The sequence below is a fragment of the Orcinus orca genome, chromosome 13 (genome assembly GCF_937001465.1).
Source record: "Orcinus orca chromosome 13, mOrcOrc1.1, whole genome shotgun sequence".
NCBI classification, from domain to species: Eukaryota; Metazoa; Chordata; class Mammalia; order Artiodactyla; family Delphinidae; genus Orcinus; species Orcinus orca.
In genome coordinates this window covers 14,235,601-14,357,496 of record NC_064571.1, presented here as the reverse complement: position 1 = coordinate 14,357,496, position 121,896 = coordinate 14,235,601, and the positions used below count along the sequence as shown (strand labels likewise).

At 48.8% G+C, this 121,896-nt stretch overlaps 8 protein-coding genes across 24 annotated transcripts; 5 read left to right on the top strand and 3 right to left on the bottom strand.

Annotated features, from left to right (window-relative positions):
- Positions 1 to 3,211: 3,211 nt before the first annotated feature.
- Positions 3,212 to 6,853, top strand: VAMP8 (vesicle associated membrane protein 8). The gene is made up of 3 exons (XM_004271607.4): positions 3,212 to 3,481; positions 4,813 to 4,971; positions 6,396 to 6,853. Exons 1-3 carry the CDS (start codon positions 3,479 to 3,481, stop codon positions 6,534 to 6,536), a joined length of 303 nt encoding a protein of 100 aa, XP_004271655.1. The 5' UTR covers positions 3,212 to 3,478; the 3' UTR covers positions 6,537 to 6,853.
- Positions 6,854 to 9,181: 2,328 nt separating this feature from the next.
- Positions 9,182 to 16,274, top strand: VAMP5 (vesicle associated membrane protein 5). Its single transcript, XM_004271606.3, has 3 exons — positions 9,182 to 9,279; positions 15,328 to 15,465; positions 15,945 to 16,274. The coding sequence occupies exons 1-3, from the start codon at positions 9,277 to 9,279 to the stop codon at positions 16,152 to 16,154; spliced, it is 351 nt and encodes a 116-aa protein (XP_004271654.1). The 5' UTR covers positions 9,182 to 9,276; the 3' UTR covers positions 16,155 to 16,274.
- Positions 16,275 to 18,314: 2,040 nt separating this feature from the next.
- RNF181 (ring finger protein 181) lies at positions 18,315 to 20,629 on the top strand. 3 transcript variants are annotated; one of them, XM_004271605.3, is made up of 5 exons: positions 18,315 to 18,474; positions 19,547 to 19,677; positions 19,861 to 19,970; positions 20,146 to 20,220; positions 20,489 to 20,629. In XM_004271605.3, exons 1-5 carry the CDS (start codon positions 18,389 to 18,391, stop codon positions 20,546 to 20,548), a joined length of 462 nt encoding a protein of 153 aa, XP_004271653.1. In that variant the 5' UTR covers positions 18,315 to 18,388; the 3' UTR covers positions 20,549 to 20,629. The 3 variants fall into 3 exon arrangements, with proteins under 3 accessions (XP_004271653.1, XP_033287280.1, XP_012389153.1); XM_033431389.2 differs by having other exon boundaries at positions 20,113 to 20,220; XM_012533699.3 differs by lacking the exon at positions 20,146 to 20,220.
- A 672-nt stretch (positions 20,630 to 21,301) lies between these two features.
- TMEM150A (transmembrane protein 150A) lies at positions 21,302 to 30,394 on the bottom strand. 7 transcript variants are annotated; one of them, XM_033431388.2, is made up of 9 exons: positions 30,271 to 30,394; positions 25,445 to 26,000; positions 24,742 to 24,921; positions 24,254 to 24,301; positions 23,827 to 23,913; positions 23,117 to 23,184; positions 22,685 to 22,812; positions 22,294 to 22,471; positions 21,302 to 22,072 (listed from the first exon to the last, which is right to left on the bottom strand). In XM_033431388.2, the coding sequence occupies exons 3-9, from the start codon at positions 24,906 to 24,908 to the stop codon at positions 21,831 to 21,833; spliced, it is 918 nt and encodes a 305-aa protein (XP_033287279.2). In that variant the 5' UTR covers positions 24,909 to 24,921; positions 25,445 to 26,000; positions 30,271 to 30,394; the 3' UTR covers positions 21,302 to 21,830. The 7 variants fall into 7 exon arrangements, with proteins under 7 accessions (XP_033287279.2, XP_033287276.1, XP_033287277.1 ...); XM_033431385.2 differs by having other exon boundaries at positions 25,791 to 26,000; XM_033431386.2 differs by having other exon boundaries at positions 25,795 to 26,000.
- LOC125960874 (translation initiation factor IF-2-like) lies at positions 25,005 to 25,760 on the top strand. The gene has a single exon (XM_049696239.1). The coding sequence runs from the start codon at positions 25,005 to 25,007 to the stop codon at positions 25,758 to 25,760; it is 756 nt and encodes a 251-aa protein (XP_049552196.1).
- C13H2orf68 (chromosome 13 C2orf68 homolog) lies at positions 28,124 to 33,822 on the bottom strand. The gene is made up of 4 exons (XM_049695684.1): positions 33,520 to 33,822; positions 33,318 to 33,436; positions 32,263 to 32,414; positions 28,124 to 31,896 (listed from the first exon to the last, which is right to left on the bottom strand). The coding sequence occupies exons 1-4, from the start codon at positions 33,624 to 33,626 to the stop codon at positions 31,774 to 31,776; spliced, it is 501 nt and encodes a 166-aa protein (XP_049551641.1). The 5' UTR covers positions 33,627 to 33,822; the 3' UTR covers positions 28,124 to 31,773.
- A 1,698-nt stretch (positions 33,823 to 35,520) lies between these two features.
- On the top strand, positions 35,521 to 65,721 carry USP39 (ubiquitin specific peptidase 39). 9 transcript variants are annotated; one of them, XM_033431379.2, is made up of 15 exons: positions 35,704 to 35,843; positions 36,291 to 36,342; positions 38,223 to 38,274; positions 38,730 to 38,799; positions 40,069 to 40,163; positions 41,406 to 41,542; positions 42,774 to 42,926; positions 48,127 to 48,352; positions 50,221 to 50,298; positions 51,195 to 51,262; positions 52,211 to 52,399; positions 57,323 to 57,465; positions 62,447 to 62,582; positions 64,286 to 64,372; positions 65,218 to 65,721. In XM_033431379.2, exons 3-15 carry the CDS (start codon positions 38,259 to 38,261, stop codon positions 65,263 to 65,265), a joined length of 1,446 nt encoding a protein of 481 aa, XP_033287270.1. In that variant the 5' UTR covers positions 35,704 to 35,843; positions 36,291 to 36,342; positions 38,223 to 38,258; the 3' UTR covers positions 65,266 to 65,721. The 9 variants fall into 9 exon arrangements, with proteins under 9 accessions (XP_004271649.1, XP_033287270.1, XP_033287274.1 ...); XM_033431378.2 differs by having other exon boundaries at positions 35,711 to 35,850; XM_033431383.2 differs by lacking the exon at positions 38,223 to 38,274.
- Positions 65,722 to 81,861: 16,140 nt separating this feature from the next.
- Positions 81,862 to 90,084, bottom strand: SFTPB (surfactant protein B). Its single transcript, XM_004271626.2, has 10 exons — positions 90,021 to 90,084; positions 89,315 to 89,442; positions 88,412 to 88,483; positions 87,947 to 88,072; positions 87,209 to 87,361; positions 86,902 to 86,997; positions 83,703 to 83,874; positions 83,385 to 83,545; positions 82,480 to 82,560; positions 81,862 to 81,924 (listed from the first exon to the last, which is right to left on the bottom strand). The coding sequence occupies exons 1-10, from the start codon at positions 90,082 to 90,084 to the stop codon at positions 81,862 to 81,864; spliced, it is 1,116 nt and encodes a 371-aa protein (XP_004271674.1).
- Positions 90,085 to 121,896: the final 31,812 nt, after the last annotated feature.

Genomic DNA, 121,896 nt, shown 5'->3' with positions numbered 1-121,896 from the left:
GCCAGATGGTCTTTTTTCCTTCTTCATTTTCTTCTTTTTTTTGGCCATGCCTTGCGGCTTGTGGGATCTCTGTTCCCTAACCAGGGTTTGAACCTGGGCCACAGTAGTGAAAGCCCAGAATCCTAACCACTAGGCCAACAGGGAACTTCCCAGATGGTCTTCTGACAAAGGGTAACATTGTAATGTTTGTACAGGTGAGGCCAAGCCTGTGGCAATTCTCTATGGTGAAGATGAGGACAGACAGGTCACAGGCCCAACTGTGGGCACTTCGGAATCTCCCTGATGGTTGCTGGGTCTAGGCCAAGGGTCATCTCCCTCAGGGACACCCGTGTATGTCCAAGGCTTGCAGTGGCATACCAGACCCCAGTAACTCCTCAGCTGTTGGAACTCTCCTTCCCTCCCTGGGAATCCTCTGTCATTTCCTCCTGCTCCCCACAAACTTCCTACTCTGACCCTTTGTTTCTTGGCACCCCTCATGTTCTCTTAACCACCAATTCACTTAGCATCTGGAATTCTTAGTAATAGTAATCACAAAAGCCACCATTTACTGAGGGTTTTTAAAGTACCAGGCATAGACAATGGAGGTAACTGAGGCTTAGAGATGTTACATAAATCTGTCCAACGTCACATAAATATTAAGGTACAGATCAGCATATCTAATAGAAATGTAATTTGAGCCACATTGGTAATTAAAATTTTCTATTAGCCAAATTAAAAGAGAAAAGAAACAGGTGAAATTAATTTTATCAATTTTTTTTTATTTAACAATATATCCTAAGTGTCTATCAACAGACCAATGGATAAAGAAGATGTGGTATATATATACAATGGAATACTACTCAGCCATAAAATAGAGTGAAATTTTGCCTTTTGCAACAACATGAGCGGACCTCAAGGGTATTATGCCTAGCGAAATAAGTCAGACAGAGGAAGACAAATACTGTCTGACAGGGGTCCCCAACCCCCGGTCCTTGGACTGGTACCAGTCCACATCCTGTTAGGAACCGGGCTGCACAGCAGGAGGTAAGCGGCAGACAAGTGAGTGAAGCTTCATCTGCTGCTCCCCACCACTCCCACCGCTCCCATCGCTCCCCACCACTCCCACTGCCCCCCACCGCTCCCCATCGCTCCCCACCACTCCCCATAGCTCCCTACCGCTCCCCATTGCTCCCCACCGCTCCCCATCGCTCCCCATTGCTCCCCACCGCTCCCCATCGCTCCCCATCGCTTGCATTACTGCCTGAACCATCCCTCCCACCCCTCCACACCCCTTCCGTGGAAAAATTGTCTTCCACGAAACCCATCCCTGGTGCCAAAAAGGCTGGGGACCCCTGCTGTATGATATCACTTACATGTGGAATCTAAAAAATACAACAAACTACTGAATATAACAAAAAAGAAGCAGACTCACAGATATAGAGGACAAACTAGTGGTTACCAGTGGGGAGAGCGAGGGGGAGTGGCAATTTAGGGGTAGGGGATTAAGAGGTGCAAGCTACTATGTATTTTATAATAGCTATAAATGTATTTTATAATACATTTTATAATATTTTATAAATAGCTATTTTTTATAATATTTTATAATAGCTATATTTTATAATAGCTATATTTTATAGTAGCTTTTTTATAATAGAGCCTTTATAATAGCTATAAATGGAGTATAACCTTTAAAAATTGTGAATCACTATAGTGTACACCTGTAACTTATATAATATTGTACATCAACTATAACTCAATAAAAAAATAAGGCACTTGGGAATTCCCTGGCAGTCCAGTGATTAGGGCTCCGCGCTTCCACTGCAGGGGGCACGGATTCGATCCCTGGTGGGGGAACTAAGATCCCGCATGCCGTGTGGCCAAAAAAATAAATAAATAAAATAAAGCACGTTACAGATTTTTTTTAAAAGGGAAAAAAAGATCCAAAACATTATTCCAACATGTCATCAATATATAAAATTACCAAAGAGATATTTATAGTCTTTCTCTCATAGTAAGTCTTTGAAATCTGCTGTGTGTTTTACTCTTACATCTCATCTCAGTTTAGACTAGCCACATATCACATGTTCAACAGCCATTTGTGGTCAGTGGCTACTGTATTGAACAATGAAAGTATAGATCAAGGGTTCTGAGCCACCTCCGCTTGGCTTCATTGTCGCCTTTCTAAGGATGGTGAGTGGGGCAGCCACGTTCTCTGTGAAAGCAGACTGATCCTGTCCCCCAAAATTCAGGTCTGAAAAAGATAATAATCTGATCTAATTGGGAGTAAGATTTCATTATAAATGAGAATAAAGGGTCTCCAAATGCTACAGAGGTCCAAAATTTATTAGACTCTTTAAAAAAGCATTTGTCAGAGAAGCTGACATTTCCCTCTTGGAACTGGTACTTCTTCTGGGATGGGACAGGAATGTTTGTTCCTTTCTGCAGGTCCCTGTTATTGTTCTTTTATCTCCATAAACACTGTCCAGGAAAAGTGGATTTTCTCTGGCCTGGAGCCAGGTTGGTGGAAAAATCCTTTGCCCTGGGCCCTCTCTCTTGTCCATAGGGCAGTCGCATGACCCTTTCTGATGGGGCTCACCAACTGACGTGGTGGCCTCGGAAGGGACGTGCAGGATTGTTGAACTCTGGAAGGAAAGGAGGGTTGGTGAGCCATCATTCCCTGATTTGAGCAGTGGGCAGCCCTTTGTTCCAGGCACTGTACTAGGCACATGGCATGTGCTATCCTTTTACTCCTCACCACCACCCTATGAGGTTAAGCATCAGCACTTGCAAAACCCAGGCAGGTGAAAAGGTTCACTCAGTGTGCAGCTTTCCGACACCAGAGCCCAGGATTACAGCGTTCCAGACTCTGGGGGTTTCAATGCTTTCTGCAATAAGACAGACATGGGAACAAGGGTTGTCCAGCAAGAAATGTTCATATCTGTGTTCTGTTTCCATGCGAACAAGGTCTGGCAGGGTGCTTAGGGTTGATTTCAGTCTCTAAGAATTGGGGGTGAGATACTCAGCACATAAAAAAAGGAGATGGGGGACTTCCCTGGCGGTCCAGTGGTTAAGTCTCCGCTCTTCCACTGCAGGGGCCACGGGTTCCATCTCTGGTCAGGGAACTAAGATCCCCGGCATGCCGCGTGGTGCAGCCAAAAAATAATAAAAATAAAAAAAGGAGACAGCTGCCCTTTCTATACCAGGAAACCTAGGAGGACTGCTTGATCTTTCTTTACTTGTTCCTGACAAGTTAGAAATGTGGTGCGGGGGAGCCCTGTCGCTTTAAGCCTAAGCCCTGGTTTCCCAGGAGACTTGGGAGGGCAGTGGAGTGCCCGCCTACCTGGGGAACCTGAGCGAGGTGTGGCCGGAGAGGCTCTGGAGGCGAGGTGGGCGGGGGCAGGCTGAAAGTTGGACAAGCAGGAAGTGAACCGACGGCTGCCCGAGAGGAAACAAGCTAGGCGAGAGTCCTGCTGCCGACAGGCCCGAGCCGCTCGGAAACATGGTGAGAGAGCGGGAAACTAAGAAGGGGCTGATTTCACGAGCAGCCAGAGGGGGCTGGGGGCTGGGGAGCAGCAAAGGAAAGCTGGTGGCAAAATCTGAGGGCAGGGCCAGCGCTGACTGTGACCTCTCTTCTTTGACAGCTGGGCTGCAAATAGGTCTGAGCTGCCTGGGCGGGTGTTCCTGCTCTTCTCTGCCCCCTCCCTCCCCTGAGCCCTGAGCTGGCCCGGAGTGGAGCTTCGGTGGGAGTGTGAGCTCCTAATTCATCTCCTCCTCCAGCCCTCCGGCCTTTGGCCTTCGGGTGTTGTGACATTCCTGGGCAGTGCCTCTGCTGTTCCCAGCGCAGATTCCAGCCCAGCGGCAGGAATCCCGCTCTGCCCCTCACTTTATCCCTGTACAGAAACCCAAAGAATTTGTCTCTCTGTCGAGTCCAAGGAAACTGCCCCCTCTCCATAAACATGAGGAAGAGAGCTGATGGTTTGTAAAAAAAAAGAAAAAAAGACAGAAGTTGGTTCTCTGTAATAATCTAGTTTGGACCCACGCCCCTGGCTTGTGTCTGGAAGTCTAGTGGGTCAGGGAGGGAGGAGCTTAGTAGTGTTTTTCCCTCCCTGTTCAAAAACCTTATCAGAAAGCCTGAGGATGAGGCATCAGCCAGGGAGGACTTGCCCTCCATTTCCCCCAACACCCAGGCTGCTGTCTGTATGTTTCATACTTGCTTAAGTAGGCAATGGCATGGTGCCTACGCGAGGACCTTAGTGGTGGGGAAAGCAGAAGTTTGTGGCCCAACGGCTGTCTCTCGCGGGGCCTTGTGAGGGACTTGGAGCCTGGTTGCCGTGGCTCAGGCTGCCCAGGAGGCCGGAGCAGCTCTCCAGCTGCTGTCTTGAAGAGAGGGCGGGTTAGGCTAGGGGAGGGTGGTCTGTGGGGGGAGGGGCACAGGCATTTTTAATGAGGACCGGTGGGATCTGGGAATTCACAGGTAATGGTGGGGCTGTGCCTTGTGAGGTGCTGGCTCAGCGGTCTCCTCTGACCCTCTCCGAGGAACAAGGAAGCAGTGGAGAGGGCTTTGGGGGTGTGCTTCTTGTCGTCTCACGTGCCCTGAAAACCCACAAAGAAGTTGGATCCAGTCTGTCTCCTAGCATGGCTCTCACCATCTGGGGCTTAAAAATGCATTTGTTTTTGATTACACAAGTACCACAAGGAAAACATTCTCTCTGCAAACAGTTCAAGCATTACAAAAAGCTAAGTCCACCTTAGGCCTCCGTCTCCTCTGGCCTCTGAGGCTGAGTCTCAGTCCCTCCGGCACGCGGCCTAATTAACCCCTGTGTGGCTGCCCAGGAGGAGGCCAGCGGTGGTGGAGGAGATGACCGTGTGCGAAACCTGCAGAGCGAAGTGGAGGGAGTCAAGAATATTATGACCCAGAATGTGGAGCGGATCCTGGCCCGGGGAGAAAACTTGGATCATCTCCGTAACAAGACAGAGGATCTGGAAGCCACAGTGAGATGATGGGGAGCCCAGTGGGGGCCAGGGGAAGAGGGGGGAGGAGGATTATTGGGGGCTTGAGGCTTGGTGGTCTTGGTGGCAGAATGATCAGGAGGGAAGTCTGCCTTTTTACCTGTGTTGGGAACTGATGTGAGCTGAATCCCCACTTCTGATTCTGCTCTACTCCACTGATTGGTACTGGGGTCCAGGGAATGGGTTCAAGGACTGGGGCTGGGGATGCGGGGGTGGACCCATGGAGACATTTTGTGAGACTGATGGATGGCTCAGTCAGCCTGTGCTGTCTTAGGCTTCTCTCCTATGAAATCGACTTTCACTTTGAAGGCTGCCCTTGACAATCATTTGGACCTGGCCACCCCAGGACAAAAATATTGGCTCCAGAAAATCCTCTTAGGGCCTTTGGCCTTCCCCAGGAGTTATTAGGCAGGGGGTGGAAAACTGTTAGAGTTTTGCTGAGCCAGCTTTAAAAAGAAGCTGGGAAGAGGAGTAAAAGTCTTTGATCCCAGGATCCTCTGCTGGCTGAAGGCTGGAATAATATCTCCCACACATCTTGCTAGATCTCATTCTTCTCTCCCTCCAGCCAGAGGCTGAAGCCAGCTGCTCAGGGAGGGAGTAACTCTAAAGTTCAACTGAGGGCTGGAGACTTAAGATTCCGTGTCCACGGAGAGAGACTGGCCATGGCTTTCTGAGTCCTGTGTGTAATCTTGAGCATAGCTCATTTGACTCCCTGGGACTTAGTGTTTCTTTCCACAGCCCAGGCTGGGAAGCATGGCCCAGGGAAACAATTTCTCCAATTCAAGTTGGGAGAGGAAGAGCATTTTCCCTCAGTTCCAACCCCTGGACTGCCCTGGCCCCTCCTCCAGCTTCAGCGGTCCTCATGTGGCCAGAAGTTATGGAACCAGGGAGATGTGTCCACCTGGAGCCTGCACCCCTCAGCCCCAGTGTCTGCCCTCCCAAGGGTGGGTTGTGCTGCCAGTGTCACAACCCTGGGTGTGAGCATGCATCAGAGGCCCCTCAGTGTGCATGGCAGTGCGGTGGTAAGAAGAGAAGGGGGGAGACGCAAGAGGGAAGAGATATGGGAACATATGTATATGTATAACTGATTCACTTTGTTATAAAGCAGAAAATAACACACCATTGTAAAGCAATTATACCCCAATAAAGATGTTAAAAAAAAAAAAAAAAGAAGAGAAGGGGGCAGGCAGGGGACCAGAGGGAGCCCAAGGATTCTGAATTTGAATTGGTTCACCAGATGGTTGTGAAGGTACATTTGTCAAGGTAGGAGGACAGAACTAACTATTTTATTTAGCAGTCTGTTGCCTCAGCGTAGCACTTAAACGTTTAGATGTATGGCGTGTGGGTCTCGGTATGCTCATCCCAGCGGTGGGAGGCACTGGGTGATTCTGCCTTATTCCCAACAGTCCGAGCACTTCAAGACCACATCGCAGAAGGTGGCTCGGAAGTTCTGGTGGAAGAATGTGAAGATGATCGTCCTCATCTGCGTGATTGTTTTTATCATCGTCCTCTTCATCGTGCTCTTTGCCACGGGTGCCATCCCTTAAGTAACTTAGGGAACCCCTCCCACCCTGCCCTCTTCTTGGGGGGCAGCCTTCCATAGTGGGTGCCAAGAGGGGCCCTCTCTCCTGTCCTTCTCCACAGGGAATGATGCTCCATCCTCCCGCCCCTCATTCTGGGGCCCCTCTACCACACTGTCTGACCCAGGGAGCACCTCGGTCCCCAGAAGGAGAGAGCTGGACTGTGGCTGTGTTTCAGGGGTCCTCAGAGTTGGTTGGAGAGACCCAGAAGGGCCAGCACATGGCTGCGAAACTGATGGAACTGAGGGTGGCCAGTGGGCAATAAAGACCTTTCAGTATCCCTATGCATGTGAGGTACTTTCTCCCTTTCCATTTTGCCTTTGGCCCTTCCATTTCTTTTCTCCCCAAGGACGCCCTCTGGCAGAGATCCTCCCATTGGAGGCCCAAGCTGTTGGAGGAGTGGAGAGCATATGTTTGGAGAAGAAAGATGGAAACTCTCTGTCTTTCTTTATCTCCCCTTGTTCCATCATTGTCACTGGTCTCAAGAACAGGAATTTTCTGGAGGTCTTGGCGTATGGAAAATTCAAAACCTTCCCAGCATTTTAGGGTAGTATGTAAGACTTTTAAGTGTCCCCTCTGGGACTTGCCATTTCCTTTATTAGTTTTCTGCTGGAAGTGTTAGCCGAGACATGAAGCCTATCTGGGCAGAGCATTTAGGAATCTGGTTAAGGGCCTCCCACCCCTCCCATCATTGCCATTTCTCTTTGGTGGCCCTGTTGTAGTCTTAGAGTGAGGGGGTTAGAGGAACTGAACTGCTTTTCCTTCTCTTGTGGTTCTGCGAGTTCTATTTGTCTTTTGTCTGCCCCTGTCCTTCTGGAACTTAGCAGGGCCTCTGGGTCTCAGCTGTCCTGAGGGGGTGAGCATCTCTCACCCGTGTCTCGTGGCTGGGCACAGTCAGTGTCACAGGACAGGGCCTATGGCCTTCCTTCCCCTCCATGGACAATGGACCTCTCTGTCTTTGGGCCTCCCTCCTCTCCACCAGGTTCCACCATCATTGTCACTCTTTCCAGTGCCCAGTGCGCCTTGGTTCGGGGGAAGGGTTTATGTCATCTCTGTCCCTATTTCCCCCATAGGCTTTCCAGAATTGAAAAGAACCTGATTTGGGGAGGGAATCTGGAAGGGGCGGGGTTGGGAAACAGGACTGGGGACTAGTACTGGCAAGTCAGGTTCTAGAATCATGCTCCGGGGACTTCCCTGGCGGTCCAGTGGTTAAGACTCCACACTTCCAGTGCAGGGGGCGTGGGTTTGATCCCTGGTTGGGAAATTAGGATCCCACATGCCACGCAGTGCAGCCAAAAAAAAAAAAAAAAAAAATAGAATCATGCCCCGAAAACTAGGAAGGCAGGAAAGCACAGAAGAGACCCTGGGGGCAGACTTTGTCAGGACCCTGTCCATCCTCTCTCTTCTCAGTCCACTCCTGGACTCGAGGTCCAAGCAACTGGGGTGATTGGGACCTAGTCTGTCCAGGCCGGGGGTGGGGTCTGTGCTCACATGGGGCTCAACGTGGGAGAGGGAAGCCCCCAACCCCCTTCCTCAAGAGGGGCCACCTTTGAGATGTTGGGATGGTATGTGCTGGGATAGAGAACAGGTGGCTGGCGGCTTCTCTGCAGCAGTGAAAGGGCAGGCTGAGGATGGATAGACTCAGCTCAGGAAGGCTCTGGACAGGTTAGACACACCAGCCTCCCTCATCCTCCAGCTGAGGAAGGGGGTCATATCAGGACAGGGCTGCACTTGCCCACGTGGTGAAGGGGAAAGAAAGAAAAAGCTAGAGCTAGCACCTTCTCCATGGGGGTCTGTTTTCTCTTTTTGGGTGGAGGTACGCGGGCCTCTCACTGCTGTGGCCTCTCCCGTTGCGGAGCACAGGCTCCGGACGCGCAGGCTCAGTGGCCACGGCACGGGCCTAGCCGCTCCACAGCATGTGGGATCTTCCCGGACCGGGGCACGAACCCGTGTCCCCTGCATTGGCAGGCAGATTCTCAACCACTGTGCCGGCAGGCAGACTCTCAACCACTGTGCCACCAGGGAAGCCCTGTTTTCTCTTTTAATTGAGGTGAAATTCGCAAAACATACAATTGACCGTTTTAAAATGTACCCTCCAGTGGCAGGTAGTGCACTCATGATATTTATTGTGAATAAACTTTATTTAGTTTCAAAACTTTGGCGTGGTCGGTTTCTGGTTATGGGTGAGTTGCACTCACCAAGGTGGCAAAGACCCTGTCCAGCTGTTCACTGCGTTTCCTGCGCCTAGCACAGTGCAGGACAATGGCGCTCCTACAGGTGCTTGTTGAATGAATAAATGACTCCTCCCCAGATCAACCCGGTCTACCTGAGCTGGGATGCAGTTCCAGAGAGGATTCCCTGAGCCCGTTCCAGAACCCACTCCACTGGGACCATTTCATAGACTGGGGTCCCGAGCTGTAGACCAGGCACCACGCTGATTGGGCGGAGGCCCCACTTCACCAGGCTGGGGAGTCATCCCGAGCCGGGCGCCGGCGGCTCGGGGAGAGGTGCCGAACCGGGACCCCGGGAGCCATCGCCGGCCGCTTCCGATTTGACTGATTTGACTTGGTTTCGGTCGCCGCTCCCAGAAGGCTCGCCCCCCGCCCCCGCCAGGCAGGCCCCGCCCCGCCCTCCGCTTCCTCCCAGATCCCTGGCACTGCGGCCGCTCGGACAGAGGAGCCGGAGCGGCGAGGCAGCGGCGGCGGCGATGGTGAGGGCCCGGGGCCGGGGCAGAGGGCGAGCGTGGAGGGGTGCGAGGCATGAGTCCGAAGTCCAAGGGGTGGGGGCGTCCTTCGGGACGGCGCCCGGAAGCAGGACCGGGGCCGAACCCTCAGCTCGTCGCGCGCATCGCGGGAGGGAAAGGGCGGCGTGCGAGGGTCCCGACTGCCCAGCGCCGAGCGAGCTGGACTCCGGCTTCCCACTTGCCGGGGCCAAGCGGTTACGAGCACCAGCTTCGGAGTCAGACTCCGGTCTGAGATCCTGGTGGTGGCCACTTACCCGCTCTGTGACCCCGGGCAAGTCACTTAGCTTCCCTGAGCCTCTTTTTCCGCATCGTGAAGTGGGGTCAGCGATACCCGCCTTGCTGGGTCCTTAGGGGGTTAGAGGAGGTACAATGGCAGAGACCTGCCTGGCCCTCAGAACCTGCTCCTGAGAAGTGGTGGGTAATATGGTGACCTCTTCAGCCCTTCCTGGTGCTGTGAGGACACAAGTCTGGCCCAGGGGTTGGAAACCTGAGCCGATGGGGTGGTTGAAGCCAGTCCTGTGGCAGGGTGTTGGAGGGCAAACTCCTTCCCCTGGGGACAGAGTAAGTAAGATGTTTACTATAAAAGTTCCACTGAAGTTATCAGAGTGTGGCATAGCCTGACTCCCTTCTAAGCCGTACCTAGGGACACATTCTGAGTTGAGTCATCCCCCGCTCCTGCTGTAGACTCTGGCCTCTGTCCCCACTTGTCATTTCCAGGCAAAGGTGTCAGGAGCAGTTGGTGCCAGTCACTTCTCCCCTCCCCTGGAATTCCTGGGGAAGTTGTGCCCGGCAGGAAGCAGGCTTGGTGCTTTAAGATTCTGCCATGGAGGGACTTTCCTGGGGATCCAGTGGTTAAAACTCTGCCCTCCCAATGCAGGGGGCGCAGGTTCGATCCTTGGTCAGGGAACTAAGATCCCACATGGCACGGCCAAAAAGAAAAAAAATAAAAAAGATACTGTCATAAAAAAAAAAAAAAGATTCCGCCATGGAGAAGGCAGCAGAGGTGTGATGGATGTTGATGTGGCCTGGCTGGGGGTCGAGATGCCTGGATGGCCTCATCTCCAGGGAACTGGAGGCAGGAAGAGGAAGCGGGGCAGGAAGGTAGCACTGAGCTCTAAGGCCAGGCCAGGAAACTGAGGGAGGCCCAGGGAATGGGACGGAGCCCAGAGCCCACTTCCCAGCGTGCAGAGCAAGGAATCAGGCAGGGTTAGGATGGGCTTGCGGCTGGGCCTTAGCACTTGTTGAGAAGAGGAAACTCTTGAAATGAAGGCTGAGACTGTGATAATTTACTGGGGGTTACTGGGAAACTCTGGGACTCTCACAGGTTCATCTGAGGCAAATAGTGGATCTGAGCCTGGGGACTGATCTCTCTCTCCCAACCATCTCCTAGCCCCTTTCCTCTGTTTTTTCTCTTATTCCTGCCCCTTTGTCCACCCCCAGCACTCTCCCTTCCTTCTTCCCATCCGCCTTCCCTACCTGGTCCTTCTTGCTTTCCCTTCTTTTCTCCTCTTTTCTGATTCATTCAGTTAACAAGTGTTTCTTGGGCATTTCCTTTGTGTCAGTTATGGTGACTGGTATAGGGGATAGAGTAGGAACAAAATAGTGATGGGAAAAATAGAAATTGAATGGGTAATGAATTCATTCATCCTGTAGATGGTCCTCACTCATGCTCTGTGCCAAGCATTTGGGTTTTGAGCCACAGGCCTCCCTCATACGCACACAAGTTGAGTTGGCAGCATCAAACTTGATGAGTCTTTAGCCAGCCAGCTAAAGCATTTGACCTCCCTTTACCCGCATCCAGTTTAACACAGGGGTTAAGAATGTGATCCTTGGAGACTAAGTGTATTCAACTCCCAGATCTTCTACTCACTGGCTCCGTGACCTTGGATGGGTGATTTAACCCCTCCGAGCCTCAGTTTCGTATAAAACTGGGGTGAGAGTACTTTCCTCAGTGGATTGTCGTGAGGCTTCAATGAGAAAGTGAACAAAGAGCTAGCAGCACAGTTCTCAGCTCAGAATACGTGCTCATTGAGTGGGAGCTAATTATTACTGTCAAGAGGTAAAACCTTCTCAACAGCCTGTAGCGCCTGATGGAAATAAAATAGATATAGGTTATCAAAGGCCCATGTCAAGTTTTATATTTAGGTTAGAAACGATTAAGTGCACAAGGTGGCAACAGGGAAGAGCTTGCTTGGCTGTGTATTTTGTAAAAATATTTAAGAGGTTTTATTGACCACAGGTGTGGTTCCTGGGATCTGACAGCTAAAAAAAAACCTAAGGAAACTTGGGCTACCGCAATAATAGCTATTATTTATTGAGCATTTAGTATGTGTCAGGACTTGTGCTAAGCACTTTATTTATAACATGCCACATGCCTTAGCTAATGTTATGGGAGATATTATTGTCACCACTTTATAGATGAGGAAGCAGAGGGGTCAGAAAGGTCCTATCCCCAGTCTTTAGTCACTCAGCTGGTGAGTGGCAGAGGCAGGATTTGAAGGAACCCAGGGCTGTAATGCAGAGCCCGGCTCTTAGGCTCTGAGCTCAGACGAGCGCTGACCCAGGAAGGAGGTGATACACCAGGTCGCTGCCCGGGTTCCTCTGAAGATGACAACAGTGACAGCTGGGGTAGGGTTTCGTAGGCACTAATCAGGAAAGAGGGGAGACAGGAGAGTTTGGACAGGGAGGTTTTTAAGAGCTTTCTTTTCAGAGAAACCAGCTGTATTTGGCCTGGAAAAACCCGAGGAGAGATCTGAGAACTGAAGGAGGGATATTCTGCACACCGGGTAACAGTCTGTCGATTTCCTGTGTAACTACCATCCTCCGTCTGCCAACAATGCTGCCCCTACCCAAGCTCGGAAGTGCCTCTCACCCTCCCTTCCTCTCTCACCCACCCTTCCTCTCTTGCCCTCCGTTCCTCCCGGCCCCCCAGCCTGGGGACCTCTCCACATACCCTTGCAGGTAGCATTTCTACATGCCTTCTGGTGGCCTCTGGCCTGAATTATCTCACTTTCGTTCATGCCAGTCTACCACCAACAGAGAAAGTTTCCTGACGCCCCTCCAGGCTCAGAAACCTACATAAGCTCTTGATCCATCCCTCCCTCCATGGAAGCTTCCTCATCTTGACTTTTACCCTCTGCCAGGTCCGTCACTGTCCAGAGTGTGTCTCCGTTTGCCTGTGGCCGTAGTCTCCACCACGTGCCCCCCGCCCCCATCCCCGGTCCCTCTTGGTTCTCAGGAATCACCTGTCTGTGGGCGGCTCAACACTCGCTATTTGTATCTCATGGGGCAAACTCATTACTCTTCTCTAACTGTATCATACACACTTCTTTCCCCCAGCCTATAGCGATCTTTTCAAGAACCGGCCCAACTCATTCAGAAAATATTTTCCACGCATCCACGGTGTGCCAGGCGCTATGCTGAGTTCTATGTGGCAGGATGCAGCGTGGCCGTCCTCCGGTCTCTTACCTCCTTCCACACCCCGCAGTTCTTTGTTTGAATCACCGTGCCAGCAGAGACCCGTGCATACAGTGTCCTTTTTCCTCTGGTTGAGGGGGGCCAAGGAGGGCTAGAGACTTGAGCCTCAGGCCTCTGTGTTCCCTGGAGCGAATGTGTTCTTTTAGGCCTGGGCCCATCTGGGCTCCAGACAGGCCTGGCTTCTCAGTGGCGGAAGGAGGCTACAGCTTGCAGTGGGAGGCACAGCCAGCTCTCCTGAAGAATGTGACCCAACATCACCCCATGTTGGAGAATAAGATGACAACAGCTGTAGCATTTAGATTAGAAAAAAATGATATGTAACATCCCACCAGTCTCTAGCAGTGATTCTCATTTTTTTTTTTTTTTTTTTTCTTTGTGGTACGCGGGCCTCTCACTGTTGTGGCCTCTCCCGTTGCGGAGCACAGGCTCCGGACACGCAGGCTCAGCGGCCATGGCTCACGGGCCCAGCCGCTCCGCGGCATGTGGGATCTTCCCGGACTGGGGCACGAACCCGTGTCCCCCGCATTGGCAGGCGGACTCTGAACCACTGCGCCACCAGGGAAGCCCTGATTCTCATTTTTGAATCTTGGTCCATTCCCAGGTTTTTGCCTTGGACTATTTGAATGTGAGAGACTCCAAGTAATGGAGACTTGTTGAATAATTTAGTCGTCATAATAGTGGTGATGGTGGTTGACTCAGGAAAACTCAAGAGATGAGTACAACTTCCCTGCTTTCTTCATAATGCTTCCTTGTTCCCCAGCTACTGCTTCCCCCAGCCCATGAGTGTACCGCTCTGTCGTGGTTTGCCGGCCCCCTCTCAAAATGGGTTGCTTTTCTAGCTCATGAGTAAATATTGACCTACTTGGGTTTCAGATGCCTGCCCCTGGAAACTCCTGCTGGGCTAGATAAACACACTGGGATAACAAACTTGAGAATGACAGTTGCATTTGGATAAGTTATAATGCAATTGGCTCACTCATTGAGTCCTTGTAGATGGTCAGCATTGTGCTGGCCTCCTGGGCCTCCAGGCTGGTGGCAGACAAAGGCAGGGCACTGGCCCCTGCCCTCCCCCTGGGAGCTTGTGGTCCAGTTGGGGAGATAGGATTCATATACTGGGAATGCTTGGAGGTTACATGCAAGGCAGCTGCAGGGATCCTGAACGGGGATTCTTCACTGAGTAGGAGGTGGCCCTCTGTGACCACCAGATCCCTTCCCTTTCTCTGGTTTTAAGTGGAATTCAGTCAAGTGCCAAAATGTCTTGCCGCAGACAATGGGCAATATAGTCTGGCAGGAAAGGGAGCCTGGCCCATGCTCTGTGGGGAGGAGATGAGAACAGGGTTGGGCTCTGGGGGACAGGGCTGCAGGAGGGAGTTCCTGTGGTTTGTTAGTCCCCTGGGATTCATCCCCCGACGTGTCCCTGGACCTCCAGCTCTGACCAGGGCCTCGTGCCCTGGGTCTCTCCCAGTTGCATGTATCCAAAGCCCAGCTTCTTTCTTGCTTGTGATCCATGTGTTCTTCCTCTTCCTGGCCTCTCCCCCAGCTTGGACCCTGCATCTCCCTTCCCAGTCCTCTGAAATGAGCTGGGTTCTTTTGTCAGGTGAGGCTGCTGCCCAGGCTGGGAAATCCAAGAGCTGGTCTCTCCTGTGTGAGTTGGATCCCAGTGAAGATCCTGGCTAGCTGGAAAGCTGGAGGCCAGAGGCCAGGAAGGCCGAGGCTCCCAGGCAGACAGCGAATGAATCGACTTTGAGCATTGATGTGGGAGCAGGGTCAGGCCAGGAGGCAGAACTGGCTTGACCAGTCAGAGGCTGAAGGAGGGAGGGGAGCGAAATCTGATCTCAGTTTGTGTGTGTGTGTGTGTGTGTGTGTGTGTGTGTGTGTGTGTGTGTGTGTGTCTGTGAGGTTAGGCAGAGGCTATAACGTGTGGTGATCCAAAATTATCTGTCTAGCTCAGCGAAATCTGATCTCAGTTTTTGTGTGTGTGTGTGTGTGTGTGTGTGTGTGTGTGTGTGTGTGTGTCTGTGAGGTTAGGCAGAGGCTATAACGTGTGGTGATCCAAAATTATCTGTCTAGCTCAGTGGGCTGGATCTCCTCCCTGTCTGGCTCTGGCCAAGTAGCTTGGTTCTGTGTTATTTGCTGCCTCCTTAGGCCAGTGGGAAGCCACAGGGCAGGTGCACAGTAGGTTGAGGCCATCCTAGAGCAGGTGAGCCAAGTGTCTGCTTTGTGGGAGGGTGGGTCCTGGGAAGGTCCCATCCTCAGGCAACTTAGAGGAAGCGAAGATGCTGGAAGTCAAGGCTGACCTAGGACCTGCCTTGATGGGCAAGGGGAGGAGCCAAAGGTGAGCTGTACGCACCCAAGAGGCCAGCCCTTCCCTCTGCACATATCAGACCCTTACATGAAAGGCGCTGTTCCCCTTACTCATACACTGTGCAAGCACGCGCGTGCGCTTGCCCAGTGGGGCAAGGAGGCCACTAGGTCTCAGGACCAGATGAGGGCCAGGCAGGGGCCTCATGTAGCCCTGACCTTGGGCTTGGTGTCCAGGCAGGGAAAGAGTTGGAGCGGTGCCAGCGGCAGGCGGATGAGGTGACAGAAATCATGCTCAACAACTTCGACAAGGTCCTGGAGCGCGACGGGAAGCTGGCGGAGCTGGAACAGCGTTCAGACCAACTCCTGGACATGGTGTGAGGCCTGGAGAAGCAGGGAGGGGGAGGGAGAGGCTAGGAGGGGCCCTCAGAGGGAGCTCTCAGGCTGTGCTCAGGGTCTCCCGGCTGGCTGTTGGTAGGGCCTGAGGCTCACCCAAGGGCCGGTGTGGGGACTGTGGGTTTCTTGAGGCATTCCTAGCCTAGCTGTGCAGTGGGTGGGGAGCTCTCATGAAGTACGAAGGCCTTGGTTTGAAGCTGTGGATCTTCCTAAAGGTTGAAGACTGGCATTGTTAACTGGGGGGAGCCTGTAGGCCTGTGAGTCAAGGGCTACACCAGTGTGGGAGACCAGGAGTCAGGCTGGGAGGGTCCCAGGGCAGGCTGCGTAGAGAAAGGGAGCTGACGGGTTGGGGAGGCTGCGGGAGGAGACTAGGCCTTGTCGGGGTTGGGTTGGAAGGAGCTGGTCCAGGGCTCTGGGGAAACCACTAACTCCTACCCTGTGTCTGGGGGTGTCCACAGAGCTCCGCCTTCAGCAAGACAACCAAGACTCTGGCCCAGAAGAAGCGCTGGGAGAATGTCCGTTGCCGGATCTACTTGGGGCTGGTAGTAGGCGCTGGTGTGCTCATCCTCCTGATTGTGTTGTTGGCCATGTTTCTCCCACAAAGCAGCAAGGGCAGCAGTGCCCCACAGGCCCAGGATGCAGGTGCTGCCTCAGGGCCTGGGGAATGACACAGCTGGGCCTGGAAAAGAGGCCGAATAGCCACACTGGTCGGTTCTGGTCTTCAGAGAACCCTGGAGTTTGCTCCCTTCTGAGCCACCCCAGTGAGCGTGGAAGGGCAGCAGCAATTTGTGCACCTTTGTTACTTCCTATTACACCAGAGACTGGCCCTTGAGGGCAACCTGATGCGCTGGCCATGCCAGGGCAGCCCCACCTGGAGCTTAGTAAAAGCTGCTGTTGGGTTAAAAGCTGCTGTTTGGTTACAAACTGGTGTATGTGTGTATGTGTGTGTTTGAAGGTCTTCAGATTGGTTCATCCTGCCCTGCCTCCACCCCTGGGGCTGCTTGGAAAACAGAAAGTCCCAAAGGACTCCAGCCTTGGGAGATGGCCCTTCTCCCTTCTCAGCTTGATCCAACCCTACAGACAGATCCTTCTGGGGTGCATGTGTAAAGACACAACAGCCCCCAAACCAGACCCTTCAACCAGTGCCCTCCAAGTCTGTTTCCCTGAGAATGAAATCTGTTATTTTTCTGAGTCTTGGGATGTTCAGAGGACCCATGGGACTCCAGATAGGATGACAAAGAGGAAAGCACTTCCAGATCTTTATATCACAAGGCTCTCACCTTCAGAGAGACTTTTCCCCTTGAGCACCTCTGCTCCAATTTCTCCCTCAAGCTTTACAGCAGATCACAGGTGGGGTAGGTGGCAGGAAAGGGAAAGGGCTTCCTTCTATGGTGCTGTAATGCAGAGTCACAAAGTTTGCCCTGTGGGAAAGACTTGGGGCTTTTCAAAGGGCCAGGGAGGCAGTGCCTTCAGGGCACCAAGTAGGATCGTTGGGTAAAGGCCGGGGAAGAAGGAAAGGCCCTACCAAGACCTGGGAAACAGGGCAGCCACTGCCTGAACTCCTTAACTGCATGTCAAACTCAAGAGCGGGTGGGAAGGGGAATTCAGGGTCAAGTGTGCAACAGAAACAGTTCCTTGTTAGGTGGAGTGAGGGCTACTGACGGAGAAACAAGAACAAACCGTCGAGTTGTGTGGAGCTGTACCCGCACAGAGCGTGTTACTTTCGCTAGGCTCACCACCATCTGCCTTTCCCGGGGAAGATGGAGGCAAGCACCCGGTGCTGCACTTAGGTGTGCAACACTACTAAGAGGCCCTGTGAATGTGGACTTGGGTTTTACATATGTAACAAGGGATAATGACCCTGAGGAGTATTTATACCCTATGTACAATATCTCTCAATGTAATGGTTCTAGATGCCAACTAAATGCTAACTATTATCCAAATCATTTAGTGCAGTCATTCTCAACCTTGCCTCACATCAGAATCACCGGTAGAGCTTATTAAAAAAACACCACTCCCAGGCCTAGATCAGTTAAATCAGAATCTTTGAGGCTAAGTATCAGACACGGTTTTTTTTGTTTTTTTCCCTAAAGCTGCAACCCCACCTCTTCTTCTCTCTCCAGGAGATTCATGGATAGCCAGGGATGCAAACCACTTGTTCAATTCAAGCCACTGGTTTTACAGAAGCTGGGGGAGAAGTTGAGCAATGGGCTAAAGGTCACACAGATAGTTCCATGAGCTGGTAAGGCCCTAGATTCCCCTGCAGGGATCGTCCTCCTCTCGGTTGGGGAGGCTGCCCCACCCTTTATTATTGTGCCTAACACAGAAGAAATGAGCAGGGAATTTTTGTTTGTTTTGCGGGAGTCGTGGAGGAGTGAAGCGCCAAGTCCTGAACAAATTAGATGCAGAAGTGCCCGGCGAGGCCGCGACAGAGCAGCGGGAAGCACCCTGACACCAGGCCTCCCTAGGCTCGCAGAACCATGATCCCTGGGCCAGGGCCTCCCTCCGTCTCTGAGAGACCTCTGACATCTGACCTGCCGAGACTCTCTGAGCCGCAGAGCGGATGAAGGACCTCTACAGCCCAGAGCCTTGGTTTTTCAGGGCTCTAGGGACGCGAGCCACACGTCCCTCCCACGAACCTACTCTAGGCTGGGACTGCAAGACGAAAATTTTCTGACCAGCCCCGGCCCCTGCCATTGGTTTCAGCCTTTGGTCACCTGACTTAATTGAGCCAATGAAAGGTGAGAAAATTAATACTTCCGCTTTCCCTGAGGCGAAAGAGCCACTGTGCCCGCCTTTCGGATGCTATGATTGGTCACCCTCCCTCAACTCGCCAGTTTATTGGCCAGCACCGCGAGGCTGAGGTGCAGCGGGGTCTGAGGGCAGTGTCAGGCCCGCTGCCATGGCGTCTTATTTCGATGAACACGACTGCGAGCCGTTGCACTCCGAGCAGGATGCCCGGACCAACATGCTGCTGGAGCTCGCAAGGTGGGTGCGCGGGGCTGGGAGGTAGGGCTCACGCAGCAGGTTACTGGGCTGAAGCTGGCTGGAGAAGGCGGATTATCTGGGGCAGTAGATTCAGAGGAGGACGGATAAATAATCTGGAGTGTTAGTTCCACAGTGAGATTCGGGGGAAGTCGATAATTTGGATCGTCCTTGGAGGGGCCCGGGCAAGGGGGTTCTGGAAAAGACGAGCTGGCGAGTCGGGGGAGTCGGGGCCGCAGGGCAGTGGGCTCTAGGAGGTTCTGGAATAGGCGGGTCATGGGGGCGGGGTAGGGGCCGTGTGGCTGTGAGTAGGCATATTCGTTAGGAACTCCAAGCATGGAAGCCACACTGCCACTTGGAATCTGGCTTTACCAGGTCATTCCTGCGTGGCCTGGGTAACTTCTCTGAGCTGTTGTCTCATGTGTAAAATGGGAATAAACGGTCTGCGTGCTTGGGGTTGTCTGATGGCAGCTGTAAGCCATTTCCCGCTGTGCTTTTTACGTAGTGAGCACTACTGAGGGGTAGCTATTAGTACTAGTAGCTGGGCAGAGTACTTATCTGTTAATGCTTAGTGGACTGCGGGGGCAATGAGAAAGTATGGGTTTTTTTGTTTTTTGTGTTTTGGCTATGCTGGGTCTTCGTTGCTTCACACGGGCTTTCTCTAGTTGTAGCGAGCGTGGGCTACTCTTCGTTGCGGTGCGCGGGCTTCTCATTGCGGTGGCGTCTCTTGTTGCAGAGCATGGGATCTAGGCGCAAGGGCTTCAGTAGTTGCAGCACGCGGGCTCAGTAGTTGTGGCACGTGCGCTTACTAGTTGCAGCACGTGGGCTCTAGAGCACACAGGCTTCAGTAGTTGTGGCACACAGGCTCAGTAGTTGCAGCTCGTGGGCTCTAGAGCGCGGGCTCAGTAGTTGTGGTGCACGGGCTTAGTTCCCCTTCAGCATGTGGGATCTTCCTGTACCAGGGATCAAACCCGTGTCCCCTGCATTGGCAGGTGGATTCTTAACCACTGGACCACCAGGGAAGCCCCAAAAGTATGATTTTTCTTTGGTTCTGACTTTGGATTCTTCTTCCCAGGTCCCTTTTCAATAGGATGGACTTCGAAGACTTGGGGTTGGTAGTAGATTGGGATCACCACCTGCCTCCACCTGCTGCCAAGACTGCAGTTGAGAACCTCCCCAGGACAGTCATCAGGGGCTCTCAGGCTGGTGAGAACACTAATTCTTTCCACTATTTGGGTCAGGTCTGCCAGACCCACCCCCTCTGGAAGCCAGACTATGGTCTGGCCCTTCAGTTTTCCAGGCCAGGTTGGGGCAAGAAGTGTCCTTCAGGAATGGGAGCTGGGAGGTAGGGCCTATAGCAGCTCTCCTGATTAGCACTCCCTCCTCAAGAGCTCAAGTGCCCCGTGTGTCTTTTGGAATTTGAGGAGGAGGAGACTGCCATTGAGATGCCTTGCCATCACCTCTTCCACTCCAACTGCATTCTGCCCTGGCTGAGCAAGGTACTGCTTCCTTTTTCCCAGTCCTCACCCTGCCCTGGGCCCAGTTCTCAAGCCGCTTTCTGTTTGTGGACTACTGGGAGACGGGAGAGGGATAGGGGTGGGATTTGGGAGCTGGAGACGGTTTTTAGCTTATCAAGACCAGACCTGGGCTCGTACACTGCACTGCTTTTCCCAGACAAATTCCTGCCCCCTGTGCCGCCACGAGCTGCCCACTGATGATGACACTTATGAGGAGTATAGACGAGATAAGGTAGGGGGCTGGGTAAGTGGAGTGGGTGGTGACGGGGCTCCCTGAGTCCGTCCTTGATGCTCTCGTTCCCCACCTCAGCAAGCCTGAGTAGGCCTCACGGTCCCTGACTCTGGCGGCCTTCCCAGTGATTTTAGTGACGGGCAAGAGCCTTGGCATCGCAGGTGCCCAGGGCCTGAGAACAGTGAGCCAGTCCCACGGTGGCTGCCCTGTCCCTTCACCCACAGGCCTCGGGGTACGGCCCCTGCCCAGTGCACCCTCTTTCCTTCAGGCTCGCAAGCAGCAGCAGAAGCACCGACTCGAGAACCTCCATGGAGCCATGTACACATGAGGTGGCTGGGACGGCACACCAGTCCTCCTCCACAACACCTTCCTCGTCTGCCTCGGATTCTCATTAAAAGTTTCTTTACCCGTCCTGCTGCTCCATTGCTCACAGGCCTGGGCAGGGACTCTGTACCCTCCAGTGGGTCTCTACTGCTATGGGGGAAGGTGGTCCTGAACCATAGAAGGTACCAGGCTGCCAAGCCTGCTGGCCTCAGAGCAGGAGGGCCCAGGTCAAGAACTTGGCCACCGACCAGACTAGCCAGGGCTTCGGCCTCTGTGTCTGCAGTTGGAAAGCAAAATGTGTCAGGGTCTGGCAGCCAATAGTTACTTAAAAACGGTCAAGAAAAACTAGCCCATCTCTCTCCCTCCCCCTGCAATCTTTAGTCAACCTTAGAATCCCAGGGGCTTTCTTTAGCGTCACTGCAAAGACTGCTTCTAATAAACGTTTTCAAGTTATTCTCTGTATCCTCCCTTCCTTCTATCCCTTAGTGTGGAATCAAGCTTCAAACCAGACTCTGAGCAGGACAGGAAGTGTGAAAGGATGGAGTCGGCTCTTTAGACTATTGAAAGGCCCAGAAAGGGCTTTAAGCCCTTGCGGGGTATTTGGATAGCACTTGGCATCCCTCGTTTTTGGCAGTCCTGCTCTCAAAGAGCAGCGGGCACTCAGGACCCTCCCTGGAGGCAGAGGCTTTCTCCCATCCTTTGCCTAGGGAAAGCCAGGATCAGGCCTTCTCCGACTCTCCAGAACAGACTACAGACCTGCAAATTAGAATTCTTTTAATAGATATATATATTAAAAAAAGTACTAAAATACCCACGTGGTTCTGCTGTGTTATTTGCCCTAAAGAAAGGGACAGAGTGAAGAATCCCAGTGCAGCTCAGTGGGCCCAGAAGTGGGCCTTCCCACAGACTAAGGAGTGCTCACCCCCGCCCCCAGACTGCTGTCCCTCTTGCTGTTCCCAGCCCCCAATTCCTGCAGCAGGAAACCCCAGTGGCACTGGGGGAGTAGAAGGCACCTGAAGGGCTGGCTGGGTGAATGAGGATACGTGACCTTTAAAACATAAAAATAACACTGCGGTGTGGGGAGCAGGCTGTGCGCAGCTTGGGCAGCCGCCAGGGCCTGCTCCTGTATGGCACAGGTGGGTGTGGGATGGCCACTCCTCCAGGAGCGAGGAAGCCTCTGTCCCAACAGAATACTTTCTCAAAATCGTTTTTTGGTACAAAATAAATGCGAAGGAGATAACGGGGTGGGGAGCTGCGGAGGCCGGGCCAGCCACCCTCCCCAGACCTCAGATCATGGCGACGCTCTCAGGGGCACAGTTGAGGTGTGTGGAGGTGCTGCTGCTTCCGGACGACTTGCAGGCCCGGCCGGGGGCGGGCTGCAGTGTGGCCACCAGTGTCTCCGAGGAGACTGCCCCGAACTCATAGCTGAAGGTGCCGTAGAAGATGAGGATGTCGATGACAAACACCCACTCGCATAGGGCTGCCCCGTGCTGCAGCTGAGAGCTCTCGTGGATGAAGAAGACCCCGCCTGGGATGGGGCTAAGGAAATGTTCAGTGGGATGGGCGGCAGCCTGGCGACACCCTTTCTGCCTTCCCGGATATGCGGCTAGGCTGGGGCCGAGGACCAGGCCTCACCTCCCGGGAGAGGGGGGCAGAAGACCACCTTGGGTGGGGGCGGATCCCCATCTTGGGTGGGAGAGGGCCTGGGCTACAGGAGGAGCTCCTGGCTGCCCTGTCCTGGAAGGATACTGAGGATCAGAGAGACAAAGGCGATGGCTGCCAGCACGATCCGCAGGTAGGCCACAGCCAGGTCGTGGGGGGCAGCGGCCCCGTGGTAGGAGAGGGCACAGTGCAGGCAGACAAAGAGCAGCCCGGCAGTGAAGGCCACGCCGGTTCCGACGTAGTGCAGAGACTTAGCGTGATCCACCTGGGCCCGGAGAGAGGGGCCGACCCGTGAAGCAGCCCCCTCCACCCCGTTCCGTCCCTCCCTCCCGGGCTTTTCCCCTCCCGGGCCCTGTTCTTCCCACCCCCAACCCTGAGGGGCAGACCCGCAGCTTGGGTCAACCCTCGGGAAACTGAGGGCCCCTGCCGAAAGCCTGGCCCCCTTCAGGAAGTGCAAGAGGTGGGCGGGCGGGCGCACCTGGAAGTTGCCCACCACCACCAGGCCCGCAGCGTTGGTGCAGCCTGTGATGAGCGTCGTGGTGTTGACCCAGGAATGACGGCTCTGCTCCAGGAGCTGCCCGTAGCGCAGGAGGCAGATCAGGGCCACTGGGGGAGGAGAGCACAGGTGGGGCCGGCTCTGGCCCTGGCCCAGTCCAGCGAGCCCACCAGCTTTCCCCAGATACTCTGAGGGCAGGAAGGGAACGGACAGGCGGGTGGTGTGCCCTACCAGCGTGGCCGTGTGCAAGTTAGCCTTGGGCCTTCAAGGAACGGAAGAGAAGTGGCCCCGCTGGCCTTAGCTCGTGGCGGGGTAGGCGGCGCGAGGCCAGGGCTTCCTGGGCCTCTTTGGGGAGCAGGTGTGAGGGCGGGCGGGACTGAGCGGGTTGGTGGTCGGGCCGAGGGCACAACTCACCCATGAAAGCACCCACGTTGCCAATGAGGCTGAAGAGGCAGCTCTCTGGGGGGTATGTGCCGCACTTGCTGAGAGGAGGGGGCGAGGACAGAGTGAGGGGGGGGGCAGGAGCACCGGAAGGCCCCGTTCTGGCCCGCCTGCTCTCCCTTGCCTTATCTGTGCCTGTTCCTTGGCAGGCAAGCCCGACTGATGAGAAGGGCCAGGGTCCCTCACAAACATTTGCCCCTAGGCTGGCCGCACCTCCCCCCAAGGCAGAGCTGGTGTGTGTGCTGGGGTAGGCAGTGCCCAGGATTGCTCGGCAGACCCCGAGGCTCTTGGACTCCCTGAGACCGTCAAGGCCTGCAGGGGGTCTGGCTTCCCTTAAGCCAGAACTTGGGCTGGGCAAACGGAGAGCTTGAACTTAAATCCAGGTGCCTCCACTTACTAGCTGAGGGACCTGGATGGATGACATAGCTCTGTCTCACTTTCCTTGCCTATAAAATGGTGAAAACAACAGCTGCCTTAGTGCTAGGAGAATTAAATGCCGCTACGCATGTAAAGCATTCAGCACAGGGTCCGGTACATAGTAATTGGTAAGTAATACTGTAATTAAGTGCTCTTAATGGAATTATTATTCCTGAGACCCAGGGACAGGCCTTTGCTGGGGGGGCTTAGTTGGGAGTCTAGCAGGGCCTTGGGTCTCTGTGACCTGCACGGTTTCTAGGCCTTACCTGATGAGGGGGACATCGTCCAGGGTGCAGCAGGTCTTGGGGCCCCCTTGCTCAGTGGGGTCAGGAGAGCAGGATTCGTTGTAGGACCTGGCAGGCAGGACAGAGAGTAGCCTGGGGGAAAGGGGTTCCCCCAGGCCCTCGGCCTGTAGCCTCAGGCCTCTCGGAGACCACCCTCCCAGACCTCCCTTGGCAGGGGCAGAAGAGCCCACTTCCCAGGGCCCCCCTGAGACAGAAGCCAAAGGGGCGAATGACAGTGGGAAGCAGGTAGGTGGGCACGAAGCCATGCCTGGGGAGGGGCAGGCGCTGCCAATGTCAGAGAAGAGCAGTGAGGCCCAGTGTCTCCATCTGGCTCGAGGCAGCCCCGGCCCCAGAGGGAACAGAGATGAAGGGAGCTTTAGAGTGAGGCTGTCTGCAGAGTGCGCCATACCAGTTCTCCACGGGGCACACGTGGTGGTTCATCACGGCCATGGCATACCTGCGGGAGCACAACTGTCACCCTGCCCCATGATGCACCCAGCCTTCTCCCACTGACTCTTTTCCTTTGATTCTGCCCCCATTCAGCCTTATTGTCCTTTCCGGACACTCAACCTGGGGTGGCCCTGGGGCTTGATGCTACTCTAGAACCCACAGCCTAGTCCCAAACTAGAGGACTTCTGGAAGTTGCCCTGGCTAGAAGTGTGTCTGTCAGGGCCACCCTGCTGGACAGCAGTGGTGCCAGCTTGTCCCAAGGGGCTGTGTGCCCAGGCACCAGGCCAGGCTTTGCAGACAGCCAGAGTGGCCCTGGGTACCACCCTGGAGCCTGCAACAGGACAGGGACTTTGTGTGTGCCATCAGGCTCCTGTTGGGTCCTGTCCCTCCTCAGCCGGGGTCCCTTTTGTCCCCTAGTTGCCTCCCCCCATCCCCCTCTTTACTCACACAGTCCATAGGCCAGTGATGGAGAATGCTGACAGGCTGACAGGAAGGAGGATCCAGGCGGTCATGAGGGAGGGGAGCCAGGGTGGTGGTGGTGTGGGGGGAGGACAAGAGGTAGGTGGGGAAGAGGGTGTGGACCCAGCTACCTTAAGGTACTTCGCCAAAACCATCAGCTGCCCGGGCCTGGTGGAGAGAGACAGGTCAAAGTCCAGGGTCTAGTGACTGGCCAAAGCCGGTGCGGGGGAGAGGAAGGTGGTCAACACCAGATGCAGGGCTCCCGCTGCGGCTCTGAGCGCCCACACTTCGGGCTGAGCCCCCGCCGCAACGTGGACACCCTCCGGCATCCACCGGGGGCCTCCGCGTTCCACCCAGATGTTCAGAAACGCCGCGGGGCCCTAACATCTGGAGAGGGGGCCACTCTCCCTGGCCTGAGGGTCCCGGGCTGGGAGAGGGGCTGGAGTCAGGACAGTCCAGGGGGCCACGCCAAGGAAAGCCTGGGAGGGGATCCGGGGCTGGGTGGAGAGGCGGCCGGGGGCAGGCAGCCACCTGACCACCAGCGCCGCGGGGAAGGGGCGGGTTCACGCGGGAAGCTCAGCCCGGCCCGCTCCCGCCCGCGTGGGCGCCCGGAGCCCACGGTCCGCGAGGCCCCGGGATCCGGGGACCCGCGCCTCCGCAGGTCCGGGGGACGAAGGGGCCCAGTACGCACCTCCCCGGAGCGCCCCACCGCCGCCGCCACCGCGTCTGCTCGGCCCCCGCGTGGCGCCGTCCCCGGCTGCGGCCCTCGGAGCTGCCCTGAATGGTTTAAAGGGCCGAGCAGCCCCTCCCCCGGCGCCCCGGACCGAGCCGCGCCGCCCGCCGGGACGTGGAGTCCGCGCCGCCCTAGCCCTGGCGCTCGCGCCCAGCCGGGAACTACAACTCCCGAGCCCCCGCGCCCGCGTCACGCTGGAAGGGTGGGCGGTGCCCCGACTTCTGGGGACCTGGACGCCGAGGGCGGTGGCATGGGACCCCAGCGGAGGCTCTGACACCGTTGCCAAAAGGATAGTCCCGTCTACCTGCACCTGCGGGGGAAGCTTCGGGAGGCGGGGAGCTCCGGGTGTGCACTGCCTTCCCGCTGCACGTGTGATTGTCACCGCGCACGTGGCTGGAGGAAGCCTCCCTCAGCCGCCGCGCACATTTTGCAGCCTGGACTGGCCGACAGTGACTTCGGGCAGCCTCCCTCCATGTGGCACCCCGTGCCTGCCGCTGTCCAAGGCGAGGCGGGTCTGCAGAGAAGCAAGCACAAAGCCTTGGCTGTTCCTTAGGAGACCAGCGCTCTGGATTTGGCTTTTGCTTCCCCCGGCTCAGCAAACTCTGGAGGAGGGCTACTTTCATCAGATACATTTTATTTTCCGGGGTACAAGTACACAGTGTATTGTCCAGAAGTCAGTGTCCAAAATGTGTTTCCTGACTGCTGAACACTCACTTGAAACAATATCCATTCTAAGTAGACACACTTGGCCAGGTGTTGGGAGGCAAAAGAGAGGAGAGGAAGGCAGGAGACCCAGAGCAATCTGGGAAAAAGCAAACAGGATACTGTGAGGATAAATTACCCAACAGCTTCACCAAAATTTATGTTGAATGGAAAAAATGCACAACCTAAAAGTTGAGAATTGTTTTATTCAGCAGACTTTCTGAGGACTCAAGCCCTGGAGGAAGCCTCTCGGATACCTCTGAGGGACTGCTCCAAAGAAGCAGGGGAGAAGCCAGGATGGGAGTTTTTGCAAAACCCAGGTATTTGTAATATCAAAAGCTTACTGTTAATTAAAGACCAGTAAACAGACACCTCAAGTTAATGAATCAGCACTTTTCTATGTATGGGAAGATACAAGAGTCTGGGCTCATTGAAATCATTCCTTTGATATGCACCTTACCTATCTAGGGCCAGTATCCTGCTTTTCTCCACCCTGAATCCCCTCAGGGTGCACAGCTGGGGATGGCCGCAGGCTTGATGGTCACATCTTTTTTCCTGACATGGCAGGAGACATTCTTCGTCCACACTTAACAGGCCAAGGGTGCCCTCCTAGACATTCTTTTCATGATTAAAAGAGCAGGAGACCTTCCTTTCACACACTGGAAGTGTAACTGGCACTCTAAACGGCAGCCCAGCATATCTGTTGGAGCCCTTGTGAGACAACACTGGGGCTGACAGACCTTTACTTGAAGGGAGCATGGGCCCAGGCTGCTGGGAACCAGGGAGCTTAAGTTCGGCAGCACTGGTGAAGCAAATGTAATAGGCAGAAACAGGGCCCTGTACCATGGGGGAAATGGAGAAGATAAACTAACTGGACAACAGCTTGAGGAAGGAGAAACCTTTCTGGACCTAGTGGAAGGTAAAAACGCAAACAGGAAACCTGTTGGAGGGCCCTCTTCCAAATTGCATCAGCACAAGTAGTTAAATCAGGGTCAAAAAGTATGGCAGTGCACAGCGATCACCGTACAAGAAACCTGGCTGAAGGACCGGGGGGTGGAAAATCCAGTCCGTCTGCTGGCCATGCTGTGCCCCAGGACAAGGGAGTGCCTCTTTCTAATTTACAAAGAAGCACCAATTTCCTGCCCAGGGGTGTTGTCCTTGGAGCACCTTTTTCTCATCTGCCCAATGGTGCCCTGAACGCTCAGCATTTCCTACTGCTTTGGAAGCTTTGCAATTTAAAAAATATATATATTTTCTTTTTTTGATGTGGCCCATTTGTAAAGTCTTTATTGAATTTGTTACAATATTGCTTCTGTTTTTTATGCTTTGGTTTTTTGGCGGGGAAGCATGTGGGATCTTAGATCCCTGACCAGGAATGGAACCTGCACCCCCTGCATTGGAAGGCGAAGTCTTAACCACTGGACCACCAGAGAAGGCCCCTGGAAGCTTTGCAATTCTTAATCAACATTTACTATCACCTGTTGAGCTGGGTTTCAGTTCCTCTCCCACCACGATCATGGGGAAGGCCTGAGAAGGCTACTCAGGTTCTAAACTGGCCGTTCTATCCTAAAGTAGGGGTAAGGCAAGCACCCCAGAGCCTTGACAAGGAGGCAGATTTGGGTTTAACATGACAATCGGAGTCATCCCTAAAACAGAGAATTAGCCCAAGACAGAAGGGCTCTTCATGGGTAGTCGGTAGGGAGGAGTTGCGTATCAGGTAGAAAGTAGGACCAGATGTCTTTAAAAGGCCTTTCCAGCTCTAATGCCACGTGAGTCTACTTGTTATGCTCCAACCAGGATAGTTCTTAAAATAGGCAGAACAAGAGATGAGATTTCAAGTGCTGATTCTGCGCTGCTGAATGACTTTAGGGCAGCATGTAATCTTCATTTCCTTATGTACACAAGTGATTTCACAACTCTTGGCAAAAACAGTGCTATAAAAATAGTAAGTTTATTGGCTGAAAAAAATACTGTATTTGAAAAGTACCTTCCTTCCAGGATTTTCAAATAATTTCCATGTCACTTTATTCTTCCAAACGCAGAAACGAAATGAGAAAAGACAAGAATGTATAGCTTTTTACACACTTAACACGACACAGCCAGTGCAACCAGTCTCATTCTGGTGGCTCTGGGAAGGCAGAGGGGCCATTCACTCTCTTCCCTTCTGGCATCACTCCACCTCCCGGGGAAATCTGGCGTGGCTTGGTCATTTGATTCCTCAGGGACAGGAGTTCAAGGAGGGAGCTTAAAACGTTTCAGATAATTGTCACCATTCCATGGTTCTTCTTCCCAAAGAAGGCTCAGAGGTAGGAAAGTAATCTGTCCTTAGTTTTCTTTCTATATGCCCCATTTATATTTGTGACCAGCTGGGGGATCCCTACCTTACCATCCACAGATCCTGTCAGATGCACAGCAAACTGGATACCCCCCACCCCAAAGGGTTTCTTCCAGTTTCGTGGGCTAATCTCTAGATGGCAGTGCCCCTCAGAGTGGAACAATGGAGACGGAATGTCCCTTTCAGACGCTCATCCACAGGGAGAAGCATTTTTTTTGGCCACGTCGTGAGGCATGTGGGATCTTAGTTCCCCGACCAGCAATCGAACCTGCGTCCCCTGCATTGGAAGCGTAGAGTCTTAACCACTGGACTGCCAGGGAAGTCCAGGAACAAGCATTTCTTATTGCCCACGTTGGTCCTACCGGCTGGCCGGGCTCCTACTCTCACTCAGTACAAAAAGCTTTGCATTCTCCTTTTCCCTTCTTGTGTTACCTTCTTCAAAGACTTCCACACTTGCCAGCTGGCTGGAACTCAAGCTTTAGTGTTTACTCTCGCACAGCCCAAAGCCCCTGCAGGCCCCAGCTTCCTTCTATTAGTGATCACCCACTGTGGCCCAGGAAACACAAAGCCTTAAAATCCAAGGCTTAGCCTTAGTAAGTGAAGATCACTTCATTTTGGATGAACGTCAGATATGCTTGTCAGGCTACAAGACTTTGTTTTTTAAGGCGGCTGAGAATATATCTAGTTAAATGAGTGTTGATTCTGAAGCAGTCTGCCGGAAAGCCCCAGCTAGTCTAATGCTGTTGCCACTGCACCAAACAGCACAGGACAGTCCTCTTTGGGACATCTCTAGAGCCTCTTGGAAGTGCTCTGGAACATGCTCCTTGATGGCAAAGCACTGATATTTGAAAACAGCTGGAAGACATCGAGAGGCAAGTCCGGTAACCATACTGGATAGTACTACCTTGGACTGGGATGAGGTGTGGCAGAAGCAACGAGCGAAGCTGTAAGGCTGTCAGTGGGCTGAGGGCCATCACCAGAGAAGCATCTCAGGCACACCTGCAGTGATGACACCATCACCACCAACAGGCCTGCTCTGAAGGACAATGCCTCATTTAAGTACCAGGCTTAGCGCTTTATATAGTCTCGTGGCACAAATTAGCTACAAATTAGAATGTTTTCTTGAGTGGAAAATATTTGATATGCACTTGATATAAAGCAAAGGGCCTCAAGAAAAAGCTTGCAAGCAAGATATTACCATCATTCTCTTACCTCAGAGTGTTAGGATTACACGATAAACACACAGAAGGACAGGATAGGTACACAATTCTCACAGGAAGGGAGGCTAAAATTTCAGGTGCCATGCCCCCAACCTCCTCTTCTGGACTTGTTTCTAAATTCTATAATAAATCCAGGAAACGGGCCATCCAGCCGTGAGAAGACGAACCTCAAAATATTTCCAGACTAGGAAGCCTAAAAGTTCCAGTGAAATCCTATGTCCAAGTCAGAAGATCAGCTGAAGAGCTGGAAGACTAAAATGACTGGTGCTGAGCTGCAGGAAGACTGGGGATAGAACATGGCATAGTCTCCTTGACCCGGGAGGCTCTGGAGGGTAGTTAACGTTAAAAGTCAAAAGGCACTTGCAGCCTGGCTGAATGAGGACAGACTTTCTCCTTCGAAAGCAGAACTGAGCCCAGGACTGGCAAGTTTAAGGCATTTAACCTTGGGCCAGCCCTGGGGCTCAAAAGCGTGCTGGTCCCTGGCTGCCTTCACAACCAGGTCCTTCTAATTTACCCACCTCACTCACCTTCCCCGCGAGCTGCGACTTGCTGCATTTTAACGATGGAGTCGAAGTAGCTGCCTTGCCCCATTTCAGACGGGGTAGATTTGCAGGGGTGTATAGGGCATGAACCAGAAGTGCTCTCAGGTGTCCTTTAAGAGAAAAGCTGCTGAGAGGGACCAGCCAGACTGATCTTGAGACCCTGATGAGGAAAGACCTGTGGGGCAGGGGGCTTTGGTTTGAAGAAGTCTCAGTGCTCACGGGCTCACTTAAACCCCATACTTCAAGTCACTGAGGTTAGGCCCATTTGCGGGAAAACTGAAGTGGCTTGGAACTGCAGTGCGTGGGATCGCTTGTGGATTTCTCAGACTGTAGCCCAACCCTGCATTAGGAAAAATGTTCACTTAGGTGAAAGCAGTGATATTCCTGGGATCTTTATTCTCAGGATCTACTGGGAGTTTTATATACTCTATACTCCTGGGAGGTAGGAAAGGAGAAAGCACAGAGCAGGGGAAGGGCAGATGAAGGAGGTTTGTTTCGCTCCCTCTAGGGCTCTCTTCAGGCTTTTTTTTTTTTCTTTTTCCCAACTAGGGCTTGAAACAGACAATTATTGCTAATGTTGAATTTCCCTTTGTATGTACATTCAAGGCTGTTAAATCACATTTGGAAACGCGGTTTCAGGCTTGTTTTGATAATTCCCTTTTAGCCTGAGCAGAGGATGGTCTGTTCACAGCTAGGGATGAGGCTGGAAGCTGGAATTCTGTAGTCCGAACCCTGGCAGGTTTTGCTGCAAGAAATCCTCACAGTTTAATCCTGGCATCATCTTTCTAGATCTCCTTACCTAGACTGTGTGAAGCGGTGGAGCATGGGAGAAACCTGCAAAAACCATGGAAGGGGAGGAAAACATCCTCACAAGTAGGCGTCAAAGAAGATCATCTCCCTCGACTGGTATCAGAATTACTGGGAGAGCCTGTCAGGAAGGTAGACCCCAGTACCCCATCTCCAAAGTCCTGAGCATCCGTAGGTGAGCAGTCACACTGGGAGGTGGGGGGCGGGGTGGAACTGATGGATTGGGAGACAAAAAAGATGAAGGAAAGAAAAGAACAAAGAAACAGAGCTGAAAAGATGATCTAGGAAAGCACGGATGGAAGTGAACAGAAACACAGAAGAAAGGAACCATAAAATAACAAACGGGGCTTATGGAGCAGCGTGGTCAGATGCCCTGGGGCATGTGACCTTGGTGAGAAAGCAGCACGTTGGCAGAAGGTCTCATAAGCCTCATCTCTCCCTGGAATCTTTGCTTCCAGAACACCAAGCTAACCAAACAAAATTCTCAAAAACGTCCAGAACATTAGGCTGGTCAAATGAGCCAATATACGAGAAAGAATGGCTACAAGGGAGGTGGCCAGGCGTAGTCCCTGTGACACCCTCTTCCTGTGGATGTGGCAGCTCTGGGGCGGGGGGGGGGGGGGGGCTGGTCCTGGCACCCCCAAACTAGGGGCGGCTCCCTGGACAGCGACTCCAGTCTGGTCAGTGTTGGTTCTGGCGCTTTGCAATCTCCTCCTGGATGCGCAACTTGAGGGCCTCTCGCATGGGTGGCTCCAGAGGCGTGTGTGCTGACACCTCCTCGCTCACCCTTCCTGGATCATCATCCTACGTGGAGGAAGGGTCGGGAAGCTCAGGGCCTGGCCTCTTCTGAAAAGGCGACCTGCCCTGTCCCTAGACAACACTCTCAGAGAACTCTGTTTGACTCACAACTTCTTGCCAATGCCTGTCATTTCCCAGGTGTCCCCTGTAATAGTGACTCTCAACTGGGGGCCATGAGCCCTCCCTGTTGCCCGCTGAGAATCACTGTGTGACGGGAGTGACTTGTGCTCAAAAGCATCGCCCAGCAGTCTGTGCTCTCATGTGGAACAAACACTTCCCACTGGCCCTGAGGAAAACAGTGGCTCCAGGTCCGGCAGTGATTTCCATCACGGCCCAGGACCTTCAGGCTGCAGCTGTTTCCATCGGGCGTACCTGATACACGATAACTGAAGTGACGTCTCCGCTGTCCGCCTCATATTCTAAGCAGAAGAGCTGATGGCCAGGGAGCTCTGGCTCAGAGCTGCCACTACTGCTGCTTTCACCAGACTCCTCACAGCCTGGGTTGCTTGGGTGGGTAGAGCCATCTGGAAGGATGAACCAGAGTGAGAGGGAAGGGAGGAAGGCTGCTGGAACCCCTGCCCAGAGATGATACAGGAAAACATATTGTAAAGCCCCAATCTTCTCATGGACCCAGAATGTACCCCTGTGTGTGTGTGTGTGTGTGTGTGTGTGTGTGTGTGTGTGAAATCAGCCGCCTATCAGGAATTTTATTCACCTTTGTATCCCTGCCCCAAGACCAGCACAGCCCTACCACGCAGTCGGTATACAGTGCACATCTGTCTACACGGTTGTAAGGTAGTGGAGAGGTGAATAGGGCTCTGCCTGGGTTCAGATTCAGGCTCTGCCATTTACTTCTCTGATATCTCCAACAAGTTACGAAACCTCTCTCTGCCTGTTTCCCTGACTGTGAATCAGAAATGATAATAGTTCCCATCTTACCGGGTCCTCTGAAAGCTAAATGAATGACTGCACATAACCTCTCAAAACACTCAAGCGAAGCTCAAAAAATTTAGCATCGTACATTAACTATTGTAAACTCTAGATCACAAGTAAGCTGGAGGAAAAAAAAACCCATTAACTGGGTTTGGGCTTCATTCCACAATTATGTTCTCGTCGCCTAGAGCTGTGCCAAACTTTTTTCCTGTTAGCTGGTGGGAGTGCGAAAATATAGTACGCTGGGGGCAAAGCGGCGGACAACTTGCCGACTCTCAGGGACGTCCGGTAATAGTGATGCTTAACTGCGGGCCTTGAGCCCTCCCTGTGCTGCGGGCAGAATCACTGAGCGGCGATTGGGGAGCGTCGAGATAGACGTTGGAGATGAAATGAGCCTTGGGAGGTAGGACATAGTTTTTTCCCAGACAGAAAAGAAGAGCGCGTGGAGGCAGAGGGCCCGGGGGCAGAAGAGCGCGCGGGGCGGGCGGCCTCACCTCGATGTCGCGGCAGGTACACCTGCAGGTCGGGCTTTCGGGGCCGAGTGGGCGCGGGCGTGTGCCGCCTCCTCGCCTTCTCCTTGGCCGCCTGCTTCACCTTCTTGTCGTAGTCGTCCCTGCGGGGAGCCGAGCGGGAGTCAGGGACGGCCGAGCCAGGCCAGGCTGGGACTGGCAGCCGTGGCGCGGGGCGGGGCGGTACCGGGCGAGCTGGTTCCGTCGGATGTGGTGCACGAAGCCGTGGCTCATGTCCAGCCGCCCGCCAGGCTTGCAGCAGAGACCGGGTCCGGGCCCCGGCGCCGCTTCCATCTGGAGACCCTGTGCGCGGAGCCGCAGCCACCGCCGCCGCCGCCTCCTCTTCAACGGCCCCAACTGCCACCCTCCTGCCCCGAGAGCTCCGCGCCCCTCCTCGCTCGACTCTCGACCCTGCGCCCTGACGTCGGTCGGGAAATGGCCAGCCGGGCCGAATGTCCCAGCGCGCGGAGTTCCTGGAGCGGGCGGGGCGGGGGGCAATGGGGCATGCGCAACTTCCACTCCGGGGCGGGGCTTTTCTTTCGTTGTGACCTTATCAGTAGGAAACCAGGATTTAGGTTTAGTGCTGCTACATCAGAAAATCCAGAAAAACACAAAGCACCCATCACACCACTCAGCGTTCGGTGTGGAGCCTTCCCGTCCTTTTTCCTGTGCTTGGATGCTGTGAAACTCCATCACCAGCTGCGTGACCTTGGCTGACTGTTGCACCCCGCTGTGTCTCAGTTTACTCATTTGTAAATGAGGGCACTGATATCACCTACCTCCAAAGAGGTCGTGAGGAGGCGAGTGCCAGGGCAGGGCACACAGCGGCGCCCCGGCCGCCCAGCCCAGCCCGCGCCCGCCCGGGGCTCCGCGCCGCCGCCGGCGGGGACGCTCCTTCCAGCCAGCGCAGCACCAGAGCTCTGCGGACTTTCCCGCTACCCAGCTCGTCTCGGCGCCCACCGGACCGATGTCTTAACTCTCGGCGTGGGAGGACCCAGGGCCTTTCAGGCGTCTGAGACTGTGCCATTTTTGAATCCTCTTTAAAAAGAGATAAAAGTAGGAATCCGTGATTAGAACAGGGACAGACTGGTACATCCGCACAGTGGGATGCCGCTGAGCAATCAAAAGGAACGAGCACTCAACAACTTGGATGAATCTCAAAACAAACACGCCGAGTGAAAGAAGCCGGGGATAAAAAGAGGACTCTCTGGGTGCCTCTATTTATATAAGACTCTAACAAGTGACAATGATCTCTAGCGACAGAAAGCAGATCAATGGTCGGGGCAGGGGAACACTTGGTGGATGGTGGTTAGGTTCATTATCTTGATCGTGGTGGTGGTTTCAGAGTGTATACATACCTCTATCAGTATTCAGCAAATTGCACACTTTAAACGTGAATTTTTTTTTTTTTTTTTTCGGTACGCAGGCCTCTCACCGTTGCGGCCTCTCCCGTTGCGGAGCACAGGCTCCGGACGCGCAGGCTCAGCGGCCATGGCTCACGGGCCCAGCCGCTCCGTGGCACGCGGGATCCTCCCGGACCGGGGCACGAACCCGTGTCCCCTGCATCGGCAGGCGGACTCTCAACCACTGCGCCACCAGGGAAGCCCTAAACGTGAATTTTATTGTATGTCAATCACACCTCAGTAGAACTGTACAAAGTATTGAATAGTTCAGGGCTGTGGAAGGGGTCGTGAAAGTCACAGACCCTGAAGCTTGAGCTTCAGTAGCGTCACTAGTCTTCTGCTCGTCGTTTGCATTTTTCTGTGATACCAAGAACAATCCTCTAAATGTGGAATTAGAGCCGTCGGATTGCTCCACGAAGGCGTTGAGTTGGGGATGTCGCCTAGTTCTGTGCAGGGCCGTCGGTCTCCGAGGCTCGGAGACTGGAGACGACCTGCCAATTCTGGTTTGGGGACACAGAGTATCTTGAAGACACCTGGGGCCCAATGACAACTTTTTTTAATCCAGAATTTCCGCAGCCAGTGAAGGGTTCCTGCCTCTTTAAACGGGTAATAATGAGTAAAGTGGCAGTAGGCCCACCTATCGGTCTCAGGTGCGCGCGCACCCGCAAAGACCCGCCCCCCCCCAAGAGGCGTAGTACTTCCCAGAAGTTCTCTGCGGCTTGATTTGTCCCCATCGGCGACTCGTAGAAAACCTTGGGCTTGATAACAGCGCCGCTCCTGATTGGCCGCTTGCCGCGTGCTTGGTCTTCCTTGGAGTCTGCGCCGGGCGACTCGGCCGGTAGTGGCGATGTCCGGCCGGTCCAAGCGGGAGTCCCGTGGATCCACCCGCGGGAAGCGCGAGTCCGAGTCGCGGAGCAGCTCGGCTCGTGTCAGACGGGAGCGAGATCGGGAGCGGGAGACAGAGGCTCCGAGCTCCCGGGGCAGTCCGGTGCGCGTGAAGCGGGAGGTCGAGCCGGCGAGCGCGCGCGAGGCCCTGGCGCCCGTGATCCCGGCGGTGCGGGTGAAGCGGGAGCGCGAGGCCGACGAGGACTCGGAGCCTGAGCGGGAGGTGCGAGGTGCGCGGGGCCGGGCGCGGGTTCCACTGTCGCGTTCTTCTTTTTCTTTTTCCAACCTTCTCTCCCCACGGGGAAGTCACACTCCACTCGCGACCCGACTCCGTTTTAATGAGGATAGTACTAGTCTTGATCAGGATCGTAGCTATAGCGTTTCTAACAGTAATAAGAACAGGTAGCTTTCCTTTATCGGATGTCTAATGCGGGCCAGGCGCTGTGCTAATTGTTTTACAGGTGTCCCTTCTTTTTAGTTTTTTACAAAATACCTGAGGAGTGAGTCTTGCTGTAATTTCTGAGTGGAGAGCCTGAACGCTGTGCACTTGGACCACACTGCCCTGTTATCCAGGGCTGTAGCAGCCAGGAGATATGGATTCTAGTCCTGCCTCTGAGACTGAGTCACGGTGGTTTGGGAAAGTGATTTTCACGTGTCTGTCCCTCTCTAGGTTAACGGAAGGAGTCCTGGAACCCATGACCTTTGAGAGCCCTAATAAGCCAGTGAGTCTGTCAGTTCCCATCTATGACTGTACCCTCTGCCTTTTTCTGCTGGACTCGTTCTGCTTCTCTTAGTAATTTCTGGAGACTTCTTGGCCAAGCCATGGTACTCTGTAGTGTGTACACTCTTTTCCAACTTGTTGATATCTTACCAATCATTAAGTAGGTTTTTATCATTTCTGAAGCTTTTCCTGTTTACCTCAATTACATCTTTTCCTTCTCTGAACTTGGAACTTCTGCATTGAACATGTTCCTATGTACTTGTTTTCTGGTGAGTTAGCAGGTGAACATATCACAAGGCTACATGTTAGGGGCAGTGTTCATGGGGGGGGGGTGGTCTTCATTCTCCAGGATTTTATAATTCAGTCTCTGCACCTGGTTATCTATATAAAATTATACTCTTATGTTAACTCTTAAATTTCTAGCTCAGAATCCTGTGTTTGACATATTTTTATATTACCCTCAGGGTCCAGATTAGCACCTTGCTCGTGGAAAGTGCTTGATAAATGTTCTTTGAATAATCTAGTTAATAATTTCAGGGTATTCTTTGATTTCCTTTACTTAAATATTCTGTCAGCCTCATGTTTCCCTTTCTTTGGAAGAGAAATTGTTTCTTAGATATTTTGTATACTTACGGTAAGGAGATTGTTTTCTCTGGGACACACTAGGATCCCAGTTGAGGTTACTGCTGTTTTCTTTTTTCCCTTTTATTTTTTTCATGAAATAGATTATAGGTACTAAGATGAGCTAAATGTCAAGCACATGTATAGTTTAAAGAAGAGTGTGGATATATATCCTTAAATCTACCACTTGTCAAGAATTGTGAAGGGTCTGAGATTTTACCCTTTTTGTACACTACCAAGTTAGCCTGCCGTGGTTTCATGGATGCTGATGGAAGACATGGAGCTATTGGGCTTGAGACAGCTTATTGCAGCAATAACAGTAGCCAGAATATAGCATTGTCACTTCCCTGAGTCAGTTCCCACAGTGCAACACGATGAGAACCCATACACGCAGTGGGTGGCCTCACAGGACAAGAACTCTGAGCTTAGAGAACCCAAATCTTCTATAATGGGCTGTGAGCTTGCCTCCCCTTTGCTCTGTAGGAACACACTGTCTCCTACTTCCAAAGCTATAGAAACAAACTTCACTGTACAAACAACTTTGACAAGATAGTCTGGAGGCAGTCAGTGCCTCTGGTCACAATATGTGCAGAAGTTCGAGAGACCCATGGAGAGTTGCCTCCCGATGCTGTTCAGCTTAAGAAGTGGTACTTAACCAGTACCTTAGAAGCTCCCATAGGCCCCTTCTCAGTTGCATCTGCCTTCCTTGCTTGCTTGGGTAATCACTGAATTTTTTCTAATCATTTCTATTTTTATTATTTTATTATTTACAGTTTTACCTCACATATACATCCCTGAGTAGAACTGTATTTTATTTTGTATTTGTTATAAATGGAATCATACTATATGTTGTCTTCTGTTTTGCCTTTTTTTTTTTTTTTTCCGCTAGCCATATTGTTGACGTTTATCCGGCAACACAGTGTTCTATTGATGATATACCAAAATGTATTCCTCCCATTTTTATATGTTGTAGACATTTGGGTTGTTTCCAGTTTGGTCTCTTTCAAATATTGCTGCTATAAATATTCTTTAGTAAAGCATTCCTGATGGCACATGTGCAAAAGTTCTCTAGGGTATATAAGTAGAAGAGAGATTGCTGGGCCAAAAGGTCTGTGTATTTTCAGCTTTGATCTTGCTGTACTATTTTCTAAGAGGTTGTAACAGTTTATACTCCCACCAGCAGTTACATGAGCATTCTCACTGTTCTTCATATTTGCCAACACTTGGAATTGCCTGATTTTATTTTTTCCTCTCTGGTAGGTGTGAAGTGGTATATCATTGTGCAAGGAAATTTGCATGTTCTTGATTACTGGTGAGGTTGAGCATCTTTTCTTTCTTTCTTTTTCTTTTTGGCCATGCTGTGAAGCTTGCAGGATCTTAGTTCCCCAACCAGGGACGAACCCCAGCCCCCTGCAGTGGAAGCACAAGAGTCCTAACCATTGGACAGCCAGGGAATTCCCAGCACTTTTTCATAAGTTTGAGGGCTGTCTTCCTCATTTCCTTTTGGGTTGTCTTTTTTTTTTTTTTAAATCTCCACCAGATTTCTTTATGTAATTGCAAGCAATTCCTTTGTTGGTTATATGTGTTTCAAGAATATCCTCTCAGTTTGTGGCCTGTTCCGTTAAGTGGGCTTCTTTGGTGTTGTCAGGCTGCCTGTACAGGAGCTCATCCTGATTAATTTTTCCCATTTTTGTGTTTGTTTGTACTGGTAGTTGACCCTGAGTGTGGGTTTCCCATTTTCAGAGCTTTTGATGCTTTTCCTTTCAGCAAAAAATGGCCGCATGGATTCTGAGGATCGGAGGAGCCGCCACTGCCCCTACCTGGACACCATTAACAGGTCGGTAGCACAGGAATGCCTAGGGCAGCAAAAGAACAATGGAGTCTCTGCAGAAAGTTCTTTGGACTGTACGTTAAAAATACGTTCCAAAACTTTAGCTCTTTTAAAGCTTTCTGCCCAGAAAACTGTGCCTCTTGCCTTGTTTTTTAATCTTTGCCCTTCAATTTAAAGTGTCAGAGAGCATGTTGTTTTAGGGTGGGTGTATGCAGAAAGAGCTTTTAGCTCATTTTGAATTTGTATGAGGAAATAAAGGGATATGTGCTGTCGATGACAATAGCAAATTTAAATATTATTGAGCACTGACTGTGTGCTAGGTACTACTCTAGGTGCCTGGGATTCAGCAGAGGAAAATCAGACAAAAATATATCCTAAAGCAGAGGTGTTTACCCCATCTTGGTATTCTTTGATCCCAGATGCATTTTAGGATGGTTTTTCATTTATGCCGTAGGGTGGCACTGTCTAATAGACTTTTTTGCAACAATGGAATTGCTCTTTAAGGGCTGTCCATTGTGGTAGGCACGGGCTACTTGTGGATATTGAGCACTTGAAATGTGGCTTGAGGAACTGAATTTTAAATTTTATTTAATTTTAATTATTTTACTTTTAAACACCAGTAGCTGTGTGTGGCTAGTGGCCCCTTTAACTGACAGTGCAGCTTTCCTGGGACCATTACCAATTAATCAGAGTTAATGCTTGAGAATGAATCCTCTTGCCACCTGTGAATTCAGTGGAGGTAAATTTTCTTTTATCACTTAACCCGCCCAGTACTCATATACCATTACTTTGCACTTGAATAGATAGATCTGTTTGTAGGTATTCCCCTAAAGTTCTTCAGGCTTCCCATTTATTTTTATGGACAAAAATAAAATTTTCTTTTATGAAAGGGTTTATTCACTCTTTTTATGTCCTTCCTTTAATGTCTTTTAATTTGGAATGCTGTTGGGGCCCTGTTACTTCAGTCCTACTTGTGGCTTTTCCTCCAGAGAAAGTAATGGAATATTCTCAACTGGTTGTGAACACTCAAAAGAAAGAGGGTCGTTGGTAGAGATACCTTTGCACTGCTTTGGGGCTTGGTGGGTGGCGGTGCTATATTAAATGCCTAGGTAAGGAAGAGTTAATGTTCCCCACGGTTTGTATGTGATTGTTGAACTGTTCTCTGAAGGCAGCTGTGTGACTGCAGGACAGGAAGCCAGGGACACTGCTTCGCTCAGGTGCTCACCTAGGCAACCATCCCTATTAATTGTTTCTGTTTTGTTTTGGTTCTCTTAGGAGTGTGCTGGACTTTGACTTTGAGAAACTGTGTTCCATCTCCCTCTCGCATATCAATGCGTATGCCTGTCTGGTGTGTGGCAAGTACTTTCAGGGTAAATAAATGTTTTGCATCACATTTTCAGCCCTAGCCACAGCTCTATTCAGGGATTTTTTTTTTTAAGTAAGTAAGCTGCTGTTAGGAATCATGTCTAGTAAGCCCTATCTTTGTTCCCAGGAAGGTGGAATACGCTTAGAAAATCCACAGGAGGTTCTCTGATTGGTCAGAACCTGAATACATGTGAAAGGAAGAAAGAACTAGCCATATGAGAGACTATGTAGGAAGTATCAGAGACTCTGGGTTTTTGAATCTCTGATGTTTTCTATACTTATGTCTTTTTCTGAGAATCCTTTTACTCTAAGGACTTTTTCATTCTGTTCTTTTCTGGAAATTTATTATTTCAGTTCATTCAGAGCAAGCAAATGCTTTGTACACAGTATAGTGGAGGATTCAAAAGAATTATAAACTGCATTCTTTGCTCTAATAAGGATCTTATAAACTGTCAAGGTTAACACGTAAAACAATCAGCAGACTCTCTTAAGACCATAAAGATTACTGCTGGACTGTGTGGCGCTGAGTATAAATAAGGATGATAGGAGTTGAAATATGCAAAAATATGCAAAGGATGATAGGAATTGAAATATGCAAAGTTGAAATATGCAAAGATCATTGTTAGCTGGAGTGTTTGTGTAGAGTTCATGGAGGAGGTGGAGCTTGTACTCTGTATGCAGGACATAGAGTTTGAATAGGTTAAGGGTGAGATGCTCTAGAAAGGAGTGGCAACGTGAACAAAAGTATGTGGTACAGGATTGTCGTGAATGTGGACAGTTGAAAACTCAGGACTAAGTGATGATGGACTGTCACAGATATGTACGTGTGTATGTGCAAATCAGTGTATGCATGTACGTACATGTATGTGATATATATATGGATATTCCTAGTTTCTAATACATGAAACTAGCTCATATACATAAACACATACATACATGCACACACACACATACATGTACACACACACGCACAAATACACCCACACATATTTTCTCTGTTCATGTATATGAAATTAGTTCCCTTATGTCTTGTGCCATCTAGGGAATAAAGCTAATGCGCTCTTCTTTCTTGCTAATTTTTGTGATGAGAAGAGTTCATGTGGGAGATTCCTTTCGTGGATGGGGTAGTACTTTGTTTTTGCTGATACTAACATGTTCTGATACAAAATAATGAAAGGAAAATTACCCCTCATCTGTGTGCTTATGGAGTCTGCCCTTCTCTCATAGCCTTTCACTCTTCCCTGCAGGCCGGGGTTTGAAGTCTCATGCCTACATTCACAGTGTCCAGTTTAGTCACCATGTCTTCCTCAACCTCCACACCCTCAAGTTTTACTGCCTCCCAGACAACTATGAGATCATCGATTCCTCGCTGGAGGATATCACGGTGCGTGTCCAAGAGGGTTGGTTTGGAACCAGTTATCCTGGGAGCCACCCCAGGGCTCCTGAGGATCTGCCCCACCCAAGGTCAGGGAAGAGTCTCAGTCCCTTGGGCTTCGAGAGGCTCCTTTCGCCTTGGCAGGAACCAGAGAAACAGAGTAAGGAGGTCACAGTCCGTAATTTTGGCCCATGGTCTACAGCCTAGCTCTGATTTCTGCTTTTAATGTTGAGGGTTAGGACTGAAGGAATATTGCTACTTTTCAATTAGGGTGAAAGCATTTTTGTGAAATAAATTATCCTTCCATATTTTGGAGTAGGGATGTGAATTGGGCCTGCTGTAGGACAGTGGATGCCAAGAGGTATACCAGCTTCCGGCTACTTTTGACATGATGCAGCCAGAATGGCCAACATGTCCATCTGTGGGCTCTGGTTTGTGCCCTGTGCCAAGAGTCACTGCACTTGAGTGAGGAGTGTGGAAAGTCCTGTTGGGCTTTGATTACTGTTGGAACTGTTGATTATTGCTTTCCTTTTCAGCAGCGGCTGCATGTTCAATAGAGTTGAATGCTCTATTTATTAAGGAAAGCTTGGTTTTCAGAGTGTTTGAAACACTACTTACTCCACTTCCATATGTTTTATAACAGTCTATTAACGTTGAAGTTAAAGTGGTTAAGGACAGTATTTATAGATGGAGAAACTGAAAGGAATTCAAGCTTTCAAAGTGAGTTAGTGGCAACCTCTGACCGGTGTGTGACATGATGACCCTCATAGGTCTAGGACAGGGAAGGTTCTGATCCTGCCCCTCCAGCCACAGGGAGTCCTGAGATCTCAGTCCTGCACAGATAGGAGGTGACACTCCTGTTCCTGCACCGGGCCTGTGTGCTGGCTCTGTGTGAGGTCCCACCTGGGACTCAGACTCCTGCCTCCTGCGGACTTGAGTGTCCTGCAGCTTCTCCCTGTCGTTTGTCACGGGTTTGGCTGAACCTGCGGTCTGAGGACAGGCCTGGGATTCAGTGACTTTGGGTTAAACACAGAGATCACCTTCTAGATGAGCAACGTGGGGCGGGGCCCATTGCATGTTACCTCAGTCCTTAGACCTACTGTTGGGAGCCCTTTGGGTGGGTGGTGAGACGTTCACGACCAAAGTATCTTTTCTTTTGGCAGAAATTGCTGTTGCGGATATGTCTTGTGAACTCTGTAGACTGCCCTAAAACAGCCTAGGATTTTCTTTTGCTTTTCAGTATGTGTTGAAGCCCACTTTCACAAAGCAGCAGATCGCTAACTTGGACAAGCAAGCCAAGTTGTCCCGGGCATATGATGGTACCACTTACCTGCCCGGTATCGTGGGCCTGAATAACATAAAGGCCAACGACTACGCCAATGCCGTCCTTCAGGTAGGTTGGAGGCGGGAACCATGAGGGAGGGGGCAACCCGGGAACACTGTGAAGCTTGGCTAAGAAACAGCTGCCTTCTGGTGGAGTGCAGTCAGGTGGTCCTCAGACCCCGAACCTTGCCAAGGACTCTTCTTGGGTGTTTGTTCTGCCCCAAGCAGAACATTCCCGTCTGCCTGAGGGGCTGCTGCCAAATGGTGGACCAGTTCCAGCCTCTGGAGCTTCCAGGGAATGGGGGATGGAGCTGCGCGGGGCCTGCAGTACCAAGTAAGAGACACGTGAGCTAGATGATGCTTTTTCTTTTCATGGTGTAGATGTTCATTGTGTTGGCTCTGTTATGTCTCTGTCCTGCCCCTGTGCTGAAGTCCTGCAGTGAGAAAGGCAGAAAGCCAAAGTTGTCCTGTTGCAATTGTTTTGCTTTTTAAAAAAAATTACACAAGTAATGTGCGCATATTGTAGAAAAATTAGAAAACGTTGGTAAGCATAAGAAAATAATCATCCTACTTCACTCAAAAAAAAAACTGGTTAAAAAAAACTATAAACAAGTACTTGTGTAGGGGGAAGATGTAGAAAGTATAAAACAAAAGCTTCATTCCTTTCTTTCCCTAGTACTCTGTCCTGGGGTAGTTAGCAGTATAGAGACCTCCAGAACTTTATTCTAAACGCAGGTACACAAATGCATTATATCCTGTCATGTGGCAATATTATGGTTTATTTTGTTATTTCCCAATTGATACATAAAATTTCACTTGTCTCACATTTTTATTTCTGTTACCAGTGTTGCAGTGAGTATTCTTCTATATATATATAGTCTTGCACTTTTTGTGACACTTACATTTTGTTATATTTCTTTTCTAGACTTGAAAAATATTTGTATTTTTTTATCTATAAAGTAATGTAGTATGTATCTTTGTATGTATTTTAACCTAAAAGCATATTATGAAATCAATAAATATTCTTGTGCAGCATCCTTAATGTTTACATGTCAGTCCATTTTGTTGAATTTAATTTATTTAACCTTCTTTTCTTCTTGTATTAATGCACCTTGGGCCTAGATTCTAGGCTGTAGGGGGTTTGTAGCAATTTACAAACCCACCAGCAACACAAAAGGGTGTTTTTCTTTTTCTTTTTTTTTAATTGAAGTATAGCTGATTTACAGTGTTGTGTTAGTTTCTGGTGTACAGCAAGGTGATTCGGTTATGCATACATATATATATATTCTTTTTCATACTCTTTTACATCATGGTTTATTACAGGATATTGAATATAGTTCCCTGTGCTATACAGTTGGACCTTATTTATCTATTTTATATGTAGTGGTTTGTATCTGGTAATCCCAAACTCCTAATTTATCCCCTCCCCCACCCTTTTCCCTTTGGTAACCATAAGTTTTCTATGTCAGTGAGTCTGTTTGTGTTTCATGGATAAGTTCATTTGTGTCGTGTTTTAGATTCCACATGTAAGTGATATCATACGGTATTTGTCTTTCTCTTTCTGGCTTACTTCACTTAGTATGATAATCTTTAGGTCCATCCATGTTTCTGTAAAAGGCATTATTTCATTCTTTTTGTGGCTGAGTAACATTCCAGTGTGTGTGTGTGTGTGTGTGTGTGTGTGTATCACATCTTCTTTATCCATTCATCTGTTGATGGACATTTAGCTTGTTTCCGTGTCTTGGCTGTTGTAAATAGTGCTTCTATGAATATTGGGGTGCATGTGTTTTTTCGAATTATAGTTATCTCCGGATATATGCTTAGGAGTGGGATTGCTGGATCATACAGTAGCTCTGTTTTTAGCTTTTTAAGGAACCGCCATACTGTTCTCCATAGTGACTGCACCAATTTACATTCCTACCAACAGTGTAGGAGGGTTCCCAAAAGGGTGTTCTTCATCTTGCATTGTCACTGTTAGCATTGAAAACAACTTTTTCCATTTTTTTTAACGTATTTCATTTATTGATTTTTGGCTGTATTGGGTCTTGGTTGCTGTGTGCGGACTTTCTCTAGTTGCGGCGAGTGGGAGCTACTCTTCGTTGTGGTGCGTGGGCTTCTCATTGTGGTGGCTTCTCTTGTTGCGGAGCATGGGCTCTAGGTGCATGGGTTTCAGTAGTTGTGGCACGCGGGCTCAGTAGTTATGGCTCGTGGGCTCTAGAGCACAGGCTCAGTAGTTGTGGCGCACGGGCTTAGTTGCTCTGCGGCATGTGGGATCCTCCCGGACCAGGGCTTGAACCCATGTCCCCTGCATTGGCAGGCAGTTTCTTAACCACTGAACCAGCAGGGAAGCCCAACTTTTTCCATTTTGATAGGTATCTCCATTTTAATTTACTTTTTAAGAATTCACTTCTAAAGTTATTATATTTTTTCATGAGTTGTTGGGCCTTATGTGCTCATTTTTCTATTAGTGGTCCATTTTATTGAGGATTAAAAGTATGCTGGAGAGGGTGTGGAGAAAAGGGAACACTCTTGCACTGTTGGTGGGAATGTAAATTGTTACAGCCACTATGGAGAATAGTATGGAGGTTCCTTAAAAAACTAAAAATAGAATTACCATACGACCCAGCAATCCCAATACTGGGCATATACCCTGAGAAAACCATAATTCAAAAAGAGTCATGTACCAAAATGTTCATTGCAGCTCTATTTATAATAGCCAGGACATGGAAGCAACCTAAGTGTCCATCATCGGATGAATAGATAAAGAAGATGTGGCACATATATACAATGGAATATTACTCAGACATAAAAAGAAATGAAATTGAGATATTTGTAGTGAGGTGGATAGACCTAGAGTCTGTCATACAGAGTGAAGTAAGTCAGAAAAAGAAAAACACCGTATGCTAACACATATGTATGGAATCTAAGAAAAAAAAAGGTCATGAAGAACCTAGGGGTAAGGTGGGAATAAAGACACAGACCTACTAGAGAATGGACTTGAGGATATGGGGAGGGGGAAAGGTAAGCTGTGACAAAGTGAGAGAGTGGCATGGACATATATACACTACCAAATGTAAAATAGATAGCTAGTGGGAAGCAGCCGCATAGCACAGGGAGATCAGCTCGGTGATTTGTGACCACCTAGAGGGGTGGGATAGGGAGGGTGGGAGGGAGGGAGACGCAAGAGGGAAGAGATATGGGAACATGTGTATATGTATAACTGATTCACTTTGTTACAAAGCAGAAACTAACACACCATTGTAAAGCAATTATACTCCAATAAAGGTGTTAAAAAAAAATCAGATGTTCAAACTTAAAAAAAGTAGACATATATATATTGGCCTTTTTTTTTGCATATGTTGCACATATTTCGTTCTAGTTCTTTTTTGGCCTTTAAACTTTGTTCGTGATATTTTTGCATGAAGAATTTGGTAAAAAATTGTAAAAGTATATCTGTGAATTTTGGTGTCTGCCATTGGTGTCATGCCTGGTCCCTGGAGAGGTCAGATTCTTAGGTGGAGAGAGACTTTGTGGACTGTTCCTCTTACAGCCTCTCGTGGCTTTGTGAAGACTGTTACAGGATGGACAGATAGGATTTGGATATGGGCAGGGCAGTTAGTTTTGGCTTTGTGATGGGTTTCAGTCCCCACAGGAAGTTCTCTTTATTTATACAAATAAGTAGATCACCTGGCTCTGTAGCGCGATGAATAGTGCATTGGACTTCTATTTATACAAACAAGGAGATGAACAAATCCTTTGTGATGTTTCCACTAAAATGGGATTGAATGGACCAAGTACTCCACCTGGAGGCTGAATAATTTCTCTCCGAGGACACCTACTGCTTGTATTGTTGCTGAAACCAGGGAGCAACCTCTCTCCGCAGCATGGATAAGCAAGAATTAGTATAAACTATCCATATGCTTCTCCTTTTTTGAGAGTAACTCTAAGCAGGAAATCCTTGTTTCTTCAGCTGAGCTAAGCTTGTAGGGGCTTTCCTGATCACCTCCATCGTTACCCTGAGTTGTATCCTGAGTTGTCTTCCCCAGAGACACCTGGGTTTAATTGTGTTTAACAGCATCCTTCTATCCTTGCTGAAAGAATTACCTTGTCAAAGAAAGTTGTGCTCATGGTAAGCATAGCACTGACGAGGATTCATGAACCCATCAGGAGGGACCTGTGGGGAGACTATGCATTTATTTAGGGTCTGTACCGTGGTCTCCTTCCCAGTTTCATAACTCACACTAATAAGCATGTGTTTCTTCTTGAACTAACATGGCTGGTCTTTATCTTTTTGCTTAATGAGATAAAATTAATTTTTGTTCTCTTAAACCTTTTAACTGTTTTCCATCATAACAGAGTACATTCATTTTTATATACAGTTGTATCATTTGGTTTGGTTTGGTTTTGGTTTTGGCCATGCCACACAACATGTGGGATCTTAGTTTCCCAACCAGGGATCAAACCTGTGCCCCCTACAGTGGAAGTGCAGAGTCTTAACCACTGGACCACCAGGGAAGTCCCTGTATCATTTTATTACCACCCTCTCAATACCACATTTGGGGAAGACACCAGGTTTTACTAAGATGTTTTTCATATTGTTTTAATGTACAGTTGAGAGATGGGGGAACTGTGGTCTCCAGATAGTTCTCTCTGCCCCAGCCAAATACATGGTGAAGAAAGAGTATCTGGGTTTCTAGCCTTCAGTTCCTGTGAATCCAAACATAGTCACAGGTCTAATTAGAGTAAACAAAGGAAATTTTTAATTAAGTTGGTCAGCAGATAGGGATTTGAATACCTTTTTTTTTTTTTTTTTTTTTTGCGGTACGCGGGCCTCTCACTGTTGTGGCCTCTCCCGTTGCGGAGCACAGGCTCCGGACACACAGGCTCAGCAGCCATGGCTCATGGCCCCAGCTGCTCCGTGGCATGTGGGATCTTCCTGGGCCGGGGCACGAACCCACATCCCCTGCATCGGCAGGCGGACTCTAAACCGCTGCGCCACCAGGGAAGCCCGAACACCTTTATTTTAAAACTCCTTTGTTATACCCACGTTAGCAGAGTGTCTGCAGAACTGAACTTTCTGTGAAACTTGCTATAAAGGATGTTTCTCTAATGTGAACTCTGGGGGGGATTCTCTGGGAGTGCAGTTGCTTCTGATTCTTTAAGGCATCATAGGCACAGTTCTATTAGAAGAACTTTAGGTGGACAAGCTTGGCTCCCAGGGGTCCTGAAGAAAGGCTGTGGATTAATTGGAGTGTTTGTTTGATTTCCAGGCTCTGTCTAACGTTCCTCCTCTCCGAAACTACTTCCTGGAAGAAGACAATTATAAGAACATCAAGCGTCCTCCTGGGGATATCATGTTCCTGTTGGTCCAGCGTTTTGGAGAGCTGATGAGAAAGCTCTGGAACCCTCGAAATTTCAAGGCACATGTGTCTCCCCATGAGATGCTTCAAGCTGTCGTCCTTTGCAGCAAGAAGACTTTTCAGATCACCAAGCAAGGTAAGGAAGGAGTAATTCATGTTTTCTGACTTTAGGGCAACACAACTAGTTTGATGAGCACATTTACTTCCACTTTGCTGTGAACCTTACAGTAGCCGGAGCGAGTGTCCAGTGCATACTGTGGTTAGGTTCCTCACTCTTCCTTCCTCAGCCTGCCCTGCCCAGGGTCCCAAGCGATTTTAGCTGGATAGAAAGTCTGTCTGCTTTGGTGAACTAAACTCTACGACTCAGGAAAACCAGGAGGCTGGGAAAGGCACCATCCCTTATTAAGCGCCTGCCACTTTTGGTTCTCATTTTGCCATGTTGCAGACTAGAATATTTTATTTTGACTATTTTTATGTCTCCAAACTCAATTAGTTATTGCCACATGAGTAGCTCTTAGTACCTGTATCTGATATGATATTCTCTAGCATCCAGGTCAGTTGATTCACCATTCACTCATGGTGCTAGTAGGTTTTAATGCTACCAGGATAAGAAACACAGTTTTTTCTTCCAGGGGCTCCTATTCTAGGGGGGAAGATAGTTATGTAGAAAGATGATTACAGGGTGTTAAGTGCTGTGATAGAGGAAGCACAACATGCTATGGGAGGGAGCACAGAGTAAGGACGCCTGTCGAGCACATGGGAGGTGGGCTGGGGGTCAGAGTGAAGGAAGAGACACCTAAGTTTTAGGTAGCGGGGAGACAGGGTGGGGTTGGGCATTCCAGGTAGAGAGGACACCGGACAGGAGCATGGAGCTGCCTGGTGCAGAGAGAAGACTGCACGTGGCTGGACCCTTGGATCCAACGATGAGAGCCGAGGTGGACCAGGTGTTGGGTTTATATGCCACTATAAGGAGGCTGGATTACATCCTGATAACGGTGGGGAGTCAGTGAACGAACGCTTTTAAGTAAAGATGTGCCTTCACATCTTTGTTTTGAAAACATTCTGGCTGAGGAGTGACTTAGAAGGGAAGTTCAGTAATGGCCTTTTTTTTTTTTTTTTTTTTTTTTTAACGGTACGCGGGCCTCTCACCGTTGTGGCCTCTCCTGTTGCGGAGCACAGGCTCTGGACACGCAGGCTCAGCGGCCATGGCTCACGGGCCCAGCCGCTCCGCGGCACGTGGGATCCCCCCGGACCGGGGCACGAACCCGTGTCCCCTGCATCGGCAGGCGGACTCTCAACCACTGTGCCACCAGGGAAGCCCAGTAATGGCTTTTTAAATTTTAATTTTAATTTAATTTAATTTAATTTTTTTTAAATATTTGGCCATGCCGCATGGCTTGCGGGATCTCAGTTACCCGACCAGGGATTGAACCTGGGCCACAGCAGTGAAAGCATCAAGTCCTAACCACTAGATCAGCAGTCCCCAACCTTTTTGGCACCAGGGAATGGTTTCGTGGAAGACAGTTTTTCCCCGGACTGGGGGTGGGGGGGAGGGAGGGTGGTGTGGGAGGGTTCAGGCGGTAATGGGAGCGACGGGGAGCAGCAGATGAAGCTTCCCTCGCTAGCCTGCCGCTCACCTCCTGCGGTGCGGCCCGGTTTCGAACAGCGGTCCTCGGCCCAGGGGTTGGGGACCCCTGCACTAGACTACCGGGGAACTCCCAGTAACGGCTCTTGATGGGTGATGAGACTCAGGTTTGGAATAGAGGAGATAATCGAAGATTTTGGTTGAACCAGAGAGCCAAGGGAGAGAGTAAAGATCAGAAGACTTGAGAGTTTGTCCTTCAGGAGTGCCAGCGTGTAGTGGCCAGGTAGAGGAGGATGCCCAGGGGACGGGATGGCGTGGCCGGAGAGGAAGGAGAAACACTGAGAAATGCCAACCCGCAGGGGGTTTGGAATATCGTACTGTCTCCCAGCTTCGACATACCATCTTTCTTTCTTTTCCAGGGGATGGAGTCGACTTTCTCTCCTGGTTTTTGAATGCTCTACACTCAGCTCTGGGGGGCACAAAGAAGAAAAAAAAAAGTAAGTCATGTTATTTTGTGAAAGGGAGACCTTTTTTGTTTTGTTGCTTCTTTTAAAAAACGCTCTGCAGCTTCCCATCCTTTTCTTCTTACCTGTTTATCTTTTTGTGTTAGGGTAGTGTCTCTGTATATATGGGCTAAATCTTGTTCCTGAATGGTTTCCTCTCCATTTTTCTTTATTAGAATATGGTTATATCTAATGGCATTTTTAATAAGTGGAAATGGGTATATAATTGTGCTCTAGAAGTCCTGACCCATTTTCAAGCTGGGGGGCTGGGCAGCATGCTGTAGACATGCTAGTGGTGCCAGAGTGAGGGCTTGGTGGGCGGGTTGCCTGGCTTGTAATTTGGTGGAACAAACTAAAAGCTCGTGCCTCGCCCTGAGCATGTACTTGGGGAGATGAGGCTGGCCGCTCTTTTCATTCTCAGACCTTGAGTCCCTGTGTTTCTTAGCATCCAGGTTGGCTTAGCAGTAGCTAGACATTTTTCATGAATGCCAAAAATAACTCTTAGCTTAGAGACCGCTGAACCAGGTGAATAATTTTGGAGACCTAATGCAGTTTTCTTCTTTCTGTGTTCTGATGGTGTTGGTTTCTTCATGTGGGATTGTGGCCTCGTTCTTTTTCTGTCACATAGCCCTGCCACCTCTTCAGGTATCTTCAGCCTGTGTGCCCCATCTCTCTTGGGAAGAAGATAGACATAAAATAATTATTTACACAAATACTTATAAAGGTATAATTTAGTTGTATATGTTACAAAGGTTCTTCTCTGCTTAGTGAGAGCTTTGGGTCTTCTGCTGGAAGATGCTGGTTTATTTCAGAAATTTAGGAGTTAGGACTGTATTTTGGAAATGCTTTCCAAGCTGACAGAATTTGCATTTTGATTTCTGTTTGTACAGCTATTGTGACTGATGTTTTCCAGGGGTCCATGAGGATCTTCACTAAAAAGCTTCCTCATCCTGATTTGGTGAGTGGCTTGAACCGAGTTTTGGACCGATTTATATCGCCTGAGGGGATTTAGGGTTGACAGAGAGATGCTTAGATAACTGGTACAGCCTTTTTTTTTTTTTTTTGTGGTACGCGGGCCTCTCACCGCTGTGGCCTCTCCCGCCGCGGAGCACAGGCTCCGGACGTGCAGGCCCAGCGGCCATGGCTCACAGGCCCAGCCGCTCCGCGGCACGTGGGATCCTCCCAGACCAGGGCACGAACCCGTGTCCCCCGCATCGGCAGATGGACTCCCAACCACTGCGCCACCAGGGAAGCCCCGGTACAGCCTTTTGCTCCAGGAAGAGGTTCTACAGTACACCTGCCAAGTGGCACTTCCTCTAGGTTCCTGTTGCACCAGTGTGCTTTAGTTTGGGAGGTAGTGGTTGGATATAACAGTTGACCTTTGAACAACACAGGTTTGAACTGCACTGGTTCACTTATACATGGATTTTTTTTTAATACATAAAACTACTACGTTTACGTTTAGCAGTTGGTTGAATCCGAGGATGCAGAATCTGTGGATATGGAGGGCCAACTATAGGATTTGAGCATCTGTGGATTTTGGTATCCAAGGCAGCTCCTGGAACCAACCATAGATACCGAGGGATGACTGATTTCAGTGTTCTGGCCACTGGGTGGTGCTGGCGTGTTTTTTCCAGAAAGCTCAGATAAGCTTTCTAGATCATCTAAAAACTTTTAAAAGAGTCTGGTATTTAAATAAAATCTCTCTGAAGATGGAAGCCCGGTTTTTGCATTAATCTAAACAGGTACAACTGCACGTGAAACTGCCCAGTCTCTTGGGCACCCCTCTTGGTTCACTTCAATATTAAATGAAGTAAATGTAACAGAAACATCGTTTCTTTCCATCTGTGGTGTTCTCCACTCTGCTCACACTCCTTCCCTCCTTTTGCTTCTCCCTCACTGCTAGCCAGCAGAAGAAAAAGAGCAGCTGCTCCACAATGATGAGTACCAAGAGACGATGGTGGAGTCCACGTTTATGTACCTGACGCTGGACCTTCCTACTGCCCCCCTCTACAAGGACGAGAAGGAGCAGCTCATTATCCCCCAGGTGCCGCTCTTCAACATCTTGGCCAAGTTCAACGGCATCACTGAGAAGGTAGCCCATTAGCACACCTGCCCTGCTGATACCCCGTTCTCTCTCTTGACATTTTTCTTTTTATACTTGGAAATTGCCACATGTCTATGTAATGCGTTTATTTTAAAGTATATTGTGTTTATTGAGCCTCCCAGACTTCCTGATGTTTCACCCCCAACTCTTAACTTGAGTTACAGTGCCTCTGGGTAGTATGGAGAAAGGAAGGGGGTATTTAGGATAGTAGGAACTCACAAAAGTACGAAAGGCTCCCGTCTTTTAAAAAACATGACATCAGTATTAAAGTGGAAAAAAAAACAAAACTAAAATACAATGAAAAAATTTATTCTTGTTCTACCATTGCTCTGCATCAAATTAAAGGTTTCTTTTTATCTGCTGAGTTAACCGTTTCTCGGTTTAATTCCCTTCTTCATCCTAGACAAATTTAATCCTTTTTGATTCTTTTAAACTTTTTAACTTTGGTTCTTTTTTTTTTAACTTGATGCCTCATTCCAAACCCTTTCTGCTCTCTTTTTTAGCTAAGGTTCATTGGTTTTCAGATAGTAAATGCCCATTTCTCCCCACCACCCCCATCCCCTTCTCTTGCTCTCTCTCACACACGCACACGCACACGCACACGCATAGAGATAGGTAACCTAAAGTATCTAGCCTGTTTCTTAGGCTCATTTCATTTTGGGGAGGCAAAAGACCTTGGGGCTCATCTAGTTCAGTTTATTTTATTTCGTTTTAGTTTATATTGGTTTTAAATGACAGAGCTGGGGATATTTTCATCTGACTTTTTCAACTGTGCCACATGGTCCCTATTATTACTGTTTGTTCAAACTTAAGTAATATTAAGATTCCCGTGGACCCTCAGGATTGATTTAAATTTATTGTTATTATAATATTACTTAAAATAGTATAAACATCAATGTTGGTATAAGCCTTTTATACCTACAGCTTTTAAGCACGTATTAAATTATAACAAACTTACACAAACAAAACTTTGAACCCAATAAAATTGGTTAATAGTGCTCTTGTAATGTGAGTTTAGCTAACACCTTGCTGTGTGAATGTGGTACTGATGTCCAGGGTGAAATCCTTCCCCCCCGTATTTTCTCATAAATTCCAGAGAAACCTTTTCAAGTTAGGCTATGACATCATTTAGGTGTTAAATCTGTCTATCCTTCACTACTCTGAGATAATTAAAACTAGGGCTTCTTGATGTCAACTTGTTCATAGACACAGATGTGGGCAGTGAAATCTCTTGGCATTTACTTGATTAAAAATTTTTCTTTGCTTTTAGTACAGTATTTTATTTCAGTCACGCAGAGATGAGTTACTTCATGTCACCAAAAAGACGTTTTTTCCAGTAGTGCTTATACCCTTAGATGATCAGAAATTTACAAGAAGGTGTGGCTGTGGTATGTGTGCTAGAGCGGGAAAGTTTTTACTTCTCCAGCGCTGTCAGGTTACTCATCATGTGGCAAGGGAACTTAGTTTTTTAAAACGTAGCAGTTCTATGGAGATACAATTTACAGCACCGTATAATTAAGTGATTTAAAGTTTACAGTTCAGTGGTTTTTTCCTACATTCACAGATCTTTGCAACCACCACCAGAGTCAGCTTTAGAACATTTTCATCATTGCTGTTTTTTATCGCCCTTTAGTTACCATTGCAACCCCCTTGTCTCCCCCAGCCCTAGACAACTACTAATCTGCGCTCCGCCTCTGTAGATTTGCCTCTTCTGGACATTTCATATAATGTGTGGTCTTCTGTGATTTGCTTCTTTCGCCTAGTATACAGCGTTTTCAGGGTTCATTCATGTTGTAGCATCTGTCAGTACTTCATTCCTTTTTGCAGCCAAGTAACATCCCATTGTATGAATACACCACATCTTGTTTATTCATTCATCAGCTGATGGACATCTGGAGTTGTTTTCACCTTTCTGCTGTTATGAATAATGCTACTATAAATACCAGTCTACAGGTTTTTGTGTGGACGTGTTTTCATTTCTGTTGGGTGGGTATTGGGGAGTGGAATTGCTGAGTCATATGGTAACTCTTATGGTTAGCCATTTGAAGAACTGCCAGACTGTCTTCCAAAGTGGCTGCACTATGTTATGTTCCTACCACCAGTGTGTGAGTGTTCCAGTTTCTCTACATCTTCACCAATGTTTGTTATTGTTCATCTTCTAGATTATAGGCATCCTAGTAGGTGTGAAGTGGTATCTCATTATGGTTTTGATTTGTATTTCCCTGATGACTAATGATGTTAACCATTTTTTCATGTGCTCATTGGACATTTGCATATCATCTTTGGGGAAATGTTTATTTAGATCCTTTGTGCATTTTAAAAATTAGGTTATTTATCTATTTTTTATTACTGAGTTGTAAGAATTCTGTATATGATCTAGATACCAGTCCCTTATCAAATGTATGATTTGCAAATATTTTCTCCCATTCTGTGGCTTGCATTTTCACCCTCTTGATAGTATCATTTGAGGCATAACAGTTTTAATTTTGTTGAAATACCGTCTAGTTTTTCTTTTATAGTGTGTGCTTTTGTTGTCATATGTAAGAATCCATTGTTAAATCCCAGGTCATGAAGATTTACTTTTGTGTTTTCATCTAAGACTTTTGTAGTTTTAGCTCTTAACATTTCAGGGCTTTAATTCATTTTAAAGTTTAGTATATGGTATAAAGTACAAGGTCCAACTTTATTCTTTTGCATATGACTGACTGTCTAGTTGTCCTAGTACTATTTGTTGAAAAGACTATTCTTTTCGCATTGAATGGTCTTGGCACCCTTGTTGAAAAATCATTTGACCATAGACACATGGGTTTATTTCCGGACTCTCAATTTTATTCCGTTGACGTATATGTCAGGACCAGAGTCTTGGTTATTACTGCTTTGTAGTTAGTTTTGAAATCAGAAACTGTGAATCCTCCGACTTTGTTCTTTTTCAAGATAGTTCTGGCTGTTTTGGGTTCCTTACAATTCCTTGCACATTCAGATTTGAGGCTCAGCTTGTGGATTTCTACAAAGAAGCTAGCTGGCATTCTGACAGGGATTGTGTTGAATCTGTAGATTAGTTTGACAATTATTGCCATCTTAATAATAGAAGTCTTCTGATTCATAAACATGGGGTGTTTCTCTATTTATTTATCTTCTTTAATTTCTTTCAACAATGTTTTATAGTTTTCAGAGTATGTTTTGAACTTCTTTTGAGTTTATTCCTAAATATTTTATTCTTTTTGATGCCATTATAAATGGAGTTGCTTTCTTAAGTTTAGTTTTGGCTTGTTAATTGCATGTGTGTAGAAATACAGTTGATTTTTGTATATTGATTTTGTATCCTGCAACCTTGCCAGACTTTTAAAGTGGATTTCTTAGGATTTTCCACATACAAGATCATGTCATCTGCAAACAGAGATAGTTTTATTTCTTCCTTTCCAATCTGGATGCTTCTTATTTACTTATTCACGTTTTATTGCCTAATTGCTGTGGCTGGAACCTCTAGTACAGTGTTGAATAGAAGTGGTAAATGCAGACATCCTTATGTCGTACCTGATCTTAATCCCTTTCACCAGTAAGTATGATGTTAGCTGTGGATTTTTCATAGATACCCTTTATCAGGTTGAGGAAGTTCTTCCTATCTGTAGTTTATTGAGTGTTTTTCTCATGATAAGATGTTGGATTTTGTCAAATGCTTTTTTGTGTCTAATGGGATGATTGTATGGTTTTCGGTTATTCCTATTTATTGCCTTATTATTTTATTAATATGAAATGGTACATTACATTAATTGATTTTTGGATGTTAAGCTACCTTTGTATTCCTGGATAAGTCATACTTGGTCATGTATAATTGGTGTATAAGTCTTTGTTGTTGTTTATGTTGGAATTGGTTTGCTAGTATTTTGTTGAGGATTTTGGCGTCCATGTTCATAGAAATATTGATCTGTAGTTGTCTTTTCTTGTGATGTGACTCTCTAGAGAGTGATGGTCTCATTGGTATTTCCTCTCTGATTATGATTAGTTTTTCATTCCTATCTCTTAGTTTTTACTGTACTACATTGTGATTGTGTTAAGGAAAAGTAAATATATGTTCACTAGTTTTTAAGCCTCTTGGGCTGAGGAGAATGTCCTGGGCCCCCACCACTCCATCCCCTCAAACGTGCTGAGTGAGGCCTCAGTGAGTGTTGCCCAACAGATTGCACTTGACCCACCAGTGTCGGGGCCTTTGAGGAGGAAGGAACGTGGGATGTCAGTTGACAGCTCTGCTGGAAAACCCTCAGTGATGAGGGGCTCCTCGCTGCCTCCTAAGTGCCTGTTGCACCGTGCATGCGTCTAGTGGTCAGGAAGCTCTTCTTTATTTTGAATTAAGTGAGACTCTCATGGTTTTTAAATTCTGAGCTTTTAACAAATCCTCTTTTTCACTTGACGTTTTTGTTTTCCTTATAGAAAGGAATATCCATACTGTGGTTGGAGTTCAACAGTATGATTGTGTGCTGGCTGAAATGCAGCCCACAGTTGAGGTATTTTAGCCGTAGCTAAACAGCTACTCCTCAGCCTTGTAGGTGGTTTCTGGGATCAGGTGTCTTCTGAATTCTACATGTAAGGCAAAATTATATTAAAAAACCCCAAACAAGGGCTTCCCTGGTGGCACAGTGGTTGAGAGTCCGCCTGCTGATGCAGGGGACGCGGGTTCATGCCCCGGTCCGGGAAGATCGCACATGCCGTGGAGGAGCTGCGCCCGTGAGCCATGGCCGCTGAGCCTGCGTGGCCGGAGCCTGTGCTCCGCAACGTGAGAGGCCACAACAGTGAGAGGCCCGCGTATCACAAAAAATAAATTAAAAAACAACAACAACAAAAAAAAAACCTCAAACAAGCCAGAACAAAACTCATGTCCCTGCTCTAATTTGGTAATTTTTTTTCTATCTCTAGGAATATAAGACATACAAGGAGAACTTTCTGAAGCGCTTCCAGCTTACCAAGCTGCCTCCATATTTAATCTTTTGTATTAAGAGATTCACTAAGAACAATTTCTTTGTGGAGAAGAATCCGACTATTGTCAACTTCCCTATTACGTGAGTGTTCCCCTCCTTCACTTCCTCTTAGGGGGCATGAGCTTGAATTTCTTTTTATATCTTTGTGCCACTCTTAGTTTTGGACTGTCTTAGTTGGAGATTGCAAGGCACCTACCTACACTACATAAGTTAAGGGTTTTTATTGGAAGGATAGAGATATTTTAGGGGCCTCAAAGATGGATATTTCCCTGCAGGCAGTTCCTCCTTTTTCTTCTCTCCTGTTGCTTGCTGGGAATTGTAGTCTTTCAGTAAAGGGAAAAACAGTTGGTAAAAGTAGGGTAGGACAGGTAGGATTCTCCTGGCTTTGAAGATAATCCTGAGCAGTTAGTCTGTCCATCTGTTTTCTGGTCATTGCATCTCGTATGCTATAGTTAAGGATGGACAGTGGGGATGACTCTAGATTTGTCTTGCTTTCTTGGGGCCCTACTACCTTATTTCTTCCCTAGAGGATAAAGTCTGAAATGTGTTCAGTTTCTCCCTATTGATGAGGACATTATACGTTTTGACGTATAGTCTTATTTTTAATTGACCACGTAGTTGTCTTTTTGCAGACATTTATGAGTGTTCTAATGGGACATTTGGAGGAGTCGCAGAAGGCTCCTGCAAGACCCTTTTGGAGGTAGACAGTTGGTTTCCAGTTCTCAAGAGACATGGTTTTTCCCACTCTGAAGATGATCTCTCTGAGAACATGGAGAAGCCTGGTGGCGGGGCTGGCAGGAAGAAATGTGGGTCTGTGTGTGGGCTTTTAGATAAGGTAAGAGCGGAGCCCTAAGGTGGTTTCTTACTGAGAACGATTTGGATGGATGGATGATAGGATTACCGTGCTGTAATAGCTCAGAAGTGTGGTGTTTTTAAACCTTAGAAAGTAGTTGGGAGCTGTAAGGGGCAAATGTTCATCTTCTTCTCTTGTCTTTCTACCTCCATTGCTTCCATTTTCCAGATGTCCAGACTGCTCCAGGACTGCCAGTGTTCTCCTTTGAAAATAGTACCGGTTTTTTTTTTTAAATAAATTTATTTATTTTATTTATTTATTTTTGGCTGCGTTAGGTCTTTGTTGCTGCACGCAGGCTTTCTCCAGTTGCAGCGAGCGGGGGCTACTCTTCTTTGCGGTCGCGGGCTTCTCATTGCGGTGGCTTCTCTTGTTGTGGAGCACGGGCTCTAGGCGCGCAGGTTTCAGTAGTTGTGGTGCTTGGGCTTAGTTGCTCCGCGGCATGTGGCATCTTCCCGGACTAGGGATCGAACCCGTGTCCCCTGTATTGGCAGGTGGATTCTTAACCATTGCTCCACCAGCGAAGTCCCAGTACCGGTTCTTAATTCTGTGTAGTGTTTAAGAGGGTAGTAACTAATATTAAAGAAGTCAGAGTTCTGTGCCATCCTAGCCATGTGGCCTTGGGCAGGTCATTTGCATATTCTCTCCTGGATTAAATGAGAAGCTTGGACTAGATGAGCCCTAGGGGTCCTTCCAGGTATAACATTTTTTTGTGTGTGTGTGTGTGTGTGTGTGTGGTACGCGGGCTTCTCACTGTTGTGGCCTCTCCCGTTGCGGAGCACAGGCTTCGGACGCGCAGGCTCAGCGGCCATGGCTCACAGGCCCAGACGCTCCGCGGCATGTGGAATCTTCCCAGACCAGGGCACGAACCCGTGTCCCCTGCATCGGCAGGCGGACTCTCAACCACTGCGCCACCAGGGAAGCCCCAGGTGTAACATTTTATTGTTTCTGGTTCCATCATCACCAGGACTCTTAACAGTGGGGGTTGAGGAGAGAAAACCTTTGTAGTTAGGATTACAGGAGAACTTCTTTTTCTCTTTTCACACACTTTTCATCCTGTTCTTCTCTAGTATTGTGTTTGTGTGACAAGTAGAATGAAATTGGGGCACATGAAGGTCAGCTCTCTGCCAACTTGCGTAGGACCACAGAGGGGCTTTCCTTGAAAGTCTGTGTATCAGGGTTTTAGTTCAGAACTGGCCTTCTGTGAATTGCCACAGTCACCAGTTTGTTCCTGGAAGGAAGGAGCGCTCTTGACTCCAGGGCAGCTCCAGAGGAAGGACTATGTGTTGGTGGTAGTTCCTGCTCAGTCACCACAGAAATTTCCTTACTCCGGCAGTTCTTTTATATTGGACCTGTAGTATGTTTATTTTGCCACCAGTTGCATTTGGATTTTTGGTAACTGACTTCAGTAGTTTGTCTTTCAGAAAGCTTTGGAGAAGTTGAGAAAAAGGTTACTTCTCAACCAGTCAGCCTTTTAGAGAACATCAAACTGTGTGATTGATTCTGGAAACCTGTACTGTAATTACTTTGTGCGCTGTCATTACTTTTAGACTAATATAGTTCTAGGTTAGCCAAGGTCCCCGCTTCTTGAAGAGGACCCTTATCAGACCTAATTCTTCTCCTGTGTTTTACTCATAACACATCTTCTTTTTACCAGAGATTGATTCAGACTTGCAGGGATCAGGACCCTCTGCTCATTTGGAGGTAGGGTTTCTGGAGCACAGGTTTCAAGTTTCACTTCCAGCTACTTAGGTGGTCTCAAAATTGGACAGTTCTGATTGGCGGATGAGTATGGTTTGCTCCGTTGACTGTTTTCTAAAACAAATGATTTAACATGTATTTATTCCCTTTTGTCACTTAAACAGTTTCGTTTCAGTCATGGAAACTTGAGTATAAATACTTCTGAAGATTTCTCTAGGACTCATTCAGAGAAGTCTGAACAGCTGTTGTTAAAGCTGAGAAAACCATACAAGAAGTCAGTTTTTGGCAGCCGGGAGGCATTTCTAGAGCTCACATGGGTTTCCTCAGACTCATATCTAAATTTTATTTTACCAGTGATTGTTTAGGGAATTCCGTGGTAGTCCAGTGGTTAGGACTCAGCGCTCTCACTGCCGGGGCCCGGGTTTGACCCTTGGTGGGGGAACCAGCATCCCGCAAGCTGAGGGGCCAAAACAAAACAAAACACGCAACAAAAAGCAGCAACGACTCTTTGATCTATATGGGACACTGTCAGTCTGTAGAAATAAATAGCTATCATGAACACATAGAAAGGTACATAGTATAGTTAGGACAAAGATGTTTATTAATACATGGTTTGCATTGAAAACTTTTTGTATTTTTGGAGAGATAATATATTCATAGTCTAAAGTTCAAAAGGAGATACATATCTGGAAGTGACCACTGGATGTGACTGCTATTAGCATTTATTGTAAATCCTTCCAGAGATGACATTACTGTGTTTTGTGTTTTGAGTGGTAGCACATCAGCCAGTTCTACAGCGATTAGAAATAGGATATAATCTCTCTTATTCTACATTGTATTTAAATTTTTATAAATATTTGTAGGCTACAGAAGGTTATATTTTTCCTGAAAATAGTGTAGTTAGCATTCTCTTAATATTCATGTTAACGGTCAATCTACTTCCCTATTTAGCTATTCGAGAGATCTTAGTAATTGTCATCGGAGTCTTCACAGTAAGCATTTATTATAGCTCTTGACTTCGTAATAACCGGTGTACATGTATATACTTCAGCTGACAGAATTCAACAAATAAAACACAAAAGCAGGTTTTATTCTAAGTACATCAAGAATGCTTCTCTATATTTTAAAAAATGAATGTTCAGGTATTAAAAATAAATTTTATATTTCTAAGTCCCAGTTGAAGGAACCTAGTCAGTAGTCTCTTTTGGCAACCAGAACTGAGAAATTTGGAAGCTGTGGGGTAGCCAGTGTGGGTTCCATAAAGGAAAGAAAGCTGGGTGGGAAAAGAGTAAAGCTGATGTCAAAGCAGAAAAGAGGGCAGGTGCCTCTCGGATCTTGCTGCCTCTCCAGTGCTTGGTTTCAGCTGCATTTCCTAGTCTGAAACCCTTGAATAAATACCCCTTTTGTGCTTAAACTACCTAGGGTGGATTTTTGTTACTTGTAACCTTTTGCTTATTTAACTAAAAGAAAAACAAATAAGGTTCCAGAAGATCAAAGAAAAAAATAAATCGGATTGATCTGCCTGGTTTGCCATATTGAAATTGTTACAGTGATTATATACAGTGACAACCCACATGATCAGACTTTCATAGCCTAAGGCCAGAGACCAGGTGGCCCCTTGACACTGCAGCTGATTCCCAGATAGGGCAGAGGGTGGGGCGGTTACACGTGTTCTCATCTCAGAGGAGAAGGTGGCACTCATTCTCACAGAGGAGCCCTAGGTTACGTCACCTGCTTCAACTCAAACACAGCTCTGAGGTGGCAGAGCCCCGATTCCAGATCAGATCTGAATGACTCCAGGTCCTGCACTTTTGACTGCTAGGCTTTTTTTTTTAGATTTTTAAAAAAATTTATTATTTATTGATTGGTTTATTTATTTATTTTGGCTGCACCGGGTCTTAATTGCGGCACATGGGATCTTTGTTGCGGCACGCGGACTCTTAGTTGCAGCACGCATGCAGGATCTAGCTCCCCAACCAGGGATCGAACCTGGACCCCCTGCATTGGGAGCGTGGAGTCTTACCCATTGGACCACCAGAGAAGTTCCTAAGCATGCTTTTAGTTTTTACTTTTTATTTATTTATTTTTTTAACATCTTTATTGGAGTATAATTGCTTTACAATGGTGTGTTAGTTTCTGCCTTACAACAAAGTGAATCAGCTATACGCATACATATATCCGCATATCTCCTCCCTTTTGCATCTCCCTCCCACCCTCCCTATCCCACCCTTCTAGGTGGTCACAAAGCACTGAGCTGATCTCCCTGTCCTAAGCATGCTTTTAAAGTGTGCTTTTCCCATAGAGCCAGTCTTTCCAGCGTGACTCATTTTTATGGCAGATTGTATGAATTTCCACAAACCTGGGCTCCCATGGCTCTTCAAGCCCACCTAGATACAGGGTCCTGAAATAGGGTTCCAGAGCTTCATGGTCCATTTGGGTAAGACAGTTAACCTCTACAGGGCTAACCTAGTAGGCTTTGTCTGATCTTCACTTTATTTTCATCATCATCAGAAATGTGGATCTGAGAGAGTACTTGTCTGAAGAAGTACAGGCGGTGCACAAGAATACCACCTACGACCTCATCGCCAACATTGTACACGACGGCAAGCCCTCTGAGGGCTCCTACCGGATTCATGTGCTTCATCATGTGAGTGGGGCTGACTTCTCATGGTGGCAGTGGCAGGAGCAGGTGGTGTTCCTTTGGCATTTCAGAGGGCGCTCCTTTCAGTTTGCTCTTTCTTATCCTTGACTTTGGGATTCTGCAAGTAATAGAGCGGACAGTGGTCAGTTTAAGGCAACGGTTCTCAATTTTGGCTACACATGGGACTCCCCTGTGGGCAGATTTTAGACTCCTGACACCTGGGCCACCCCAGGCCAGTTATGCGAGAACAACATAATTTGTGCCTGTTGGTTTTCAACTGGGTAGAGGCCAGGGATGCTGCTAAATAATCTTACAGTGCACAGGCTGCCTGCGCAGCAAAGAATTTTCTGGCCCGAAGTGTCAGAGTTAAGACTGCGTTAGATTATCTGGAGGTGGGAACCAGGCATCGTGATGTTTTAAAGTTCCCAGGAGATTTCCAGTGTGCAGCCAAGATTGACAAGCGCTGTCCTAGACTAGAGCCTTACCACCTAAAGGGGAATCCTTGGACCAGCAGCACTGACATCGTATAAGAACTCGTTACAAATCGCAGAGTCTCAGACCCCTCCCACACCTCCTGAATCACAGTCTACATGTTAACAAGACCCTCTGATTGGTATGAAATTAAAGTTTGCAAAGCACTGGTGTGTAGGTTCCCTTTCAGCTAAAAAAATTTTGTGAATTTGCTGAAAACGGCTGAAACGAGCTTAAGATATATTTGGTATCACACAGATTACTAGCACAGATTGTTCTAATTTGATTAGTCTTCTGGGGCCGTGGGTTTAATAATAACTAGCTCTGTCCATCAAGCGCTTTGCTGTGTGCTACACAGTATGCCACGTGCTCATGGATGTTCATCTCGTTTATATCCTTAAAACACACTTTCAAGATAGGTGTTAATACCATCTTTTTACAAGTGAGGAACCTAGGCTCAGAGTTTGAATAATTTATCTGAAGTCAGTAGAATTGGGATTTGAACCTAGATATTTGGTTTTACCGGGAATAGGGACTTGATTATGTGATCCTGAGCTTTTGTTGTGTCTCCTGTTCTGAACTACTGGAATACCCAGAATTCCTGGAGTGTATCTGTCTTTGGCGTTTCTTAGAAGTTGGGATGGGTGGGGCTGGTGAGCTTCCAGAGGTGCCTCTGCCATAATCCAGAACCCTCTTTTCCCCCTTGTTTATGGAAGCATGAAGGAAGGTAGGTTTTGCTGTATTTGCAGCACTGTTTTTTTAGGCCAAAGGAAACAGGTTAGTACGGTGGACAGTGTCCACCAAGGACACTTTTTCTTGACCAACTTGCTGTGTCCTCTGGGACGGGGGTGGGAATGTCCACTTTGGGTTAACACTGCACCTCCTAAGTCAGTGTGTCTATTCCGTCACTTCTGAGCAGCAGGGAGACATCTTAGGTGAGGAGTAGAGGGCTTCCTCTTCTTTCTCTTTATTGTCCTTAAAGGGCGTACAGTGTTTGAGACTCCATTGTACTTCAAGGAGTCCTCAGCAGGAATTGAGTTTGCCAAGATGAACACCCTAAAAAGTCTTAAAATTGAATGATGCCCAGCAGAGGCCGTGCACCCTTTTACGTACAGCTCTTGCTGGGTGATGGTCTAGTGACTATTCTGATTTTTCTAGCTTTCAGCTGTGATCCCTTCCCTCTCATACCCTTTCAGTTTCAGAGAGCAGACTAACCCAGCCCTTCGTACTCTCTGCAGGGGACAGGCAAATGGTATGAATTACAAGACCTCCAGGTGACTGACATCCTTCCCCAGATGATCACTCTGTCGGAGGCTTACATTCAGGTGGGTTGGCCGCAGACTCCAACGAGCACCGAGGAGATGGAGCGTGGGTCCAGTGAGAGCAGTGATGTAGGTGAAGGCATGGAATGGGATTGAGTTAGGTTGGGTGCCTTTTGACATGCACCGGGGAGTGTGGTGGGACCAGATTATATGGCCCTTGAAGCCCAGGAGTGACCTTCAGGGAAGAGAAGGGTGGAGAAGCAGGGAAGAGTGATGAGTGAGCAAGGAGGTTCTGCTTACGGTGAGCCAGGTTAGTTTTGCGAGTGTGTGGTCTGGTTTCAAGGAGGAAGAGCCCAGAACCATCCGGGCTGCCAGCTAGGAGTTGTCTCTGAAGCTTCCCCAGTCCCCCGGGCAAAGTCAGCACTCTTCGTGACCCCACCGCACCGTCTCCTGTCTTCGTGGAGCACCAGCTGGACTAGTGTAACTGTCCTCTCCACTGGGTCGGGAGGTCATGGAGTAGAGTATCTCTGTCTTCTTTTTCTAACTGTCCTAGTACATGCAGAGAAGGAAGACTGAGGCTAAGAAGATGCTATAGCTTTGTAAAAAAGGAGGGAGACGCTGCTCGTTCCAGAGATAACTCTTTCCTTGGTGACTTTGTCTAAAGTGGCAGGTCTGACTATGAGTCACTTTTTAGAAAAGGAGTTTGGAATGGGAAGAGAAGGATGGGTAGAAAAGTGATAGTTGAATGAAGGAATTTTCTGAAAGATTATGAGTTAGTTTCAGGGGACTTAACAAATACACAAGTGGGGTGATAGTTTGTCCATTGCCTAGCGCAGGTTTAGGTACTTGATAAATATTTGTGGATTGAATGCCAGCTCCTAAATATCTATTGTATTCATTTCTCACAGATTTGGAAGAGGCGAGATAACGATGAAACCAACCAGCAGGGGGCTTGAAGGGGGCATCTAGAGCTTTGCTCCCAGGGGGCTTTGGCTGAAGATGGAAATACGAATACTGAGCACAGGCTGATGGCCCAGCCCCTGAGCCAGCCCAGGTTTATGTGTCCTCGTTCACACCAGAGCATCCCCGGTCCTTCTGCCTAGGATGGCTCTGTGCTGTCACTCAGCTGGTCTTTGATCAATTGATTGTAGATGGATCCTCCTTTCTCCTTCCTGTCTGTCTCCCTTCTAGCAGGCCAGGACTCTTTTACAGATGTATGTAATTTATTTCTGAATAGCTGGGAGTAGCTGAAGGACAAGATAGTTTTCTTCTATGCATCAAAGCCTCAAGATTATAGAAATTAGAGCTTGAAACCAGTAACACCCTTCTTCCATCATAGGTAGATAGTTTTCCTGTAGTTCCCTTCATTTCTTTGTGTTTTGGGATGGATTAAATATTTTCCTGTTTTTAAACCAGCTTCTTGTTTCATATCCTTCCCTTAGACTGCTACCTAAGGGGAGGATTTAAAAAAAAAAAATCCTCACAAACTGTCTACCCTATAGTCTGTTATCTGGTGGACATCATGCTTGTCTCTTCCTGTCAGCCTGTGGGTGGTGTGTCAGTTTAGGATGCATTTGTCTCTAAGTAACAAAATATCTGACTGAAAGAGATAAATTTTTATTGGGCTTAACTAGAAGTCTGGAGGTGGGTGGTTTCAACCTGCAGTGCAGGGCTGTGTGAGGAAAGAGGGAGGGAAGGAGGTGGGAAGAGCATCTGACTGTAGTGCAATTCTGAACCTCTCAGCCAGGCCGGTGGGAAGCCTGGAGCACGGAAGAATCGAGCAGAAGTGGTTTTCGGCAAAGCTCATTGATTAGGAGCTGCCTGGAGGAAGGGTGGCCTGGGCCTGGGCACTGTGGCAGACCTGAAGATGTGGGAGATCTGAAGATACAGCCGTTGGTGGCCGTCAGTCAGCTGAAGCAAGTTCTCTTAATGGGAGGTAGGAGCCATGCACCTCTGGCTGCCACCCTTTGCTTCTGGGACACAATAGAGTCACCCCTCGGTATCCTCAGGGGATTGGTTCCAGGACCCCCGTGGACACCAAATTCTGAGGAGGCTCAAGTCCCTTACATAAAATGGCACAGTGTTTGCATGTAACCTACACGCATCCTCGCGTATACTTTAAATCATCTCTAGATTACTTACGATGCCTAATACAATGTAAATGCTATGTAAGTAGTCGCCAGGCATGTGGCAAATTCAAGTTTTGCTTTTTGGAATTTTCTGGAATTTTTTTTCCAGAATATTTTCAATCTGAGGTTGGTTGAATCTGTGGCTACAAAACCTGCAGATGTGGAGGGCCGACCGTACTGTCCTTATTTTCCTCTGCCTCTCTGACAGCTTCAGCATTCCTTTGTGGGCTCATCTTCCTCTATCCAGCCATTAAGAGTTGGGATCCCTCAAGACTCTGCCAGGCACTTTCTTCCCACTGTTTACTTTTTCCCTAGGCCATTTCAACTGTGCCTGTGGCTTTACTTACCAGTTTAAGGGAGATGACTCCAGTCTTAATCCCAAACTCCTCTAAATTCTTGAACTTTAGAGCCGGCTGCCCACTCGATATGTTTTGGGTGTCTTAAAGTCAGCTCAAGCTCAACATTGTTCAAAACTGAGCTTGTGAGTTTTCTCCTCAATCGTCACCCCTTTCTGGAAGTTTCTGTGTAGGTGAAGGGTTCCCTTATTCATCTAGTTATATAGGCTGGGTAGTTTTCCAGGTGTCATCTTCCCCTCACCCCTACTTCCCTTGTCTAATCTAATACCAAGTCCTGTCTTTTACTTTGTGTCTTTTGAATCTCCCCACTTCCTTTTGTTCTCTGCCACTGTCTAGTCTACGCTAGTGCCAGCTTAATCCAGGTCCAATCAGGAGAGAGAAACCATACAAAAATATGATCGGGGAAAGTTTAACTTCAGGAATTAATAGCTATAATGGGGCTGGAGCAATGAGGAAATGGCTAGTAATAAGAGAAGGTAAGAATAGCAGATAGAAGGAACAGCCACTGCTCCTTGGGGTGACATAGAGTGTCCAAGGCTGAAGTCTAGACCTTGCTGAAAATCTGTCCCGCTGGAACCCGTCAGAAATCTGCTCTCTAGTGCACTAAGGAAAGCTGTTTACAGGAAGGCTTCTCACTGTGCTACCAAACTGCGTGGGGAGGAGGGAGGTGCCTGGTGAAGCTGCTGGCCGCTGCTGGAGGCTGTGCACTGCAGAATCTTCGGGCACGGCAAGAGCCTGATGCTGAGAAAGCTGCACACGTTGCCTTCGAGGGAGCCCACGGGAACCGGGAAGCAAAGCCCTTTCTCCCCGTGGTGTGTCTCCAGCACCCTCTTCTGCCAAGCCTCAGTGGCAGCTGGCAGGAAAAATCTAAAGGGCTCCAATCCATTCAGAGAACAGGCGGAAGGGGTGAATTTGGAGCTGAGGGGCACTAAATTGATAACCTGCCCAGTCCACCCCTTTGATGACTTAGCTGCCCTGTGTGCTCTTTTTTTTTTTTTTTAAGTCTTTTGAATTTGTTACAGTATTGCTTTTGTTTTATGTTTTGGATTTTTGGCCAAGAGGCATGTGGGATCTTAGCTCCGCCGACCAGGGATGGAACCCTCACCCCCTGCATTGGAAGGTGGAGTCTTAACCGCTGGACCGCCAGGGAAATCCCATGCCCTATGTGCTCTTTCACACACACAGACTCCCATCCAGCAGCCACCACAACGAAGAAGGCAGCTCCTTACGCCTAACAGAAACAGCTGCCCTTCCTATGAGAGAACAAGTTTTCAACCTTTCTCAAAATGAGATGCAGTCCCAAGAGTCATGTATCCACCGATAGTTATATGTATTACTCCTCAAATCCAGTCATAGACACACTGAATATTATGTTACCTAAAAAGACTGGGTTGCAAGGTTAACTTCCCACAAGTTAACCTAAAAATGGGAAGAAGAAAAAATGGTTAGCGTACGCAAGTTATCACGTACATGTAACAAGCCAATAGAAAACACGAGCAGAGCTACTTAGAGTCCTCGTTTCTGTAACTGGCCACCATACTGTGATTGATAACCTGTGCTTGTTTCTTCCATTTCCCTACCCCTCCCTGTGTTCTCTGCCCTCAGCTCAAACCACAGCCATTTGGGGTTCTTCACTGGGTACAGTGACCCAAATCTTCAGTATCTAAGACCCTGGCTCCTTAATCATCCTGCCCCCACCCCCGCCTTTTTTGGCTGCTGTGGTTTTTCATTAACCTTTGCTGTTGGACACACTTGCCTCCGTTGTGTAGAAGCAACCCAATTGGCCTTTGGTAATCAGGGTCAGTCACTCAGGCAAGTATAATAGATGACACCCCTCCGCCATACTGCCCTCCTCCACACCTGCTGGTTCACTAGCATAACGAGCCCCAAATGTCCAGGTGGCCACGTCTCATCTTACAATTTAGCGGAACCATTGTTGTGTCTTTTGGTGGAAGCATTCCTTCTTTGGGAACTAAAATCTCCAAACCAGCAGGGCTTAAAATTGCTGGGACGGGAAGCAAAAATTCTGTGAGAAATCTGTTAGTAATAGGGGAGTCATTCTGCCATCCACCTGTTTTCTAGACCCATATATTTTGAAGAGAGCACCATACAGTGGTCTCTGATTCAAAGCATGTACTACATCCTGTAAAACAAGAGCACCAAATGGTACTGCAACTGTTTGTTTGTTTTAAGACATATGTGCTTATTTATTTATAATTGGCTGTGCTGCACGGCTTGCGGGATCTTAGGTCCCTGACCAGGGATTGAACCCAGGCCCTCGGCAGTGAAAGCGCCGAGTCCTAACCACTGGACTGCCAGGGACTTCCCTGTAACTGTGTTTTCAGTAAGCCATTCCACCTTTCCGTTAGGCTACCCACTTCCAGATGATGGTGTGTGTATGTGGTAAGTCCAGTTAATCCTATGGGCATGAGCCCACTGCTGCACTTGCTTTGCTGTGAAGAATTCCTTGATCAGATGCAACACTGTGTGGAATGTTGTGATGATTGATAAGGCATTCTGAGAGTCCACGGATGGTGGTGCTGGTAGAAACATTGTGGGCAGGGAAGGCAAATCCGTATCCAGAACACGTTTCTAGTCCTCTGAGGTTGGATCTACGCTCCTTCCATAATAGAAGAAAGTAATCAGCCTGGCACTAGGTGGCTGGCCAATCCCCACAAGTAATCGTGTCCATACTGGGGACTCAATGTAAATCCCTGCATTGGCAAATTAGATAACTCAGCAGAAGTACTACTCAGGTCAGGGGAAGTCTGTTGTTGAGCCCACGCATAACCTCCATCCCTGCCACCACGGCTCATGAGCTCATTGAGCAAGTGCTGGGGGAGGCTGGAGGAAGAGGCTGCTTACTGCATCCACAGAGCATGTCATTTGCCCTGACTATTAAGAGTCTCTAATGCGGTGGATACCTTTTGGTGGGCATTCTTGCGGAGCACAACTATTTTCATAGTATAGTCTTATTCAAGTTGTCCACCCATATACCTCTTCCCCAAACTTCTTTTTCACCAGTGTTACAATCCTGTTCCTTCTGAATCCCTAACCATCCAGTCAAATCATTGGCAACTGCCCCTGAGTTAGTCTAGATCTGTAGTTCTGGCCATTTCACACTCCAAATGGTGAACAACCAAATATACTGCTTGAAGCTATGGCCACTAGAGGATTTTCCTTTACTTCTGTCTTTCAGTGTCACCCTGAGTGGGGATGAAGTGCAACTGTCTACTTACTGGTTGTGCCAGCATATTATACAAACCCATCTATAAACTGGGCTTGAGTTTTGTCTTTTTTGGTCAGCTGGTCTGAAGGAACACCCCAGGAGGCAATGCAACAGGAGTTGTGTCAAAGGAATCTGCTCATGGAAACTCGTGCCTTTTGGACCTGCCTGAGCTTGGCATTCCAGTTAATGGCAGGTTGCAGCTGTACCTGCCCAGCATGGCAAGGTGTCAGACGACAACCAGTTCACGACAGGAGGATCAGGCTGCATGATCACCTGATGTCCCATTGTCAGGTGCTCTGTCCCTGCCATGGCCCCATAGCTAGCCAGAAGCTGTTTCTCAAAAGGAGAATAGGTATTTGCAGAAGAGGGCATAGCCTTGCTCCCAAATCCTGGGGTTCTGCACTGTGATTCTCCCACTGGTCCTTCCTGGAGGCTGCATACAGCATTCCTGTTTGCCCGGGTCACTTCGAAATATCGTTGGCTCACCCGGATCATAAGGCCCAAGTAGTAGAACAGTCCGTTGTGCAACCTAAACTCGCTGCAGAATCTTCTCTTATTCTGGTCTCCATGAAACTAGTAGTTATACAGCTGTAAGTGACTCTCTAGATAGGTTAAAAATAGCACACTCGGGGCTTCCCTGGTGGCGTGGTGGTTGGGGAGTCCGCCTGCCATTGCAGGGGACGCGGGTTCGTGCCCCGGTCCGGGAAGATCCCACATGCCGCGGAGCGGCTGGGCCCGTGAGCCATGGCCGCTGAGCCTGCGCGTCCGGAGCCTGTGCTCCGCAACGGGAGAGGCCACAACAGTGAGAGGCCCGCGTACCGCAAAAAAAAAAAAAAAAAAAAAAAAAAATAGCACACTCAAATGTGATCTATGTTGTCTTCAAAAGTCAAAAAAGCCTACTAAACATTGTACTGCCTCTGTGTGTGTGTGTGTGTGTGTGGTGACATGAGGTACAGCAACTTGGTGGTGATGCTTTGACATACTTTCGACCACTGACCCCAAGAAACTTCACTGAGGTGACTGGTCCCTGAATTGTACTGGGGTTAAATCTCACCCTCTCGTTTGTGTATATCTTACTAAGACATTTAAAATACTTGGTACTTCCTGCTTATTGGACATTGATGACATCCAGTGTCATCAATACAGAGGACTACTGTTATGTTTTGTGGAATGTCAAGATGATCAAGATGGCTGTGGACTGTGACAGTAGAGAGTGGAAGAATTGACGTTGTCTTCATGCAAAAATGTGAAGGTATACTGTTGGCCCTGCCAGGTAAAAGCAAACGACTTCTGGTGACGTTTATAAATTGGCATGGAGAACGAGGCATACAAAGTGCCAGAGGCTGTGCTGTATCAGTAAAGATGCTACGACTGGGACAACAGCTTCCATCGGAGTCAGCATCTAAGCTTATTACTGTCTGAAGTCACTCTCCAAGATCCATGTGACTTCTGCACAGGCCCTCTGCCACTGTCATTCTAGTCTACGCTACTGACAGTTCATCCCCACATTCCCTTGTTCCCTCCCCCCAATTCATTCACACTTTAGCCAGAGTAATCTCGTTTGTTTTTCTTTTTGTGGTACGCGGACCTCTCACTGTTGTGGCCTCTCCCGTTGCGGAGCATAGGCTCCGTACGCACAGGCTCAGCGGCCATGGCTCACGGGCCCAGCTCCTCCGCGGCATGTGGGATCTTCCCGGACTGGGGCGTGAACCCGTGTCCCCTGCATTAGCAGGTGGACTCTCAACCACTGCGCCACCAGGGAAGCCCTTTTTTTTTTTTTTAATATTTATTTATTTGGCTGCGCTGGGTCTTAGTTGCAGCACGTGGGATCTTCGTTGCTGCATGCGAGATCTTTGTTGTGATGTGCAGGGTCTTTTAGTTGTGGTATGCAGGATCTAGTTCCCTGACCAGGGATTGAACGTGGGCCCCCTGCATTGGGAGGGCAGAGTCTTTTTTTTGAATTTTATTTTATTTAGTTTTTTATACAGCAGGTCCTTATTAGTCATCAGTTTTATACACATCAGTATATACATGTCAATCCCAGTCTCCCAATTCATCACACCACCACCACTCCCCCCGCCAATTTCCCCCCTTGGTGTCCATACGTTTGTTCTCTACATCTGTGTCTCTTATTTCTGCCCTGCAAACAGGTTCTTCTGTACCATTCTTCTACGTTCCACATATATGCATTAATATATATTTGTTTTTCTCTTTCTGACTTCCTTCACTCTGTATGACAGTCTCTATCTAGATCCATCCACATCTCTACGATTGACCCAATTTCGTTCCTTTTTATGGTTGAGTACTATTCCATTGTACATATGTACCACGTCTTCTTTATCCATTCGTTTGTTGATGGGCATTTAGGTTGCTTCCATGACCTGGCTATTGTAAATAGTGTTGTAATGAACATTGGGGTGCCTGTGTCTTTTTGAATTATGGTTTTCTCTGGGTATATGCCCAGTAGTGGGATTCCTGGGTCATATGGTAATTATATTTTTAGTTTTTTAAGGAACCTCCATACTGTTCTCCATAGTGGCTGTATCAATTTACATTCCCATCAACAGTGCAAGAGGGTTCCCTTTTCTCCACACACTTTCCAGCATTTGTTTGTAGATTTTCTGATGATGCCCATTCTAACTGGTGTGAGGTGATACCTCAGTGTAGTTTTGATTTGCATTTCTCTAATAATTAGTGATGTTGAGCAGCTTTTCATGTGCTTCTTGGCCATCTGTATGTCTTCTTTAGCGAAATGTCTATTTAGGACTTCTGCCCATTTTTTGATTGGGTTGTTTGTTTTTTTAATATTGAGCTGCATGAGCTGTTTATATATTTTGGAGATTAATCCTTTGTCCGTTGATTCATTTGCAAATATTTTCTCCCATTCTGAGGGTTGTCTTTTCATCTTGTTTGTAGTTTCCTTTGCTTTGCAAAAGCTTTAAGTTTCATTAGGTCCCATTTGTTTATTTTTGTTTTTATTTCCATTACTCTAGGAGGTGGATCAAAAGAGATCTTGCTGTGATTTATGTCAAAGAGGGCTCTTCCTAAGTTTTCCTCTAAGAGTTTTATAGTGTCTGGTCTTACATTTAGGTCTCTAATCCATTTTCAGTTTATTTTTGTGTGTGGTGTTAGGGAGTGTTCTAATTTCATTCTTTTACATGTAGCTGTCCAGTTTTCCCAGCACCACTTATTGAAGAGACTGTCTTTTCTCCATTGTATATCCTTGCCTCCTTTGTCATAGATTAGTTGACCATAGGTGCGTGGGTTTATCTCTGGGCTTTCTATCCTGTTCCATTGATCTATATTTCTGTTTTTGTGCCAGTACCATATTGTCTTGATTACTGTAGCTTTGTAGTCTAGTCTGAAGTCAGGGAGTCTGATTCCTCCAGCTCTGTTTTTTTTCCCCTCAAGATTGCTTTGGCTATTCGAGATCTTTTGTGTCTCCATACAAATTTTAAGATTTTTTGTTCTAGTTCTGTAAAAAATGCCACTGGTAATTTGATAGGGATTGCATTGAATCTGTAGATTGCTTTGGATAGTATAGTCATTTTCACAATATTGATTCTTCCAATCCGAGAACATGGTACATCTCTCCATCTGTTTGTGACATCTTTGATTTCTTTTATCAGTGTCTTATGGTTTTCTGCATACAGGTCTTTTGTCTCCCTAGGTAGGTTTATTCCTAGGTATTTTATTCTTTTTGTTGCAATGGTGAATGGGATTGTTTCCTTAATTTCTCTTTCTGATCTTTCGTTCAGTCTTGGAAGGTTATACCTTTCTAAGAATTTGTCCATTTCTTCCACATTGTCCATTTTATTGGCATAGAGTTGCTTGTAGTAGTGTATTGTGCTTTGTATTTCTGTTGTGTCTGTTGTAACTTCTCCTTTTTCATTTCTAATTTTATTGATTTGAGCCCTCACCCTCTTTTCCTTGATGAGTCTGGCTAAAGGTTTATCAATTTTGTTTATCTTCTCAAAGAACCAGCTTTTAGTATTTATTGATCTTTGCTATGTTTTCTTTGTTTCCATTTCATTTATTTCTGCTCTAGTCTTTATGATTTCTTTCCTTCTACCAACCTTGGGTTTTTTTTTGTTCTTCTTTCTCTAGTTCATTTAGATGTAAGTTTAGATCATTTATTTGAGATTTTTCTTGTTTCTTGAGGTAGGCTTGTATTGCTATAAACTTAGACTTGCTTTTGCTGCATCCCATAGGTTTTGGATCATTGTGTTTTCATTGTAATTTGTCTCTAGGTATTTTTTGATTTCTTCAGAGATCTCTTGGTTATTTAGTAATGTATTGTTTAGCCTCCATGTGTTTGTGTTTTCTACATTTTTTTCCCTGTAATTGATTTCTAATCTCATAGTGTTGTGGTCAGAAAAGATGCTTGATATGATTTCAGTTTTCTTAAGTTTACTGAGCCTTGATTTGTGACCCAAGATGTGACCTATCCTAGCAATGTTCAATGTGCACTTGAGAAGAAAGTGTAATCTGCTGTTTTTGGATGGAATGTCCTGTAAATATCAGTTAAATCTATCTGGTCTATTGTGTCATTTAAAGCTTGTGTTTCCTTATTAATTTTCTGTCTGGATGATCTGTCCATTGGTGTTAAGTGAGGTGTTAAAGTCCCCCACTATTATTGTGTTACTGTCGATTTCCTCTTTTATAGCTGTTAGCAGTTGCCTTATGTATTGAGGTGCTCCTATGTTGGGTGCATATATATTTATAATTGTTATATCTTCTTCTTGGATTGATCCCTTGATCATTATCTACTATCCTTCCTTGTCTCTTGTAACATTCTTTAAAGTCTATTTTATCTGCTATGAGTATTGCAACTCCAGCTTTCTTTTGATTTCCATTTGCATGGAATATCTTTTTCCATCCCCTCACTTTTAGTTTGTATGTGTCCCTAGGTCTGAAGTGGGTCTCTTGTAGACAGCATATATATGGGTCTTGTTTTTGTATCCGTTCAGCCAGCCTGTGTCTTTTGGTTGGAGCATTTAATCCATTCACGTTTAAGGTAATTATCGATATGTATGTTCCTATGACCATTTTCTTAATTGTTATGGGTTTGTCTTTGTAGGTCCTTTTCTTCTCTTGTGTCTCCCACTTAGAGAAGTTCCTTTAGCATTTGTCGTAGAGCTGGTTTTGTGGTGCTGTATTCTCTTAGCTTTTGCTTGTCTGTAAAGCTTTTGATTTCTCCACTGAATCTGAATGAGATCCTTGCCGGATAGAGTAATCTTGGTTGTAAGTTCTTCCCTTTCATCACTTTAAATATATTGTGCCGCTCCCTCTGGCTTGTAGAGTTTCTGCTGAGAAATCAGCTGTTAACCTTATGGGAGTTCCCTTGTATGTTATTTGTCATTTTTCCCTTGCTGCTTTCAATAATTTTTCTTTGTCTTTAATTTTTGTCAATTTGATTACTGTGTGTCTTGGCGTGTCTCTCCTTTGGTTTATCCTGCCTGGGACTCTCTGCGCTTCCTGGACTTGGATGGCTATTTCCTTTCCCATGTTAGGGAAGTTTTCAACTATAATCTCTTCAAATATTTTCTCGGGTCCTTTCTCTCTTCTCCTTCTGAGACCCATATAATGCAAATGTTGTTGTTTTTAATGTTGTCCCAGAGGTCTCTTAGGCTGTCTTCATTTCTTTTCATTCTTTTTTCTTTATTCTGTTTGGTGGCAGTGAATTCCACCATTCTGTCTTCCAGGTCACTTATCAGTTCTTCTGCCTCAGTTATTCTGCTATTGATTCCTTCTAGTGTAGTTTTTTTTTTTTTTTTTTTTTTTGCAGTACACGGGCCTCTCACTGTTGTGGCCTCTCCCACTGCAGAGCACAGGGTCCGGACGCGAAGGCTCGGCAGCCATGGCTCACGGGCCCAGCCGCTCCGCGGCATGTGGGATCCTCCCGGACCGGGGCACAAACCTGTGTCCCCTGCATTGGCAGGCGGACTCTCAACCACTGCGCCACCAGGGAAGCCCATCTAGTGTAGTTTTCATTTCAGTTATTTTATTGTTCATCTCTGTGTGTTTGTTCTTTAATTCTTCTAGGTCTTAGTTAAACATTTCTTGCATCTTCTCTATCTTTGCCTGCATTCTTTTTCCGAGGTCCTGGATCATCCTCACTATCATTATTCTGAATTTTTTTCTGGAAGGTTGCCTATCTCCACTTCATTTAGTTGCTTTTCTGGGGTTTTATCTTGTTCCTTCATCTGGTACAAAGTCCTCTGCCTTTTCATTTTGTCTATCTTTCTGTGAATGTGGTTTTCCTTCCACAGGCTGCAGAACTGTAGTTCTTGCTGGTGGATGAGGCTATCTAAGAGGCTTGTGCAAGCTTCCTGATGGGAGGCGGGAGGGCAGAGTCTTAACCCCTGGACCACCAAGGAAGTCCCAGCCAGAGTAATCTTTTGAGGCACAAGTCTAACCAAATCATTTCTCCCCCACACCCTGATCTCCAACTTAAGACCCTTCATTGGCTCTTAGAATCAAGCCTGAAATTAGCGTCTCTAGTCTCACCTCTCGGGATGTTTCTCCTGATCCTGATTCCCAGACTCCTATTCTGTTGCTCACATATGCCAGCAGGCCCCAGGCCTTGGTGCCACCCGCTTCCTTTTCTCGGGCTGCTCTTTTTCTTTAACTTGCTCTTCTTTTGCCCCTCTGACTCTCGTATCTGCTCAGTCAGTACCACGCATTGGTCTAATTGATGGCATAGTGCCGAGTCTGTGTTCTCTGTGTCCTTCTTTTGCAGAGATGATTTTGTCTCCTTGCACCCTCCCGAGGTGTTGACGATAGATGCAGTTGCCTGAAAGGTTGGGGACCACTGCTCAGGCTGACTGTCATGTCCTGTGTGTGTAGCTTGAGGTCCTTTGTGGGTGACATGTGGGTGGCTTCCACCACTGCTGTCTGAGCTGGGGGCCTGGCCCACGTGTCTTTATAGCTGTGATTCCAGCATATGCTTCCTCTTTGGAGACCTCAGGCTCTGGCTGTCTGAATCACAGATGGGAAAGAAGTGAAATTTATGCTTTCTCAGCTGGATGTCACAAAGGAAAAGATAGATATGTGGAAAACATATCCTAAATTTGAGAGACTTATGCTAGAGGAAAATCTGCACCATATAGGACAGTAAATAAATAAATATACCTGATATATTTTTACTGGTAAGACAATAAAAAGAACACCCCAGCAGAAAATCAGGCAAAAAACCCAAATAGGCATTTCACGAAAGATGAAATATAAATGGCCAATAAACATGTTAAAAAAAGTTTACTTAGTAACCAAAGAAATGCAAATTAGAATAACCGGAGGTCATTTTATAGTTCAGCAAAGATTTGAAAGATTGCTAATATCCAGGGTTGGAGAGAGTGAAAAAGAGGCACTTGTTTACTATTGAGATAGAAATGGTACGGCTGGTAAAGGGCCAGTTTGATAATACAGACTATGTTAGAAGTAAAGATGTACATGGTTTTTGTCCCCAAAATTTCATGTCTTAGAATTGATTCTAAGGAAATAATCAGACTAGTAAGCAAAGATGTTACTGCCAGGATTTTTATTCTTCACAACATTGTTGATAATAGTTGTTTTAAAAAGTAAAGAGTTTTGGGACTTCCCTGGTTGTCAGTGCGTAAGACTCCATGCTCCCAATGCAGGGGGCCTGGGTTCGATCCCTGGTCGGGGAACTAGATCTCACACGCATGCTGCACCTAAGAGTTCACATGACGCAACTAGGAGTCTGCATGCTGCAACTAAAAGATCCCACATGCTGCAACAAAGATCCCGCGTGCCGCAACTAGGACCCAGTGCAGCCAAAATCAATCAATCCATCAGTCAATATTAAAAAAAAAAAAGTAAAGAGTTTTTATCAAGAAAAAAAGCATGCAGCAATTAGCAGTGATGATAGGTATCTGTATTTACTGACATGGAAAAGTTAAACAAAATTTTTAAAAATTTTTTACTTTCCTTGATTGATTGATGTATAGTTGATTTACAATGTTGTGTTAGTTTCAGGTGTACAGCAAAGTGATTCAGTTATATACATATATAAATATATATAGTTATTTACATATATAAATATATATAGTTATATATATAAATAGTTATTTATATATATATGTATTCTTTTTTTTTTTTTAACATCTTTATTGGGGTATAATTGCTTTACAATGGTGTGTTAGTTTCTGCTTTATAACAAAGTGAATCAGTCATACATAAACATATGTTCCCATATGTCCTCCCTCTTGCATCTCCCTCCCTTCCACCCTCCCCATATATAAGTATTCTTTTAGTTATTTATATATATATAAGTATTCTTTTTCAGTTTCTTTTCCATTATAGGTTAGTACAAGATATTGAGTGTAGTTCCCTGTGCTATACAGTAGGTTCTTGTTGTTTATCTATTTTATAGGAAAGATTATTTTAAATGAACAAAGCAGTTTACAAAGCAGCATGTATAGGGTGTTCCCATTTTTGTAAATCTGTTATATCTATTTTTGTACATGTGCAGAGGAAGGTTTGGAATAATGTTATATATGTTATAAATGTTATATTGATTGTGTAGTGGATTTAAAACTTCAGTCATTAATTGCGGGACATAAATATAATTGTATTTGTCTATAACTGAACTCATTTTGGCTCATAAGCCCCCCATACTTAATATTTCCATTTGAAAAAAACTCAGTCCCTTCTCATTTAATGCACAGCCAGCCCATCTTGGGCAACTAACCACTGAACCCTCCTTCCCTTACCCCTGGGATTGAGCTACACGTTACCCTGTTGTGAGGAGAGATGTCGGTGACTGTGCTGTCCTGGGCACTCCAGGTCTCCACCCAAGCGTCACTCATCTTATCTGATCTTCACTGTCTTGTGTTGGCTACACATGTCTGACTTCTCATCCTCTCAAGGTCCATGAAACTGTCACAGCTTTGTTGCCAACCATGGGCCCTTGTGGGCCCACCATCTTGTCCAGAGCCCATCCTGATGGCCTCTGGGCTGTGAGGTGTGCTTGCTGTCCTGCATCATGTGGGTGGGCTCCCCCTGAGGCAGCCCCCAGGCCTGTCTGCCCAGGCCCCTCCCTGAGGCCATTCTCTTCACTCTTTCTGATGTGTCCTCCTCAGGCTGCACCCTGGCAACTGAAGAACGAGCCCCTCTACTGCTATGGGACACAAACCCCTCTTGGGGCTTTTCCTTCTTACCTTCCTCTGGGGTGCAGGGTGCTGGGAATGTCTCAGGGCCCCCCACCCTGAGTCTCAGCTGTAGCCACTTCTCTCCTCCCATAGATGGTTGACTCCTGACCTTTTGAGTGAAGCCTCCTCTTCCATTATCAGGAGCTCATTCCCACACTTGCTTTTGGGATAAACTGTTAGTGCCTCCCGTCCTTCAGGCTGTCACTCTTCATCTTCCCAACCAAGCTTTTTTGCAAAATTTAAAACACTCTTTTCTCTCAGGGACCTTAGTCTTGTAATTGAAATAATGGCTTTCAAGACAATAGTCTGCTATAGATTTACAAAAAGATTTACTTAAAAGTTCAAATTCAGAGGCCAAGGGTTTGTGTCAATCTTCCCTACCCCAAGCGCAGGCTGTATAAAAAGCTCTTCCTGGGCTTCCCTGGTGGCGCAGTGGTTGAGAGTCCGCCTGCCGATGCAGGGGACACGGGTTCGTGTCCCGGTCCGGGAAGATCCCACATGCCGCGGAGCGGCTGGGCCCGCTCATGGCCGCTGAGCCTGCGCATCCGGAGCCTGTGCTCCGCAACGGGAGAGGCCACAGCAGTGAGAGGCCCGCGTACCGCAAAAAAAAAAAAAGCTCTTCCTGGTGCTCGAATGGTGGAGCCATTCAGGGTGGAGCCAAAGGGTGGGCAAATGGATTGAAAAAGTCTGTAGTTCAGGGTCAAAGTCTACATCCACTATATAGCTCTCTCCTGGGATTGGTAGGATTGTGGGTAATTTCAACTGTGTTTTGGTCTGCAATTTCTGAATTTTCTACAATAAACATGTATTTCTTTTATAATAGGAAACATAATAAAAGTTCTTTTATTAAGTGAAGGGACACTTCCAGGCATTTAGGTCTTTAATGCTAAAGGTTAATTAATTTGGTGGGGTTTTTTTTTTTTTTTTGTATATTTTGGGTTTGGGGTACCCTAACAACCTCACTTCATCACAGTGGGTGGGCTCTTTGGGAGGGGGGAGGGTAACAGGTGGGGGCCAGCCTGAAAGCAGTTACAGGAGGGAGGGGTGACGTAGGCATGTATTTCTCCATCGCGAAGGAGGGTAAGGCTGCAGCTTCTGCAGCGTCTTAAAGGGCAGTGTCTTTTCTTTTAGGACAAGGAGATAGCACTTTGTTAACATCCCTATGGTTGCTGTATTACATGGGAACTGATCCCCAGCGGGACCAGCCCCAAGTGAGCTTTGAGGAGATAAATCACAGCAGGAATCGAGTCACCCTGGCATTTCAAACAAAAATTGGGAGTTCAACCTTACAAAAAGCAACAACAGCTCTTAAGCAGGAAAATGTTCAAATACTGACAATGCCCAATCACCTTCCACCAGGCTTGAGCACTGCTGTGCTCACCTTTGACCACACCAGGGATTTCCTGATGTTTAAAGAAAGTTTAAGGATTTCACATGTCTATCTTTTATGGTACTTTATGTTCCCATTTTTTATTCTTCTGAATCTTGAATTTTGTGAAAGTGTTAGCAGAATAATTAGAAAAGCTAGGATCTTGTGCACGTGGAGATCGGAGTGAGGCAGGGCCCAGCTTTTCCCCTGCTGTCCTCTTGCAGCCAGGACTTGGAGAAGCGCTGGGGGCCCACAGTGAGATCCCCTCGGCCCAGCCTTGGGGAGGTCTCTACCCTGTGAGAGTGAGGCGGGCTCAGGTAGTGTGTGAAGGTGGCCCCGGCCTGGAAACCCCCTCTGCAGACCCTCTCCAGAAGATGCAGCCTTGGCCGCGCCTCACACCCAGAGTGGACGGAAGTGGCTCTGGTTTCAGGCTGTGGTTAGAGATAGAACAGACCAGGCTGAGGATTTGGGGAGCAGGCCGGGCTTCCCCCTGACCTGCAGATGGAAGAGGCTGGCCCCGGGTGTGAGCTGCAGGAGGGCAGCGGGCTCACTCCTTTATTCACAGCTCTGGCCCTTGCCCCTAGAATGTGGCCTGGCCACAGGCACTTACTGCATTTTTTAAAAATGAGTGAAGAAATGAATAAATGACCTTTGTGTTGGGGTCTTGCTCTGAGGAGAATTGTAAAGTTGACCAGGTTTGCTCTCAGGGGCACTTCCCTGCCCGGAGGCACCTGGCAACAGAGGCTGCATCTGACCCACCCCTCCGTCCTAAGGTGCAGACCTCTGACCGAATGACAGGGAGGGAGAGAGGGATGTGTCTCAGGAGTGGGGAGACAGGTGAGGGCGGAGTTCCTGGCCTCTGAGGGGGTGTCATCTTCGGGCAGCAAAGTCTGATTTCCCCTGAGTTTCAGGAAAGGCTGGCCTTGGTCTAAACACATCCAAGACTGAAGAGTGCAGAGGGTGAGCTGTTAGGGGGAAGCCTCAGGCAGGCACGGAAGCTCCCCTGAGGGCTGGGCCAGGGCGAGGGAGCTGGGAGCTGCGCCTGGCACTGAGCGCCACAGGGATTCTGGGCAGAGGGGTGAGCAGGTTCGAGAGAGGTCCTTCTGGTGAAGGTGCTGCCAGGGGCCCTCAGGAGCCTCGAGTTTGTCCTGTGAAGAGGAGGAGGGAGCAGGCAGAATCAGTGGCTGTCCTTTCCTGCTTGGGGACAGAGGGGCTCCCCTCCTGATGGGAGGAGGACCTGCCCACACTCCTGTCAGCTGGGGGCCTGGACTCACCTGGCATGGCGTTGACTTCTCATCAGAAGTCGGGTCTGTGGACCCACTGGAGAGGACTGATCGGGGTCATGCACATCCCCACGGCCTGCCACAGGGACAGCATTAAGGCCTGAGGGCTTGCAACACCACCACCCCCGCCCCCGGCCCCATTCCCAGCTCTGAGGATGTTAGGGAATCTCCTCCTGGAAGGGGCAGCTCTCGCTCCACCTGCCACCTGGTGGGAGCTCTGGATGTGACCTCGTGGACTCCTTGGGCCACTCCCTGAGCCACAGGCCTTCTGGGTTTAGAGCCGGAGGAGGTGGGATGCTTGCCCCAAGATTCTCACTTGGTACCCTCCCATCAAGCACACGTTGCTCAGTGAACACCCCCCATCCCAGAATGCACATCAAACCACACTCCTTAAAGCTGCCCTCTCCCTTCCCATACGCCTCTTTTTCATTCTTTTGTGGCTTTCTCTCGACTTCTCTGAGACTGCCTTTTCTATCGTAAAACATGCGAGGGCATGTCCCAGTTGGGGGCCTGTGCTCCTGGGGCTGCCCCGCACCCGGGGGAATGGGGCCCTTGAGGACCGTGGACCGGAGAGGGTGGGGGTCCTGGAGCTCAGGAAAGTCCCAGGATCAGCTGGGAAGGATGGGTGTACCTGGCAGGCGGTGTGGGCATTCCAGCCCCCGGACACTAGGGTCTGCAGCTGGGGTGCGTGCTGCTCCACAAACTGCTCACACTGAGGAAGGAGACAGACACAGGGTGGGGTGGGGCCAGGCCCAGGGCAGGGCTCCCCTGCCTGGCTGTCCAGGCCTCCCCACTTAGATGGATCACTCCAGGGCTCCCCCCGACCTCGTGTAGGTCCAGCCCTCAGTCCCCACTGAGCAGCTCCAGCTATAAGACTCTGAACAAGCTGCCGTGGGCTGAAATGGGGGTTTCTGCCAGGAGAGCCAGGGACATTGGAGGTGGAGGCACAGGGGCAGAATCTCATCCCCCTTTTCCCCCTCCCCTTAAATATCATTTCTGGAAGGCATCCTAAAGCTCATGTGGTCTTGGAGACCTGATGTGATGGGCAGTAGGGAGGACCACGTAGAAAGCGGCCTCCTGGGACGGGAGCCAGCGGGCTTGTCGCCCACTCTGAGTACCGGGACTCCAGGGCTTCGGGCCCAGCCCTCTCCTGCAGGGGGGTTGGTCCCCACTGAGTCACACCGGAAGGAGGGTTGGCTCTGGGACAGGACTGGGACCCTGGAGAGACGGCCAGGCCCTCTCGGGCTCCAGCCGGCCCTGGCATTACTCATCTCCTGGTAGATGACCGGGCCTCCCTCCTGGTCCATGAGGGAGGCCTGCTGGTCCTCCAGAGCCTACATCCTTTGTCCAGAGACAGCTCCTGGCCTTAGCGGGTTTTGCCCTAAGTTACAGCGCCACCACTGTTTGACCCACGTCCTGTCTGCCTGTCTGAGCTCCTTGAGAGCGGGGGGAGTATCTCAGCGTATCTCTGGCTGGGAAGCCTTTCCTGGGCTCAACCCTCCACCACCGGCAGCCCCTGATGTGCCTGTCCCTCACCTTCTGCCTATCCAGCCAGGAGCCCAGGCAGGCCTGGCGCATTGCCTGTGGCATGGCCTGCTCGCTGCTCTTCCCTGCCTGGGTGGTCACAGACACGCAGAGCTGGCACTCAGTGTCTTGCGGTAGCCATTCTCCTGGCAGGGACCCCAGAGCGGTGAGGGCTAGAGAGAAAAAACAGTCAAGGATGCCCTGCAGAGTATTCAGTTCCTGTCCTCATTGGTGCAGTGCAGGGGCACCTGGGAGGGAGAGGGTCGTGCAGGGCCAGGGTGGGGAGGGCTGAGAGTGGGCGATGGGCAGGGGCTGGGACCGCAGGCTCACCTGGGCCAGCTCCGTCCTCGCTGGAGCACCGGAGGGTGGGGCCGCAGAGCAGCTGGGGCAGCACGCGGTCCAGCAGTGTGTTTATTAGGGTGCCGACATAGTGCTTGGACAGGAACTGGCAGATGCCGCCCACCACCGGGGCTACCCTGTGGCACACTTGTACCAGCATACCCTGGGGTGGGGGCCGAGAGAGGGCAGGGTCGGACCTTCTCTTGAAAGACCTAGTCAGTGCCCAGCACTAGCTGGTACTTTGTAGACCTTACCTTGTTTCCTTGGAGAATTATTATGCTGTTTACAGATAAGGACCCTGAGCATCACAGACTCCAGGGGACTTGCCCAGAATCACTGAGCTGGTGCAAGACTCAGGCCATGGACCCACCTTTGACTTCAAATAGTCTGGAATTGCTGAAATTCCAGAGTTGCCCAGAGAGGTGGGCATTGCCAAGGCCACATGGCAGCCTGGGGCAGTGGCAGAACCGGACCTGGGTCTTCTCCCTCCTGACTCGGGCGTGCTGTGCTTCCCCGCTCCTGTCTGTGCTCCAGAGCCTGCGGTTTCAGGAGTCCCTGGGGGAAGCCAGGAGTTTCCCCACCTCACCCTTGATTCCAAACACAACCTCCCAGCTGAGTGGCAAGGAGAGAGGCGGCAGGCACGCTCATCCCTCCGCACCCTTATTCATTCAGCCAAGAACTTACATGCATGAAATAAGCTACAAGGACATATTGCACATCTCAGGGAATATAGCCAATATTTTATAATAACTATAAATGGCATATAACCTTTCAAAGTTTTGTGAATCACTATATCGTACACCTGTAATGTATAACACTGTACATCAACAATACTTCAATTAAAAATAAAAGAACCTATATGCAGCAGGCTGGCCTGGGCCCTGCTCCTGCTTGCAACACTCCGCTGTCCCCTAGCACCAGAAAGGCCGAGGAAGGAGTAGGGCAGAGGGACGTGTACTTCTCTGGGATGTGACACATTCCGAATGGCACATCTCACCAAATGTACCCATTTGCTTGCATCAGATCCCACACTCGGCCTCCCCTCCTGCTCTGACGAGGTATCCCTGCTCTGTCAAAAGCTGGCCCATCTCCTTGTGCATTGGGTCCACCCTGCCCCCACCTGCACACGTGCTTCACCTCTGCATCCCCCTCTCTGTCCTGCCTCATTGCTATTCCCTCCTGCCCATTGGTCTCTTAGCATGTGAACACGCTAAAATAGCTTCTCTCATTAAAAAGCCTCACCCCGGGACTTCCCTGGTGGCCCAGTGGCTAAGGCTCCGTGCTCCCAATGCAGGGGGTCTGAGTTCCATCTCTGGTCAGGGAACTAGATCCCACACGCTGCAACTAAGAGTTCGCATGCCACAACTAAAGATCCTGCACACCGCAACGAAGATCCTGCATGCGGCAACGAAGATCCCGTGAGCCGCAACTAAGACCCAGAGCAGCCAATAAATAACTAACTAACAAACAAACAAATAAATAAATAAATAACTTTTAAAAAGAGTCTCACCCATCTCCCCTCCCCTTCCCAGAAAAACGTCATGAAAGAGTTGTCAATACTCAATGCTACACTTTGGTCCCCGTAACTCCTCCAAAACAGCTCTCAAGGTCACAGCATCCCCCTGGACATGTGTTGTCAATCCCTCAGCAGCTCTGGGGCCCGAGGACTGCTCCCTCCTTGCTGAAATGCTTTCTTCTCTCAGCCTCTGTGACCCTCATGCCGTGGTGTCCCCACCTCCCCGGCTGTCCCTCCTCAGGTTCTTTCTCTGGTGTTTCCCTTTGCTTGGACCGGGCTTCCTTCTCCTCGACCTGGCCCACACCACGTCCCTGTACGATCCCAACCGTTCCCTTGGATTTCAATCTCGTCTGTAGCCTCGACCCTCGGACTGATGTCTCTGGGCCTGGCCGGGGGATCTGCTGCCTACTTGTCGCCTCCCTTTGTCTGTTGCACAGGAGTGTTGCACGGCCAGGAGAGAACCCATGATTTGTCTGCCCAGACCTGTTTCTTCTCAAATCTACTCATCTCAGCTGGGGCCATTCCAGAGAACCCACGGCTCAAGCCGAGGTCCGTAGCGTCACTGCCGATTCCTCTCTCGTCCCCACTCCCCAGGTCCCATCCATCGCTGAGTCCTGCAGAGCCCCCGTTCCAGACACGTCCCCAGTTCCCCTCCTAGCTCCACCCCCCCATTTCTGCAATCATCTCCTCACTCTCATTATTCGCTCCCATCCGCCCAATTCATGCTTCAAACCGTAGGAGCTCGATCTTGCTGAAGTGTCAATCCAGTCACGGCCTCCCCCTGCCTGAAACCCTTCCACAGCTGTGAACTGTGTTCAGGAGAAGGCCCAGAGTTCCTTCACTTGGCTCCGGTGTTTCTCCCGGGCCCGCCGACCACTCTCCCGGAGCCCACCTGAGGCAGCCACACAGCTGACCAAGCTCGTTCTGCTCGAGGCCCTTGGCCCGTCGGTCCTTGTCATCCTCCAGGCCTCAGCTTAGCCATCACCTCCTCAGAGATGCCCCCTGACGACCATCCTAAACCTCCTCCCCCATCACTGTCCCTCCCCTCATCTGTTTTAATTCTCTGCTCTGAACTAACCACTACCTGAAAGAAATCTCTCCCACCACAGTGTAAACTCAGGAGGGTGGGGATGCCCTCATCTGGAAGGGCCGACAGGGCAGGGCGTCTCCTCACTTGGGCCCCATTTCAGGGCAGGGCCGTTGGGTGATGGTCACTACAGGTCTGGAAGACCCCAGGTTTGGGGCAGGCAGGGATGGAGTGTCCATCTGCGGAAATTCTCCTTTTGTAAAATGAAAGAACCGTTTCTACAAAGATGACTGAGATTCTTTTCTGTACTTTGACACCTGGCATAGTACCTGGCACACAGTCGGGGCCTCACAGTGGTTTTATTTCTGTTTGTTTTTTTCTCCCCCGTGGCTTGAGGGAGCTTAGTTTCCCAGACCAGGGATTGAACCTGGGTCACGGCAGTGAAAGTGCCGAGTCCTAACCACTGGACCGCCAAGGAATCCCCCACAGTCGTTGAACAGGCCCTAGGCCTGGCACCTACCAGGCCCAGCCTGAGTGCCAGGGTCCCTTGGGTGGGGACAATGCAGCCAGCTGGCCCCTGGTGGGCGTATGAGGAGGGGTGGGGGGAAGCGGAGGTGTGGGTGGCCTCGTGGCCCCGGATGCCTCACCTTGGGAACCTTAGCTTTGATCCACTTGATCATATTCCTGCAGAGCCAGCAGAAGGGAAGGGGCATGGGAATGGATAACCGCTGCTCGGAGAGATCCTGGGGGAGAGAAGCGCACTGGAGGCAAGCTGGACAGAAGCCTCCTCAGGGCTCTGCCTCGCCCGACTCGCCTCCCCTTCCATGTCCCCGCCTCCTGGTTGTGCCGTAGGCCCTGCCTGGAGCTGCTGGTCCCCTTCCCAACGCTGCCCCTCCCAGGCCAAGTGATCCAGGGCCTCGGCCATGGCCCTCGCTCTCTGGATCTCCATCTCACCTGTGTCTGCGGCCCGGGCCTCTCCTGGAGGGCCCCAGGCAGCATGGAGAGGACCAGCTTGTCCTGCAGGGGGCCTGATGGCTCTGGCTCCTGCCCTGGCTCTGGTTGCCCGCGTTTGCACAGGCCCAAGGACCCGCAGATGGCCTTCGGGTTCTAGGGCACAACGCAGGGTGAGAAGGTGATTGGGACGGGGGAGGGGACCCCACTCCCCTTCCGTCTGGCTCAAGGACCCAGGCACCAGGTAACTGCCTTTAGGCCTGGAATGGGGGAAGCAGGCTGGTTTGGGGGCTGTGGTTTAGGACTCTGTTGGGGTGGGAGAGGAGACCAAAGGCAGAGAGGGGGTCAAGTGGGGACTTTGGGACACGTGTCTGGGGATGTGTGTGAACGAGTGTGAGCGTGGATGTTTGTGAGAATGAGTGAGTGTAAGTACGTGAGAGTGCGTTTGTCGTGTGAGCGTGTAGACGGTGTAGGTGTTGCGTGAGACTGTGTGCAGTGAGTGTGTGGCCGAGTGTTTGTGCAAAGGGTTTGAGGGTGTGTGCCGGCGCCTGAGAGCGTGCGGGCCCACTGTGTACAGCTGAGTGGGAGGCGCTGTCACCTGGGTACAGGCCGAGGAGCACTGAGTTTCCTGCACCCCGTGTGGGCAGGGGGTGGGCTGCCACGTGCGGGGGTAACTCAGGGACAGGGAGGGCGTGAAGGTTGTGCAGGAGGCAGGATGGAGGCGAGGCAGGAGGGCCTCACCATGTGGCTCTGGAAGTGGCTGATGACCAGTGGGAAGTAGGTGTCCAGCATGAGGTGGCACTGGGACCCCAGCAGCTTCAGCGGGAAGACGTCACACTCGTGCTGCAGGAATTCCCGTATCGTGTCCTGGGAGGCAGGCGGGAGAGGGGACCGTCAGCCTGGCCTCTCTGAGGTCTGCCCCGCCTGAGCCCCTGGACACGGGGCCATCGCCCACCCGAATGGCCACCTTCGCCCAGGGCCCTGGAGTTGGGAGGGGGCTAGTGAGCCGCACACTTGGGCGCAGACGTGGCTGCTCCCCTCAGAAAAGACCATCTCTGGCTGTGCTGCTGAGCTCACCTCCAGAGCCCTCTCCTGGCCAGGAGGCACCTGGGATCACCCCCAAGCTGGAGACGCCTCCTTTATGGGGCTAACCGCTTCTCTTTCTCTTAATCCCCAAGCTTCAGTCCAGGGTCTGGGCCTCATTACCTGGGAAATGACCTCCTTGGCCATCTTGATGAGAAAGTGGGTGATGTCCTCACATTCCTGGCACAGGTCAGCCTGAGGAGAGGGCCCCAATGTGGGGCACATGAGTGGAGGCCATGCTCCCAGCTCAGGTGGCTGAAGCTGATGGGGTGCTCCAAGACACAGGCAACTGCCCACGATCCCATCCCATCCCATCCCATCCATCCCATCCCATCCTAACCCATCCCATCAATCCCATCCCTTCCCCCCCAACCCATCCCATCACATCCCATCCTGTCCCATCCCATCCCATCCCATCCCAACCCATCCCATCAATCCCATCCCTTCCCCCCCAACCCATCCCATCACATCCCATCCTATCCCATCCCCTTCCATCCCCTTCCATCCCATCCCATCCCATCCCATCCCATCCCATCCATCCCATCCCATCCCAACCCATCCCATCAATCCCATCCCTTCCCCCCCAACCCATCCCATCACATCCCATCCTGTCCCATCCCATCCCATCCCATCCCAACCCATCCCATCAATCCCATCCCTTCCCCCCCAAACCATCCCATCCTATCCCATCCCCTTCCATCCCATCCCATCACATCCCATCAATCGCATCCCATCCCATCAATCATATCCCATCCCATCCTATCCCATCCCATCCCATCCCATCAATCCCATCCCTTCCCCCCAACCCATCCCATCCCTTCCCCCCCAACCCATCCCAACCCATCCCATCAATCCCATACCTTCCCCCCCAACCCATCCCATCCCTTCCCCCCAACACATCCCATCACATCCTATCCTATCCCATCCCCTCCCATCCCCTACAGGGGCTCCAATCCCATCCAGAGCCTACCCAGGACCCTCTATCCCAAGACCTTTGGTCTCGGTACATCCTTGGGTGGTACTCACAGCTTCCACATGTCCCCAGACTTCCTGCAGGCAGTGCCCTAGGGCTCTGCACTGCAATGCTTGCTCCAGGCTTTGGCACCAGAACTCGGGGCCCTGGGCGCAGGCCGGGGATGAGGTGGTCCCGACAGCTGCTGTTTGGGGCCAGAGCAACCTTGGGATCCGAGCCACACCTGGCACCCTGGCCTCACCCAACCTCCAAACCCAATTTTACTGGGACGCATGACTGTTAAACATGCTGGAGTCGGACGGCTCTGTGTTCTACCTGCTATAGTGTTTGCCAGCTGTGCGACCTTGGACAAGCCCTGGAGTTTCTCTGAGTCAAAACCCCCTCATCGGGCTTCCCTGGTGGCACAGTGGTTGAGAGTCCGCCTGCCGATGCAGGGGACACGGGTTCGTGCCCCAGTCTGGGAAGATCCCACATGCCACAGAGCGGCTGGGCCCGTGGGCCATGGCCGCTGGGCCTGCGCGTCCGGAGCCTGTGCTCCGCAACGGGAGAGGCCACAACAGTGAGAGGGCCGCGTACCGTAAAACAAACCAAAACAAAACAAAAAAACCTCCTCATCTTTAAAACTAGGACAAGGTACAGACTGAGGATAATGCGTGGGACAGAGCCAGGGCTCAGTAAGTGGTGGAGGAGGTCGTGATGCCCCCTCCACACCTGGCCCCGGGGTGACGAGTGGGGTGAGGAGAGGTTGGGGAGACTCACCAGTGCCCGGCCCACAGAGCGCAGGCAGCAGGAACAGCCACGGCAGCAGGTGCGACGTGGCCATGGCTTCTCCACAGTGTGGACACCCTGCCTGGGGTGGGGCCCTTATAGCTGGGGGCTGGGGTGTGGGAACAGAGCCCTGTGGGAGCAGCCGTGACCTCAGTGTTTGCCTTTGCCCTGGAGGGCCCTCCAGGTGCTTTGCTTTGATCCCCTCCTCTTCCCAGCAGTGACACTCCTGCCAGCCCCCACCCCACCCTGGCTCCTGCCTGATGTCCTGCTCCCCTGGGAACCCCTGCACAGCCACATCCTATCCCCTATGGGCCTGGACTCCCTCCAGCCAGGGGGCTCTTGAGTCTTCACATCTGGTCCCATCTCTCTGGGTTATGGAAGGGAAACTGAGGCAGGACCGGGGCAGCCAGGGTGACTCCCCTCAACTCCCGTCTCTCCCCCAGGCCTCTCAGCCCTCCTCTGCTCTGGAGCAATTGCTCTGAAGAGCTTCCTGCCTGCCTCTTGACCCAGGGCAAGCACCGGAGGGGCAGACTGGGAACCCTCCAAGGCCACCTACCCCGTCCCCCCTCCCCTTATCCTTTCCGTTCAGGAGGAAGAAGCCTCTGCAGCTGCCAGGCCAGGCCCCCCTGAAACAACGCACACCCAAGGACAAGCTCACCACCCCCGAGGGGCAGACGTGAGGGGCGAGAGCAGCAAGTCGGGCGTTGGCTCATGGCCACCAGCGTGGCTGAGTCCTGGGGTGCCCTCTCCAGCGGAAGCTCACGGGCGCGGGCAGGGTGGGGACCAGCACCGATGGACTCAGGATGGCCCAGGGACTCCCTCACAGTCACACAAGGACTCGAGCAGTTTCTGTTGGCCTCAAGCCCTGGCTGGTATGACCAAGAGTGTGGCGTGTAAACGTGTGACAAAGATGGGGACCCCATGACTTGTATTCCGCCCAAGAAGGTGGGACAGGAGGTGCTTGTAGTTTAGTGAGTGGTGAACAAAGGAGCCGCACAGGGCACACTCAGGGCGGCCCGAGCTGCAGGGGGCGGGGTCTGCGGATGGCTGCCTCTGGGGGTGTCGGTCAGGGTGTCTAAGTGCTGTCACGGGGGCTTCCCATGGCCCCTGCTTCCTTCTCACAGCACAGAGCAGGCTGGTTCAGGAGGTGAGGCTCTGGTCCACGCAGTCACTCAGGAGCCCAGGCCCCTCCCTCTGCCTGCTCTTCTGTCCCCCAGGGCTCGGGGTCTTCCCCTGGATCCTCCGCATCTGGCCAGCAGGGCACAGAGAGAAAGAGGAGGAGAGAGGGAGGGGAGAGTTGGGGGTCAGGCCTGGGAGTGGCCTTCATTTCTGCCTCCAGTTCATGGGCCAGGATTCCATCACACTGTCCCACTTAACCGCGGGAGGGCTGGGGGACCTCAAGTGCCCGTGTGCCCAGGGGAAAGCGACATGGAGGTGGACACATGGCATTGTCTCAGAGCCACCACACTGAACACAAAACTGTGTGTTCTGTGGGGTTTTCTGGGTAGTGGGTCCATGGCTCCTATCAAATCCTCAAAGAGGGGTCAGTGTCTCCACACCCTTGAGAGCTGCCATCCACGGGGGAAAAAAATAAAGAAAACACAAAAAGCCACCCGTAGACCAAGCTGACCTGGCCTGGGGCAGGGGTGAGGACGTCTGCCTCATGGTCCCTGGGATGGGTCCCTGGTTCCTCTTGTTCTGACGCCAGTGGCACCGCATTCTCTGATTAAGATTTGGCTCCTGAGTGAGGTGGGAGAAAGATGGACAGGATAAACAACAATAGATAAACAACAAGGTCCTACTGTATAGACTAGGGAGCTATATTCAATATCCTGGGATAAACGATAAGGGAAAAAATATTAAAAAGAATGTATATATGTGTATAACTGAGTCACTTTACTGTACAGCAGAAATTTACAAAACATAGTAAATCAACTATACTTCAATAAAAGATAAATTTAAAGCACGGAAAAGAAAGACAATAAAATTTGGCTCTTCTCACGGGGCGTGGCTACAGATAGAGCCTGCACGGATCTGCCGTACAGCCAGCTGTCCTCCTGACCCATCTATTTCCCACTGTAGATGAATAAGGAATCATCCTGTAGAAAAGAACAGAGAAACATTCTGTCAGCCATCCCACGATCTGAGAGTCCATGAACTTGAGTTTGTCAATAAGAGATGGCTCCCCTCCTGGCGTGTGGACAATCTGACATTTCTGAGGGCCAGTTCCTCGTGACCAAGCTACACACTTCATGCTTCCTGCCTAGTACCGTGCCCACAGCCCACCACAGTCTACACCGCACAAGCCTACTCTTGCCTGTCCCCAGCCACCCTGTCTAGAAAGTGGGATAAATGTCCGTCATAGTAAATAACCTAGGCACGTGTCCCTGAGGTACTGCAGGACCAGAATGCTCTGCATACAACTGGAAATGGTTAGGGACAAGGAAACAAATAAATGGACCATGTTGACCATTTCCTCCATCCGACGATGCCGTGAGCTTGACCCTGCTATGTTCCCATCACAGATCTGAGGAATGTTGCAATAGAGAGTAGGTAATCACTGGGCTTTTCCCGTGAGTTGAATAAACACTTGAAATTCCAACCCCCTTCCCTTTTCATCCAGGTGACCTCATTTGTCAAGTGAACTCAGGTTTACTATGTTCTGATCAGAAGTTGCCAGTTGGTGGACGGTTAGCCAATTTTATAAACTTCTTTCCTTCTTTTGGTTAAGAATCTCAGGAGGTTCATTACCCAGCGGTAGAAGGGTCACATCTGGCCTTTGGATCCCAAATGTGGTAGGGAAATGGGGAATTCTTTCTTCCTTAGCATGAGCTGGTGTATCAGTCAGATTCACCGATGGCAAGCAACAGAAACTGACTCAGGCTAAAGTAAGAAAAGGGAAGTGATTAGATGTCCATGGATGCCTCAGGGTGGAAGGGAAGACCTAGAACAGAGCTTGGACAGGAGCCAGCCAGCTCAGAGGGTCTTGGAAGCAGGGATAGCACTTCAGTCTGGCCCAGGTGCAGTCACTGGGATGAATGAACTTCCACCATTCCCCTGTCTTTGTGTCTCTTGCTTCAAAGCCAGATTCCTAGGAAAGCAAGTTCAACTGGCCAAGCTTAGATCAGAGGCTTGCCTTTGGCTGTTCTAAGATGGTAAGAGGGAAGTCTGGCACCAGGAGACTTGGGTGACTCTTTTGGCTTATGAAGTGGAGGGTGGGTTCCTGTACACGGTAGCTGTCGGATCATTCCCCAAAGGAAATGAGAGTGATTATTAGGAAGAAGGAGGAGATGCTGTGTGTCCAAATAGTGTCAAACATCCAACCCAGCTTGTAATGATGGTAAGTCTGTTCCTGAGGTACTTCAGATATGAGGACATTTCTCTGATGGGAATCAGGAACTGTGGATTCCTGGTTCTAGGGGCTTGCCTGACCCAAAGTAAGATGTGTTTTCCCATATACTCAGGCTGAGAACCTTGGCATTGACTCAACAGACTTCCAGAGTGCTGCCTGTGGGCACAGGCCAGGGGCCCAGACAGGCGTGGGTTTCATTCAGCTGAAGTTGATCTTGGCTGCCGCTTTGCCTCTTTGGTTTCCTTATCTGACATGGGACCAAAAATACGTGCAAGACTCCTGCGATGTACTGTTAAGATAACTCATGTGTGTGCCTAGCATGGTGTAAGCTGTGCTGAGAGGTTGGGGGAGTTACCTGGAAGGTGCTGGGGAGCCAGTGAAACATTTTACGCAGAGGATGAGGTGATCAGAATTGCAGTTGTCCATAGTTAATGAGATAATTCTCCTCTGCAGGCTGTACCCCAGGGAGAAGTTGGAGTCATCAACTTGCCTTGCTGCAGACTCAGCCCCTGTTCCAGCAGTTGGGCAGCTGCCCCATCCCTGGAACCCAGAGCCTGGAGGTGGGCTCCTATCCTGAGTCACAAGACTCATCCCACACACCTGCCTTATGTTTCTGTTTTAGATGCTACAATCCCTCCTTAGTGTCCTGCTGAGGACCAGAGAATCACTGTATCCTCAGAATCGTTGTTGAATGCCCCTCCCCCACTGCCCAGGTCATTCCCACCCAAGGAGATGTTTTTTGGGAGTGGGGATGATGCTCTGGGGAGCACCTATAGGTGCTCTTAAAAATCACAGGACCCAGGCACTGCAGGCTGCATGCTCACGGGCAGAGACCTAGGGCGGGGAGGGGCATGGGTCCCAGGCCAGTGGGACCCCAGAGCCTCTGTGCAGCCCCAGGTGAGGGAACCAGGTAGGAGTGCGGGCTGGTCCAGGGATTTAAGGTTCAGTCAGCTACTTTGAAGGTGGACCTGAAGCAGCCCAATGTAGTATTGAGGGGTTGTATCCCAAATTTTTGAGGATGAAGACACTTTACCATCAAGACATTTTATGGAGACCAACATGGTAAAATTTGAACCTTAAGTTATATTGATTGAGAAAGTTAATGATGATCATTAATATATATTAATATAATAATATATACATATAATGTTATTGTTAATAATATGAATAATTAAGAAAGTTACTATGTTCAATGACACCTTTAAATACATTTATAGTTTGTTCACAACAGCATGTGCATATCTTTGAAAAATGTTTTACGTGTGGGTTGACTTTACCGGTCTATTTCTGGCTGTCCACCTTTTGGAAGGAATGTCTTTCCAAGGTGCTGGGTGCCCTCAGTGGTCTTTCGACCTCCATCCCCACCGGCCTAATCTGATTGGACCAAGGAGATGTCCATAGGGGTGGAGCCTAGCCTATGGCCTGGTGCACAGAGATGCGCTGGGCCAGTCAGAGGCCTCGATTTAGAATTAGAACTAACACATGGGGAGGGAGGAGGCTGCTGAAAGCTACAGTCTTGGGCAGCTGTAATGGCTGCAAACAGGGGGACCAGAAAGCATAATGAAGCAGTTCATGATTTCTCTTCATTTTATTTTCATTTTGAAAATAAAATAACAACAATAATATTTGTGGTAATAAAAATAAAAGCTGAGTTTCGTTGAGCATTTTCTTGATGCCCAGCTCAGTTCTAAGTACTTTATAGTATAACCTCACGCAGTCCTCATGAAAACTCCAAAGCTGTACGGAATTTCCAGATGGGGAAATTAAAGTTCAGAAAGGGTAAATAACTTGGTCAAGGCCTACGCCTAGGAGATGGCAGATCTGGGATTAGAGCCCAGGCCACCTCTTGCCCTCTCCTGCCACTCCAGGAAGCAGGACTGGTAGCCCTAGGGCGGTGAAGGGAGACAGCGACTCTGTGTAGCCACTTTGATTTCCTGAGACAATGTCTTTTTTAAAAAAAAAATTATTTATTTTTGGCTGCATTGGGTCTTCGTTGCTGTGTGCGGGCTTTCTCTAGTTGCGGTGAGCAGGGGCTACTCTTCGTTGCAGTGCGTGGGCTTCTCATTGCGGTGGCTTCTCTCGTTGCAGAGCATGGTTTCTAGAGCATGTGGGCTTCGGTAGTTGTATCGCATGGGCTCAGTAGTTGTGGCACACGGGCTTTGTTACTCCAAGGCATGTAGGATCTTCCCAGACCAGGGCTGGAACCCATGTCCCCTGCATTGGCAGGAGGATTCTTAACCACTGCGCCACCAGGGAAGTCCCCTGAGTCAATGTCTTGATCTGTGGTTGGATTGCCACAGGATTCCCCCATGGGGCCGCATCCTCTTCCTTCAACTCTTCTTCAACCATGTCGACTGGGTCTCTGTTTCTTGCCTCAGAGGGAGACTCTAACCTGTAACCCGAGGCAGTGAGGGTGCACACGAGGATTCACGTCCCTTTATAAGTGTCTGGGGACCCTAGAGTATGAAGGGGCAGGGCCCTGAGAACCTGCTCCAGCTCCTTGCTGGGACCTTCAGTAAGTCTGGTCCAGCTTGTTCTCCACCCCCAGTCTCACTCAGGGACGACGTTCCGAGACTGGGGGACCTGAGCTGTGCCCACCTAGGGGGAGCAGATGCCCTGTGGCCTGGGCAGGGTTTGGGCGGACTTGCTTGAATTCCTTACCCAGACTTGCTTAGATGTGGGCTTTTCTTTTCTTTTTTAAAGTTGTGGTTCGTATGAGTATATATATATATATATATATTTTTTTTTTGTTTGTTTGTTTGTTTGTTTTTTGCGGTACGCGGGCCTCTCACTGTCGTGGACTCTCCCGTTGCGGAGCACAGGCTCCGGACGCGCAGGCTCAGCGGCCATGGCTCACGGGCCCAGCCGCTCCGCGGCATGTGGGATCCTCCCGGACCGGGGCACGAACCTGTATCGCCTGCATCGGCAGGCGGACTCTCAACCACTGCGCCACCAGGGAAGCCCTCGTATATTAATCCTGAAGTTGCTTCCTGTCTCCAGCAGTCTTGGGTGAGCTGCTATGATGACACTATTATCTAGACGCATCAGGAACCCACTCGAAGGCGAAGGTACAAGTGCTGCCACCTACTGGACGAAAATTAACAGTTTCATCACAACTGTATGAAAAAAATTTTGCGCAAGCCTCAAAGCTCCCAACCTCTTTCTTTTTTTTTCACGCATATTAACTCTAACTATTCTGGGTCAACTTTTCATAAAAACAATTAGATTCCAATAGAAAAATTTCCTCTATTTCCTAATAAATAGCTAATTAAAATGTGTGCTGTTTATCCAGGATTTCCTATGTGCTGAGCACTTTACATGCATTATCTCTGTTATTCTCACCACAATCCTATGAGCTAGATATTGTTATTATCTCTGTTTTATATATAAGGAAGGTGAGATTTGGAAACACTAAATGACTGCTTGCTTCCAGAGTCCACCCAATTAAACACTGGGCTGTCTTGCCTCACCTTTAACAGTAACAGTGTAGAACGAGCATTTCATTATTTGACTAAAATCACACAAACTTCAAAAAAAGGCATCACAAATCCTGAAAATATTTCAAGTGTATTCCATGATTAAGAAAATAAGTAAATATATCATAGATAGTGAGAACCAGGTCTTTTACTGTTGAAAGAGGAGTAACAAAAATGGAAAGGGGGAGGGTTAGAATGCACCCTGTGAGGTTGGATTGGAATCGGGGAATTGGTGTGAACTCATGCTTTTACACACATAGATGGTTAGATATAGAAATAGAAATAGATGTAGGTGTATACGTATGTGTGTGTGCATACAGACATATATTCCCTACGTTTGTCCTCTGGAAGGGACTAACGATAACGATACCCCAGTAGCTATGCATATACTGGCCTCTAGATCTTGGTTTCCAAGTACCATTCAATGAGAAGAAAAAAAATTCAGGGCTCCTTGAAGAAATGGCTGATTCTAGGGCTGGAGCAGGGAAAATATAAATGAACTTGGAAGATTTTGCTGTGCTAGAAAAAGTGCTCAGAAATGATGAGGCTCTTACTGAAGGACACAGGGGCCACATTGAAGGGGCTTCCAATGGCCAAGTCTGAGACAATTTTAGTAACAAAATAATGATAGCAATATATTATAACCCCTAGAATAAAGCAAATAACCATGACTCCACATCGATATAAATAATTGCATAAATAAATAAATGAAGACGAAGAGAAAGCTCTTCCTTACAAAAGAATTCCAATGAATAAATGCAGAAGGAATGATGGAAATAGGAAATCACCATTTGGCTAACAACACAGTCATTGTTGCAGGCAAGAATCATTGATGAATAGACCCACAGACATAGAAAACAAACTTATGATTATTGAAGGGGAAGGGAGGGGAGGGATAATTTAGGAGGATGGGATTAACATGTACACATTACTATATGTAAAATAGATAACCAACAAGGACCTACTGTATAGCATAGGAAACTATATTCAGTATTTTGTAATAACCTATAAAGGAAAAGAAGATGAAAAAGAATATATATATATATATATATATACATATATATATTCACGGTGCTGTACACCTGAAACTAACAGAACATTGTAAATCAACTATGCTTCAATAAAAAATTAAAAAATAAAAGTAACAAAGAATCATCGATGAATGTTAAAATTAGTGGGGGAAAGTATGATGAGAAACCAGACTTAGGTTCAGAGTCTCAAGACATGTCCCCACAAAATACTTATCAATTACAAAGGGAAAGAGAGTAAATTTCCAGTGGATAAATCTGATAGGCACCACCATATCCAAGGGGTGAAAGTTCCCATTAGGAGGAATGAGATGTATCCGCTTCACGTGGCTCCCGGTGTGATGAGCGGAGAAGGACACAACATCTCCTCTGCGGTGTTTGTGCCAGAAATGCAGAACCTGTCTAATCACAGGAAAACACCAGGCAGGCCAAGAGTGAGGAACATTCTACAAAACAACTGGCCATCGCTCCTCCAAAGTGTTATGATCAGGAAAGACAAAGCTTGAGGGAACTGTTCCAGACTGGAGGAGATGAAGGGGACATGACCACTCAGTGCTGTGTGTGAGGCTGCATCGGATCCTGGGTAGAAGGAGAACCCCAGTGGGGCAATTGACAAAGTTGGAATAACGTCTGGAGATAAGTTAGTAGTGTTGTATCAGTGTTCATATCCTGGTCTTGATAATTATGCTGAGGTTATAGAAGATGTTAACATTTGGGAAAGCTAGGTGAAGCGGACTCAGAAATTTTTTTCTACTATTTTTGCAATGTTTCTTACGTCTAAAATTATTTCAAAATGAAAAATAAAAAAAATGAAAAACAAGCTTGTAATGAAATATACGTAGGTAAAAAATGCATTTAAAAAGGCATTACACATGGGACTTCCCTTGTGGCATAATGGTTAAGAATCCGCCTGCCGATGCAGGGGACACGGGTTCGAGCCCTGGTCTGGGAAGATCCCACATGCTGCGGAGCAACTGAGCCTGTGTGCCACAACTACTGAAGCCCGTGCACCTAGATTCCGTGCTCTGCAACAAGAGAAGCCACTGCAATGAGAAGCCTGTGCACTTCAACAAAGAGTAGCCCCTGCTCACTGCAACTAGAGAAAGCCTGCGCGCAGCAACGGAGACCCAATGCAGCCCCCCCCCCCCAAAAAGAAAGCATTACACAAACTATTATAAATAGAATGGGTAAACAGCAAGGTCCTACTCTATAGCACAGGGAACTATATTCACTGTCCTGTGATAAACCATAATGGAAAAGAATATAAAAAATGTATATAAGTATGTAACTGAATCACTTTTCTGAACAGCAGAAATTAACACAACATTGTAAATCAACTATACTGCAGTTAAATAAAAGGGTATTGCAAAATGTATCGGGTTTCTGATTATCCAAAATTTGAAACCTCCCCCAGGCCAGAGCCCAAACTCTTTGGTCTTCGGTCTCTTCACCTGTCAGAGAAAAACCTCTACGTTTATCACAACACAGAGGTAGAAAGAAGGGAAGTATTTGGGCACGTTTTGAACAAGACACGCGTCAACGTTCCTTAGAGGTTTTAGTTGAATTGTAGAACACACATCAGACTGACCAAATCCTCTATTCCAGTTTTGGAATGTTCTGACTACACCTTCTGGTTTATGTTGCTATGTTTCACAGACATCCCCAGAGCTGCACGCAGCAGGATCTTAGTACCCCAAGCAGGGATCGAACCCGTGCCGTCTGCAGTGGAATCGTGGAGTCTTACCCACAGGACCGCCAGAGAGGTCTCCCAGGACTTACATTTCTTGCTTTTACCACACTGGCCCTTGGGTGACACACGTAAGGGGGCTAAAGCAAAGAGATCATATCTGCTGAGGCTTAAAATAATGAAAATGATGATGATAGCTAAGCGATCTCATGCCAGGCAGTGGTCCAAATGCTTTAATGATTAAACCAACCCTGGGAGGAAGGGTCTATTACTATACGCACTTTAGGGAGAGGGTGACGGACTTGACCAGGGTCCTTGTCTCTTTCATGCACAGCTAGTAGCTGGTGGAGCCAGGATCCGAGCCCAGGCAGAGCGCCTCCAGAGCCCACATGCTGATGCGTTAGAAGGGGGTGCAGGGCTGAATGTAAGGTAACTGGGCGTTAACCCCCAACCCCTTTTGGCTTTGATAGAACTCCTCACTGAGTCTCAGAACAGAACGGGATCAGTGATGGTAAAGCACCGGCAGGGACTCCGGGAGGTCGTCCTGGACCCGCTCTCATTTGCCAGGGCTGTGGATGTGCCTGCGAAGGGCTGGTGCGTGGACTTCCCCATGACACCAACTCTTGCATTATTAGCCGTTTACCCGGCCACTTAGCACTTTCTCCTGTTAAGCACCACAGTTGGGATGCTTGGACGTTCTGATTCATGGGGGTTCCTGACACTACCCCCTCTTGTCAAAGTCCTTTCTGATACTTGGGGTGCCTGAGACTGTTCCTGTTGCTGAGTGAAGCCCAAGTGCTTACCCCTGAGGTGGGACAAGCACCCCTTCTGGGCAAGTGCAGGATGGAAACCTAAATAGGAACAAACTTGAACAGCCACAAACTCCCCCCAGTTTTTCTCCCCCCACGTCATGTCCTCTGAGAAGTAACATACATAGAAAGCAAGGGTCTGGACCAGGAATCCTGACCTTGCTGTGTGACCTTGAGTAGAGTCCTGCCCTCTCTGGGCTTTGGTTAACTTAGCTGTAAATGAGGGGGTGGGATCTGGTGATTTCTAGGGTCTCTTCCAGCTCCTGCATTTTGTGGCACCAGGAGCTCGTGACAGGGCAGAAGGAAGCCAGGCCCGTTCCGGATGGACGCGAAGGTGTTTGCTCTGTGCTCTCGCAGAAGAGCTTGGCTGAGGTGTTAGTTAGGGAGGGACTGTCACTGCTCTGGCCGCACACAATTAGGGCTGAGGTGACTCAGAAGGGAACACGCCATGTGTTAAAATAAGAGCTGGCATTTCTGAGAAGGGAAGTCCAGGAGCCAGCCAGGATGGGATTAGCTGTTGATAAAGGCCCAGCATTGTTCTCAGTCTCCCCTGAGGCCCACACCACATCCCAGAAGAGGAGAAGCCAGGTCCCTGGGCCCTAACAGGGTTGGGACAAAGCCGAGGCGTTGCTGAGGATGAGGTCCAGGGGGGCCATGTGGGGCTGCGGCCAGGACGAGGCAGGGCCATGCAGTGGTCAAGGCTGCCCGGGCCTGAGTGCTGAGTGCCCTTCCCTGTTGCTGGACTTGGATTCTCACTCCAGGGCCAGAGAGGGTTTGAGAGGGGACGATGGACGTGGACGCCGAAAGCCTAATAATGGGCGACCTGAAACTGCTGTCCTAGGCCAGCAACGCTGAGTCCTCAGCCCACCCGCCAACGTTCAGGCCAGAGTCAGGGAGTGCTGCGAGGGGGGTGGGTAGCACTCCGATTCAAGACTCTTCAGTCTCGAGAAACAAAGCCTGACGACAGGAATGCGAGGAAACCACTGTTTACTCTTTTCAAGTGTTCCACCAAAGTGTGTTCTAAAATGTCTCTGGGGGAGGACGATGAGGGGGGCAAGGCCCGAGCTCCAGGAAGCGGAGATGTGGGCGAGGACCCCGGACTCTGCAGAAGCCACAGCTAGGAGGCCACCTCTCCTCTAACTCCCGGGGAGCAGACCCACGGGGAACAGGGTGCAGGCCCTCTTCGGAGTTGAAAGCGAGCCAGAAATAAACGGGCTCAGGGGATCTTGTCGGAGCAGGAAAGGCCCAGATTCGTGTTCCAAGAAGGGACCTGTGGGGGGCAGTGAACGTTGGTGACTCTCCCAGGGGTTGTTGGGTGGCAAGCGACAGACATCCGTGAAGCTGGCTCAGCTAAAGAGGAAATTAGGGCAAGGATCCCGCAGGACCTGAGGGTAGCGGGAGGATGAGAACAGGCACCGGGAAGCTTGTGGAACAGAGTGGGCGCTAAGTCACTGTCTCAGCCCTCCCGCAACCGGGCTGCCTGGTCACCTGTCTTGGTTATTCATCCGCAGACTTTGTCTCCCAGTTGGACCATTGCTGCTCGTGGCCTCAAATGGTCTTTCCCTACATGGCAACCACAGGTCTTGAGATTTGTAACCTTCCAGATACATCTGACCAGAGGCCCTGGGGCTGAGCCCTAGATTTGAGAGAGAGAGAGAGAGAGAGAGAGAGAGAGAGAGTGATTGGCCCAGCCTGGCCAGGATTCACCGCCGTCTAATGGGCTTGCCAGGTGAGGCAGGTCCACAAGGATAGCGCGGGAGCTTCCACTTCGGCTTAGGTGTGTGTGTGGGAAATTCTTGCATCCCAGAAATGATGGAAACAAGGAGGGAGTGGGACCAGGAGGCCGGGGGCCAAGAAAACCTCCTGACGCTGGGGCTCCAGGTGAGGAGAAGCCCAGGAGAGAGCTGGGAGGGCAGGGGAATCCAGGACATGCTTCCACATCCGTGACCCGGACAATGTATTCACAGATGGTGAAGAGTGGTGTGAACTTTTTTTAAAATATATTTTGTTTAATTGAAGGAGAGTTGATTTACGGTGCTGTGCCCATCTCTGCTGTACAGCACAGTGACTCAGTTATACGCATAGAGACATTCTTTCTTTCTTTAATATTCTTTTCCATTATGGTTTATCCCAGGATATTAAGAGTGGTTTGAACTTTTTGTGTTAGAACCTCCTATGAAGAGAATCTATAACCTGATTGCCACTGATACAGCAAAAGGTTCTGATTTATCGAGGTCATTTTGCTCAAGGTAACCTCAGAGAGAGAAGTGGAGGAGTTTAGAAGACACAAATTTTTTTATAGCCAGGGGAGAAATTTCCTGCCCAGAAAGGGGAAAGGTCAAGACATGTATGTGTGTGTGCAAATCTGGGTCCCACCCCAGACCAAGGCAATCAGAATCTCTGGGAGGTAGGTTGCTGAGTGCCCCCTGTGTTTCCCATGTGCACCCAGGGGTGTCATTCACTGGTCTCGGACAGACAACAGGTCACGCTCCTTTTCTCCATGATAGGCACCCAGATATTTGGAGATGGCTGATAGAAGTCAGCTTGCTCCATTTCCTAGGGCTTGGGCTCTGCCAGCTGGCATCTAAGAGCCTCATGGTGCAGAGGGGTGCTTTGGATACCCCTGTTTCTGTCAGCGAAGCCCCTGCCCCTGCCCTGCCTCTTAGCAAGGCAGCCCTGATTCCTCCTCCACTAGGTGTTCAGGCGGTCAGCGGGCATTCACCACGCTCAGCAGACTGTAAAACACCTGTCCATGAGAAACTTCTAGAACTATTGAAAGATAGAGACAGTGCTTAAAGACCCCAACACTTGTAGAGGGGCTGACTGTCTTAGTTTTCTGGAACTTTCTCAGTTTTAACACTGAAAGTCCTGCATCCCAGGAAACCCCTCAGGCCTGGGCAAGTTGGCCCAGTGACTTACTGAGGTAGAGCACACGTGGGAAAGATACTAATTCAGGGTCAGAAAAGCCCAGCGCCGGGCTCTGCCGTCTTGGAGAATGTTGACTTTTCTCACACATGCACATTACACAAGCCAAAAAAAAAAAAAAAAAAAAAAAGGCAGGCATTGTTTAAACTTATAGCAGTTTATATTCTAGGAAAAGGTGGTATAAGTCAAAAAGATAAAAATTGGATCAATTTTCCCACAGAAGCAAGTACCATGATGAGAAACCCTGAGCAGGGAAAACTTCTATAAAAAGTTCTATCCTGGCCCTGAACAAAACTTCTTTAATTTTCTAAACTTTTTAAAGTATTTCTCTGAGGTAACATGGAGCAAAATGTTCTCTTAGAAAAATCAGACCCCAAGAGTAATTAACTGGACATTGAATACCTGTACTCTGGGCGGTGTAAGATCTCTCAAAGTACATGTACACCAAAGAAAAAAGACAGATCAGTAATTTGTCACATGCAATGTTATTTTATTTGTTGAAAAGATACCTATGTAGGGGTTCCCACTGAGAGTTAGAGGGGCGCTCCTAATCACGGCAGCACGCTGGAACCACTGGGGAGCCGTAAAACCCACTGATGCCTGGGTACCACCCAGAAATGCTGAGGAACTCGGACTGGGTGCCGAGGGGTGGAGGCTCTAGCTGGGGCTAAGAGCTTGCAGCAAGAGAGGGGCAGGGGAGGAGGAGGTTGCCTGAGGTCTGGGTTCAAGGCCTAGGGTCTTGAGTGCTGGAACACTGAGACACAGACTAACTGGAAACAAAACCTTAGTGGTCATTGAAGTCAGTCTTCTCATTTTGGGGAACTAGATCTAGAGAGATGAAGGGACGTGTCCAAGTCCTTTAGCATTTAGATGTAAAATTAGAACATAGGTATTTTAACGCCTTATCCTTGTATTCTTTTCACACTTTGGTGGTTTTAAGATATGCCCACAAATTCCTTGAAATTCTGCTCTTTAAAAAGTGAAGCTTAGACATATATACGCTACCAAATGTAAAATAGATAGCTAGTGGGAAGCAGCCGCATAGCACAGGGAGATCAGCTTGGTGCTTTGTGACCACCTAGAGGAGTGGGATAGGGAGGGTGGGAGGGAGGGAGATGCAAGAGGGAAGAGATATGGGGATATATGTATATGTATAGCTGATTCACTTTGTTATAAAGCAGAAACTAGCACACCATTGTGAAGCAATTATACTCCAATAAAGATGTTAAAAAAAAAAAGTGAAGCTTAATTCCCTTCCCTTTGAGTGTGGGCTGACTTAGTAACTCATTTCTAATGAACAGAATATGGAGGAACTGATGGTTTGTGACTTTTGAGACTAGATCGTGAAAGGTCTATCTCTTGGATCACTCGCTCTGGGGAAAGTTAGCTGACATGCCCGTGAAGACACTCAAACAGCCTTATGAAAAGGCCATGTGTTGAAGATCTGAAGCTTCCTGCCAACAGCTTTGTGCGGGTGCTATCTTGGAAGCAGACCCTCTGGCTCCAGGCAAGCTCTCAGGTGACTGGGGTCCTGACTGACATTTTGTCTGCCACCTCCTGGAAATCCCTGAGGCAGAACCATCCAACTGAGCCACTCGTTAACTCCTGACCCACAGAAAAGGTGAGATAATAAAAGTTTTAAGCACCTAAGTTTTGGGGTAATTTGTTACACAGCAATTATAGCAAATACACACACCAACCTAAAATATAATCTTTCAGAGTCAGTAATATCCAATTTTGAGGATGAACTCTAGTGCAGTAGGAGAAAATGAATGAAAGGAATAGGGAGTATAGCAACATTTTCCTTCTAAGGGAGGATGAGTCTGGGGTGGTGGGAAAATCACTCTGTATACTCATCCTTTCTATTGATAGAGGCTGGAGAAAGGAAAGGTGGAAGCTTCAAGGTGTCTGGCAGCTCTTCAGTCTGTTGAAGCTTACAACCTAGAGTTGGTGATTTCTGTTTTAAGAGGGCTCACGAAGCAGGCCTGAAACTGCATAGGGGTGGGAAAAAGACATCGAGCAACTTATAAGAATCATGGCGTCTGACATTTCATCATACCATTGGTGCTGATGTGAGGTAAACTCTAAGCGTCCTGTGAGGTCCGCTGCACACACAGAGGCCCCGGGAGCTTGAGGAAGGGCTCTGAGCTCTCTGCGTGGGTCAGTGCTGAGCAGGGGTGGGAAGGGAGTCAGGAGAGGGCCCGCGTGAAGCTGATGGTTGAGCCAGAGAGCAGAGAGATCTTGAGGGCCATGGCATCGGTCAGGCCATCAGGAAAACAGAAGCCGTTCTGCGTCTTGGGGACCTCAGCTTGCAGCCCTGGAGTGTGAGGGGAGAATGCGGCAGGAAGTGGGAGCTCTTGAAGTTCTTTGATGTACTTGCATCTGACCAAGCCTCTGAGAAAAATGGCTTCTGCTTCACTCCTGTATTCTAAGTCCAGGGCAAGATTCCCTCATCGACAAAGTCTAACCTGGGAGCACACGAGGAAGGGGACTGTGGGAAGCAGCTTCCAGCCCAGGTGGCGAGGTGACACACTGGGGTCAACACTGGACTTCCCAATGGACAAGCCCTTGGGGAGCTGCCACTGAGGGCTGGGTCACCGGGGGGATGTTCCCTCTTACTTAGTATAGAGAAAGCAAGCAATGCTATTTGCTATTTACTTGCCAAATGTTATCTTCAAGAAATATCCAGAGAGAGGTCTTCATGTCGACCAGAAACTGTTGCTCAGGAAATAAGTGGATGGTCACTGTGGTTGGTGACACAGGGCTCCCTGGTGACAGCCTGTAGACAACTGGCCTCTGCCCACAATTCTTCCTCGGTCATGCCTTCATTTAATGCTTTCATGTCTGGTCTATGTGGAAAGCATCTCTTCAGCTCATTGGAGACCCTTATCTTTGGGAAACGTTGCCTGCTAGGTCTGCTTTTGGTGATTCTCAGAGCACACAAGTGTATTCATGACTCTGAGAACACTCTTTTCAGAGCGTGTCTGTTAATGGCCTGTGGTGTTAAATGTGAATGGGGTCTGAATAGTTAATGCTCCATTAAATCGGAGAAATAGGGATGCTGGTTTGGAATGTGTGGACATCAGGAATAGAGATTCCTGAGGGCAGCCAGTGAAGAAAACAACTCCAGGGACTTCCCTGGTGGTGCAGTGGTTAAGAATCCGCCTGACAATGCAGGGGACACAAGTTCAAGCCCTGGTCTGGGAAGATCCCACATGCCGTGGAGCAATTAAGCCCGTGCGCCACAACTACTGAGCCTGCGCTCTAGAGCCCACGTACCACAACTACTGAAGCCCGCACGCCTAGAGCCCATGCTCCGCAACAAGAGAAGCCACTGCAATGAGAAGCCAGCGCACTGCAACGAACAGTAGCCCCCGCTTGACACAACTAGAGAAAGGCGCGCGCAGCGACGAAAACCCAAGGCAGCCAAAAATAAATAAATACACAAATACATTAAGAAAACAACTCCAGAAGAGTTTGTGAACGCTCTCCTTGTGAAGGCATGCAACATGTGAATCGTCATATAATTCCCCAATTCAAGTATTGCCTAAAATAAGGCCTAGGAATTACTGGTGCTATTGACGGCACAAAGTTGTCAAATACGCTCCCTACCCGACCCCCACGCCCCCAAAGCATGTAAGAAAAAATCTGTCTTCCTGAATTTGGGCCTCTGTAATTAAGAATGGATGCTAATGAACTGCTACCTTTGCGTACTCCAGGAAGAAAGGGCTGTCATGCAGGTGAGTAGAGTAGGCACGTTTACACTAGAGAGATTTTAACTTCTGAAGAGGAAAAGTTCATTTCAAGCCTCCTGGAAGTACTTACTTGAAGCCCTACCACTAACCCTAGAGGATCAGAAAAGACGGCCTTCTTTCCTTCCTTAAGACACCTGACTGCCACCTGCCAGAGATCTGTAGTAAGTATTCAGGTTCACAATCAGTGCAATGTGAAGGGGGCCCTAGGGTTGTGCAGTGCACTTGCTGGGCCTCTGCACATGGTACCCTGGTGTGCTCACAGGTACAGGTCGTTCAGGTTCCAAAGGACATTCTGCCAGCTTTCACTTGGACCTATTGAATGTCCTTTAAAAACAAATGTTGTATTTTGCAAAAAAAAAAAAATCCCAGCTTTCATTCTCTCCTACTTCCTGAGTCTCCTCTGCTTGCTGTAATCTGATTAGCAGAAACCTACCAGGTGCCCACCTTGTCCTGTCCTATTCAAAGGGAAGAGCCACCCCCTCTGTGGGCTCCTGCCCACCCTCCCCCGTCACCGGCCCTGCCCAGGTTCCTTGGGCAGCTCCCCTTCCTGCATCTGCTCCAGACCATCCTTCTGGTCTCCCTGAGGTACCTCCCCGTTCCTTCCTCCCAGGCCTGTGGGAACCTCTAAGAGAAGGGAATCTGGAGCCCTGCTTGCCACAAGTGGCTTATGAAGCTTGTGGCTGGACCCCCCCAGGGCCTCAGCCCTCCTTGTTGGAGGATGAGGGGTGTCTTGTGGGTGTGAGGACAGTGGTTTGCTTGGTCAGGCCATCTGCGAGGTCTAGTGAGTGAGCTGGGCCAGCAGGGAGCGTATCCAAGACCCGACGTGAAAATGACCACCATGGATTCAGGCAGGAAAGAGCTGGGTCCCGGGGAAATCAGCCGAGGCAGCAGCTGAAGAGGCTAAATTCCTCCCAACACCAGAGAACGAGGTCAGAGTTCACAGGGCAAAGGGTCCCCGAGAGCAAGTGACACTTAGATGTGATCAATGCCAGGGCAGAGGCTATGGACCCTGCCAAGCATGTCGCCCGTGAGGAAGGTTCCACTGGGGTAAGGCACTGACTCTGGGATGGGGCTCTACGTTGGCATCCAGTTCATTGGTCAACTCACATGCTGAGTTGGAAGAGACCCTTGACTTCCTGAGCCACAGTGTCCTTGTCTTTGACACAGGAGAAGGCCCGCCCTGTCCGACTCAGAAGTGTGTTGGGAGGAGAGGGGTTTGGAGGCCTGAGGGTCCTTTCAAAGCAGTGATGCCTGGAGGGGTCTATGGGTTGGGCGACTGGAAATCGGGGAGCTCCAGACCAGGGTCAGTGATCCCAGTAGTGGGGTGGAAGGAAATACCGGACTGGCCCGTCCCCAGATTTCTCCATCTGTAGGGGATGGAAGCACCCGACCTTGACCTTGGCAATTTCTAGAGACCTGGCCAGGCCAATGCTCTCTATGACGGCAACAGCTGGCTGCTTCCCTGCTGGGACTGGTTGCCCGCTCCTGAGCCCCAGCTGGACCTGCTCCAGGCTGGGCTGTCACTGGGTGAGCCGTCATAGCTGAGAGGGAGGTCAGAGCCCAAGCTGGGCCCTCTGAAGAAGCCCCAGTATCTCAGAGGCACTTTAGCTCCTGAGGGGAATAGAAGAACTTGCGAGGTTTGGTCCCTGTCACCTGAAAGAGGCCACCCAGCAGGGCAGGCTGAATCGGTCAGCCTGATATCTACTAGCCCCATGACCACCACAGCCTTATATTTGCTTATGCATTAGCCCTTGCAATTCCTTCTCACTCATTCCTCCACTCAACAAATATGTATTGAGAGCTTGACACGGCCCCCGTAGAGCTTACAACTTAGTGAATAAACAAGTAAATCAATGTGAAAAGCAAATGTAATTCCAACTTTTGGTAAAAGCTAACAAGGAAATGAACAAACAGGGTAGAAGCCTCCCTGAGGATGTGTCATTTAAGCTGAGGCTTGAAGGATGAGAAGGAGTCAGCTGTGTGAATAGTGTGGGAAAGGATTCCAGGCAGAGGGAACAGCAATCTGTGAAAGCTCTGAGGCGGGATAGGGCTCCTTGCCTTAGAGACAGCAAGGAGTCGAGGGGGACTGGATGCAATGAATGAGGAAGACAGGGTGGGAGACCGGGTCAGAGAGACAGGCAGGGATCAAATCCTGTGGCTGTAGGAAGGAGTGCGGATTTTCTTCCAAGTACCACGGGAAGATGCCAAAAGGTTTTAAGGCAGGTGTGATGGGATCTGACTTAAGTTGTAAAGAGGTTACTCTGCTGTGTGGAAGGAGAGAAGAGTAGAGTAGGAGGCTACTGCAGGAGTTTGGGTGACTTGGACAAGATAGTGTATCAGACAGGATGGGCTAGGTTGCACTGCAGTAACAAACAGGTCCTAACCTCAATGGCTTCACAGAACTAATATTTATTTTGAGTTTTCTTGCGAGTCAGCAGATGGGCGCTGCTCGTATTTATCACTCAGGGACTCAGGTTGACAGGGTCCCCGTCTCAACACAATTTCTATAATCCCCATGGCAGGAGGGAGAGAAGTGTACTGGCTCTTAAAATTCCCCACCAGAAGTGACAGATGCCTCATCCTTTCCATGTTATTGGCTAAGTAAGTCATACAGGCATTGCCTAACTTCAAATGGGGTGGGAAAGTGTCATCCTCCCATATCCCCAGGAGGAGAAAAGCTGGACCACACTCATGACCATCACAGGCCACGAGAGTGAAGACGGAGGAAGTGAATAAATTCAAGATATGTTTTGGAAGTAAAAGTAACAGGTCTTACTGATGAGTTATGTGCAGAGCGTGGTGGAGCTGAGGGGCGAGGTTAGATGATTCCCAGGCTCGTGGTTTAAGCATCTGCCTGGTTGGTGGCCCCGTTTGCTAAGGAGTACACCGGGTGTGAAACAAGTTTTGAGTGGGGGCCAGAATGAGAGACTTGGAGTTGGACACGTCAAAGATGGCAACTGAATTATGCAAAATTTCTGGAGCTCAGAAAAGAGGTTCAGGCTGGATACAAATTGGGGTGTCATCAAATAAGTAGTGATGAACACCTTGGGAGTGGATGGGCTCACTTCAGGAAAAGGTGCAGACAAGTAAGAGGGTTCAGGGATGAGCCCTGGAACCCCATCACCACGGGGCTGAGGGAGGATGAACAGCCAGCCAAGCAGAAGAGGAGAAGCCAAAGGAGTGTGTGTGCCACAGACACGAGACAACTTGGGGGTTTTTAAAGCTGGAGAGGCTGCTAAGAGGTGCATTCTGATGAGTTAAGGAAGTGATCCCCAGATGCGACACAAGCAGCTTTTAGTCCAGTGGTGGAAGGGAAAGCCCCGTTAGTGTGGGTGGAGGCATGAACGGGAGGACAGGAAGTGGATACAGCATGTGTAGACAGTCCAGGGGAGAAGTACAGCCTGAAGGATGTCTCAGGAGCTAGTTTTCTTCCCCATTCCTAATCTCTCATCAGACAGGCCCAGGGGGGCAAGATGGCTGCCTCAGCTTGAGCCCTGCTCCTTTGTGCAGGTAGGAAGAGTGTGTATTTCTTGCCCAGGAATCTCGGCAGGATCATCACTGCTTGCATTGGGTCGTGTTTCTTTCTTTGCCCGAACTAATCCCAGAGCCAGGGAATTCAGGGCTCTGATTGTCCTAGCTTGGGATGTGCTGCTCATCTGGGGTCCAGGACCCCAGAAATTGCATGGGAGAGGAGGTTGATCCCAGAGGGAAGTTAATGTACAAATTCCAGAAGGATGAATTGATATGGGTGGTAAAAATAATAGATACTCCCTAAATCATGTTATATCCAAATGTCCCATGTCTAAGTTGATGTTTGCCTTACCAGTTACATAAAAACCAGGGGAAAGAATTGCCCAAAGCATTTTGTTTCAGGACACCCTGCACTCCCACGCAGAATCATTGCCTGTCCAGATAGGCCGTTGCCCTTTCAGAGCTTGGGGTACCTGAGAGCCCTGGGCCAACCCAGGGAGCAGATGTCCTGACCCCAGAAGGTGCCAACTCAACGGGGAGTGAAGTATATCCTGGCCACTGCTCCCAGAGGCAGAGACCCCTGGAATGAACCCACTGCCCAAGTCACAGAGCTAACAGCTCAAAGAATTTAGTTTATTATTATTATTATTTTCGGTACGCGGGCCTCTCACTGTTGTGGCCTCTCCCGCTGCAGAGCACAGGCTCCGGACGCGCAGGCCCAGCGGCCACGCCTCACGGGCCCAGCCACTCCGCGGCATGTGGGATCTTCCCCGACCGGGGCACGAACCCGTGTCCCCTATATCGACAGGTGGACTCTCAACCACTGCGCCACCAGGAAAGCCCAAAGAATTTAGTTTTAAAAAATCTAGGGCTTCCCTGGTGGCGCAGTGGTTGGCGATCCGCCTGCCGATGGGGGGGGACGAGGGTTCTTGCCCCGGTCCGGGAGGATCCCACGTGCCGCGGAGCTGCTGGGCCCGTGAGCCGTGGCCACTGGGCCTGCGCGTCTGGAGCCTGTGCTCCGCGACGGGAGAGGGCGTGGCGGTGAGAGGCCCGCGCACCGGCAAAAAAAAAAAAAATCTAAAAGGTAGAGAAGGATGTATGTGGAAATGTAAATCTCAGTCCCACCCCAAACCCAGTCTCCTGGGTCACCTTCCCAAAGTGAAAACTTATTACTAGTTCCTTATGTATCATTTCAGAAACTTTTAGTGCATGTGGGAGCATGTATATGTCCTCTGCCTCTCTCTCTCTCTCTTTTTTTTTAACAAAGTGAGTGCATTCTATATATACTGTTCTGTATAGTACTTGTTTGTTTCTACTTAATATTACTTAGTGATTGTTCTCAGTACAAATATAGTTGCCTTATTGTATTTAATGGCTGCATTACTTTATTGTATGAATGTACAATAACTTATTTTAACTGGTTCTCTATTAAATTGGCTGTTTCCAATTTTGTGCTAGAAAAACAAACCTGTAATGATTATCCTAGATCAGGCACCTTTGCACACATGTGCAAGTATGTATGTAGGATAAATTCCTCCAAAAAGTTAAAGAGTATGTGCATTTAAAATTCTCATAGGGGTTGTCAGGATTCCCTTCCAAAAATTTTTTTCTTTTTACCAGTCGACATTTTCACCAATGATATATAGGACTCCTGCTTCCCCATCTCTCACCAATACCAAATGTATCTGAATCCTTGTGGCTCTTTCAAAGTTTCAGTGCAGCAGTGGAAAGGCTGAAACTTGGAAGCAGGCTGACTTCAGTTGGAATCCTAGCTCCCGCTAGCTACTAGTTTGGGGCCTGTGGGTGAGTTATGTAACATCTCTGAGCCTTGTTTTTCATATCTGCAGAGTGGGATAATGATTGTACTAATTACAATCTCTTTTTGCAGCAAATATCAGAACTGCCTCTGGTTAGCTTAAGTTGATAGGTAATTTACTGGTAAGACTGGGAGCGGCTCACGGCTTCTGGGTGGAACTGGAGCATTTGACCTCAGGCAGGGCCAGATAAAGCCAGATCCAGGACAGCTAGCAATGGGTTTGCGAACTTTCCTTTTAGAAAAGAATTGCTCAAACTCTCTGTGGTTGAAGGATCAGGTTTTTAAGGATTCCAAACGTCACATTCCAATGCTTTTGAAAATGCAATAAAAGCAAAGGACTAGAAAAATGAAATTTTAAAAGATATACATAATACTAACCCCATTTTAAATTCTTGGGTTTAACAAACATAAAGTTACTTGTTAAATGGCCATAAAAGATTTTCAACGCTTGCTCAATTTCTGTGCTTACCTTGTTGAGGGCTGAGAACAATGGACAGACCTCCTCTGGCCTGAGACAATACTTTGGGTATCACTGCTTGCTCTAGAGAGCTGCTGAAACACATTTACTTCCAAGCAGCCCCAGTCTTTGCCACTCAGGTCAGTATTCCAAATTCTTGGAAGGAGAATCTGATGGACTCAGCTTGTATCAGGTGCCCATGGGGACAGATTAATACCTTGGGAGAGATGGGCTTACCTCGGGAACAGTTATAGACAAATAGGAGAGTGCGGGGATGAGCCTGGGAACTCTGTCGCCATGAGGTTGGGGGAGAATGAGCAACTGGACAAGGAGAAGACAGGCAAGGACAACATGGGAGAGAGGTGTCAACAAATTCAGAAGATGGGGTGTTGATGGATGAAACAAAACTCGGTGATGGGGGAACGCAAAAACCCAACTGCCTTCAGAGGAAGAACAGATGAATTCTATTGCACAGAATAGTGATTAGAGTCAACAATACTGTATTATAAACTTCAGAGTTGCTAAGACACTAGATCATAGCTGTTCCCACCACAGAAAAGAAATAACACTTTTGTAAGGTGCTTAGAGGTGTTAGATAACACCGCAGGCGGTAACCATATTGCCATATATGTGTATCACCTTAACGTTTGTGCACCTTAAACTTACACAATATTATATGTCAATTATACTTCAATTAAAAAAAAAGCAAGCTGATTCACTCCACAGAGCTGCTGACTAGTTCAGGGATCAGAGGCCCTGGGTTTTCTAAATGTGAAAAGTAGGGTTGGGGCAGGGGTAGGGCTGAATACAAGCGGATTGGCTAAAAGTCTGTATTTGATCCTGCAGACACTTGTACTGACGCCAGCAGAAGGCAAGGCATTTCTTCTCTAGAGAAACTGAGCCAAGGGATGCTGGACTTGAGGACACTGGGCACAGCAGAGGCAAGGGCGAGGCAAGGACTTGAAAATGGGATGATTAAATTAATGAAGGAAATGGCTGAGTCCCGCTGAATAACCCTGGAATGAAGTGTGGAGTCTACAAGCTCTGCTGCCCTACAGAGAGCTTCCAGCCGGCTTTAAATTGTTAAAATTTGGACATGTCATATATACAGAGGAGAGCACAAAATGTATAGGTACAGTTTCAAGAGTGACAAGAGTTCCCTGGTGGCCTTGTGGTTAGGATTCCAGGCTTTCACTGCCATGGCCTGGGTTCAATTTCTGGTTGGGGAACTGAGATCCTGCAAGCCGCTTGGCCAAAAAAAAAAAAAAAGAGTGACAATAAGATGCACCACCAGTCCACCAGGGACCCAGCAGCAGGTAGGAGGATAGAACCGGTACCTGAGAGACCCCTGGTCCCCTTGGTGTGGCATCCCATCCCCTCACCCCGTAACACTATCTGGACCTCTGTCTTGATCATCCTCTTGCCTTTCTCTATAGTTTTATCCCCAGTAAATCTCTTCCTACCTAAGCAGCGTATTGTTTAGTTATGAATCGCTGAGTGACAAGCTCAGAGCTCTCTGTGTGAGGAAAGGGCAGTTTGCACCATTGGACACAAGCTCCTAGGAGAGGAGAAGCTGAACAAAGTCTGTCTTCAGCCTCCCTGGGAGTTTCCCAGAGACCCTTTGCAGAAGTCACTGGGTGAGGTCACGAGTGGACCTTGAAAGATCAGGGCCACCACAGAGCGGGGGATTTGGCTGGGCCTTCGTGTGGACCAGGGTGGATCTCCAGCCGAGATGCGGTCAGAGGACAGCCGCTCACATCCCCCGCTCTCAGGAGCAGGTCAGAGCAGAACACCTGTGGGGTGAAGCTGAACTCCCTCCTGGAGTGGAGAACAGGAACTTACTTCATCAGCCAAGTCCAGATGAGCAGTGGAGCCTGGGCCAGACGCCCTGGGCGTCCTTCTGTCCTCAGATAGTGTAAGGAAGTGGGCACCTTGGGGATGGCAGCTTTCACTGTGCCCGTTGGTGCCCATCACCCAGCACATCAAGTGCCCAGCTCCCTCCCCGCTCTCCCTTCAGTCATCCTGGATGCCTTCCTCCTCCTGCCTTGTTTCCTGCCTCCGTCCTTCTGAACTTTCTTACTGTGGTCCAGCATATCCTCCAGCATCTTTTGGAGAAGAGCTGTATTCTAGGTAAATTTTTTGGGACTTTGCATGTCTGAAAAAGTCTTTTTTCTTCTCCCTACTAGACTGAGATTTTTCTAGGTTTAAACATCTAGATTGGAAATAATTTTCCTTGTAAAATTGCTTCAATGTATTCTTGCTTTTAAGGTAGCTATGAAGCAGTCAGAAGCCATTCTGGTTCTGATCCTTTTTTCCTATGTTCTGTTTTTTCTCTCTGACGCTTGTCAGATCTCCCCTCATCCCCCCGTGCTCTCAAATGTCACAACAGTGTACCTTGGTGTAGGTCTATTTTAATCTGTTTTTCTGGGTATATACCAGCCCTTTCAATCTGGAAATGTACATCCTTTAGTTCTGAGTAATTTTCTTAATTTGTTTCTTTATTGGTTCCTTCCTTTTGTTTTTTCCTGATCTCTCCTTCTGGAACTCAGAGTGATTTAGATGTTGGACTTCCTATTCTGGGTTCTCCAATTTTCTCTTTTTGTTCTACTTCTGGGAAATTTCCTCAGTTTTTTTCTTTCTGTTGAGTTTTTCAATGTTGCTATCAATTTTCACCTTTAAAAGCTTTTTAAAATTCTCTTAATGCACTTTGAAAAAACAAGCATCCTATTCCTATTGATAGAATATTTGATGGATACAGTAGCTTTTCTCATCTCTCCGAAGATGTTACTATATTAACATTATAAGAGTCCTCTCGACACACACACATATTGTCTGTTCCTGGGCTGTTTACTGTTCTCTGTGTGTGTGTGTGTGTGTGTGTGAAGGGCTTTAGGTCTTTTCTTCTGGGATCTCAGATTCCCTGGAGAAGTTTTCTCAAATCTCCCGCCTGGAGGTAAAGGTCTAGCTGGGTTGATCTCGGGGCCGGTGGGGAAGGAGAGCCAGGGGGCCTCAGCTTTCAGCACACAGCAAACCCACTTTTTTCCCTCCTGCAGCTCACATCCTCGCCTGTGCCAGTGACCTCTGGCCTGAGACCCTCAGTATCCCCCTTTCCAGAGAAGACACTTCGGGGCTTGAACGGGTAGGGAAAGGAGCTGCCCAGTGTTGCAGGGGAGGGGAGGAAGGACCAGCTGCCTCTCACACAGCTTCCCCCTCATCCTCCTGAGCCCTCCATCCGAGAGTTTCTGGGGGCTGCCATCTCCTGATCTCTTGAAAATCTCATAGCAGAGATGCAGTGGTTCTTAGTTTTCTCTACCTCTGGCACCAGCTCCTCCTGTGCTCTGTCCGATCAATCCCTCCTTACCCATCTGTTTTCCAACTTCCAAAGTTTGGCTGCCATGGTCCCATCTCCTGTTTTCTGTGCTTTTTGATGTCTCTCTCTCCCGCCCCCTTTAATCTCTTTACTATAATGTTGGTGGGGTTCAGGAGGGAGAAACATTGCATGTGTGTGCTCAACCTGGTCTCTTAACCTGGAAGCTTCCAATCAGCTTTTTAACATCACCCTTTTATACATGAGCAGCCAAAGATCAGCTAATGATTGAGGAAATGCTCTGTATGAATAAGAAAGAAAAAACAAGGCAAACAAAAGGAGAACAGGCTTACGAAGGGAAATAAAGTCAACGTAGGAAATAGAGGAAAACTTCAAAAAATATAATATCCACATGGAATAGTCAGTATGTATGTTTTTTTCCCTTGAAACAGATAACTAGAGAACTTTAGGGACAAGTAGTCTTTTAAAATCTTAAAAACACATGAAAATGCACATGTGAGAGTATTTATCACATGGTTTCTAATAGCAGAAAATTTATATAACCTAGATTTCTAAAAATAGAGGACTAATTTAATAAATCATAGTATACAACCATAATAAATATCATAGTATACAACCGTGCAGCGGTTAAAAATGATGTGGTAGAAACGTATTTGTGCAAATGGAAAGTAACTCATAATATATCACCGAAAGATTACTGTACAGAATCAAAATATTTACAGTAAAATTCTATTCTGGAAAAAATATTATGTATATGTGCACAGAAAAATGTACTACTTCAGCTACCAGATGAATTCTGTCAGACTGGATTTAAAAACCTTTATATACAGTTACAAATTTGGAAAAATACGTCTCAAGAATATTAGCAGAGATTACCTGCAGGTATGGAATTACAGGTGAGCGTTATTTTCTTCTTTGTATATTTCTGTATTTAGTCAATTATTTTTCAAAATGCACATATTACTTTATAACCAAAATTCAGTGTTTCTTTGTTTTGTTTCTAATGTTTATTCCATTTGATCCAATGATTCCTTTCCTATGAAAATACCCTAGAGAAATAGAGCAGATCAGAAGAATTATCTAAAACAATTTTTCACATAGTATTATTTAGAATTGCCAAAAAAAAATTGGAAAGGAGCTAATAACTGACAAACTGAGATTGGTTAGATTATATTACACTTAAACGTTGGACTACTCAGCTATTAATTCATGCCAGAATTTTTTTTTTTTTTTTTTTTTTTTTGCGGTACGCGGGCCTCTCACTGTTGTGGCCTCTCCCGTTGCGGAGCACAGGCTCCGGACGCACAGGCTCAGCGGCCATGGCTCACGGGCCCAGCCGCTCCGCGGCATGTGGGATCTTCCCGGACCGGGGCACGAACCCGCGTCCCCCGCATCGGCAGGCAGACTCTCTACCACGGCGCCACCAGGGAAGCCCTTGCCAGAATTTTTTGATAGATAGCATGTATAGATATAGACAGTATGACCTCTGTGTTGTTTAAAATAACTAGATATATATTTAGGTATATTTAGGAAAAAGACTTGAGGAAGCACATCAGACTATTATAAGTACAGTAAGTCCGCTACATACAAACCTTCAAGTTGTGAACTTTCAAAGATGCGAACGTGTGTTCGCCTGTCCAATCACGTTAGGCGTGAGTGGAATTGCAGCTTGTCCTCTGTCTCCTATTGCTGACGATCCTTCAGCTCTACCATCTCCCACCTCCTCTCCCTCCTCCAGTCAGTAACTCTTCTTGCCTGTTCACTCGATGCCAGCCCCGGTATGCCAGCTGTTGTACTGTACTACTGTACTTTTCAAGGTACTGTACGATCTTAAATGTTTTCTTGATTTTTTGTGGGTTTTTTAAAATGTATTATTTGTGTAAAAAGTATTATAAACCTATTACAGTACAGTACTGTATAGTCGATTGTGTTAGTTGGGTACCTAGGCTAACTTTGTTGGACTTATGAATGTGCTCTCGGAACAGAACTCGTTCATATGTAGGGGACTTACTGTCGTTGGTTGTCTCAGGATGATGGGATTGCCTTACCTAAGCGTGATTTCTGGGAGGGCTGAGATGCGGTCTCTTACTCACCTTTCCATTCCCAGGATCTTGTCGCTCCTTACAAACATCTGCCGAATATGTGAATGTGTTATAGGTGGTTTTGATTTTCTTCTCAATAATTTCCTGTATATTCCAAAATTTCTACAATAACATGTTTAATTTCATCATCACAGTACATTAAAAAAATTTTAAATAAATGTATTTATTTATTTATCTTTGACTACGTTGGGTCTTTGTTGCTGCACACGGGCTTTCTCTAGTTGTGAGCGGGGGCTACTCTTCGTTGCGGTGCGTGGGCTTCTCATTGCGGTGGCTTCTCTTGTTGCGGAGCACGGGCTCTAGGTGCGCGGGCTTCAGTAGTTGTGGCTCACGGGCTCTAGAGCGCAGGCTCAGTAGTTGTGGTGCATGGGCTTAGTTGCTCCGCAGCATGTGGGATTTCCTGGACCAGGGCTCGAACCTGTGTCCCCTGCACTGGCAGGCGGATTCTTAACCACTGCCCCACCAGGGAAGCCCAGTAAGTTAAAAATTTTTAATGAGGAAAAGTACAAAGAAAAGGGAAAACAGTGGAGGAGGTGGTGCAGAAAAATTCATCTTTTCCTAAATTGACTTCATTCTCCTTCCACTGACCACCTCACCCCCACCTCCCCAGATTGGCCAGGTTTGGGGTTTCCAGAGCATCCAAGGTGCAAAACACTGGCACCTGGCCCTATTTCCCTGAGTAGGCGGACCTGGGTGGGCTGGGGGGAGTGTGGCAGTTCTGTTCAGTTTCTCCAGCCAAGCCAGGAGTCCCTGAGCCAGGCCTGGTGTATTTCACTTGTCATCATATTTTGGTCTTGCAGATGTCGAGGCCACCATGGGCATCCTAATTATTTTTTTGGGTGCAGATTCTTTGCCAGCACTGGGAGGTGGTAGCAGGCAGGAGGTGGGCTGGGGGAGACAGACTACTGGAGAGAGGGTCTCATGGAGAAAGGGGATGACAGAGAGAGTAGAGGAATGAGACAAGAGAGTCACCAAGATTCTCTGTTATAATAATAGCAATAGTTACTGCCTTGGGTCTTTCCTGTGTGCCAGGTACTGTGCGAAACGATTTCCATGGATTATTTTCTCTACTCTGCACAAAACCCACATAAAGTAGGATCTGTATTATCATCCCCATTTTACAGATGAGAAAACAGCCTCCGATAGGTGAAGGAGGCCACTGAAGATCACACCATGAGTGAAACTGCAAAGCTCTGAGTTGAAAAACACCTAAGGCTCTATTCTTTTTTTTTTTTTTTATTTTGCGGTACGCGGGCCTCTCACTGTTGTGGCCTCTCCCGCTGCGGAGCACAGGCTCCGGATGTGCAGGCTCAGCGGCCATGGCTCAAGGGCCCAGCCGCTCCGCGGCATGTGGGATCCTCCTGGACCGGGGCACGAACCCGTGTCCCCTGCATCGGCAGGCGGACTCCCAACCACTGAGCCACCAGGGAAGCCCTAAGGCTCTATTCTTAGCTGTGCCTGGCACCATGTTGCAAAGAGGCATTTCCCAGACAGCTGTGAAGTGGGGGGTCCAGTGAAAAATCTCTGTCTTCTCCATTGGAGTTGAGAAGTTTCCCAGAGAGCGGAAGCTGGAGGCCTTGGAGACCCTGCTCAGCTGAGGCCCTGGGGGCCACCAGGGGGCAGCAGAGGCCTGCACTGGCCAGGACGGCCATGTCCCCGGTTGACTGCAGGCTCTGGGCAGCTGTCCTGACTCAAAACCTGAACTGCCGGTGGCCAAGAATAGCCAGGGGCTGTAGTTCACGTGGATGCTCCTTCCCAGGGTTTCGAAAGCCCCTCACGTCATCCCTATCATTTCACAATCCTGCTCACAGAGCACTTTTTCCGTCTTCCTCAAACAGGTTCTTTCTTGGCCGGTGAGGAGAAGGCTTCAGGGACACTGCCTGCAGACAGCCTGTGTGATGCTGGGCTGGGTGCTGGGATTTTAAAAACACCCCATCAAACAGGTCTTACCCCCAGGGGACACTGTCACAGAAATAAATAACCAAGGTACACTGTGTAAACTGCCATAATACATATACATGTGAGATGTGGCGTCAGCACAAAGTGGTAGAAAGAGGGGTGGAATTATATCTTAGGGATTTAGCTCAGAGGTAACCCAAGGGAGTGTGCCCATCTGTAGGAGTCATCTTTCCCATGAGTAGAAGCAGAGAAAGAGGCTGAGAATGCTGGTCTAGAGGGTAAGGGGTCCCAGGTTGAAAAATATTAGATGCGATGAGAATGTCAAGTGTTCTAGAAATCATAAAGTTTGCATCTCTTAAGTCCTGCATCAGGGTGTGAATTGGGACAGTTGAAGCAGACCTAACCTGGGCTCAGGAAGCTGGTGAGGGAGGGTGGAGGAGGGTAGTTGGGAGGTGGTTATAGGGTCCGTTGTCAAGGTCAGTGGGCTCCAGGACCCAGCAAAGCTAGCTGGGAAGAGACCCAGCCTCTCCTACCACCCTTTGTTTACAACGGCAGCCACAGTCCTTCATCCCCAGGGAGGGCAGAAGAGCTTGGACCAGCCCAGGGGTTGGAGTTCAGTTAACCAAGCCATTCTGGTTAAGTAAGGGTCACCCTTAGTACATTTAAAATTTTAGATTTTGGAGTTAGAAATCGTTCTAAAATATAATCTCATCCATAAATATCTAGTAATATTTAATAATTAATATGGATCAGTCTTTCTACCTTTATATAGTCTCTCTCTCTCTGTTTTTTGGCCACTCAGCTTGTAGGATGTTAGTTCCCTGACTAGGGATTGAACCCGGGCCCTCGGCAGTGAAAGCATGGAGTCCTAACCACTAAACTGCTGGGAAATTCCCTGTGTTGTCTTCTCTAGGGCATTAATGGATTCCTACTCCACCGGTTTTCTAGAACTAGAAATTAAAGAAGTGAGAGATGGGAACTTCCCTGGGAGTCCAGTGGTTAAGACTCTGTGCTTCCACTGCAGGGGGCATGGGTTCAGTCCCTGGTTAGGGAACGAAGATCCTGTGGGCAGCCAAAATACAAATAAATAAATATAAATAAGTGGAAGCTGGGGCTGAATGAAAACTTATGACATTAATGTGTCACATTTTTTGGTCACACGTTCCCTCATTTTGTTTCTTTTAACAACACTGGGAATATCATTACCATAGATATTCTCGTTGGACCAGGGAAGAAGCTGAGGCTCTGACTGGGGCTTAGCCCCCTGTGGTGAGTGAGTGGCGAACGGGCCTCCCACGAGGTTCTCTGGTGTTCGGCCCCCAGGCCTCCCTCTTCTTCCTGGGGCTTCTGGGGTGTGGGAAACACCTGGGCAGCTTTTATTTCGTCTGTTTGTTCCAACAAAGCTGGACTGCTTTTGCGGCATCTTTTCCCCACCCTGAAGGCCAAACCCCAAATAACCCCAAGACACTGAAAGGACAGGGAGAGACCTGTGAGTTGTGTGTGGGTGTATGACAAAGGCCTGTGTAAACGCATTCAGTCGGTAACTCTTTGTTTGAGCCCCAACTGTGTGCTCAGCGTGGGGCAGTCGAGTGACCCCCCAGCGTGTCCTCAGGCCTGTCCCTAAACCCTCCAAGGGCAGGCCCTGGGGACCACGTGTCTATGGAGGGCCAAGTTACGCCTGAGCTCCACCAGGCTGCCTCGACGTGCCCTCGGGGTGCCCCTCGTCAGAGGAGGAAGTGGGCAGGTAGGCTGTGAACCCGTC

Coding starts and splice junctions, on each gene's coding strand:
- VAMP8 (XM_004271607.4), top strand. Junction 4,972..6,395: donor CAGAGGATCTGGAAGCCACA/GTGAGATGATGG, acceptor TATTCCCAACAG/TCCGAGCACTTCAAGACCAC.
- VAMP5 (XM_004271606.3), top strand. Junction 15,466..15,944: donor CAGACCAACTCCTGGACATG/GTGTGAGGCCTG, acceptor GGGTGTCCACAG/AGCTCCGCCTTCAGCAAGAC.
- RNF181 (XM_033431389.2), top strand. CDS start 18,389: ATGGCGTCTTATTTCGATGAACACGACTGCGAGCCGTTGCACTCCGAG. Junction 18,475..19,546: donor ATGCTGCTGGAGCTCGCAAG/GTGGGTGCGCGG, acceptor TCTTCTTCCCAG/GTCCCTTTTCAATAGGATGG. Junction 19,678..19,860: donor CATCAGGGGCTCTCAGGCTG/GTGAGAACACTA, acceptor TCCCTCCTCAAG/AGCTCAAGTGCCCCGTGTGT.
- TMEM150A (XM_049695680.1), bottom strand. CDS start 24,251: ATGGCGCACTCTGCAGACAGCCTCACTCTAAAGCTCCCTTCATCTCTG. Junction 23,185..23,826: donor GACGATGTCCCCCTCATCAG/GTAAGGCCTAGA, acceptor CCCTCCTCTCAG/CAAGTGCGGCACATACCCCC. Junction 22,813..23,116: donor CAACGTGGGTGCTTTCATGG/GTGAGTTGTGCC, acceptor CTCCTCCCCCAG/TGGCCCTGATCTGCCTCCTG.
- LOC125960874 (XM_049696239.1), top strand. CDS start 25,005: ATGCAGGGCTCCCGCTGCGGCTCTGAGCGCCCACACTTCGGGCTGAGC.
- C13H2orf68 (XM_049695684.1), bottom strand. CDS start 33,626: ATGGAAGCGGCGCCGGGGCCCGGACCCGGTCTCTGCTGCAAGCCTGGC. Junction 33,437..33,519: donor CGACGGAACCAGCTCGCCCG/GTACCGCCCCGC, acceptor GGCTCCCCGCAG/GGACGACTACGACAAGAAGG. Junction 31,897..32,262: donor CTTCAGTTATCGTGTATCAG/GTACGCCCGATG, acceptor TCCTCCACGTAG/GATGATGATCCAGGAAGGGT.
- USP39 (XM_004271601.3), top strand. CDS start 35,583: ATGTCCGGCCGGTCCAAGCGGGAGTCCCGTGGATCCACCCGCGGGAAG. Junction 57,466..62,446: donor ATTGTCAACTTCCCTATTAC/GTGAGTGTTCCC, acceptor CATCATCATCAG/AAATGTGGATCTGAGAGAGT. Junction 64,373..65,217: donor TGTCGGAGGCTTACATTCAG/GTGGGTTGGCCG, acceptor CATTTCTCACAG/ATTTGGAAGAGGCGAGATAA.
- SFTPB (XM_004271626.2), bottom strand. CDS start 90,084: ATGGCCACGTCGCACCTGCTGCCGTGGCTGTTCCTGCTGCCTGCGCTC. Junction 89,443..90,020: donor GCTCTGTGGGCCGGGCACTG/GTGAGTCTCCCC, acceptor CCCAAACAGCAG/CTGTCGGGACCACCTCATCC. Junction 83,546..83,702: donor CGAGGACGGAGCTGGCCCAG/GTGAGCCTGCGG, acceptor TTTTCTCTCTAG/CCCTCACCGCTCTGGGGTCC.